At 54.8% G+C, this 132,404-nt stretch overlaps 12 protein-coding genes across 20 annotated transcripts; 7 read left to right on the top strand and 5 right to left on the bottom strand.

Annotated features, from left to right (window-relative positions):
• Window positions 1–11,623: 11,623 nt before the first annotated feature.
• On the bottom strand, window positions 11,624–14,511 carry LOC131816599 (glutathione S-transferase P). Its single transcript, XM_059149509.1, has 7 exons — window positions 14,372–14,511; window positions 13,977–14,012; window positions 13,643–13,749; window positions 13,467–13,554; window positions 13,000–13,103; window positions 12,080–12,187; window positions 11,624–11,893 (listed from the first exon to the last, which is right to left on the bottom strand). Coding segments are annotated over exons 1-7 (633 nt in total). The 5' UTR covers window positions 14,373–14,511; the 3' UTR covers window positions 11,624–11,704.
• Window positions 14,512–47,460: 32,949 nt separating this feature from the next.
• GSTP1 (glutathione S-transferase pi 1) lies at window positions 47,461–50,357 on the bottom strand. The gene is made up of 7 exons (XM_059149498.1): window positions 50,236–50,357; window positions 50,050–50,085; window positions 49,485–49,591; window positions 49,309–49,396; window positions 48,076–48,179; window positions 47,868–47,975; window positions 47,461–47,713 (listed from the first exon to the last, which is right to left on the bottom strand). Coding segments are annotated over exons 1-7 (633 nt in total). The 5' UTR covers window positions 50,237–50,357; the 3' UTR covers window positions 47,461–47,524.
• A 6,770-nt stretch (window positions 50,358–57,127) lies between these two features.
• Window positions 57,128–61,129, top strand: CABP2 (calcium binding protein 2). Its single transcript, XM_059159028.1, has 7 exons — window positions 57,128–57,184; window positions 57,720–57,890; window positions 58,530–58,560; window positions 59,333–59,467; window positions 59,957–60,066; window positions 60,189–60,336; window positions 60,929–61,129. Exons 1-7 carry the CDS (start codon window positions 57,128–57,130, stop codon window positions 60,952–60,954), a joined length of 678 nt encoding a protein of 225 aa, XP_059015011.1. The 3' UTR covers window positions 60,955–61,129.
• A 5,421-nt stretch (window positions 61,130–66,550) lies between these two features.
• CDK2AP2 (cyclin dependent kinase 2 associated protein 2) lies at window positions 66,551–68,387 on the top strand. Of its 2 annotated transcripts, none has more exons than XM_059149474.1 (4): window positions 66,551–66,877; window positions 67,186–67,286; window positions 67,374–67,506; window positions 67,864–68,387. In XM_059149474.1, the coding sequence occupies exons 1-4, from the start codon at window positions 66,796–66,798 to the stop codon at window positions 67,929–67,931; spliced, it is 384 nt and encodes a 127-aa protein (XP_059005457.1). In that variant the 5' UTR covers window positions 66,551–66,795; the 3' UTR covers window positions 67,932–68,387. The 2 variants fall into 2 exon arrangements, with proteins under 2 accessions (XP_059005457.1, XP_059005467.1); XM_059149484.1 differs by lacking the exon at window positions 66,551–66,877 and adding an exon at window positions 66,884–67,019.
• Window positions 68,388–69,550: 1,163 nt separating this feature from the next.
• PITPNM1 (phosphatidylinositol transfer protein membrane associated 1) lies at window positions 69,551–83,040 on the top strand. Its single transcript, XM_059149438.1, has 24 exons — window positions 69,551–69,738; window positions 70,700–70,818; window positions 72,304–72,518; window positions 72,609–72,730; window positions 72,938–73,162; window positions 74,642–74,968; window positions 75,045–75,140; window positions 75,223–75,330; window positions 76,208–76,269; window positions 76,370–76,620; window positions 76,934–77,123; window positions 77,225–77,332; window positions 77,581–77,738; window positions 77,825–78,030; window positions 78,504–78,674; window positions 79,338–79,502; window positions 79,723–79,871; window positions 79,978–80,088; window positions 80,495–80,611; window positions 80,779–80,927; window positions 81,017–81,166; window positions 81,266–81,449; window positions 81,761–81,889; window positions 82,534–83,040. The coding sequence occupies exons 2-24, from the start codon at window positions 70,741–70,743 to the stop codon at window positions 82,795–82,797; spliced, it is 3,735 nt and encodes a 1,244-aa protein (XP_059005421.1). The 5' UTR covers window positions 69,551–69,738; window positions 70,700–70,740; the 3' UTR covers window positions 82,798–83,040.
• A 596-nt stretch (window positions 83,041–83,636) lies between these two features.
• On the bottom strand, window positions 83,637–89,560 carry AIP (aryl hydrocarbon receptor interacting protein). 2 transcript variants are annotated; one of them, XM_059149451.1, is made up of 6 exons: window positions 89,332–89,555; window positions 86,604–86,783; window positions 85,005–85,193; window positions 84,447–84,623; window positions 84,203–84,344; window positions 83,637–83,958 (listed from the first exon to the last, which is right to left on the bottom strand). In XM_059149451.1, the coding sequence occupies exons 1-6, from the start codon at window positions 89,428–89,430 to the stop codon at window positions 83,753–83,755; spliced, it is 993 nt and encodes a 330-aa protein (XP_059005434.1). In that variant the 5' UTR covers window positions 89,431–89,555; the 3' UTR covers window positions 83,637–83,752. The 2 variants fall into 2 exon arrangements, with proteins under 2 accessions (XP_059005434.1, XP_059005443.1); XM_059149460.1 differs by having other exon boundaries at window positions 83,737–83,958; window positions 84,211–84,344; window positions 89,332–89,560.
• An 8,170-nt stretch (window positions 89,561–97,730) lies between these two features.
• Window positions 97,731–102,703, top strand: TMEM134 (transmembrane protein 134). Of its 5 annotated transcripts, none has more exons than XM_059149400.1 (8): window positions 97,731–97,986; window positions 98,796–98,860; window positions 99,354–99,416; window positions 99,571–99,647; window positions 99,960–100,056; window positions 101,879–101,923; window positions 102,139–102,192; window positions 102,298–102,703. In XM_059149400.1, exons 1-8 carry the CDS (start codon window positions 97,813–97,815, stop codon window positions 102,674–102,676), a joined length of 954 nt encoding a protein of 317 aa, XP_059005383.1. In that variant the 5' UTR covers window positions 97,731–97,812; the 3' UTR covers window positions 102,677–102,703. The 5 variants fall into 5 exon arrangements, with proteins under 5 accessions (XP_059005383.1, XP_059005373.1, XP_059005401.1 ...); XM_059149390.1 differs by having other exon boundaries at window positions 97,732–97,986; window positions 99,327–99,416; XM_059149418.1 differs by lacking the exon at window positions 99,960–100,056 and having other exon boundaries at window positions 97,733–97,986; window positions 102,298–102,532.
• A 3,556-nt stretch (window positions 102,704–106,259) lies between these two features.
• On the bottom strand, window positions 106,260–110,330 carry CABP4 (calcium binding protein 4). Its single transcript, XM_059159026.1, has 6 exons — window positions 109,959–110,330; window positions 109,629–109,659; window positions 109,402–109,545; window positions 108,208–108,317; window positions 107,706–107,853; window positions 106,260–107,594 (listed from the first exon to the last, which is right to left on the bottom strand). The coding sequence occupies exons 1-6, from the start codon at window positions 110,328–110,330 to the stop codon at window positions 107,566–107,568; spliced, it is 834 nt and encodes a 277-aa protein (XP_059015009.1). The 3' UTR covers window positions 106,260–107,565.
• An 850-nt stretch (window positions 110,331–111,180) lies between these two features.
• GPR152 (G protein-coupled receptor 152) lies at window positions 111,181–114,294 on the top strand. Its single transcript, XM_059142246.1, has 4 exons — window positions 111,181–111,293; window positions 112,469–113,777; window positions 113,850–113,974; window positions 114,095–114,294. Exons 1-4 carry the CDS (start codon window positions 111,181–111,183, stop codon window positions 114,270–114,272), a joined length of 1,725 nt encoding a protein of 574 aa, XP_058998229.1. The 3' UTR covers window positions 114,273–114,294.
• Window positions 114,295–118,605: 4,311 nt separating this feature from the next.
• Window positions 118,606–123,791, top strand: CORO1B (coronin 1B). The gene is made up of 11 exons (XM_059149340.1): window positions 118,606–118,716; window positions 119,461–119,663; window positions 119,892–120,014; window positions 120,131–120,260; window positions 120,400–120,581; window positions 120,685–120,804; window positions 121,447–121,551; window positions 121,633–121,778; window positions 122,021–122,078; window positions 122,923–123,201; window positions 123,330–123,791. Exons 2-11 carry the CDS (start codon window positions 119,463–119,465, stop codon window positions 123,453–123,455), a joined length of 1,470 nt encoding a protein of 489 aa, XP_059005323.1. The 5' UTR covers window positions 118,606–118,716; window positions 119,461–119,462; the 3' UTR covers window positions 123,456–123,791.
• A 147-nt stretch (window positions 123,792–123,938) lies between these two features.
• PTPRCAP (protein tyrosine phosphatase receptor type C associated protein) lies at window positions 123,939–126,296 on the top strand. The gene is made up of 2 exons (XM_059149376.1): window positions 123,939–124,289; window positions 125,475–126,296. Exons 1-2 carry the CDS (start codon window positions 124,287–124,289, stop codon window positions 126,093–126,095), a joined length of 624 nt encoding a protein of 207 aa, XP_059005359.1. The 5' UTR covers window positions 123,939–124,286; the 3' UTR covers window positions 126,096–126,296.
• RPS6KB2 (ribosomal protein S6 kinase B2) lies at window positions 125,004–132,012 on the bottom strand. 3 transcript variants are annotated; one of them, XM_059149369.1, is made up of 15 exons: window positions 131,855–132,012; window positions 131,472–131,512; window positions 131,255–131,378; window positions 130,906–130,974; window positions 130,260–130,407; window positions 129,162–129,219; window positions 128,959–129,059; window positions 128,744–128,834; window positions 128,569–128,659; window positions 128,343–128,450; window positions 127,709–127,771; window positions 127,490–127,567; window positions 127,292–127,399; window positions 127,089–127,201; window positions 125,004–125,283 (listed from the first exon to the last, which is right to left on the bottom strand). In XM_059149369.1, the coding sequence occupies exons 1-15, from the start codon at window positions 131,924–131,926 to the stop codon at window positions 125,271–125,273; spliced, it is 1,278 nt and encodes a 425-aa protein (XP_059005352.1). In that variant the 5' UTR covers window positions 131,927–132,012; the 3' UTR covers window positions 125,004–125,270. The 3 variants fall into 3 exon arrangements, with proteins under 3 accessions (XP_059005352.1, XP_059005334.1, XP_059005342.1); XM_059149351.1 differs by lacking the exon at window positions 125,004–125,283 and adding an exon at window positions 126,414–126,832; XM_059149359.1 differs by lacking the exon at window positions 125,004–125,283 and adding an exon at window positions 126,414–126,832 and having other exon boundaries at window positions 131,255–131,375.
• Between the last annotated feature and the right edge of the window lie 392 nt (window positions 132,013–132,404).

Below are 132,404 nucleotides of genomic sequence, written 5' to 3'. Positions count from 1 at the left end.
GAGCCCTTTGAATGTCACCTTCCCGGGAAGTTTTCTTCCACCACTCCATACACCCATCTCAAGCGACAATTGCCACGGGACCTGTATGACAAGGGCATGATGGCATCTTCTAGTTTCTCCAACCCCCAGCACAGAGCTTCTCAACGGAGGTGGTTACTCAATATTTTAATCCAATTTTGTATTTGGAAAATGAAAAAAAAAATCAATGTTTCTCCTTTTGGGGGACTTTAATAAGACAGACAGAAAAGCAAAAAGAAAGTAGTGACATGTTGTCCCCACCCTGACTTAATTTCCAATATCATTTGTGTCCACTCTGTTTTCTAAGTAATTTATAAACACTTCACAGTAATATATGCATATACTGACCCTTAAAAATTTAGACATTAACAACAACAACAAGGAAACAAAAATCCTTCCACCCCAGAACCAAATGCTATTGAATCCAATATTCTCTTCCAATCTTTTAAAGAAAAAAAAAAAAGCCTTTACTTGTACGTACTTGTATGTGCAGTTTCAGCAGAAAAAATATGAGCATTTGGTGCTTTTTACTTGTAGTAATGAGTTCTTTCTATGCCGCAATTTTTCACCTTGCTTTTTTTCATTCAACACTGTATGATGCTAGAAATAGATTTAGAGACATGATTATCTACAGCTAACACCAGAGCTTCAAGGCTAAGGACCTGCACTCAGATATCCTACGTTCACTATGCATGACCTGTGCGATTCTATGTCTGATGCCTCGTTTCCCTCCAGGGGGAAGTTAGGATAACATATGCCCTAAAGGAGCCTGTGTTCAGGTGGAGAACAGTCTATGAGCAGTTCCTGACACATAGTAAATGAGCTAGGAATGTTGAGCCAAATGCCCTGGATTACAGATTGATTTGAAGAAGATCGACATCTTTGCAGTATGGAGTTTCCCCACCCAGGAAATGGGATGTCATGCCTCAGTCTTCCAGATCATTTATTTTTTAAAGATTTTATTTATTTATCTGACACAGAGAGAGAAAGACATCAAGAGAGGGAACACAAGCAGGGGGAGTGGGAGAGGGAGAAGCAGGGAGCCCAATGCGGGGTTCGATCCCAGGACCCTGGGATCACAACACGAGCAGAAGGCAGATGCCTAACGACTGAGCCACCCAGGTGCCCCATTTTTCCAGATCTTTTAGGATCCTCACTAAACATTTAGAACTTTTTCTTTAAAAGCTGTGCACATTTTTTTCATATAGGAATTTTATGTTATGCCTTGTGTTTTCATGTATTATGATCTGTTTTTATTTAATTTCTTAAAGATTTTATTTATTTTAGAGAGAGAGAAACAGCATGAGTGGAAAGGGCAGAGAGAGAGAATTTCAAGAGGACTCCACACTAAGTGTGGAGCCCCACGCAGGGCTCGATCCCAGGACCCTGAGGTCATGACCCAAGCCAACACCAAGAGTCAGAGACTTAACCGACTGTACCACCCAGATGCCCAGTGATCTCTGTTTTAATGACATTTTTCAACTGGTTGCTTTTTGTGAATAGAGCACTATTGATTTGCCTGTATTAGTTTTGATCGGAATCCCTTAATGGTCTCCCTTATTATACAAAAGTTTGTCCATCAAAGCTTTTCTGTTTTCTATGATGATGGTCATCATGCTGAGAAATAATGAGAGTCTACTATCCTGTTTTCTAATATTAGGTGTCTAGTTTCTCTCTTTCTCTCTCTCTCTCTCTTATTGAATTATAACTGACATACTCTGGTTTCTTATTGCCCCAACTCAGAGCTTCAGATAAGGTTAAATAGTAGGAGGCTTCCTTATATGGGGCGTGGCTTGAATGCAAGTAGGTAACAACTTAATATTCAAGTCTCCAATTCCATTTGTTAGAATTGTTGTTTTGTTGCCCACGCTTTCCATTTCCTTAGGGCACTCACTTTCCACTGGCTGCTCAGACTCGGAATTCAGGGGGCGGGTGTCTGACTGTTCCCCCCTGTGAGTGGCAGCTGCTTCTGAACAGAAGGGCAGAGGGGCCACAGATAAATATTAGATGCAGACGGCAAAGGAACTGGCACTGTAAACAGCAATACCTTGAAACCTTCTCAGATAAAGCTGGAGCCTGGAAACCTTCCCAAGAGCTTCTGTCTAGGCTCCTCTCCACACTGTTACCTTCCTCTACTGTAGAACATCTTCTGCCCCATCAGTCAGAGGATATTTCATGACACCTGCTGCAGCCTGAGGAATGAACCTGCAAATAGCTCACTAACAAACTCTTTTCTTACGGAGGGTCCTGGCGATAAAATTTGAATTGCCCTCCCGGATCTGGATATGGCTTGGTTGGGTGCCCAGAGACACCATGGAAATGGGCTTCCCCTCCCATCAGCAGGAAGGGAAAAGTTGCAGAGGATTCTGACCCATTTCTCGTCTCAAGATGGAGTGTCAGTGTGACAACTGTCCTGGCATGCTGTAAGTATGAGGTTTGCTGAGGCTTTTGGTGGAGACCTTGATCATACTGAGGAAACTCCCTTCCAAGGCAGTGATTTCATGAATGGGGTGCTCAGCTGCATTGAATGCTTCTTCTACATCTCATGGTCATATTTTTTTCCTTCTTTTTTCTTAATTATATCAGTCTTTTTTTTCTAATCCATTAGACTATGGGTGACCTAAAGGGGCAGCGGCAGAGTGAGGTAGGGAAGAGAACAGATTGTAGCCAGTTGGGACTACCTTGGGCTGTACCGCCTACCAGCTACATGGCACTTGGCAAGTTCCTTGACTTCTCTGTACCTCATAGTATCATTGCAATGATTAAATGTTTCAGTCTCGGGGTGCCTGAGTGGCTCAGTTGTTAGGCGTCTGCCTTCAGCTCGGATCATGGTCCCAGGGTTCTGGGATCGAGCACCACGTTGGGCTCCCTGCTTGGCAGGAGGCCTGCTTCTCCCTCTCCCACTTCCCTTTCTTGTGTTCCCTTTCCTGCTGTCTCTCTCTCTGTCTGTCAAATAAGTGAATAAAATCTTAAAAATAAATAAATAAATGTTCTCTGTAAAGCCTTACAACAGAGCCTGGCGCATAGTAAGTGCTACATGAGTGTTTGCTGTTCTCATTTTTTATTATTCCAGGAACAAATATTTCTTTCTTTTTTTTTTTTTAAGATTTTATTTATTCATATGACAGACAGAGATCACAAGTAGGCAGAGAGGCAGGCGGGGGTTGGGGGGAGTGGGGAAGCAGGCTCCCTGCTGAGCAGAGAGCCCGATGCAAGGCTTGATCCAAGGACTCTGGGATCATGACCTGAGCCGAAGGCAGAAGCTTTAACCCACTGAGTCACCCAGGCGCCCCGGGAACAAATCTTTTGGTCATGCTATATTAGTCTTTCACTGTAATGCTGGATTGGTTTTTACTTCAGTGCTCATAAGGGAAGGTGGCTTTTAGTTACATTTTCTTCAGGGGATCTTGCCCAGTTCTACTAAAATGACATGGTCACTTTCTACCTTTTCCTATTCGTGGCAGGAGTTTGCTGAGGGTTAAAATGCTCCCTTCTTGAAGCATCGCTAGAATTCATAGTAGGACTTTCTGGACCTGGAGCCTCTGCGTTGGAGTGATCTGATCACAGTTTCCATGTCTTTTATGGTTGTTTCTTTCCTTGAGCCAATTTTGAACCATGTTTTTTTTTTTTTTTTTTTGAACCATGTTTTTTGAGCCATATTTTACAGAATATTTTCTTTATGGATTGCTCCTTTTTCTAATGTGAACTATTTCTGAGATTATTGTAACAATTTTGCCTTGAGGCCTCGGTTCTCTGATAGTACTATTGCTACATAGACTTTCTTTCTATTAGCATTTCATATTTCTCTTTCTCTTTTTAGTTCTAATATTTCTCTTGCTTTAGGAATGCCTCTTAAAAACAACATCTAATTAAATTTCCTTTTGTTTTATTTTAATCTAATTGGTGACTGTCTTTTTAAAAAATTTTTTGACCCCTTTACATTTATTGGTATTGCCACAAGACCTATACTTGCCAATTATAGTATGTGTTCATTGAGTATTCCTTCTATTACTTGTTCCCTTCTTCTCCTATCTTCTGTTGAATTAACTGAGTTTTCTTTATGCTATTCCCTTCTCCCCCATGATTGCTTTACAAGTTACACACTTTGTTTCTATTCTTAGTAGTTCCCCTTACATTTTTAACAGTCCTACACAAATTTCTTTTCCCAGCAAAAACCTAATTAATATGTCTATCCTCCTGCTGAATATGAAATGAAAACACAGAGTATACTGCTCCCCTCTGCACTTCCTTCCCTCCCAAACTCTGTACTCCCTATTTTCTGGGCTGGCCCCAACTGTGACCTGGCAGGGAAGGCATTTCTGACCCCCTGCTACGTGCTGCTGGTGGAGACCTGGCCTCAGCCATGGGCAACTCTCAGCTTTGCTTTCCAGAGCTGAGTAGAGACCGAGGACCTGGCCCCAAGCCCTGTGCATTCAGTCTGTCTGTCTTCCCTCTTCCTGTCTAAGACATAAGCCTTCAGCTCCCATCTCAGACTGTGGGCTTCTTCCTGGTTGTTTTTTACCCCCTTCAGAGAGAGGTTTATTTCAAGCCTATACAGAAAATTCTCATATAGTTGTGTGGCATTTAATATTAATATTTTTTTCTTCTATGATGTTAATGTTTTTGAGAGGGACAGGCTTGATTTCAGGTTGTACTCAGCTATCTTGAGCTGGAAATCTCATTTTTCCCCCAATAATTTAAATGTTTGAAGATAGAGTCAGTCAGTCATGGCTGGTGGGTTACACATAAGACAAGGTGAGTGTATTTGGGGCAAGCAACAAAATTAACTATGCATCTCAGCGTGGGGCACCTGGCGTGCTCTATAGACTTGAGTCCTTATGTGAGAACCACTCCCTGTCAGCCAGCCAGTGTGTCAGGGTCCCTCATTGGCTCTTACTGGTTCTGAAGCACTGTACACTACGGATGACCTGTGAGGTCTCCGTTGGACACAAGTCCCAAACACCAGCACGGTCCTTTCAGCCCACCCTTCCTGGCACCCCCAGCCCCGGCAGCAGACCCACTCCCAGATACCCAGCAGGTCAGGTCTAGGATCTGGAGCGTCTCCATGTTGGTCCTCTGCCCATCTCCACATCATCCCCTGGAGTCCTGCCTACAGCCCCTTTGTCCCTCCACACAGAAGCTCTTGTCTCTGCTTCACCCAGTGTAGCCCTTGCTGGTTATGTGGGATGACAGACACCAGGAAGAGTTTACCCACTCCTCAACTAACCCCAAGCTGTTAGAAACATTAGACTCATCTTCCCCATCCCTCAAGCTTTCAGTTCTTAGAAATGCCAGGTCCTATCTTCTTGATCAGATAAGAGCTAACAGAGAAAAGAAAAACCTGTTGAGTGTGTATTATTGGAAACAGACTGAGCTGTCTTTTCTTCCTCCCATGACCACTTCATCCCTCCCAAAGACAATTTCCTTCCAATATACGAAACTCAGAGCCACAGAGGACATATGGAGGGGCCTCTATTGCTGCAACAGGTCATGACCCCATTACCTGTAGCTATGGTTTCCGTCCTTCCCCATGAATCCCATGCTTCCTTTACCTCCAGTGAGCATGTGAGCTGCCCAGGGGGCTTTACTAGGTGGGGTGACTTAATATTGTAAAGTCGTCTCATCTCACCAAGTTAATCTACAAATACACTTGAGTACCGATCAGAATCCCATCAAAGCTTTTCATGAAACTGGGAAAACTAATGCTAAAATCTATAGAGAAGAACAAAGGGCCAAGAACAAGATGTGGAGGACCTGCCCTGCCAGATAGCAAGACTAATTGTAAGGTTAATGTAATCACAATAAGCAGGTGTTTCCGTGCTTGACCAAAGCAGTGATGAGGGTGGCCGGTACGTGTGGTGTGAGTGGCAGGTCTAAAAAGAAGGGTGTGTTTTCTGCTTTTCCTTGGGCTGCTCAAGATGAACAGGAGGTAACTTGCTGGTAAGGAACCAGACCCCATTGGCTGGTTCAGTTCCGAGTTCATTTCACCCCTAGCTGCGAGTGCCTTTGGTCTGGAAAGTTGGCTTGTCTTCTCATACCCACAGCTAGGACATTCCTTCTGTAATTATGAATTGTCCTTGTTTTAGGTTAACTAAAAGAGAATGTCTTGCTCACTAGGATTTGTCAGTGTTGGATTGTTTCTACTGTGAAGTTCTTAAACTTTTTCGCTTCATGATATTGAAACAACTCGTGTTAGAGACCCTTTCAACATGAAAGGTTTATAGTTGAGACATTACATATATTTCATTGTTCATAATAAAAATCATCTATACAGAAGTCCTGGGTGTTAATTTTAGTATTTGCACAAGACCTGTTTTCCATGATACGTGAATACCTACACTGTCACTAACTGTTGATGCTATTTTCTTTTTTTTTTTTTTTAATATTTTATGTATTTTTTGACAGAGAGAAATCACAAGTAGACGGAGAGGCAGGCAGAGAGAGAGAGGGAAGCAGGCTCCCCGCTGAGCAGAGAGCCCGATGCGGGACTCGATCCCAGGACCCTGAGATCATGACCTGAGCCGAAGGCAGCGGCTTAACCCACTGAGCCACCCAGGCGCCCTTGATGCTATTTTCTATTGAGATTCTGGAGCCTAGGAACTATGTGTTTGTTTTGTTCATTTTCATTCTTACTTCCCTGAAGCAAGAGATTTTGTATGGACTTCACTGCGAAGACTTCAGACTAATTTTTTGCATTACATTTGGTTACCTCTTGGCTATATAAATTCTGAGTGTAGGGACGCCTGGGTGGCTCAGTTGGTTAAGCAGCTGCCTTCGGCTCAGGTCATGATCCCAGCGTCCTGGGATCGAGTCCCACATCGGGCTCCTTGCTCCGCAGGGAGCCTGCTTCTCCCTCTGACTCTGCCTTCCACTCTGTCTGCCTGTGCTCGCTCTCACTCTCTCTCTTACAAATAAATAAATAAAATCTTTAAAAAAAAATTCTGAGTGTAAATCATTGATCTCTTTAATGAAATATTATAGTGAATAAATCATAATGGGTAAAAAATGAAATATAGTGCTTCTTTATTATAGTTTGCTAGAAATTTTGCAATGTTGGCTTTGATTTCTTCTTTGACATGTGACTTTTAATAGAGATTTATAAATATAATATATATTATAAATTAATATTGTTAACTATAAGGATTAGGGTCTTTTTGTCTCCTGTCTTTGTCATTGTATTGCTTTGTAATGGGACACTGGAGTCTGTCTTATTTCTCTCTTTTCTTCTGGAATGTTCTAAAATGTTCTGTAAGCCATGATATATGGCTCTTATAGTAAATGTCCCAAGAGCAATGGAAAGGGCAGCACCTTCCCTGTCTTCCTTGCAGAATTTGAAATTAGTTGTTTCCAGCTCCCAAAGTCCTTGTCCTTCTGTCAGCTTTCACTCGTGAATGTTGAAGCCTATTACTTGGTACAGAGAAGCTCTCAATGGTACTCACTTCAAACATCTCCAACTTTCATGCCAGATGGTGTGTACATGTGTATTGGTTTTTCATGGTCTTTGAGGTTTTCATGGTCTTTGAGGGGAAATTCTGAAAGATTATTGGGAACTCAGAGGCCAACATTATAAACCACAGGTCCTCCCCCAGCCCCTCAGATGTTGCAAATATTTCCTTTGAGTATGTCAGCCAATAATCTGATGAACAATAACCATCATTGGACAAGCGAAACCCTCAGTTTTGATGTAGTAAAGTTCATTCGTCTGGGGACCTGGTTTAAGAAATTTATCCCCAGCCTAAGGTCATGAAGAAATCTCTTACTTCTTTCTCTGTTAATGTTTTTTAAAGTTTATTTATTTATTTTGAGCAATCTCTATACCCAAAAGTGGGGCTCAAACTCACAACTCCAAGATCAGGAGTCACATGCTCTTCTTGACCAAGCCCCTTTTTCTGTTAATATTTTATTTTCTCATCACATGTAGGCGAACCCTACTGCACGGTTCTCGATCTTGACACTGGACACCCGGGGCTGGATAATTCTTTGTTGTGGACAGCTGTCCTGTCTGCCCATTGTAGGATGTTTGGCTCCTTCCCTAAAGTGTCAGAAGCACCCTACGACTGTGACGATGGAAATATCTCCAGGCATTGCCAACAGTAACCTGGGGTACAAAATCACCCCCAGCTGAGAAACGTTGATCTATTTGGATGATATTGTTTTATACAGTGTGAGGTAAGGATCCAGTATCGGGTTTTCTCAATTTACTAATACTAAATCATTCTTCTTCTCAAACTTACCCACCATGCCACTGCTATGACATACCTACCTCCTATATGTGCGCGAATCTGTGAGTGTATACAGTAGACACCAACTACATACTGAACTCCTTCCCTCTTCCTGGGTACAGAGCCCCCTCTCGCATCCGCAAGGGGCAGACGTGAGGAATGTCACTTCCAGATACGAACAGAGGAAAGCAGGTGCATCCTCATGACCTTCTCTTCTCTCTCCCTCCCCCTTGCATAGGACATCTTGTCAGACTATGGATCTGGGGGTTGGAGGGGCTCACCCAGGTCTTTCTCAGGTGATCTCAATCAGATGACAGTTGTGGTTGGTGCCATTTTGAGAGCATCTTCCCTCACTTGACAGGACGGGGCTGTGAGAGCAGCTGGAGTCTGCCACAGCCTGGCTGGCCGGCCGTGTGGCTGTCTCTCTCCCTCACCACCCGCTCTGCTCTGTCCACGTGGCTCTCCCTGTGGCAGCCGTGGCATAGCTGCAGTTTTTGCACAATGACGGGAGGGAGTTGTCTCAAGAGAAACTGCAAAGCTGGGAAGCCCTACGGGGTCCCTTCCACGATGTTTTCTTTATCCCGGCAGGCACAAGGAGGGCAGAGACATGGCCGAATGTCAAGGTATTTCTGGACAAGTTTCAAAATCACAAGATACCTGTTGGCGCTCCAGTTTCCTTCTCCCTCGTGAGCGTGTTTGTCTCCCCGTCCAGAAGGTTTCAGGGTCTCCATGTTCCCTCTGGGGGCTCTGGGATTTCACGATCTGCTTCCTTATTCATTCACGGTGTCTAGCACTCATGGTGCCTTTTTCAACTCTCAAAAACTCATCTTCTTCAGTCTTGGGAAAATTTATCGCATTATTCATGTGATAATCTGCTCCCTACTTTTTCTTTATTAGTTGTTATTATTATTATTACTATTTGGTCTACCCGCCCCTCTCTCCCTCCTCTGGACCTCCTGGAAGGATACCAGTTTTCTTATCTCTCCACGCTTTTATCCTTTTGTTCCGTTTTCATATGCATTTTCCAACTTTGAGACTTTTTTATTTCTATCACATTTTTAATTTCCAAGAGCTCCCTCTTCTTCTCTGAACGCTCTTTGTTAAGAGCCTCCCTTTCTCCTCTCCTGGATGTCATGTCTTTTGTTATCTCCCTGAACATAATGACTAAAGCTTATTTGAAGGCTTCTTACGCAGCCTGCGTGGTCTCTATCTTTTCTGAGTTCCTTCCCCTCCCCCCGCCCCCAGTTTATTAGTCTTTCCTTTATGTTAGAGATTTCTCTAACTAGCTGGAAATTATCTATTGTCCCTTGACATTTGTCGTGTCAGGAGCGAACCAGAAAGTTGATGGACAGACCCTGTCATTGGGGCCCCCAGTGTCAATTTCTACTTCTTCCAGAGGACTCCTCCTCCCGACTCCTACCCCACGGCCTTCTCCCGCCAAGGGTGTGGGCCTCTCTACCCATGCTCCAAATGCTGGGCAGGAGGGCTAGGTATGGAATCTCAAGGTTGAGTGTGGGGACCCTCCCCAGTCCCACCCACTGAATATGGGTCAGTGAAGACCTACCAAGTTCATTATGCCACAGCGGGTGCCTAGAAACCTGCCCAGTTGGCACTGGGTCTTCTGGAGAAGGGCAGTGCTTGACTGCAGGAGGCCATCAGCCCCGGCTGTCTGGATTTTTCTGCAGCTGACTCCTCTGGGCAAGGCATTCCAGGCCACCCCCAAGGACCACTCTTAAACCTCTTTGCCAATCCCCCAGTCTTGCTTCTTCCAAATTCCTGTGATCTCCTGAGGCCTCGGGACCCATTCAGCAGGTCCTGTGGTAACCTCGTGCCTGGGGTCGGTCGGGGGCGGGGTGCTGTGTGGCACACCATTTGTGTCTTGTTTTCCAATGGGTGACTCAGAATGGCCCTCTGGTGCCCCCATGATCAAGCGTCCAGTCTCCCCCAGGGCTCAGAAATTCCTCAGGAGCTGCTCCCAGAAAAGAGGATGTACGGACTTTTGCTCTCTTCCTGCAGGATGTCTCCCCACTTGAGTTTCAATCAAATGCCTGAGGAAGAGGCTTCCTGTTGGTGTGGCTGGGGTCACACGTCTCCAGAAACATGAGACACTGAGGACAGAGCAGACCACGGCCAACCCACGTCTGAAGACAGAACTGAAGACAGAACTGGGCAGCCATCTGCTCAGAAAATGAACTTCTTCCCCGCGCACCGGCCAGTGGGTCACGCTGGTGGGAAGCCGGACTGCTCTCTCTAGGAACAAGGCAGGGAGCCACACAGTAAGCCTCGTCACAGTCGCCTGGAATGACCAGGACTTGACTAATAAGTGAGAGTTTCCCTGGTTTGTATTCCCTTTTCCTACTTAGGACCAACCAGAAAGAGCCAAGAGCAGTGATATAGCGCACCCCACTTCTCCTGAACCCACCGACTGCTTCCCCAGGCTACTGGTCTCCAGTCAGGGCACACCTGGAGTCTCCTCCGTACACCCCCCAACCCTGCCACCAAGAAACCCTCCACTCCTCTGCCTGCCCAGTCTGTGCCAAACTCAAGTGGCCCAGCTCCCTTGCTGCCAAGTCTGGGTCAACAGGGCTGCTGATTCCCATCTGCTGGTCTTTCCTTTCATGGAGGACAGCTGGGACCAGCCCCGAGGGCAGTGGCTCCCAGGAGAGAGGAGGGAGGTGCTGGTAAAGAAAAAGCTGGAGGACAGACTGGTCCCCACCGGTCCAAGGGGACAGGGCCTTTGGGATGCGGTAGACGAGATGTCCAAAAGGAATTTACTGCCCCAGGAAGGGCAGAGGGAGCAGGGCCCGGTCTTGCTCTGAAACCCTCCTGTGCTCTTCCCCCCAAGCCGTGCCCCCGACCAGTGGCCACATCACCAGGCCGGGGGCTTCAGGCCATGCGCTGCCCCCACGAGCAGCCCTCCTTGCGCCTACGGTCCTGGGAAAGGGCTCATTCTTCTGTTCCACCTTCTCCTGGCCCACAGCCAAATGTCCAGTCACCTCCCTCAGCCGAGGGCCTTCCTGCACTCCTAAATGAGGATACTGTCCCAGCTGCCCATCGCTGACCACTCTCGGGGGCCAGCCTCGGGGCGGGGAGAGTACTGCTCCAACTACAAAGCGTGTTTCTATAAGGGAGCCTTTCCACCCTCTAGACCATGGGCACCTCCAGGGCAGAAATCAGTTTTCCTAGGTTTTTTTATTTTTTTGATCTTTTATTCCTACTCCTGGAGTTCACTAAACAAAGTCCAGGTTGAGGGCTCTAAGAAGAAATCCCAATGTGTTTTCGAATTCCAGCATCCTAGCAGGCCGCCCCGTCTCTCCCCGCAACCTGACTGCTGAGGGTCTGAGAGCCCCCTCCCCCAAGAAATCTGATGCTCACAGCACTGCTTCCCGCTTAGAAATTTTATTAGTCCTGGAGAAAGGCAGGCAGGCAGGCAGCCCTGGCTTCCCACGGGGGTGCCCGAGCTCTCACTGCTTCCCATTGCCGTTGATGGGGCGGTTCACGTGCTCGGGGGAGGCCAGGAAGGCCTTGAGCTTGGGCCGGGCGCTGAGGCGCTTCACATAGGCCAAGAGCAGGGGGTGGGAGTCCAGGCAGCTGGGGGACAGGACCTGGTGAATCAGCAACAGGTCCAGCAGATTGTAGTCGGCGAAGGAGATCTGCGGGACAGAGGACCAGGGACTCAGCAGGTGAGGACATCGGGGACATTGGGGACAGGCAGTCAGAGCCGCTCCCTGACTCTGCCTAGTTTTGCTGAGTAATGGGTTTGCATGTTCCCTCTGCACCTGTTCTCCACCTCGAAGCAGAGGATGGTGCAGAGGGGCAGGACAGGGCCAGATGCTCACCTGGCTGCCCACGATGAAAGCCTGGCCCCCCTCGTTCTGGGACAGCAGCATCTCAAAAGGCTTCAGGCACTCTGGCAGTGCCTTCAAGTACTCCTCCTTCCCTGCCTCCTGCCAGAAAGACACCACAGCATGTTACGCTCCTGACCTGCGCGTCTCAGCCCCCAGCCCCGCCCTGCGATGCCCTCCCTGTGTGCCCCATCTCAGGGCATCGCCCCCCACCGAGTTCGGAGCCCCCCATGTTCCTCTGCTCACTCCCCACCCCCGGGGCTGCTGCCACATCCCGTCCAGGTCAGCCACTGAATCGTCTCTACCCCATTCCCACCTTTCCACCTCCACCGCGACCTCCCTGGACCGCCCCAAAAGCCTCACATGCGGACACAGCCCATGCTTAGACCTCTCGGTGGCCCTCTACTGCCATCAGGGGAGCAACCAGCCAGACAGTTCAAGGTTCTCCCACCTGGGCCTGCTGTCCCTCCAGTGCCAACTCCCAACACTCCCCCTCTTGACAGGCACACATATACCTTGCTTCTGCTAACTTGGTCCCAGGTCCCCAAATGTACTCTGTGACTTCATACTTTGTGCCTCTGGAGGAGCCAGCATGGCCCCCCTCGCCCCCACCCCCGGGCTGGCTACAGATCCTTCCCCTCCTCCCCCTGCTCCGGGAAGCGCCGCCCTCCGCAACCCAGGCCATCAGGAACCACTGTCTGGCTAGAGGACTCCTGCCCTCGCAGCTCGTGCCACTGACTGCTACTTGACTGGGTCCATCGCACGGCGGTGAGGGTGAGGGCCAGGGCAGCTCCTGGTCCTCAGCACGGAGCCTGACCTAGCCTGGGGCACCCCGACTTAGAGGGAGGGGTGGGCCAGGGCTGCAGGGTCTTTTGTTCGTTCTCGGGCGCCCCGCCCCCAATGCCCGAGCTCACGTAGTTGGTGTAGATGAGCATGACGTATTTGCAGCGCAGGTCCTCCACGCCGTCGTTCACCACGTCCAGCAGGGCCGCCTCCCGCTGGTCCTTCCCGTACAGCCCTGGGCAGCAGGAAAGCGAAATGCAGGACTGGACCCTGACACGTTACTCACTGCGGCTGCCTGTGGGCACAGCCAGGGCGGGGGAAGGAGGATGGGGACAGAAGGGACAGTCCTGATGCACAGCAAGGGCACAGGATTCAGCAAGAAGCAGTGTGGCAGAGCGCAAGAACTGTGGGCAAACCTGGGGTTGGCCGAGGCCAGTTTCTAGAACCTCCTCATGCCTCCCCATGGTTGTTCCACGGTGTCACCAGGCAACCTGACTTAAGCACAAGAGGGTCAGAGCAGGCACCAAGCAGAGCAGGGGGGACGCGGACTGATGCTGGCCCACACGTGCCGGGGGCCACCTGCAGCCTCGAGACTCACCCAGGGAGCGGCCCAGGTGTCGCAGGATGGCATTGGACTGGTACAGGGTGAGGTCTCCGTCCTGGAACTTAGGGAGCTGCCCATACAGCTGGGGGGAGGGGCACAGCGCTGTCAGCCATGCTGAGCTTGGCTGCCCCCAATGGCCCAGCCCCGGCCCCCTCCAGGGGGTCACTCACACAGGAGGCCTTGAGCGGGCCCTGCAGCCAGGTCTCCTTGGTCACCACCTCCTCCTTCCAGCTCTGGCCCTGGTCCGCCAGCAGCATGCGCATGGCCTCGCAGCGGCCTGGGGGCGAGGGGAGAACGGGGTGGTGGGACACGTGCAGGGACCCCAGCCTCACAGCGCCCTGGGGACCGACCACGGAGAGGAGGTTGGCTCCTCCAGCCTGGGGAGCTCAGGGGCACAGGGAAGGAGGCCCCGGCTGGTACCCACATGATGGAGGGGTGGGGTCGGCGTCCTGGGCTGCAGGCCCAACCTCTGCCTCCCCCCGCTCCCGGTCCCGGGGCGCCTACCTCGGACAGGAAAGTAGACAATGGTGTAGGGCGGCACTGCAGCAGAGGGAGACAAATCTGTCAGACACCAGTGTCTCACGGCAGGAAGACAGCCCCCATCTGGCCTCCCTGGGGTCCCATTTCCCGCTCGGCTCACTCCGGGACCCTCTGTGCGCTGGAGGAGCCCGAGGCGCACCCACCACCCCGCCCCCGCCGCGCGCGAGCCCCAACCGCGCGCCGCTGGCCTCGCGAGTCCCCTGGATCGCCATCCCCGCGCTGGGGTGGAGGAACCGGGGGCCTGCGGGGCCTTCCAGGCACTCTGGCCCGGAGCCCGCGGTCCGGCCTCCAGCCGGGAGCGCCCGGAGGCCCCTGGGAGCCAGCCCCCTCCCCCGGAGGCCCGGGCGGCGGGGACTCACTGGTTGCAGCGCGGGTGGCGGGGGTGGCGGTGGCGGTGGGGGCGGTGGCGGCGGTGGCGACAGGAGCGACAGCAACGGCAGCAGCGGGGGCGGCGGCACAGCTCAGGCGCGGCCCAGGCCTCCAGCCTTATTAAGGGTCGTCCCGCCCACCCCCGGCCCGCTCCGCCCCGCTGCGCCCCGGTGCTGACTCACCGCGCTCCGGAAGCCCCGCGCCCCGCTCCCCTACCCGGCCCGAGCCCCGCGGGCGGCCCTCCCCGCCCCCGGCCCCTGCGGCGCGCTTGAAGGAGGTGCTGGGCTTCCTGGCGGGGGCCCGGGTACCAGTTGCCTTATTTTACAGAGAGCTTAGGGTTTGCCCAATCCTGCTGCTGTCCCTGCTTGGTCGTCAGCCCTCAGAGGCACAAAGCCTTTGTCCACCTTCGAAATAAAACAGGCAGTTACCCCACCAGCAAAATGGGTTTATTCACGAATAGCAAAGCAGTGTTATCTGCGGTAAAGCCGCAGACAATGCCGGGGGGCTTCGAGAGGAACACTAATTTATAGAGCAAAAGGGGGAAGTCGGGAGGGGCTGCTTTGAAGGAAGGTCTGTTGAAGGAAGGAGGGAGGTGGTGGTGGTTTGCTCTTGGCTCAGTTGCGGCAGCCCGACATTGGCCGGGCTGTTGGCAACAGAGGAGAAAATCTCTATTTTCCCCCTTCTGGGCCAGTAAAATGGGACTCTTCCCATTGCTTTTGGCAGCCGAGGAAGACTGGTCGTGGGTGAGAGCCTCCTCTCCCACTTCCGCCCCATTTTAGATGAGGTTTTCTTTTTTCAGTTTCACATTTACCCCCTTTGATCAAGATCTGCCCCCTCCCCAAGCATCCCTGATCAAGAGTCAGGTTTTCCAAAGCCAGTGACTTTTGTGCCTCCGTGAGAGGAAGGGCCTTTCCTGGGTGTCTTGTCGCACCCGTAGAGGGAAAGTCCGCAGATTCCAAGCCACCGAAGCCCCATTCAAGTAACAAGGAGTAGGAGGAAGGACTCAGGCATTTCCCATCTAATGTCTGTATCTTTTCAAGGTCATGCACTTTGGAAAGCATCTCAAAGCATTGAATAACCCTATTATACTGGGTACATCGTTTCTACAATGATTTGACAGGCAATGGCTATGAAACTTAAAAATAATTATACAAATTAAATTATACAATGTATAATTAAACGATACAAAGTGTAATTCAAGGCAACATGACAATTCTAAATTGTAGGATGGTTCTGAGCTATGACCCTACGCCTGAAGGTCGCCAATGAACACATGAAAGGACCCTGGAGATTGAGGTGAAATTTACTAGAGCCAATGTACTTGTTCCCTAATTTTGTGCATTTGGGTTTCTACTTGCCCTGAAGAGTTTATCCACATGCAGCGGGATGAGGTGTTTGCTCTGGCACAGATGCTTCCGTATTCAGCAAGTAAATAATCAAGGGCTATGCAATTGTCTCAAACTACCTTAGGCAACAAGTTGAGTTATCTGGCGGATGTTCTGCTGGCTGTGGAATTGATCTGACTTCCGGAAAATTTTCTTTTTTTCTTTTTCTTTTTTTCTCTTTTTTTCCTTCCTCCCCCCCCCCCCCCACCGCTCCTTCCTTCTTTTTTTCATTTTTTCCCCCTTTCTTTCTGGAGAAATGCCTAATCATGTTTTCACTGGCACTTATTCTGACCCTGGGGAGAAAAGTTCTTCCTGCAGAGGCAGAGCCAGAATCACGTCCATCCCCTGGGAGCTCCTGTTTAAGGCAGCTGTGGAGAACCGATGGGGTAGACCAATGCAAGGCTTTTGATTCGTCATGGGAAGAAACGAGAACGGGGGGGGGGGGGGGGGGGAGGGGGGCAGGCAAGAGCACATGGCCCTCTTAGCCTCCAGCCGTCGAGACACTGAGTTGTTCTAGCATAGGCATCATTGGCAAAACCTCCACATTTAACGGAGTAGCCAGAGGAATGCAGAGGGCTCCCTCGTAAGCTGTGGACCCATCGGCCAGTATAGAGGGCTTAGCACAATTCAGCCAAGACTTAGACACTATGTTATTACCCAGTGAAAGACTACCTGGATTTATGGGTATGTCAGGAAACTTACAGATGGCCCTGTATATATTGATCACCCTGCCGTGTCCTATATGTGTGTGTGTGTATATAATATAATATAATATAATATAATATAATATAATATAAATTGGAGACATCTTTTTTCCTATTTCGGGGCTAGGTTAAATAGAAGCAAGGAATAGGGTTAGGGCGGTTCAGTGCTCTAATCTTACAAAAGGAACCCAAGGAACAATCTAGGCACACAGTAGTGAAATGACTCAAAGTGTGAGCTATAGGGGCACCTGGGTGGCTCAGTGGGTTAAGCCTCTGCTTTGATGATCCCAGGGTCCTGGGATCAAGACCCGCATCAGTTCTCTGCTCAGCAGAGAATCGGCTTCCTCCCCTCTCTCTGCCTGCCTCTCTGCCTGCTTGTGATCTCTCTCTGTGTCAAATAAATAAATAAAATATATATATATATATTTTTTAAGATTTTATTTATTTATTTGACAGAGAGAAATCACAGGTAAGCAGAGAGGCAGGCAGAGAGAGGAGGAAGCAGAGCAGAGAGCCTGATGCGGGGCTCGATCCCAGGACCCTGGGATCATGACCTGAGCCGAAAGCAGAGGCTTTAACCCACTGAGCCACCCAGCCGCCCCAATATATATATATATATTTTTAAAAGTGAGTACAGATCACTGTTGTCATACACAGACTGAGTTTTCCAGGGACAAATCTGATGATTTCGCCTTTTGTGCAATAACTGAGAAATGCAGATGAGAGCCTTACCTGTCTGAGGAAGAAAGGGAGCAAACAGAGTAAGAAACAGCACTGAGACAAGGACACACAGGCCCGGCCCGCTCACCTTGGGAAAGCTGTCTCCACCAGGTGTTTCTGCTCCAAATATTGGGAATCTTTACTTTCGGGTCACCCATTCATGTGCAGGTCCAAACGGGCTTTGGTGTTTTCTTTAGATGGCACATGTGAGCCCAGAGTGGATTTCCTGAAGTTTGGCAACACCCAGGCTGGCTAATGGCACCTGCTAGGGTGCCCTAGCCCCACCCCAACCCCACAGTGAGCTTGAAAGAGAATCATGGAGGTGTCTTTTCCAATAGAGGAAAAAAATCTCTGTGTTGCAAGGTGTGGGGTTTAACATCTTCATTCCCCAGGAACGTGTTGGAAACAGGTTACTCCAACCAAAGCATGATTGTTTTCAATAGAAGACATTAGGTCTTTATAGTGTTGAAGTAGATGTCCTTTTACTAGGTGTGGGTCAAAGGAGCCAGGAGCCAAGAGCATTGGATATCCTGGGACCATCTCAAAGAGTGAAAGTCTATGTGCTCCAATGGGGACAGGTCTGAGATTTAGAAGGACAAAGGGGAATGCTTTGGGCTAAGGTATAGAAAAGGTCTTCACAAATTTTTCCAGTTGAGTGTTAACGATGCCTTAGTGTGTTGACTAGCCCCAAGGACTAAAGATGGCAAGCACAGAGCACAGTGAAAGCTGATGAAGTCAGTGCCTCCGACCTCGAGAAAGCACTGGAGGGGCTCCCCGGGTAGGAACGACTTTATTTAAAATAAGATTTTAGCCACAAAAGAAGCCAGGGGCGCCTGGGTGGCTCAGTGGTTTGGGCTGCTGCCTTCGGCTCGGGTCATGATCTCAGGGTCCTGGGATCGAGCCCCGCATCGGGCTCTCTGCTCCGCAGGAAGCCTGCTTCCCTCTCTCTCTCTCTCTCTCTGCCTGCCTCTCTGTCTACTTGTGATCTCTGTCTGTCAAATAAATAAATAAAATCTAAAAAAAAAAAAAAAAAAAAAAAGAAGCCATAGCTTCAGTCCAGTGAGAAAACAGTCAACCCCTGACTAAAACATTTATATCCATGAGATGGGTCAAACCGAATAAAATCCATTCGCCAAAGCTCGAATGGTCCCTTGGGCAATCTTAAATGCCTGAGATGGTATGGATGGACTTTCCAGCATTGTGTTCTGGACAGGTGGGACAAGCGAGGTGGGCATTTTTTTGGTGTGTGGCATTATTACTATTTCCCTGCCAGTGTTGGTTCCCACAGGCTAGCATTTTATCGATAGACCAACAATTTAATGCACGTACAAAGGTTAGCCATGGAAATTTTAGAGTCTCTGGCAGGACTCGACTGTATCTGGCTCAAGACAAAGTCCTCTCTTTTTATCAAACCAAGAAGGAGGGGCTCAGTGGGTTAAGCCTCTGCCTTCGGCTCAGGTCATGATCTCAGGGTCCTGGGATTGAACCCCACATTGGGCTCTTGCTCAGCAGGGAGCCTCCTTCCCCCTCTCTCTGCCTACTTGTGATCTCAAATAAATAAATAAAATCTTTAAAAAAAAAAAAAAACCCCGATTACATTTCCAATGCTGTTTTCCCCTCTCTGGGGCTGATTGCTGGGCATCTCTTGTGAATGTTTTCTAGGTCATCATCTGGAAAAACACCCCCTTGGGCCATGATGGAGGTTTAGCTCTTGGTTTCCTTGAGCATTTTTTTTTTTTAAGATCTTATTTGTTTATTTGAGAGAGAGAGAGACAGATAGAGAAAGCAAGAGCCCGAGGAATAAGCCCGATATGGGGCTCGATCCAAGGACCCTGAGATCATGACCTGAGTGGAAGGCAGACATTTAACCAACCGAGCCACCCAGGCACCCCCTCCTTGAGCACTTTTGGTGGAAACATCAGCAAAGTGGTTTCCTTGGACCTCCAGGACGTTGGGTCTTGCATGCCCAGAGCCCCGCTGCAAGCATGTGATGTCTACTACATTTCGGACATGGTAGCCATTTAACATTTTATCCCCACTGGAGGGAAGGATACTTCATTGTTTCCGTAACATTCCGGAGTCATGAGCGACCCCCAAAAACCCCAGCTGTTGGTATAAATGCTTGTGGTTTTACCCTTGGCTAAGGTGCAAGCCCTTGGAAGGGCATGGATCCCTGCCTGTGGGTCCCAAGTGGCCAAAGACGACGGTGCTGCCCCAGGACTTCAGAAAGAGTTGCAACAGCACAGCGTTTACTGTTTTCATCCTTTAAATAGGAACCGTCCCTAAACCACGAACGATTCCACGCTGGTTTGAGCAGTTTCCTGCAATTGTCATGGGGAGTCAAAAGGGTGATCTGTCAATGTCAAGCAGGGGTGAGGGGGTTTCATCAGTGAGAAGGGGAGAGTAGCAGGGTGAAGGTCCCTGCAGCCAGAAAGAGTTATATGAGGAGTCGTTACCCAGACGGTTTCACAGCAGGGGAGGCAACTCAGAAGATGTTGAGCATGAAGAGAATCAGAGGGCTTCTGCCGCACGGGGCACAGGACAATTAGAGGAGACCCCCAGACCATTTCTGCAGGAAAAACCTTGAATAGCCAGAGGAATGTTGAAAAAGAAAACCAAAGTTGGTGGCATCACAATTCCAGACTTCAAGCTCTATTACAAAGCTGTCATCATCAAGACAATATGGTACTGGCACGAAAAGCAAACACATAGACCAATGGAATGGGGGCACGTGCACCTGAATGTTTATAGCAGCAATGTCCACAATAGCCAAACTATGGAAAGAACCTAGATGTCCATCAACAGAGCAATAAATAGAGGATAAAGAAGATGTGGTATATATATATACACAACAGCCATCATATATGCAGCCATCAAAAGAAAAGAAATCTTGCCGTTTGCAATGATGTGGATGGAACTAGAGGGTATTATGCTTAGCAAAATAAGTCAATCAGAGAAAGACAATTATCATATGAGCTCCCTGATATGAGGAAGTTGAGAGGCAAAGTGGGAGTTTGGTGCGGTAGGAAAGGAATAAATGAAACAAGATGGGATTGGGAGGGAGACAAACCATAAAAGACTTAATCTCACAAAACAAACTGAGGGTTGCTGAGGGGAGGGGGGTATGGAGAAGTTGGTGGGGTTATGGACACTGGGGAAGGTATGTGCCATGGAGAGTGCTATGAAGTGTAAACCTGGCGACTCACAGACCTGTACCCCTGGGGCTAATAATACATTATATGTTAATTAAAAAAATTTTAAAAAAAATCCAACATCCTGGGACATTTCCTTTGGTCCCAGGCAAACTAGTGCAGTTGGTGACTCTATTTAAAAAAAAAAAAAAAAAGTTGAAATCCATTTCGATGAAAGACATCTAATAATGCAGACCATGCTTAATTCTCCATTTAAAGAACAAACAAACAAGTCTGTTTTTTTGTTTCTCTCTCTCCCTCTCTCTTTTTTAAAAGATTTTATTTATTTATTTGAGAGAGAGAGAGCACAAGCAGGGGGAGCAGCAGGCAGAGCTCCCCGCTGGGCAGGGAGCCCAATTTGGGGCTCAATCCCATGACCCCAGGATCATGACCTAACCTGAAGGCAGACACTTAACTGACTGAACCACCCAGGTGCCCTGATTTCACTCTTTTTTATGGTCAAGTAAGATTCCATTGTGTGGTATACCGCATTTTCTTTATTCATTCATCCATGGATGGACACTTCGGTTGCTTCCATATCTTGACTATTGTAAACAACGTTGCAGTAAACACAGGGGTGCATATGTCTCTTCAAAGTAGTGTTTCCGTTTTCTTTCGGTAAATACATAGTAGTGGAATTACTGGATCACAGGGTAATTCTATTCTTCCTTTGTTGAGAAACCTCCATACTCTTTTCCATAGTGGCTACACCAACTTGTGTTCCCACCGACAGTATATGAGGGTTTCTTTTTCTCCACATCCTCACCGACATTTGTTTCTTGTGTTTTTGAGTTTCACCATTCTGATAAGGTGCGAGGTGATATATCCTTGGGTTTTCTTTTGCATTTCCCTGATGATGAGTGATGTTCAGCTTCTTCTCTTCTATTCTTGTGTTTCTTGCCCTTCATGTCTTCTGCCCATCTTTAATTGGATTGTTTGTCTTTGGGGCATTGAGTTCTATAAGTTTTTTACATATTTTGGATATCAACCCTTTCTCAGGTGTACAATTTGCTAATATCTTCTACCATTCAGTGGGTTACCTTTTTGTTTTGTTGATGGTTTCTTTTTGTTGTGCAAAAAAACTTTTTTATTTTGGCATAGTCCCAGTAGTTTAATTTTGCTTTTATTTCCTTGCCAAAGGACACATCTAGAAAAATGTTCCTATGGCTGATGTTAAAGAGATTATTAGCTACGTTTTCTTCCAGAGGTTTTATTGTTTTGGGTCTCTTATTTAGATCTTTAATCCATTTTGAGTTTATTTTTGTGTGTATGGTATAAAAAAGTGGTACAGTTTCATTATTTGGCTTGCTGCTGTCCGGTTTTCCCAACACCATTTTTTGAAGAGACTGCCTTCTTCCTATTGCATGGTATGGCCTCCTTTGCCAAAGATTAATTATATGAATAATAGGTTTATTTCTGGGCTCTCTATTCTGTTCCATCGATCTCTGTGTCTGTTCTAAGCCATTACCACACTCTTTTTTTTTTTTTTTAAAGATTTTATTTATTTATTTGACAGAGAGAAATCACAAGTAGATGGAGAGGCAGGCAGAGAGAGAGAGAGGGAAGCAGGCTCTCCACTGAGCAGAGAGCCCGATGTGGGACTCGATCCCAGGACTCTGAGATCATGACCTGAGCCGAAGGCAGTGGCCCAACCCACTGAGCCACCCAGGCGCCCCATTACCACACTCTTTTGATCGCTACAGCTTCTTAGTATATCTTGAAATCTGGAATTGTGATTCCTCCACTTTGGGTCTTGTTTTTCCAGATTGCTTTGATGACTAAGGGTCTTCTGTGATTCCATACACATTTTAATATTATCCCACTTCTGTGAAACATGCTGTTGGTGTTTTGACAGGGATTGCATTAAATCTGTAGATTGCTTTGGGTGGTACGGTCATTTTAACAATATTTCATTTTTCCAGTCCACAAGCATAGAATCTCTTTCCATTTGTTTGTGTCATCTTCAGTTTCTTTTGTCAATGTTTTATAGTTTTCACTGTGCAAGTCTTCACTTTCTTGATAATGTCTATTCCTGGGTATTTCATTATTTTGGGTGCAGTTGTAAATGGGATTGTTTTATTTCCTTTTTTTTTTCTGACTGTGTTCTTAATTGCTCTTTCTGTCACTTCGTTATTAGTGTATAGACGCACAACACATTTCTGTATGCTGATTTTGAATCCTGCAACTTTACTGAATTCATTTATCAGTTTTACACAATTTTGGTGGAGTCTTTAGGGTTTTCTATATACAGTATCATATCATCTGCAAATAAGGGAAGTTTTATTCTTTCTTACCAATTTGGATGCCTTTAATTTCTTTTTCTTGTCTAATTGCTGTGGCTGGGACTTCCAGTACTATGTTGAATAAAAGTGGTAAGAATGGACATCTTTGTCTTGTTCCAGATATGAGGGGAAAATCTCTCTGTTTTTCACCATTGACTAATGATAGCTGTGGGTTTCTCAGATATGGCCTTTATCATGTTGAGTATGCTCCCTCTAAACCTATTTTGTTGAGGGTTTTTGTCATAAATGGGTGTTTTACTTGGTCAAATGCTTTTTTGCATCTATTGAAATGATCACAAGAAAGGTTTTTATCCTTTCTTGTTGATGTGATGTATCATGTTGATTGATCTATGAATATTGAACGCTTGCATCCCTGGAATAAATCCCACTTGATCATGGTGAAAGATTTTTCAAAAAATATGTCACTGGATTCGATTTCCTAATATTTTGTTGAGAATTTTTGCATCTATGTTAATCAGAGATCCTGGCATATCGGGTTTTTTTTTTTTTTTTTTGTAACATCTTTATCTGGTTTTGGTATCTGGGTAGTGCTGGCCTTGCAGAATGAATTTGGAAGTTGTCCCTCCTCTTCCTTTTTACTTTGGGAAACTTTAATTATGGCTTGTGACTCAGCCTCAATCCAGAGAACATAAGGAATTGGAGGCTATTTGGACCCTTGGTAGACTTTACTTCAGAGGGACATGTTTCAATAGGTTCAGAAGAAAAGGGAGTAGGGAGAGGTTTGGATGAAAAAGGAAATTCGGTGAAAGGATTGGAATCAGGATTGGGGAGGAAGGGAGGCCGAGTGAGGATGAGATGGAGGAAAATGGCCCCCGAGGTGGGCCCTGAGCACAAGACGGCTGTCACACCTCCAGAGACCAAGGAGATGGGGAAGAGGAAGAAGAGGCCCCAGAGGTCATTGGACTTCTTTCAGTTGGTTGTTTATCTCAGTAATTTAGAAATAGTATTTTGCAAAGAGGCAGTTTTAGAATCCTGCAAATATTTGGAAGCCTCAAGGTACTAATTAAAAAAGACATCCCATTCAGTTTGTTCACTTTCGGAGCTGTAGCTTTCTAATTTCATTTTGAGAAAAATAAGTTCAAGAGATTGAAAGCTTCCATACTGGCCATTGAGGTGCTAAATGATCTTTAGCTCAGTTAGTCCATTTAGTTGAAAGTGCACAGAAAGAGGGACCATGGTTTTTATTTTTTTTTTAAAGATTTTATTTATTTATTTGAGAGAGAGACAGTGAGAGAGAACATGAGTGAGGAGGTCAGAGGGAGAAGCAGACTCCCCGTGGAGCTGGGAGCCTGATGTGGGACTCGATCCCAGGACTCCAGGATCATGACCTGAGCCAAAGGCAGTCGTCCAACCAACTGAGCCACCCAGGCGCCCAGGACCATGGTTTTTAAACAAAAAGCTGGCCAGGGTCCTAGCAGAAGGGCTATCTTGAAAAAGTTTAGAAGGCAGGCATCTTGTTACTCAAAACTAGGGGTTCAGAAAAATGAGTACTCACCAGAAAGGACAAAGCCTTTAAACAGATCCTGCGGGGCACTTGGGTGGCTCAGTCAGTGAAACACTGGCCTTTGGTTCAGGTCATGATCTCAAGGTCCTAGGATCGAGTCCCGCGTAGGACTCCCTGCTCAGTGGGCAGCCTGCTTCTCCTCTCCCTCTGCCCCTTGCTCTTTCGCGCTCTCTCTCAAATAAATAAATAAAATCTTTTAAAGTAAAAGAATAAAAATAAATAAACAGATCCCAGATCGAGCTGGAGCGCTCAGTGCCCAGGGCATTGTGCCTGGATTCCGGCAAGACTTGCCCTCAGTCTCCAGGGCCTGCAACAGAGCAGTGAGGTGTGTGGGCTCTAGGAGCATGGACACCTGTTTGCTCATCAGCCTTAGAGCTGTTGGGCTTCTGCTCCGGATCCCACCTCTGTTCACCAAGTAACGTCAACCATAAAAATAAGACAGCCCTGGGGTGCCTGGGTGGCACAGTGGGTTAGGCCTCTGTCTTTGGCTCAGGTCATGGTCTCAGGATCCTGGGATCAAACCCCGCATTGGGCTCTCTGCTCAGAAGGGAGCCTGCTTTCCCCTCTCTCCCTGCCTGCCTCTCTGCCTACTTGTGATCTCTGTCTGTCAAGTAAATAAATAAAATCTTTAAAAAAATACATACATACATACACACAAGACATACAGTTATTTTACCATCAAAATGGATTTATTCAGGAATAGTGAAGAATTGCACTTAGGGACAAGCAAGCTACGGTAGAAACACAGGCAAGGCCAGGGAACAAAGCAGAAGGAGCGAGTCGGGGAGGCGTTGCTTTAAAGGCAAGGTCTGCTGGAAGAAAGGAGAGCTCAGGGTGGTGGCAGTTTCTCATTGACTGGGCTGTTGCTGGTTGAGGAGAAAATCTCCCTCCTCCTGCTGGCTTAGTCATGTATTAGCTCCCTCCCCCCTCCAGGGCCCCCCAAATGTAAGGTCCTTCTCTTTCCCTCACCTACAGTTGATGACCTGGGGCAGGGCATGAGAGCGCCCCCTCCTGGCCTCCCAGCTCCATTTTTAAAATTAAGTAATTTATGTTAATTTATAAAAAATTATAAATTTATTATAATAAATAATAAATTCCTCACCCAGCATGGAGCCTATCATGGGGCTTGAACTCACCACCCTGAGACCAAGACCTGAGCTGAGATCAAAAGTCAGATGTTCAACTGACTGAGCCACCTAGGTACCCCTTAATTTTTTTAAGCTTTTTTTTTTTTTTTTAATTTAAGTAATCTCTACACCCAACGTGGGGCTTGAACTCATACCCCAAGATCAAGAGTTGTGTACTCTTACGAATGAGCCAGCCAGGTACCGACCAACTCCACTTTAAATGAGGTGTCCTTAAAAAAAATAATAATTAAATGAGGTGTCCTTGAGAAGACTGAACGGTTTAGTCAGTTGGGCATCCGACTCTTGGTTTCGGCGCAGGTCATGATCCCCCTGGGTCATTAGATGGAGCCCAGGGTCGGGCTCAGCCTCCGTGGGGAATCTGCTTGAGATTCTCTCTCCCTCTGCCCCTCCCCCACCCATACTCTCTCTCTTTAATAAATAAAATCTTAAAAAAATAAATGAGGTGTTCTTTACGCAGTTCCACACCTTGCATGTAGACACTCGCTCCCACAAACAGAAGACGCAGTAGTCATGCACAAAGACGGGCACACCCACCTGCTCTATACACAGACATGCACTCACACACTCACTCACGGTCCGAGCTGGTTTTCTCACATCTGTACCACTTTCGTGACTCTGGTCAGAGTCATGTCCCTCATGCTGTCTACTAACAAACTTTCTCTAAATGTCCTAACTTTTTCAATTAAAGCATGCTTATTTGATTTTTTTGAAAGATTTTATTTATTTGACAGAGATCACAAGTAGGCAGAGAGGCAGGCAGAGGGAGAGAGAAGAGCAGGCTCCCCGCTGAGCAGAGAGCCTGATGCGGGGCTCGATCCCAGGACCCCGGGATCATGACCTGAGTGAAAGGCAGATGCTTCACCAAAGGAACCCCCCAGGTGCCCTGATTTAGTTTCTAAATTTTAAGAGTTTTAAGCTACCCCAGTCTGAGTTGTAATTCTTAGATAACTGTGATCAATATCAATTGGGAGAAGCTTCCATCCTTTGGGGTTTTTTTTTCTAGTTTTATTACATTATGGCCAAAGAACACAATCAGTTTCATGTTTGTCCATTGTCGTTTACTGAGATTTTCTTTATGGTCTAGGTCGTAGCTTATTTTTGTCAATGTTTAGAGATACTCCAAAAAAAAAAAAAAAAAGAGTTTACTTTGTATTAAGGGTACGTAATTGTTTACGCCACTGACATTAGCGTGTATTGCTTTTGTGTGTGTGTTCTCTCCGTCGGGGAGACGCGTGGTATCACCGCTGTCTCTCCGCAACTCCAGTGGTGCGGACTTGCCGTCCTGTAAAGCGATACTGTCAGGTGCTTCTCTCTTGAACTGTGGTCTGCTTGATGAGTTTATAGCATCCTTGTTTGTTCCTTGTGACTTTTAACCCTAAATTACATGTTTTCATATAGTAGATTAGTCCCATATTAAGATTCTTGGCTTGGCTTTCTTTTTCACCATGTTCATTTGGAATATCTTTCCTTATCCTTTGGAAAAAAAACACTTCTGTACCTTTAAGAAAATGGAAGTGATTTATAGTCAGGAAGACGCATTGATTTTTAAGCCCGTAGTAGGAAGCATTGTGATGAATGGGTGTACGCCTGTAACCACTGGCCAATCAAGTCACAACACATCCTTCAGCACTGACGTCCCCTTGGGCTCTTTCTCATTGATCTCCACCCTCTGTAAATAAGCACGGCTTTGCATTTCTGTCACCATAGATTAGTTTTGTTTTACTCAACTTTCACACAAGTACGATCAATTAGTAAGTTTCTAGCTTCTTTCACTCAAGGTAACACCAAAAGAATTTTTATTGAGGGGTGACTGAGCGGCTCAGTAGGTTGAGTGTGTCTGACTCTTGGTTTTGGCTCTGATCAGGATCTCCTGGTCGTGAGATCAGTCCCCTGAGTCCCCCTAGTCCCCCTAGTCCCCCGTGAAGCTCTAAGCAACCCTAACAGTGGGCTGGGGCTTCTTTCCCTCTTCCTCTCCCTCCCTCTCTGGCCCCCCCACTCCCCCCCACCCCGGCACCATGTGCACTTGTACTCTCTCTCAAATAAATAAATCATAAATAGGGGCGCCTGGGTGGCTCAGTGGGTTAAAGCCTCTGCCTTCCGCTCGGTCACGATCCCAGGATCCCAGGATCGAGCCCCGCATCGAGCCCCGCATCGGGCTCTCTGCTCTGGCGGGGAGTCTGCTTCCCCCTCCCTCTCTGCCTACTTGTGATTTCTGTCTGTCAAATAAATAAGTAAAATGTTAAATAAATAAATCATAAATAGTTTTTGTTTCCTTTTGTTTTAGATTTTATTTATTTATTTGACAGATAGAGATCACAAGTAGGCAGAGAGGCAGGCAGAGAGAGAGAGGGGGAAGCAGGCTCCCTGCCAGAGCAGAGAGCCAGATGCGGGGCTCGATCCGAGGACCCTGGGATCATGACCTGAGCCGAAGGCAGAGGCTTTAACCCACTGAGCCACCCAGGCACCCCCATAAATAGTTTTTTAAAAGATCTTTTATTGGGGCACCTGGGTGGCTCAGTGGGTCAAAGCCTCTGCCTTCGTCTCAGGTCATGATCCCAGGATCGAGCCCCACATCGGGCTCTCTGCTCCGCGGGAAGCCTGCTTCCTCCTCACTCTGTGCCTGCCTCTCTGCCTACTTGTGATCTCTGTCTGTCAAATAAATAAATAAAATCTTAAAAATAAATAAATAAATAAATAAATGAATAGAATGATCTTTTATTGAGATATGGATTACATTTAGTAAAATTTATCCATTTCAGTATACAGTTCTATGAGTTTGACAAAAGCCATTACTACTGGGAAGATGGAGAAGTTTCCATCATCCAAAACTTCCTGTGTCCCTTTATAGTCAGCCCCTCCCCCTTCCTGTTGCCCTCCGCAGTCCCTGATCCGTTTTCTTACCCTACAGTTTTGTCCTTTACAAGAGTGCTGTGGAAGAACTACAAGCATTTTAGAAGAACTAACAGCATTTCGAGTCTGACTTTTTTTCACTTAGCGTGATTCATCAATGGTCTTGTATGTATCAATATTTCTTTCCTTTTTAATGCTGAATAGTATCACATGGTCTGGATGGGCCACAGGTTGTCTATCCATTCACCAGCCAAAAGGCATTTGGGTTTGGGGTAATTATGAATAAAGCTACCTTAATCATCTGCATGCAGGTTTGGGGTTTTTTTTAAGTAATCTCTACCCGCAAGGTGGGGCTCGATCTCACAACCCCGAGATCAAAGTTTGCACCCTCCACAGACTGAGCCAGCCAGGCACCCCTGCTTGCAGGTTTTTTAAATGAATATAAATTTTCATCCGCCTTGGGGAAAACCCAAGGGGAAGGATTGCTGCGTCATCCTGCAAGCATGTTTAACCTTGTGAAGTACCGCTAAACTGTTTTGCATTCCACACTCTGCAAGAGGGCATGAGAACGGCGCTGGCTCGGGGTCCTCATTCGCTCTCGGGATTGTCAGCTTTTGGCCCCGTGGTTCCAATAGATTAGCAACGTTGTTTTGCTGCGATTTCAGTGTGCATTCCTTAATGGGTAATGACGTTGAATGTTCTTTCAACTTTCAAGTCTCATTTGCCATGAATGTATCTTCTTTGTTGACTGTTCAAAACTTCTGGCCATTTTTAATTGGATTGTTCCTTTCATTACTGAGTTTTGAGAGTTTTTCATCCACTTTGGATACAGTCCATGTTAGATAAGGGTTTATAAATGTTTTCACCCACTCTATGGTTTCTTTCCACTTAGGTTAATAAAGTTTTGTTTTTTATCAAGTTTTGAAGTTTTAAGTTTTGGTGATGAAGTAAAGAGTTGCCTGGTGGCTCAGTCAGTTAAGTGACTGCCTTTGGCTCAGATCATGATCCCAGGGTGTTGGGATCCAGTCCCGCCTGGAGCTCCTTGCTCAGCAGTAAGCCTGCTTCTCCCTCTTCTGCTGCTCCCCCTGCTTGTGCTCTCTCTCTCTGACAAATAAATAAATAAAATCTTAAATAAAATTTTTTTGACAAGGTAAAATTGATCAGCTTTCAAATTTCGTGGATTGTGGGCTCCTGGACAGCTCAGTCAGTGGGGCATGGGACACTTAATCCTGGGGATCTGAGTTCAAGCCCCGTGTTGGGTATAGAGATTACTTAAAAATAAAGTCTTTAAAAAAAAAATGTATGGGTCGTGGTTTTGGTGTTGTGTTTAAGAAATCTTTGCTTAATGCAAAAACTACAAGAATTATTGTATGCATTCTTCTGGAAATTTTATAATTTGGGATTTTACATATATGTCTGAGACTATTTTGAATTTTCTGGCTGATGTGAAACAGGAGTTGGAGTTCATCATTTTGCACGTGGAGGTTCCAGGGTTCCAGCCCCACTTATTGATTGTCCTTTCTTCACTGACTTGCTTTTGCAGCTTTATCTGGGGGTGATCCCCTCGCTCATTCGCCAGCAAGACCAAAGTTGGTGGACTATGGAGCTCAGGCTTTTTTTTTTTTTTTTTAAGATTTTAGTCATTTAGGGCGCCTGGGTGGCTCAGTGGGTTAAGCCGCTGCCTTCGGCTCAGGTCATGATCTCAGGGTCCTGGGATCGAGTCCTGCATTGGGCTCTCTGCTCAGCAGGGAGCCTGCTTCCCTCTCTCTCTCTCTGCCTGCCTCTCTGCCTACTTGTGATCTCTGTCTGTCAAATAAACAAATAAAATCTTTAAAAAAAAAAAAAAAGATTTTAGTCATTTATTTGACAGAGAGAGGGGGAGAGCACAGCAGGGGGAGTGGCAGAGGGAGAAGCAGGCTCCCCACGGAGCAGAGAGCCCGATGCAGGGCTGGATCCCAGGACCCTGGGATCACAGCCTAAGCTGAAGGCAGACGCTTAACCGACCGAGCCACCCAGGCGCCCTGACCTCAGGCTTTTATAATGTTGCTTTTGTAAATAAATACTCCAAAACCACAAAAACAAAACAAAACAAAACAAAAAAACAAAATACCAGAAACTAGAGCTGATTTGTTGACGTTAGTGTGTATTCCCTTCGTGTGTCTGTCCTCTGCGTCTGCGAGAGAGGCGTGGCATTACCCTGGTCTCCGTGTCTCCCCGCCACGCCAGCCGAGCGGACTTGCCGCCATTCATTGTCAAGTGCATTTATCTTGGTCAGGTGGTCTCTTTTATGAGTTTATAACATCTTTGTCCCTTGTGACTTTTCACTCTGGATTCTGTTTTTGCACGTAGTAAATTAGTCACGTGTTAAGATGCCAGCGGGTCAATCAGCCTTAGCCATTGGACCCTGAACCTCGCTGTCCTTGTAGGGACAACTTCCCTCATCTTCCCCATGTGCCTGATGCCTCTTGCCAGCTGGTACCTTCCCGTTCTTTCCACTGCTATCACAGTTGCTTCCGTCCCCTCCCCCAGTTAGAAGGTAGAGACCCTTCCGCTACCTAGTGGCAGGAGCTCTTTGTGACAAGTCCTTACTGTCACTAAGCTTCTGCTGCTCAGACCACTGTTGGACCAGCCATCAGAGTGCGGGATCCCCAGGAAGCAGAGTCTATGCCAGAGCTCGGCACGTGGGAAGTTTATTAGGAAGCACTGTTGGGATTTACACGGATTTACACCTGGGGAGAGAAAGACAGGATTGGGTGGAGGGAGAAATCCGGCTACAATGGGGCATCAACAGAGGCTCAGCCAACCCCACAGGAAAGGCAGAAGCTGGATGGTTCTGGAGGATTGGCTTGAGTTGGGGCAAGGTTGGGGCTCTATGCTCCTGGGTCAACCAGTCATCGCAGATGGCCTGCCTGGAAAAGGAGACATGACCTTGGGCAGGTGAATGTCTTCCAAAGCAATTCCAAAGAGGGCGGACAGCCCAGGGCTGTTTGCCACCAGCTTGCTCAAGGGCCGGGGAGAAGCTAACTCTTGGCTCAGGAGGGAACAGCTCCTGGCAGTGAGTGTAGCACAGCACCCACCCCCAGCTAGGAGAAGTGAAAAACAGAACAAGAAGGAATTCTTGGAAATTTAAAACAACTGCCAAAAGGAGCGCCTGGCTGGCCAGTTGGTTGAGTGTCTGATTCTTGATCTCAGCTCAGGTCTTGGATCTCAGGGTCATGAGTTCAAGGTCACGCTGGGCATGGAGCCTATTCAATTAAAAAAAAAACTAATCAAATGATTGGAATATAAAGAGACATTTTATAATATTTTTTAAAGAGGCACAAATAAAGGAAAGAAGGCAAGAGAAGGGAAAAGGAAACCGAGAGATCTGACATCCAACTAACAGAACAGAGAAAATGACATTATCAAAGAAACCAGCTGAGAGACCGCTGCTCGCTCAAGGACACACGTCTCCAGGCTGACAGGCCTCAGGGGTCCAGGAAAATGAGAAGAGAAAAACCCCACAGCTACACTCACAGCAGAGAAGGTTTAGAACACCAGGACTAAAATGATCCTCCAGGCTTCTCTAGAGGGAAAAAACAAACAAACAGACACAAAAACCCACCAAACACAGAACAGAATGAAACAACGGGGCTGTGTCCAGAAGAAGGGCCTCTGGCTGGCCTTAGGCCTCCCATCTGTGAGGGTGAGGGTAGGAAGCCCCCCGGCTTTCCAGGTCAGCGGGGAGGATTCTCAAACTTGAATGTAGACTCGGACAAACCGAGTCAAGCAGGAAGATGCAGACTTTTTAGATGAGGAGGGTTCCGAAAAGTTACCTTCCATGCCTTTCTCAGGAACTCATGGGAAGTTTTGCTCCAGTCCAGCGAGAGCTTGGGACCCAGTGGGGATCCCGGTTCTCCCAACAGGACCCGCCCCCGGGACCGACGCCTCCCATGGGCAGGTCTCAGTGGCAGGGCTCCGGGGGAGACCCCCAATCAACCCTTCTGGCTCAGGGGCACATCCAAGCCCTGGAGAGCCCCCCAGACTGTTCTGGGCCCCTCTGCAGGGTGGGTCCAGCCGCCTGCAGGGGGGCAAAGGTAAAAGCGCCTTAGTCACCGCACGGAGAAGCAGCCCCATCTCTGTGACTTCCGCGGGTGGCTGGTGGGTGACAGCGATGGGCTCCTCTGTCACTGAGTTGTCGGTAACAGCCCATTGCAGGACCAGGAGCTCCACTTTATGGGCCGGTGACAGCTCTTAAGAACAGGCAGCCTGACACTGGCGACAGCCCTCGGACCCCCTCCCTTCCGGAGCTAAATCCAGAGCCACCCTGGGCCCACCAGTACCTGCCCCCTGCAGCGTGACCAAGGATTTGGGCTCAGTCAGGGCAGCAAAGGCTAAACCAGGGGCTTGACCCCAGCTCACCAGGGCATGACGGGGGCGGATGGCTTCACCCCAGCCAACAGTTCCCAGGGGGTTGAGAGGGCAGCTGGGTAGGGGGCAGGGGCTGCCTTCCTGGTGCTCTCCGGGCCTGGCCACACACATCCTTGCGGCATGCCCGGCTAACCTGAGACTTGGAAGAGCTCATTAAGCTGTTGGGCCTCCAAATAATTTCCCCAAACCTCCCAGAGTCTCTGGAAACCCTAGGAGGGTCTCATCGCCTGTCTTGCTGGAGCAGGACCACCTGGGGACAGTGAGACACTTCCCAGGGTCTGGGTCCCCTCAGGGCCCGAAGGTTGGCGTTGACCGCGGTCCGGGGAAGGTGAAGGCCACAGGCTCCACAGACCCTCATGTTCCTTCAGACCGCAGCCAAAAACAACCGTGTCCTCAGATACGCCAGACCTGGGCAAGGCTGTCTGGGGTCTTGGCTGTGCCCCACCTGCTCTGCTTAAAACCTGGGAGAACGAAACTGGGACCCTTAGAGGAGCAGCTTCCTCTCGGATGAATCAGCAATGGAGAGAGCTTCCTGGCAGTCGCATTATAGTCCCCACCGGGAGCATTAGCGGCAAGAGCCCCGTCTCAGGCGCTCTTCCACGCCCTTAGAGACCTTGGTCTGGCTCCTTAGAATCTTCTTGCAAAGTGTGGACTGACCACTGTGAGGACTGCGGGAGTTGCTCCTTGGCACACCGCGAGGGCCCTGAGATGCCAGCGGCCGTCCGCACTCTGTCTGTGTGGTCCTGGGGGCTGCGGAGGACACTGAGCAGATCGGAAGGAAGCTGGTCCGAGAGCCCTGGGCTAGTTTAGGATCCCATTTTCAGCTCTCCTCATGTTCCCTGGGATATTCCCAGAGGCTTTTTCTAATCCCAGGATCTCTGCTTCCTGAGTCTGGCTCTAGGGAGCAAATGCCACCTGAGCTGTCCCTACAACTACCAGGGGACCTGATGAGTCCCAGTTCAGCCAGGGACTTGTCTCCTGGGGCAGGTCCTGCAGTGGAACTCTAGCTCTTTTTAAAACTAATTAATTAATTAAAAAAAATAATAGTAAGTGTATCACTTACTTCCCTTCTCCATGTCAGAAAAACTCACAAAATGATTACTATACCTACCCTTGCTGTTTTAGGCAGGGTCTCCCCACAAGGCAGAGCCTGAGACCGGGGTCCCCGTGGGGCAGCTTCCTCGGGGCGGGGTCCCGGGAGCAGGAGCGGAGGCAGCGGAGAGTGGGGCAGGCAGGAGGGTGAGCCCGGAGTCAGAAGCCTCCACCAGCTCCCAGCGGGCCAAGTCAGTGAATGACTATGTCACTTGTGTTTGGGGTTTCCAGTGGCTTGCAACCAAATTCTTCTTAACTTACTCCAATGGAACAGAGTGAGCCCGGCCACTCCTGGGCTGGGTGTCCCCTTCACTGTGATGCTGGCTGGAGTGTGGGGCGATCCACACCATCAACCCCAGAGCGTGGCGCTACCGAGTGGGAGTGGGGCTTGGCAGGGACCTCTCTGAGCTTCCCTGGTATAGAAAGGGCCAGTATAGACAAGGATACAGAGCAGCCAGTTTCCCTTCCTAACCCCACGGCTCCTCAAGTAACTGGTGAAATGAAATCAGCCCCACCCGCTGCAGTACTCAAGAGGAAGAAAAAAGAACCTCTTGATAGAGCACTGGCCTCTTTGCCAAGGGGTCTCGCAAGGGATATTCACTAGAAGTCCTTGTCAACTGAAAGTCAGAAATTCCATGGGGCACCTGGGTGGCTCAGCGAGTCAAAGCCTCTGCCTTCAGCTCAGGTCATAGTTCCAGGGTCCTGGGATCGAGCCCTGCATCGGGCTCTCTGTTCAGTGGAGAGCCTGCTTCCTCCTCTCTCTCTGCCTGCCTCTCTGTCTACTTGTGATCTCTGTCAAATAAATAAGCAAAATCTTTATTAAAAAAAAAAAAGTCAGGAATTCCAAGCCAAATGGAGCTGCGCTATAGATTGACAACAAGTGGCTTATTTTATTTTATTTATTTATTTATTTATTTTATTTTATTTGACAGAGAGAGAGAGATCACAAGTAGGCAGAGAGGCAGGCAGAGACAGAGGGGGAAGCAGGCTCCCTGCTGAGCAGAGAGCCCGATGCGGGGCTCGATCCCAGGACACTGAGATCATGACCTGAGCCGAAGGCAGCGGCTTAATCCACTGAGCCACCCAGGCGCTCCAAGTGGCTTATTTTATCAGGTACGTTGTAAACCCTACCCCTAGAGGGTTTACCTCCCTTGAACCCCCTTCCCCTGGCTGGAGCTGGGAGGGGACAGGACAGCACCCTCAGAGTGATAGAGGCAGTCGGAGGGAGCTAAGGTCCCCAACACCGTGGAGAGCAGAAGCCAGCCCTGTCCAGAGGACGCTGAACTCTCAGCTGCTGTTCCTTGGAGATTTTGGAACCTCAGCTGAACTTGCATCTAATTAATACTCAAACTGAAGCAAGGGCAGGAACAGCAGAGACCTAGGAAATGGTTAGGACAATTTTTTGTTTTGTTTTGTTTTAGCTCCTAAAAGAAAATCTGTTTCTGTAAACAGTCTTTTTTTTTTTTTTTTTTTTTTTTTTTTGAGTCGTATCTGAGAAGCCAATCTGCATGTTGAGCAAATATTTAGTTTTTGGTCGGAAAGATGAATATATTCCTAGCCTCCCCTTGGCCATATGTCACAGTCCATCCCTCGATGTCAAAAAGCATTTGCTGTCTTTAAGATATTCCGTGTGGCAATATTATAGAACACAAGTATATGACAAGTGTTTGGCATTGTTAGTAATCAGGGGAAGGCAAATTCAAACCGCAACACCCATATATCACCGCCTTGAGCCCGGGAGAAAAGTGTGGAGCACTGACAATTCCAAGTGTTGACAAGGACACAGGAGGTTTCATGCTCCACTCACGGGAGAACTAAACTGTTTCCATCTCTCCGGAAAACTGCGGAAAACTGCGTTATTTACTAAAGCTCTCCTCCTGCATGTACTCTTATCTGTGTCACCTTGAATAGGTATTAGGTCACAGGTTATTCTAGGTGTCCCTGTGAAGGTATTATTAGATGAGATTAACATTTCATCAGCAGGCAGTGAGGTCACTCTCTGTAATATAGGTGGGCCTCATCCAATCAGCTGAAGGCCTTTAAAAAAAAAAGTCTCACCTCTCCTCAGAAAGAGAATTCTGCCAACAAACTGCCTTCAGACTTGAACTGCAGCATCAAATCTTTCCTGGGTCTCCAGCCAGGAGCTATAATTTACCAAACTTTCACAATCACGTGAGCCAATTCCTTACTTAAAATAACCCCAAACTGGAAACAACCCAAGTATCGACCAACGGGGGAATGGAAAATTAATTGTGGAATGGTCATACCGTGGAATACTGCCACGAATGAATCCCGCAGACATTACACTAACCAAAAGAAGTCATACAAAAGAATGTATAGTATAGGGGCGCCTGGGTGGTTCAGTGGGTTGAGCCTCTGCCTTTGGCTCAGGTCATGATCTCAGGGTCCTGGGATCGAGTCCCACATTGGGCTCTTTGCTCAGCGGGGAGCCTGCTTCCCCCTTTCTCTTTACCTACTTGTGATCTCTCTCTCTCTCTGTCAAATAAATAAATAAATAATCTTTAAAAATTTTTTTAAAATGGGGCGCCTGTGTGGCTCAGTGGATTAAAGCCTCTGCCTTCAGCTCGGGTCATGATCCCAGGGTCCTGAGATCGAGCCCCACATTGGGCTCTCTGCTCAGCGGGGAGCCTGCTTCCTCCTCTCTCTCTGCCTGCCTCTCTGCCTACTTGTGATCTCTGTCAAATAAATAAATAAAATCTTTAAAAAATTTTTAAAAAAGAACGCATTGTATATAACTTCATTTACTTGAAATTTGAACATATGCAGCTCTAACCTAGGGTGTTAGAAGCCAGAGCAGTGGGTACCTTGGAGGTTATTAACAGTAAGGGAGCATGAGGGAAGCTTCTGGAGTGCTATAAATGTTCGGTATCTTGCTCTGGTGGTGGCTGCACAGGTGTGAATGTATATGAAATTTCACCGAGCAATCCACTTAGGAGCAGTGTACTTTCCAATATCCATACAACATCTCAACAACAAAATTTTAAAACCAAATCCTGAAAATTACAAAAAAAAAAAGTAGTTGAGGTAAGCTTTTCCTAGTTTGCTGTGTTGTGCATTGCCATGCTTTCTGTGAAGCAATGATTCCCCACAGTGCTTGTGGTTTGATGATTCCAGAACATACCACAAAAGCTCAGTGAAGTCTCCTGAAACCATTCCTCCATAACAAAGACTCTCTTTATAGAACTGGTTTCTAGCTCACATGCATTGTGTACAGAAAACGTGCCTATGATTTCAGTCTGCTGAAACATGTTTTTGCTAGCCCTCTACAGGATCAATTTTGTGTGTGTTCCACGTGTGCTTGAAAAGTAAGCATATTCTGCAGTTGTTCGATGCTTTTATGTTATTCTGATAGTTTTCTCTGCCAAGTCTATCAATTACTAAGAGAAGTGTGTGAAAATATCCCAGTATAGACTGGGAGAAAATATAAATGAAAAAAGATTGACAAATACACATACACACACACACACAATTGCACTTTTGTCTATTTCTCAATTGTAATTCCATCACATTTTGCTTTCTGTATTTTAAGGACATGTTACTAGATGCATACAGATTTAGATTGTTTATAGCTTCTTCTTTTTTTTTTTTTTTTAAAGATTTTACTTATTTATTTGACAGACAGAGAGAGATCACAAGTAGGCAGAGAGGCAGGCAGAGAGAGAGAAGGAAGCAGGCTCCCTGCTGAGCAGAGAGCCTGATGTGGGGCTCGATCCCATGACCCTGGGATCATGACCTGAGCTGAAGGCAGAGGCTTTAACTCACTGAGCCACTCAGGCGCCCCTGTTTATAGCTTCTTGATAAATACTGAACCTTTTCACATGAACAAACTTCAATCTATATTTTTAAAACTTTTTTTTAAGATTTTATTTACTTAATTTGACACAGGCAGAGATCACAAGTAGGCAGAGAGGCAGGCAGAGAGAGAGGGGGAAGCAGACTCCCTGCTGAGCCGAGAGCCTGATGTGGGGCTCCATCCCAGGACCCTGGGATCATGACCTGAGCCAAAAGCAGAGGCTTAACCCACTGAGCCACCCAGGTGCCCCATATATTTTTAAAAGTTTTTTAAGTGTTATTATTAAGTTTTTTTTTTTTGTTTTTTGTTTTTTTTTTTTGCTTGTACATGCTGTTGACCTGATAGTAATGTAGATGCACTAGCTTTCTTTTAGTTAGTGCCTGTGTGGCATATCTTTTCCATCTTTCTACTTGCAACCTTTTTATATCCTTAGCTTTAAATGTGTTTCTTGTAGGAATGCCTGGGTGGCTCAGTTGGTGGGGCAAGTGCCTTTCGCTCGGGACCTGATTCCTGGGTCCTGGGATCAAGTCCTACATAGGGCTCCTTGCTCAGCAGGGAGCCTGCTTCTCCCTCTGTCCACCACTCCCTCTGCTTTTGCTCTCTATCTGACAAGGAAATAAAATGAAGTCTTTAAAAGAAATAAATAATAAATAAATTCATTTACATAAATAAATGTGTTTCTTGTCAATTGAATATAATTTAATGCTCTTTTGTCGTTCTGACATCCTCTGTCTTCTAACTAGAATATTTAAGGCTATTTACTTTTTTCACCAAAATTTTTTCTTTTGGGATAACACCTTGCAAAAGTGTTGCTCAATATCACACCCAGAATATTGACACTGATCCAATCAACCCATCTTGTTCAGATTCCCCCAGTTACTGCTGGGCTCGTGTGTGTGTGTGTGTGTGTGTGTGTGTCTAGTTCTGTATAATGTTGTAAGTTCATAGATCCATCACCATAGTTAAGACACTCAGCAGTCCTGTTACCCACAATCACTTACGTCACCTTTTTATAAGCACACGCACTTCCCTCCGCCACCTCCCCTCTCCTGTCCTTAATCTCTGGCAACCTTTAATCTGTTCTCCATTTCTATAATTTGATCATATTGAGAAATGTTACATAAATGGAATCAAACAGTATGTAACCTTTTGGGATTAATTTTTCTTTCTTTCACTCAGCCCAGTGTTCTAGATTCAGCCACATTGCTTTCTTGTTGCCAAGTTGTATTCCATGGTCTGGATGGCTATCTGGGTTATTTCCACTTTGGGCTACTCTAGATAAAATTCCTATAAACATTCATGTACTTTTTTTTTTATATGTGACCATACATTTCCATTTCTTTGAGATAAATGCCTAAGAGTGCATTGCTGGGTCATATGGACATTTGCCTGTTTAGTTTCATAAGAAACTGCCCAACTGTTTTCCAGTGACTGTACCAATTTACATGTCCATCAACAATACATGAGTGATCCAGTTTTTGCCAGAGCTTGGTGTCACTACTTTTTTTTTTTTTTTAAGATTTTATTTGTTTATTTGACAGAGAGGGTTCACAAGTAGGCAGAGAGGTAGGCAGAGAGAGAGGAGGAAGAAGGCTCCCTACTGAGCAGGGAGCCTGATGCGGGGCTTGATCCCAGGACCCTGAGATCATGACCTGAGCCGAAGGCAGAGACTTAACCCACTGAGCCACCCAGGCGCCCCACTACATTTTTTTAAAGCCATTCTATTAAGTACATAGTGATATCTCATTGTGCTTTTAATTTGCATCTATCTAGTGGCTAATGAAGTTGAACATCATTTCACGGGGTTATTTTCCATCTGTTCATCATCTTCACAAGGATGTCTCTTCATGTCTTTTGTCCATTTTCAAATAGAATTTCTTGGGTTTTCTCAGCTGTTCAGTTTGAAGGGTCTGCTGCATGTGCCAGGTGAGCAGGTAGTTCACAAGGACTTCCTTCTGCCCATAGTTAATCTTTTCATACTCTTGATAAGACTTTGGGAAGAGCAAACTTTTTCATTTTTATGAGGTCTGTCTGACTTATCAATTTTGCTTTTTATGGGTCATGCTTTTAGAGTCCCTAAGAAAATCTTAGAATCTAAGAAATCTTCACCTGGCCTAGATTCGGAACATCTTCTCCCATCTGTTGGCCAATGGCAGTCTAATGGTTCCAGCACCATTTGTCAAAAAGGCTCTTTCCTCCATCGAACTGTTTTTGCATTTTTGTAAAAAAATCAATTGGTGGGGCGCCTGGGTGGCTCAGTTGGTTGAGTGTCCAGCTCTTGATCTCGGATCAGGTCATAAATAAATTAATAATTAAAAAATTAAAAAATAACAAATCAATTGGGTAGATCATGTGTGAGTGGTCCATTTACATTTAATGGAATTGCTCTTATCTATTTGGGTTCCAATCTGTCTTATTTTTGTGCCATTTTCCTTGTCTGTTCTGTTTCTTTTCTTTCTCGCCTTTCTTTTGGATTGACTGGGGACAGCATTCCACTTTTCTTGACTACTGCTGTATATGGCGTCCTCGGTTTCTACGCAGTGGGGGTTACTTTACAAACTACTGACATATTCACCCTCTCGGTGGCTTGCTTTCTCATACCTCTATTCCTTCCACCTGTGCTCATTCACCTTCTGCGTGAAGAGCATCAGAGGTTGATTGCAAAGTGACTCCAAGTCTTCTCCTTTTCCTACAGATGCCCCCTACAAAATGAATTTGGTGCTGCTACCATCGAGGGGTAAAGAATTCCTCTGCCTCTTGAGTCTGGGTCTGGCATGTGGCTTGCTTTGGTCAATGCGATGTTAAGGAAAGTGGAAGAGGCCACGTGAGCATTGGGACTTGCCCTCGCTGCTGCCGGAAACCCTTCCCCCACTGCACAATCGAGCTTGGGCTGGCCTCCCGGGAAACAAGGGATCACGGAGAGGGCCATCCCTGCCATCTTCACCCATGGGACATGTAGGAGTGAGGGGTCCTAGACCATCAAGCCCCTATCGAGTTGGCCCACAGCAGAAGAGCCACCAGGCAAAGCCAAGAAATAAGACATGCGAATTGTTTTAAGCCATCGCATGTTGGGATGGTTTCTTATGTAGCAAATAAAAGATGTGATCGCACCCGGTGACACCGGCAAACAGCGAGGAAGTCTTTCTTTTGGGAGGCAGGGCTGGACCTGTACACACACATATATATCAAAAATGCTGTATACTTAAGTGCGCCTACTGTATGTAAGTAGCAGCTCAATTAAAAAATGGGAACAGAAAAAGAAAACAAAAGGGTGGTCCCTTCTCTCTACACATTTCTAGTTGAATGGTAAGGAAACAGATGTTAAGGGCAAAACCAAACGTGTCTGGAGGCCCAGACAGTGCTTTGGACACATAGAGGGGGAGACACAGGGCAATCCCCCCTAGAAATGGTACAAATCACTGGTTTGCAAAGCCACCTCCTACTCGTACATTTCACACCTTGACCCAAGTGAATGCTGAGCAGCTGCTAACTTCATTTCAAACAGCTCAGGCAAACTCCAGGCTGCTGGTGTTCGACCTCACAGCAAGACAGGGACCTCACATGCAAGATGGGAGGCCCTCAGGCTAGTTTCTGGAAGAGGGGCGCTGGGTAGCTGGCTAAGAAAAGATCTAGAGGCAGGGGAATGGCATCTGGGGGGACAGCTGTCCCACACAGTGGGAGCCTGAGCAGTGTGCTGGAGTTACGGATCTAGAAGGACCAGCACGGAAGGCTCAGATGCAAAACTTAAAAAAAAAAAAAAAAGGACTGTGTCTTATACACAAAAGGGAAACCTACCAAAGAAAGTTGGGGTGGCTATTTTTATGACTGGGCCAAGGGATGCTTCTGGGTGTGTCGATGAGAGTGTTTAGCAGAGAGATTAGCACTTAAATTGACGGACCGAGTAAAGCAGATGGCCCTCCCCAGTGTGGGTGGGCCTCATCTAATCTGTTGAGGGACTAAATAAAATGAAAAGGCGGAAGCTTGAATTCAGTTTCTGTCTGATTGGTGAGCAGGGGTGTCGATCTTCTCCTGCTCTCAGCCTTCCCTGTTCTCAGGCCTTCAGGTCTAGACCAGAATCTTCCACAGCTCTGCAGCTCTCAGGCCTTCAGAGCACACCCCATGATCTCCTGGGGCTCCAGCTTGTGGACAGCAGATCAGCGGAATTCTCAGCCTCCAGAATCCTGGGAGCCAATCCCTTATGATAAACTTCTTTATAGATGGATAGATCAAGACGTAGGCATAAATAGGTACATATATGTAAATCTATAGGTAAAGATACATTTATATTGGTTTTGTTTCTCTGGAGAACCTAGTAAATCATATATCAAGGCCTGTGTCTGAAACGGTAGCTTTTCAACCTGTTTGATGTGATTAAAGCAATCACTTTCATCTTGAGTCTTTTTTTTTTTTTAAGATTTTATTTATTTATTTATTTATTTATTTATTTGACAGAGAGAGAGAGGGATCACAAGTAGGCAGAGAGGCAGGCAGAGAAAGAGAGGGGAAAGAGGCTTCTCTCTGGGCAGAGAGCCCAACAAGGGCTCGATCCCAGGACCCTGAGATCATGACCTGAGCCAAAGGCAGAGGCTTAACCCACTGAGCCACCCAGGCGCCCCATCATCTTGATTCTTTTTTAAAAGATTTTATTTTTTTTTAATTTAAATTCAATTAATTTAATATAGTGTTACTAGTGTCAGAGGTGGAGGTCAGTGATTCATCCGTTGCATGTAACACCCAGTGCTCATGCCATCACGTGACCTCCTTCATGCCTGTCACCCAGTCACCCCAACCCCCACTCCCCTCCCCTCCAGCTACCCTCAGTTGGTCTCCTAGAGTTAAGAGTCTCTTATGCTTTGCCTCCCTCTCTGTTTTCATCTTATTTTATTTTTCCTTCCCTTCTCCTCTGTCCATCTGTTTTGTGTCTTAAATTCCACATATATGAGTAAAATCATATGGTATTTGTCTTTCTCTGAGCAACTTATTTTGCTGAGCATAATATCCTGTAGTTCCACCCTCGTCATTGTAAATAGAGGGATTTCATATTTTTGATGGCTACGTAATATTCCATTGTGTATAGATTCCCCCATCATCTTTCTCCATTCATCTGTCGATAGACATCTGAGCTCTTTCCACAGTTTGGCTATTGTGGAGGTTGCTGCTATAAATATTGGGGCGCATGTGCCCCTTCAAATCACTATGTTTTTATCTTTTGGATAAATACCTAGTTATTTTATTTTGAGTTTTTGAGAGAAAGCAAGAGAATGTGAGGCACAGGGAAGAAAGAGAGAGAGAGAATCCCAAGTAGGCTCTGTGATCTGTGGGGCTCGATCTCATGACCCTGAGATCATGACCCAAGATGAAATTGAGAGTCTGACACTTAACCAACTAAGCCACTCAGGCACCTCAAGATTTTACTTTTTATTAATCCCTGTTCTCTAAGGTGGGGCTCAAGCTCACAGCCCCAAGGCCAGGAGTCACATGTTCCACTGACTGAGCCTGCCAGGCACCCCTGGTTCTGATTTTTAAATAACATGATTTTCAAAACTGAATCATAAAAAAATTGGGTTTAAAAAAAAATTTCCTTGGAGAGGAAATCGTAAGGTAGTATTATTTATTTGTTTTGTCCTAGACTCCAGAGCCCCAGGGATGACTTGGCTAAAAATGTCAACCTCTTGCCCAACTGCTTATTTGTACAAAAGACATGGGGAAAGAAGGGGCGTGGCTTTCTCGAGACTTTGAGGTAACGCCAAAGCTCAGGGTGATGACAATATCCTCAAAGCTGGGTTCTTAGAAATTTTGCTGTCAGCTGTCCACTGGGCACCTGTCATGCACCAGGCCCCGTGCTGAGTCAGCCTTACTGAGCGACCTCAGAGAAGACATCATGTCTCCATTAAAAGAACCAGAAAGCCTCTGGGAAATAGCCGAGGAGACCTCAGAGGCCCTGTTTTGCAATGAGAACCCCGAAAGCTCTCTGCCCCGCACCGAGGCCCTATGGTGTTGGCTTGGTCCCAATTTGATATTCATTAGCTATTACGGCCGCACAAATCTCGTAAAAATTAGCCACTTAGAACACTAGCATTTATCAGCTGTGTCGAAACTCAGTTGTGGTCTGGCTGGGTGGTTGTTGCCTGCGGTCTCTGTTTTAACTGTAGCTTTAATTTTTCTTCTTTAGGTGCAGCAAAGCCAACAGATAAGGAAGCAATTGTTGTTGAAAAGATAGTTGGTCACTCACGGATCCCAAAAGAGCAGGACCGAGTGGGGCTGGCCTTTTGGGAGCTGGAAGCGGGGACCTAAAAACCTCCCTTCTCCTCTCTCCCACTCTCCCTCTCTAGGACAGGTCAGGGGAGGACCCTGATGGACCCAGCTCTGTTCTCTCATTCCCCCAAGCCCTGTGCCTGGGTCTCAGGGGTCCGGAGGACAAGGCTGGCTAGCAGCTGGGGTGGGGGTGGGGGGTTCTGGGGGGGTGAGTGTGGAGGAGGAGAAGCACAGGGACACGGCCAGCCTGGAGCTGGGCTGCCAGCCCAGCTTGCGCGCCAAAGTCGGAGCTGCCCTATTTTGGGAATAGCAGGAAAATGCGACCGCTCCAAACTCTCAGGATGGTGTCTTTGCACAGACATGGCCTCATCAGCAGGTCTATTCCAAGACTAACATACTGAGCCTGAATCTTCAAGAAGCCCCATTCTTGTGGACACACGCTCAACCCAGAATCCAGTCTCGCTGACATAGCGGGTGGGTGAGCCAAACATCTCCGTTTAATTTTCTCCCCTGCGCATTGCTCTTAAGAACAAGGCTCATGAAAACATGTCGAAGGTGCAGCAAGCAAAGCTCCTAACCCCAGGATCCTGGAGTGGTTTCCTGATCTCGTGGACAAGCCCCATCACCCAGTTCAAAGTCCTCCAACAGGAAGATAGGAGCTCAAGGGTAATTTCGTTGACAAAAACACCTCCCCAGCACTCGGCACTTCCCGGGGAGGGGGAATAAATGTTTCTGCAGGTTCTCTGAGAGGAGACGTCCCTCTGGCACACACACCCCGTTTCCAAGCCGGCACGTTTGTGGGAGCCTGCAGCAAAGCCGGCCCAGGTTTGGGCAGGACCCATGCTCTTGCTTCTGAAATCCCCGTGGCTTTGATGTGATTTCGATCAGGATATTTAACATTTAACTAACATGAATATTTTAAAAAACCACTTCATTGGCTATCGGATGCATCCAGAGCCCACCAAGAGCATTTTCTGGGGGCAGTTTGGAAAAGAATGTAGGCGCGCCGCTTAGCTCTGTCTGACCTGTTTGCTTTCTCATCTGTAAAATGAGGCTCTAAGATTTGCCAAGTAGTCTGGCTGTAGGAGGTGCTTGGTGAAACAGTGGGGCACTTTGTGACCAGTGGGATGTCGGCAGAGGATTGACTGCTTGCCCCTGGATGCGCCTGGGGTAAGGGTGCCCATGGGGTAGGTACAGGAGACATGGGGGAGGAGGGGCGGGGCGGTGGAAGAGAGCCCAAGTCAGAGTCATCTGGAACCCTAACAGAGCTGGGGGAAAGTGCTAGAGGCGGGATGCAGGGAGGGATGGAACTAAAGGTGGTGTGGTTGGGGGGCGCAAGCCATAAGCTGAGACTTGAACTCAAGACCTTGAAGCGGCCTCGGGATGCACCCCTGAGGTCTGGGGTCCCTCCCTGTGCCCCTCACCCCCACCTTCCCAGAGCTGCCTTAGGTGAACTGATATCAGCCCCCTGGGTGCCTCCCCACCTGACTCAACAGCAGCTCCTTGAGGACAGGGAGCTCCCAGGGCAGGGGGGAGCTTTTAATCTGTGACCAGCTGGGAAGCAAGGCCAGTCAGCGGTCCCCAAATGTTCCAGCCTTCAGATGGGAACTAGCCCCACTTCCGCCCCTGACAGGCTGGAAGCCCAACCTTTCTCTTAGGGTTCCTGTCCCCCCATATAATTAGAGGGGTCACCAGCGTTATCAAGCCCCTTTGGATAACTGCGGTCACCCTGAGCCAGGATATTAAAAAATAGTGGCTCAAGCCCTCCTACAGCAGTGCAGTGTAAGCATAAGCTGTGGGGCCAGAGAGCCTGAGTTCAAATCCTTCCGTGGCCTCTTAACCAGCTGCCTATCCTTGAGCAGGCTACTTTACCTCTCTGGGCCTCATCTGTACAATGGGGATATTAATATCATCTACTAGGCGGGTTCCCCTGTGAAGACGAAATGAGTTAATATGGGGGAAGCACTTGAGACTTTGCTGGGAGAAAGCTCGCCCTTGGGGGGCTCCCTTATTACCTCTCTAGCTGGAGAGGCTCCCAGCCTGTCCCTCGCTGCCTAAACAGGGGCCCTACCACTCCCTGGATTCCCTCCTTCTGGCTGCAGGATCTTTTTCTCTCCACCCCCTTGGGTGACCCCCTTGGGTGACCCCCGTCCTCTCAGGAACCAATGGGCCCCTCCTGGCGCATTCCGCCCAAAGAGGCCAGCTATCTTCTAGAAACCCAAACTGCCAACCAGCCCCCCAAATCCAACGCACAAAAGACCCTCCCTTCCGCATGAGGCCTCTGCTTGAGGTCCGTGGAGCACAAGTCCTCTAAGGGGGGGCCAGGCCTCCAGCTTGGAAAGGTCACATGCACCTTACTCAGTGAACTTCTCTCCGGGTCTCAGTTTCCCCATCTGTAGCGTGAGGGTATGGAGTTCCATGATGCCCATGGCCTCCTGAGCACTGAGGCCACTCTTCCTACTTGTCTTATTTTACGTCATCTTCCTGCTCCGTAGCCTGCCATGGCTCCCCAGCACGCTGGTGTCCACCCCCAGTCCTCACCGTGGGGGGCAAGGCCTCCACAGGGGAGGCCAGTGTCCCCGCCCACTCCACCAGGAGCCTCTGCTGGCCTCGGGCGGGGGGTGGCCTCCCCACTTCCTTCTCCAAGGACCACCCCTGAGAAGCCTGGGAGTCCCTCAGGCTGGGTGTGAAGCCTGCCTCTCCCATGTGAGCTGTGTGGCCTTGGACAAGCCGCCTTACTGCTTCACTCCTCTGAGTCGGACGGGATTAGATGAGAGCACTAAGCCTCCAGCATGGGATCTGATCTCTGACCTCCCAGGAGTGGGGACCTCTGAGGAAAGATGACTGGGCGGGCCAGGACCCCACAGAGTGGAGTAGAGGGAGGGGCAGTGAAGTAAGCAGAGGTGGGGCAGGGTGAGGAATGTTCTGGAGAGTGGAGAGCTCCTGTGAGGGAAGGCCTGGCAGGTTGGTCAGGCCGTGGACTTTGTCCACAGGGTAGCAAGAAGCCACCGGTAGGTTTGCGCTGGGCACACCAGGCATTCTGGAACTGTCCGACTCCACCTTGCTCCATGAGCGACGGGAGAGGTGCAGGTCAGCTAAGGGAACCAAGTAGGAGGCAGCCACAGCTTTTCAGGACAGAGAGATGGGCTAGGACTGGACAGGTGGCAGGAGACTCCCACCGGCGGAGTTGAGGGGGATCGCCCATCCTCCCTTGGTCCCCAAAGAGCCGGGCCACCAGAAGGTCTAGGCTTGCCTTCAGCCACATGCCCGCTGGGCCCTGCCAGCCACCCCACACCAATCTGGGGGTGACCCCGGCTGCCACCCAAGAAATGAGCCACACTGACGCTCCTGCAAACCCTCCAAGGGTATGTGTTACTTCCCAGGGTCCACGTGGGCAACCACGCTGTGGCACTCTCGGATGTCAGTGACTGCCACACTCACGGCCGCTCTTCTCTCAGACCGACGGGCTTCCCTGGGTGGCTGCCGTCATGTGTGGTCCCAGCGAGGGCACCTCCCTCCTGCAGACCGCTGGGGTGCCTCCTTAAGGCTCAGAGTCTCATCTTCCTGTCTGGACCTGGAACTACTCTGTATAATTCTGTTCCAGGGCCCAGATGCCCAACCTGACCCTCATCGTCCTGAGGCAGCCTGGGAAGGCGTACGGGGTCCCCTGCGCCCTCCAGCCCCTCAGGGACCACAGCACAGCTCTCCTCTCTCGGTGTTTATTGGTTCTAAAGGGCATCCGTTCTCCCAGGGCAGGCTGAGCAGGCTCATGTCTTCTGGGCTCCGTGGACAGGGCGGTTCACATGCTCGGGGGAGGCCAGGTAGGCCTTGAGCTTGGGCCGGGCACTGAGGCGTGCCACATAGGCCAAGAGCAGGGGGTGGGAGTCCAGGCAGCCGGGGGCCAGGACCTGGTGATTCAGCAACAGGTCCAGCAGATTGTAGTCGGCGAAGGAGATCTGCAGGGCCAAGATCAGAAGAGAGCTGGAGCAGGGTCAGAAGAGGCAGGGCTGCAGGGAGCCAGGACCCTGGTGGCTCGCCATGGCTCTCCTCTGGGCCTCAGTGTGCTCTTCTGAGAAATGGGCTCTGCCACGGGCCGGACCCAGCACTCACCTGGTCACCCACAATGAAGGCCTGGCCCCCCTGGTTCTGGACCAGCAGGGTCTCAAAAGGCTTCAGGTGCTCCGGCAGCTCCTGAAAATACTTGGCCTTGCCCTCCTCCTGCAAAGGGCAGTGATCCAGTGGCAGCTCCCAGCATGCCTGGCCAGGGTGAGTTCCCGGCCCCGGCCCCGGCCCAGAGCACCAGCCCGGCCCTGCTTACGTAGTTGTGGTGGATGAGCCGGCCACAGTGCCTGCGGACGTCCTCCACACCGTCGTTCACCATGTCCACCAGCGCCGCCTCCCGCTGGTCTTTGCCGTACAGCCCTGGGGCAGCAGCCGGGCAGTGGGTCAGGCTCTGTCCAGGCCGGAACTCCGCTGCTCCCCTCTCCCCCAAACACCCACAGGTCTCAGGCTGGGGCACCCGGGTCCCCCGATTGGGAGGGGCCGCTCTGCCCAGCTCTGCTGCTCCCAACTCCGAAAGCTCAAGAGGAGGGGTGCCGCGGGGCCTCAGTCCATTGGGCAACCGACTCTTGATTTCAGCTTGGGCTGTGATCTGGGGGTCCTGGGATTGGGCCCTGCATCAGTGTGGGGTCTGTTTGGCCCGCCCCCTCCCTCTCTGCCCCCGACTACTTTCTCAAATAAATAAATAAAAGCTTTAAAAAAAAGGCCCAAGGGGACATGCCCAGCTGAGGACCATGTCCCTTCTTGGTCACATCCCAAGTCTTATCCCGAGACTCAGGAATTTCTTGACCAAATGGCCCCAAGGCCCCTCCCCCAGATCCGTCCCTCCACCCCAACCCCTGCAAGGGTGAATGAAGCCTCCCTTCTTCCCTGGGCCTGAGAGCAGCTGCTTGGGGAGCCCGGACGGAACTGGGCCGAGGGCACTAGTGGGGCTGTGTGCAGTGCTGAGCAGCGTCATAGGGGCAAGCGGAAGCGGCAGGCCACAGCCGGAGGCCTTTCTCCTCCCACCCTGGGCCCTGCAGAAGTCAAGGCAGGCTTGGCCTGGGGGCCACCACGACTCCTCTGTCCCATTCCCTGATTGCCACATCCCACTGGGACCCAGGGCTTGCCAAAAAAGAGGCAGCTCTTGCGGCCATGTTTCTACCACCATTGTAAGGAGGCCAGAGGCTGGCTCACTGAGCACGGATTTTCTAGATTCAAGAGAGACCAAAACAGGGGAACATGGGCGGGAGGTCCACTGTGAAGCCTGCAGCGGCCTGTTGCCTAGACCGCACACCGCGGGGCCACAGCCTCCTCTGATTTGTCTTCCAGGAAATGGGCACACGCAACGCATCTGGGACCATCTGGTTGGCAGAGCCCTCACGACCTGCCCTTCCTTTCCTTGGGATCATCTGGCCTGTCCTCCGGACGAGCGGAACTCTGGTACTCAGGACATCCGAGGGGGACCCATCGGATACTCTGCAGGCTGCGCGGCCCGCAACTCTGAACTCACCAAAGGTGCGGCCCAGGTGTCGCAGGATGGCATTGGACTGGTACAGGGTAAGGTCTCCATCCTGGAACTTAGGGAGCTGCCCATACAGCTGGGAGGAGGGGCACAGCGCTGTCAGCCATGCTGAGCTTGGCTGCCCCCAATGGCCCAGCCCCGGCCCCCTCCAGGGGGTCACTCACACAGGAGGCCTTGAGCGGGCCCTGCAGCCAGGTCTCCTTGGTCACCACCTCCTCCTTCCAGCTCTGGCCCTGGTCCGCCAGCAGCATGCGCATGGCCTCGCAGCGGCCTGGGGGCGAGGGGAGAACGGGGTGGTGGGACACGTGCAGGGACCCCAGCCTCACAGCGCCCTGGGGAGGGGGGTCCAGAGTGTGGGGACAGGACAGAAACTCCAGCTTCTGAGCCTCCTGAGGAGATAAACCATGGGGAAGCAGTGGCGACCACGGCCTCAGTGCCGTCCTGGAGAGGGAGACAGGGGCGGAGACCCCAACCCATGGTGCCCCAGGATGGGAACAGAGGCAGAGGGACAGTGCAGCCAGGCCGGGCACCAAGAGGATGGCACCTCGGGAAAGCCGGACCTGGCCCCGCCCCCGCCGCCCAGGCTCCGCCCCCGCCCCACCGACCCCGCCCCACGGCCCGGGACTCCTGGTCCTGTCTTCGGCCTCGGCTGGACCCCAGGGAGCAGCCTGAGCAGGTGGCCTGGCTCCACCCGTGCCCGTCGCCCTCCTGAAGGAGCAGGGGCCGCACCTCGGGTGGGGAAGTAGACGATGGTGTAGGGTGGCACTAGGAGAGACGGACAGGGCGTGAAACAGGCCCCTCATGGAGCTGCACCGAGAGGGGGTGGCTCAGCCAGGGTCCCGCCCCCCACCCCCACCCTTACCCCCACCCCCACTCCCCATCCCCCACCCCAGGCCTGGTCCAGACCCTACTCACTAGCTAGCGGGGGAGTGGAAAAGCAAGCAGCAGGAAGTGGCGAGGAGCCCAGTGACCTTATATTTATGGTCTGTTCCCCAACCCCCCTCCCTTCTCGCCCCACCCAGGAATGCGCCGAGTCACCGAGCGGAGCCACCCAGCCCTGGGCAAGGCTGGGTGTGGCGGGGGCAGGGGGGCAGGGCCGGACGGGCTCACCCGCACCTGCGTGCCGCCCCGTGTAACCTGCCTGAAGGGCACTGACTTCAGCATCGCACAGCCACCACCAGCATCCGGGCCACGCCCAAACCCGCAGGCTCAGGGCCCACGGAGGGCTAGGTCCGGGTCCCCAGCACCGGCACACAGTAGGTGCTCATTAAGTGCTTCTGGCACGAATGAATGCAATTTCGATAGGCATATCCACTTTACACCTCTTCTCTCCAGAATAATAATTATGGCAAACCCTTAGGGGCCGAGGACTGTGCTGAGAACTGTATGTAGATTACCACCCTAGGACTTGGTATTGTTCTGATCCCCATTTTACAGAGGAGGAACTGAAGCACAGAGAAGTTAAGTGACTTTCTCAAGGTCACACAGCTGGGAAACAGTACTTTGACTATTCACTTTAAAAAGCTTGTTAACCCTCAGTCTTTCTTCTGTAAAGCCTTGTCATCTCCAAACCATGTTTTGACTGAGTCTAAGCGCTCTTCAAATACCGACTGGACATGGGGATATGGGTGGCTGGAAAGATGGACTGAATGGGCAGGACCTCCTGAGCCTGAGGGGGTTGTGTTCTTCCAGGCAGAGCCCGGTGCCTACCTCCCTGCAGGCCAACGGATAACACCCCCAGCCCTCTTCTGGCTGCCCCTTCCTGGGTCGGGGCAGGGGTTGGGGGGTGTCTCAGTGGCTGCGGGAGTCCTCCGCAGGAACTGGAGCCTGACTGAACCAGACGTCTCTCAGCCAGGTTTTCCCATCAGAGCCAGCAGGAACGAGGAAGGTATCTTCCCCTTCTAAAGCCTGGGTGGGGGAGACCCAAAACAGGCCTCATCAGGAGCATCGCTCAACCTCCTTTGAGTCCACAGCTGCCTGGGGCCGGGAGGGGTGGGGGAGGTGGTGCCAGGGCTGGGTTCTATCCCTGACTCACAGCTGGAGGAACATCTGCCCGGCACTTAGCAGCTTACAAAGAGCTTTCACATAAATGGTCTCATTTCATCTCCACCACGTCCTGAGAGGGAGGGAGTCTTGTTCCCATTATACTGACGAGGACACCAAGGTTCACAGAGGTTCATTCACCTGCTTGGCCTGGAACATTCATTGCCTCCCTTCGTGCACAAGCATCTAAGGCCTGGGAGACCCCTTCCTGCCTGGAGGGCCTGCCTCCTACTGGCTCACCCCTCCAGCGATTGTGCTCAAGTGCCCGGGGCCAGCTGCCCCCTGCTCAGCAGGGCACTGTTCGACAGTGTTCTGGGGTCTGCGTTTACCCACAGTCCTCTGGCTCCCCAGGCAAAGCCCGTGGACTCTCTGGCCACCCCGGGGGCCTCCTCCTCTGGGATCCAGCAGCACAGTTTTTCCAGCCCCGGGGGCCAGGAACTTCCCTGTGTCCATCCCCAACCTTGCGTCTACGTGTATCTCAGCACCGGTCTCTGGCGGTTTTTTAAAATATAAACAAACCGCTCTGTTTTTCCTCGGATTTTAGCCTTATAAAGGGTACACTCGGCAGCTTTAATGCATTGTGCTGTGCAGCCTTCACCACTACACAGTCCCAGCACCTTTTCATCCCCCCCAAAACACCTGAACCCATGGGCAGTCCTGCTCTCATCCCCACTCATCTATTTTGTTGCTGTGGATTTGCCATGCCGGGTATTGCATATAGCTGGAAGCATACATTCTGTGGCATTTAGGGTCTGGCTGCTTTCACGTGGCAGAATGTCTTTGAGGTTTATGCATGTCTTAGGGTGTAACTGGGGTGCCTGGGTGGCTCAGTTGGTTGAGCCTCTGCCTTTGGCTCAGGTCACGATCTCAGAGTCCTGGGATTGAGCTCCAAGTCTAACTCTCTGCTTGGTGGGGAGGCTGCTTCTCTCTGTCCGTGTTCTGACTCTCTCAAATAAATAAATACAATCTTTAAAACAAAACAGTGCATCATTCCTGTCTCCCGCGGAGGAGTATGTCGTGACACGGGCACGCACATCTTGTCCACCCGTTCCCACACCGACGGACATCTGGGCTGTTTCACTTTGGGGCTTGTGTGAATCAGGCTGCTGTGAACACTTGTGTGCAAATTTTTGCATGAACTTAATGCTTTCAACTCCCTTGGGTACGTCCCCAGGGGTGGACCGGCTGGGTCACACGGTAGCTCATTTTGAGGAAATGCCAAACTCTTTCCCAGAGTGGGTTTCAAAAACCCGCCAGCAGCCTGTGAAGGCCCTCGCTTCTCCAAGTCTTCACCGACACTGCTACTGTCTGTCCTTTTCACTTTCCTTATCCTGGTGCGTGTGGAGTGGCGTCTCCACGCGGTTCTGTGCGCCAAGGCTGGGGTGACTTGTGCGGAACAGGGAAGGGAGGGAGCCATTGTCTTTTGTCATCAGAATCATATCTCAGGGACACCTGGCTGGCTCAGTCGGTGGAGTACCGGAGTCTTGATCTCAGCGTTGTGAGTTCAAGCCCCACGTTGGGCGTGGAGCCTACTTAAATATTAATATTAATATCAATAAGAATTTTTTAAAGATTTTATTTATTTATTTGACACACAGAGATTACAAGTAGGCAGAGAGGCAGGCAGAGAGAGAGGGGGAAGCAGGCTCCCAACTGAGCAGAGAGCCCCACACGGGGCTCGAACCCAGGACCCAGAGATCATGACCCGAGCCGAAGGCAGAGGCTTTAACCCACTGAGCCACACATGCGCCCCAATAATAATTTTTTAAAAAGAAGAAGGATCACCGCTCAGAGTGGAGGAGATAGACACAAGGCTTCATTCACACTCTGGTTAGTCTCTATCAGGCTATGAGTGGGCTAGGCTTCATGGCAAACACCAGAATAGGAAAGATAACGGTCTCCACTCTAATTGACTCTTCCAATGAAGAATATCAAGTCTTCCTCAGCAGTCTGTTCACCGGCCATCTATCCATCTCCATCCTTCTCTGTCTGTCCATCTGTCTCTCCCTCTATCTAGTCATCCGCCCATCCAACAACCAAACATTTGGCCAGCAGCCCATCAGCACACCTACCGATTTGTCCACCCACCCATGCAGCTACCCATTTCCCCACCCAGTCATCCTCCGCCTGTGCATCCAGCCGTGCATCACCCAACCTTCCATCAGTGCAATCATCTACCCACCCATCTACCAACTATTTCACTACTAGCCTATCAAATCATCTACCCAGCCTTCCATCCAGTCAGCTACCGATCCGTCCATCCGTCCGTCCGTCCATCCATCCATCTCTCTGTCAACCTACCTGTGTGGACATCCTACACACTGGAGCCGGAGCTCCAGCTTGGCTATGGTGGGCTGGGCATCGAAGCAAATACCGCAGAATGTTGTTCACTGAACACAAGTGAGGAAGGATCTCCAAGCCAGGCTTTCTCCACCTAGATACAAAGGCTTTGCTTCTTGACTGAAAACACTTTTATCCACTCTACCCTGACCACTTATCGCCCCCACTACTTTGGCTTATGCTTTGGGACACACGTTTCTCCCACTTCCCACCTTCTTAGATGGTCCTTTGGACATAGGATCATTTGTCACACGTGGAATCCACCATTTTTCTGAGCCCTTCTTATGTGCCAGGAAACTTCTAGGTTCTTCACTTAATTTTCACAAAGGTACCAGGAGGCCTCGGTCAACATCCATTTTCCAGATAAGGAAACTGAGGCTCAGAGAGGGGAACTAATTTGCTGAGGGCCACATAGTGAGCACAGAGGGAAACCCTGGCCTATAGACCTTCTAGAAGACCTTGCAGAAAATGCTAGAATTCCTGTGTCTGAAGGATTTTGCAGTGCTGCCTGGGATGTACTGCCCTTCTGGACTCCAGGAAGAGGCAAGACCCCAAGGGCAGAGGGTGACGGTTGCAGGCTGTGGAAGGCTAAACCTTCTAGGGGTCAAGTTGAGCGTCACAAGGAGCCCTTCCCACCCTTTACCACCTGGCCGACGTCTGCTCACCTCTGAACCCTGACCTTTCCTCAGATCCCTTGCCCTGCTCAGGGCTGTGTGCGGACTGTTCCCTCCTCTGCCCGCTGGCCACCCTTCCCTCTGGGTGGTCACTCCCACCATCCTTCCGGTCTTGGCTCCCACGCCATGTCCTCAGGGCCCCCAGTCACAGCAAGGTCGCCTTCTCCTCTCAAGAGCCTGTCCCATCGTCATCCTGGGCTTGCTGAATGCGCATCTGCCCCCAGCTGGAAGGTTCCAGGAGGCAGGGACTGGTTCCTAACACCCAGGAAGGCGATGTAGGTACTCCTCGACGCTTGCTGAAGACACAGCCCCTCTGAAATTTTCTCCGGCCTCTTGCCACCCATACCCTCTCCAGGAGCTACTGACCTCTGCCACCCTCCTGGGGGGCCTCTCCCTAACATACTCTGCTGGATGCAGGGGCCTGGAACATTCCACATTCACAGTTGATCCCTGCCAGGGTCCCGGCGCTCACCCAGGGCTGAGCACGGGTCAAACCCTAAAAGGCTGCCCCATCCTCTCTTCTCCACAAAGCCCCCGTCGCCTGGAGTGCTCCCACGCACCTGGGGACTGTCTGTGGCCTTTTTCTGAGTTCGATGTGCCTGAAAGCAGGACTCTCAGGACAGACCCAGTCTATACAGGCCTTGAGGCTCGGTCCCAACTGGCCTCAGATGTCTGCAAAAGGAACACATGAATGGGTGGCCGCTTGTGTGGCTGAGGGAGGCCAGAGCCACCAGCTCGGGTGGCAGGTGTCTGGCGGGATCTGTTTCCCTCGGACAAAGGCTGGTGCGGGGGGCAGGTGAATAAATCATGAGGGGCCTGGAGCAGGGCGGGGGCAGGACAACTGACCTCATTGTGGGAGGTGAAGACCAGGCTGCTGGGCAGTAAGAGGGCTGGGGACACAACAAGGGGGCACGAGAGGCCGGGGGGGTACCTGGCCCACCCCCCACATTTCTCCCTGAAGGAGGTTGGAGGTCAGCAGCAGGTAGGTGGGAGATGCTGGCGGGAGGCGAGGAGGTGGGTGAGTCCAGAGCTACCCTGGGGCTCTGCGTGGGAAGAAGGGGGTATGTCTGGGGGCAGGTGCAGGTTGGGGGGGCTGTCTTTCCAGAATCTGGGAGTCATCCGGGAGGGGGTGTTGGTGGGAAGAATGGAAAGAGCAGGGGTGGACAGACAGAAAGACGGACAGACCAGTGTGAGAGAGATTTTTATGCCACGGAGGGAATGACAGGTGGGCAAGGGTGGTCAGAGAGACCCGCAGACACAGCTGGACAGATGTCAGCAGGGGGAGGCAAGGGGTTGCAAGTGGGATAGCCGGAGAGAGCCAGACGCCAAGCTGAGGGGGCCGAGAGGGGCCGGGAGTGAGAAAACAGCGGGGAAGGCAGTGTGGGGGTGCAGAGACCAGGAGTCGAAGAGGCCAGGTGGCCGGGGGTCTGCAAGGGTGACGCGGGGGCGGGGCCCAGGGCTCAGTCTGTGGCCAGCGTGGGGCTGGAGGCTAGTGGGTTGGGGGAGGCTTGGATTTGGGGGAGGGGCTGTGTAAGCAGCATGGGGAGCTAGAAGAGCTGTGGGATGGGGGCCCTGGGCCTGTGGAGAGAGGAACCGGGGAAATGAGTAGCAGGGACCCTGGGGGGACCCCACCCACAGCTGCCCACTGAGCCACCCTCCCACAGGCACGGGGCAACCAGAGTGCGACCAGGAGGTACCACGCGCTCGTCTCCATGGCCCTTCCCCAGGGCCAGGCAGATGGCTGTCTCTCCGCGGGGGACCCCAGCCCCTCTGAGGGCACCCCAGGGCCCAGCCAGGCTCCCGCCAGTCCAGCAGCCACCAGGAGGCGGGCACTCCTCAGGGAGCTGGAGGCCCAGGTGCAGGCAGCCTATGGGCAGGTAAAGGGGACAGGGCTGTGGGGCATGTCTCCAACTGAGGGCACCCTGAGGGAACAGCAGGACCCCACACCCCATCAGACAGACCCAGGGCAGAACTCGGGGAAGAGACCCCGGACATGCCTTTTGACAGAGGGCTCAGTGAGTCTGTCAGCTGCCCAGGAGGCTGGTGTCTCTCCCCACCTCTGCCCTCACCGAGCCCTGCATCCAGTCTGTGGCCCCCAGGGCTGACCCCTTTCCACCCTTCCCCTGAGCACAAGGGCCAGGGCACTGGTGCAGGCAGGGGTGCGGAGGGAGGGACACTGGCCAGAGGCTCCAAGGTGAGAGCCACGGTCCTGGCAGGGAGAGGCAGCAGCGTCCTGGCCCCGGGCAAGATTGCCTCCTCTCAGGACAGGGAGTAGCGGGGAGGGTCTGCCACGTTCTAAGCACCATTCTGGGGCGAGAGGTGTCCTAGCCCTCCCCAGCACACCAAGCACCTGGTTTCTTCCTCCCAGGTCCAGGAGCTGCTTCTGAAGGCATTAAATCTCTCCCAACTGGGGGAGCTCAGGGGTAGGGTCTGGAGGCGAAAGCGCTAGAGGGGGTTTCTGGAAGACCCTCCGGAGTGAGCACAGGGAAGCTGTGCCTTCCAGGGGGCCTTGGGTCCTGAGTGGCCCCCCTCACCAGCAGAGATGCTCAGAGATAATCCTGGATTAGGACCCAAGCCCCCGTGCCCAGGGCTCCCCGCCTGCCCACCCGCTCCCAATCTTCCCCACAAAACCCTAGGAAAATCCCCTGCAGTGTTCCCAGACTCTCACTGGGAGCAGCTGGGGGCTGGCAGGAGCCCACAGCACCCGCTGAGGCCCGGGCCTGGGCTGCCCCCAGGACTCCAGGCCTGGCATGGTTCAGGCGGCCATGGGAAACTGTGCCAAGCGGCCTCGACACCGGGGGCCTAAGGTAGGACGGCTAAGGGGGAGAAGCCAAGGCCAGGAGCCTGGGCTATAGCCTGGGAGGGTCAGGTGAGGTGGGCAGAGCCCGGAGGGCTGGGGTTAGAGAGAGACCATGGCAGGGGGATGGAGGGGTTGGTTCCCACGGCCCTGGGCCAATCAAGATTTTCCCTGGGAAGGCCCCAGACTCTAGCCCCTCCCATGGACCAGTGGGCCTTCCCCGCCAACCTCATGCGGGCCCCCCAGCCGCCCACCCAGCCGCCTGTGCCTGCTGCTGTCCCTGCTCTCTGCTGGTCAGAGATGGGAGACGCAGCCTTTGAGCTCAAGGTCCCATTCTGCCACTGGCTTTCTAAGTGACCTTAGCCCGGTCCCTTCCTTTTCGGGGGGACCTCGGGTAGCCCAACTGAACAGTAAGGGACCCTTCCAGCCTAGAGCGTTGATGGGTGAGAGCCCTCACTGTCCTGTACTGGGCTCCGGAGATGGGAGAGGCTGGTCCATGAGAGCGGAGGGGCCGCTCCCCCAGCTCACAGCTGGCTTTGCTGCAGGACCACTGGCAGCGGCCCAGCTCCCCCCCAGGGGGCTCCCGCTGCGGCCCCAGCCCCAACCCTGAGGAGCAGGGGGGCCCAGGGCCGGGTATCCAGGGCTACTCGGTTCTCAACAGCCTGGTGGGGCCCGCCTGCGTCTTCCTGCGGCCCAGCATCGCCGCCACCCAGCTCGTATGTACGGCCGCCCCTGTCTATGCCTCCTCTCTGCCTCTCCTTGAATAACGGGAAAAGGATGGAGTGGGGTCTTTGGAGCAAAGGCACCCAGATCCAGGGGGTGAGGCAAGGAAAAGTGGAGACACAGAAACAAGATCAAACAGGGGGGAAGACCCAGGGAGACATGCCAGGAAAGAGAGACGGGAGGACAGAGAGAGACCCAGAGAGCCCCAGAGACAGCCACCAAGGGGGTGGGCAGGGAGGCAGCTGGGCATTCAGGAGAGGAACAGAGAGAGAACAAGAGACAAACAGTGACACTGAGGTTCCCGAGGCCAAGTCAGAGATTCTGCCCGACTCCAGATCCACTTCCGGCACCTGGCGCACCCTACAAGATGGTGGGGGCAGGAGGTGGTCCCCAGGAAAGATCTGGGCAGGGGGCAGGGAAGGGGGTGGCCCAAGACATCCAGGTCAGTCAGCAGAAATGGGTAGGAGCAGTTCTGAGCAGTGTCAGACAGACACAGGCCCTGCCCGTCCCCTTGGGGGTGCCGAGTGGGGGTCCCTAAAGAACAAGAGGAAGGGGTGCGGGTGCCTGGGTGGTCCAGGGAATTCTTAACCTCTCTGTGCAAACCGCCCTCCCCCCCCCCCGCCCTGCCCCAGGACCGGGAGCTGCGGCCAGAGGAGATTGAAGGTAAAGGGTTCTGGAAAAGACTGGAGTGTCCAGAAGGGTGGGCATAGGCGGGTCTCAGCTGGTCTCTAGGAGGAACTAGGGGCGAGGAGGCGGCTGCGGGAGATCGAAGAGATGGGGACCAGACTGAACGGAGAGGGGCTGACAGAGCCCAAAGCTGCCCGTTCCCGGATCTCAGCTGCCAGGCGGGTCAAGGGCCCTTTTTATATTTGTTCGTTCAGCAAATACCTCCTGGGCGCCCACCATGTGCTCAGCCCTGTGTGGGGAGCACTGGGGAAGGGGCGAACTGGACAGAGGCAGCCCATGTCCTTCGGGGACAGATGTCGATAAGTCAACTATGAGTACAAATGGTGCTAAGTGATCTCAAGAAAATGAACAAATGGGCTGGAGGGGACTCGATGTAGAGGGAAGACTTCCTTGAGTAGGTGACGTAAGGACCAGAAGAGGGTAGAAGGTTCCAGAACATGAACTCCGTGAGGTCAAGGATTGTTTCCTTTTCTTTCCCTCCCCTCTCTCTCCTTCCCTCCCCCGCTCTCTCCTTCCCTCCCTGCCTTCCTTCCTGCCATATCCCAACACCTAGAGCAGAGCTTGGCCCATAGTAGATGCTCCTTAAATATTTGACTTAAATAACATAACATGAGCCAAGACACTGCAATGGCAGAGGAACTGACGTTTACAAGGAGGAAGTGATTAGACCAAAGGAAGAAGGGTGTGCTGGTCCAGGCTGGGGTTCCGGGGGACGTGGGGGGGGTGCTGACCCCGCCCTGCCCGGCAGAGCTGCAAGTGGCCTTCCAGGAGTTTGACCGAGACCGGGACGGCTACATCGGCTACCGGGAGCTGGGCGCCTGCATGAGGACGCTGGGCTACATGCCCACCGAGATGGAGCTCATCGAGATTTCACAGCAAATCAGTATGTGCCGCAGACGCGCCCCACCTACCCCCAGTTCTCCAGAGGCCATGGCCATGGCCATGGCTTGAGCGGCTGAGCAGCCCGGGGAACGTGCCCACACAGGTCGCCCCCAGGTCGTGCCTGCTCCTTCCCAAGGCGCTCTCTCTGCCTCCGAAGAATCTCCCCACCCCCGGCAAGATGGGCAGGGCAAGGACGATTATTCCCATTTTTGAGATGAGGAAACTGAGGCTTTGGAAGCTTAAGTGACTTAGCTAAGGTCCCAGAGCCAGGTCATTGGAGTGAGGACTTAAACCCAGTCAAAAGTAGGAAAAAGTAGGAAAAGCCACCAGAAAACACAGATGACCCAGCCTGCCCTCCCCCCCATCACCACGAGAGGGAAGGGCCCACTTACTGGGGCAGTGGACAGGGACAGAGGCTAGGGAGGCGAGCAGGGGAGGGGCTGGGCAGGGGTCCCTGATGGCTGGGGTCTCCGATGGGCATGGCCCCCAGGTGGCGGAAAGGTGGACTTTGAAGACTTTGTGGAGCTGATGGGCCCCAAGCTGCTGGCAGAGACAGCCGACATGATCGGGGTCAGGGAGCTACGGGACGCTTTTCGGGAGGTGCGACCACTGGGGCTGAAGGGCAGTGGTGGGGTTGGGGGGCTGTGGGTCTGCTGCGAGTGAAGGCCAAGTGAATGAATGATTCGGTCGGGGACTCAACGCCACAACCAATGCCATCACAGTTTGACACCAACGGGGACGGCTGCATCAGCTTGGCTGAGCTGCGGGCAGCCCTCAAGGCCCTGCTGGGGGAGCGCCTCAGCCAGCGGGAGGTGGACGAGATCCTCCACGACATTGACCTCAATGGGGACGGCCTGGTGGACTTCGAAGGTACCACCCACCGCCCCCCGCGCTTAGTGCCACGCGCTCTGGGAGGTTTCTAACAGACAAGGAAAGGATAAAAAGAACATTGTCACTGCGTGCCAGACCCTGGGCTGAGCACCCTATGTCCTCTCCCCATGAGCAGGACAACAAAGTCAATTCTTAGGAAAGTGTGAGTGCTTAGCGAAAGTTGTGGATGGAACCAAGATGTGGAGCCAGGCAGGCTGACCAGAACCCAGTTCTCCCTCTATGCTGGATTCCCACAGGGCAAAAACAAGGGTTAGACACTAACAGGAAGCCAAGGAAAATTAGCATGTAGAAATTCTCCATAGTAGGCCCCAAAGTTGTTCCTGAGCTTCCTAGCAGCCAAAGCAAAGAGGAAAATGGGTTTAGTTTCAAGGGTTTTGTCTTTTCTGTTTTTTGTTTTCCCCATAAAACAAAGCCCCTCTTCTTAGCCCAAAGGCCTACTCCCTACCAGATCCAGAAGACTCCCTGGCAGACCCTGCCCTGGACCGCACTCCCTCCCACTTCAAAGCCAGTATATTCTCACAGCTATTGGGCTCCCAAGAACAGACCTGCAACCTTGGCTTTGTCCCGGCAGAGTTTGTGCGAATGATGTCTCGCTGAGCCATCTGGGCAGAGAAGCTGGAGGCAGTACACAGGAACTTGGGACCACAGCCGGGAAGCCCACCGCCTCCAAATGGCCCTCCTCCGCCCCTTCTTCCTCCTGCCTGTGTGTCCTCATCCATCAAGACCCCATGCCCGTCCCTGTCTAACAATAAAGTATTTTGGGGCCTGGGGAGACGGCTTTTACCTCTCACTGGTATATCCTGCAGGACCTGGTCTTTGGTCCCCAGAAGTTAAGTCCTGGGCTGGGAGGCCCCTCGACTATGAACTCCGCCGTGGGCGGGGGCCCCTTCTGGATCCTAGGCCCATCAGAGAGCAAGTGTCAGGAGAAGTCCCTAGAGGAGGAAGCGCCCCCTGCTTCTCCCCGACTGGGGTGCATTGGGCCCCTCCTCCTGTAAAAAGGCCCAGGGTTACACATGTCCTAGCGCGTGCGGCCAGATTTTTCTTCCCCAAATGTGACTTGCGTTGTGTCACACTTCTGCTCTGGAGGCCACAACCCACCACGCCCATGGTCCCCAGGTTAATCCAGCTCCTGCTCCCGGCACCAGAAGGCTCTGGGAGGACGAGGGCTCACATGGAGTCACACGGATTAGGACGATGCAGAGGTGGGACTTAAATCCTGGCTCCAGGGCCGGCAGGACAGGGTGGCTCTGGGTCAGGGAGGCCCCAGACCTCAGGCTCTCCTAGCTGCAGCAAACACCTGCTTGGCAGAGCGCGGCCTGACCTAGGGCTGTGCCCACCCTCTGATGCCTGACCTGGTCGAGAAGGGGTGGGAGCTTTCAGCCCCCCTGCCCAGCCTTCACCATCGCCACTGCTGCCAGCAAGGTAGCCTGGGGACTGAGGAGGCAGGCGCATGCCGGGGTCCCACCCAGCCTGGAGCCCAGCCCCGAAGTGTGAGGGTTGGCTCCAGCAGCCTCGGCACCACTCCCTCACCCGGCAGATCCCAATTAATCCTAATACTTAATTATGGGATCTCTGCTGCCGGCCTGGCAGGCCCCAGGATGAGGAGGGCATGCGCGGGCCCCACGGCATCTCTGGGAGCTGTGGTCCTCCCTCCCTGCCTCCCACCCCCCTTCGTGGGCCCGCACAGACAGCGTTGCTGCCTGAGAAGCTGTCTGTCCCCTCTGCAGGGCATGGGGGTAGTGACTGGACCTGCGTCGGAGGAAACCCAGAATCCTTCTCAGGGTCTGCCTCCCACTGCCCCCCGGCTCCTAGGCTGGCAGGCTCTATGGTTGGGAGTGGCGGGGCGGGAGGGGACGGTGGGATGGTCCTCCTTGGCTGCCGCATTATCTGTCAGCATCAAAAGCATCCTCCTACCCCAAAATGGCCCAAAAGGTCCCAACGAGGTAACTGCTGGAGCCGGGACCAGGGCCGGGAGGGAAGAGTGAGGAGGCAGAGACTGTGCTGAGTTAAGAGCCCCTTGTCCACTTCAGGGGGCACCTGTCGCCCAACGCCAGCAACCCTTGCCAGGTGGAGCACGCTGGAACTTGGAGACGCTCGGATTTTCCCAGAGAAGCTAGAAAGTCAGATATATGCTAAGTCCCCTTCAAATAGTTTGACAACTGACGACAGCATTTAATGAGGTGTATAAACCCTAAGTGCACATGAGTTTCACACATGTGTGGCCCACATAGCCACCACCCACATCATGATACGCCATCCACTTATTTTATTAGAACAGTTGTAGGCTTACAGAATTATCTTGAAGATAGTACAGAGAGGTCCTGTTCACCCTCCACCTCGGCCAGCTTCTCCTGTGTTAGTCAAAGATTCCCCAGAGAAACAGAACCAATAGGAGATACCTCTGTGTGTGTGTGTGTGTGTAAAAGTGTGTGGTGTGTACTGGGTATAAAGATATTTATAGCAAGGCATTGGTTCAGGTGACGATGGGTGCTGAGCTGTCCCAAGATTTGCAATCGGCAAGCTGGAGACCCAGGAGAACTTGGGGGTTCGGTTCCGGGCTGAGCCCGACAGCCTGAGAACCAGGAGGGTGGATGGTGTAGGTTCTAGTCTGAGGGCAGAGGATTGATGTCCTAGCTCAACAGTTGGGCAGGAGAAGTTCCCGCTTACTCAGCCTTTTTGTTCCCTTCGGGTCTTCAACTGATTGGACAAGGCCCACCCACCATGGGAAGGGTCATCTTTACTCTGTCTGCCAATTCAACGGATGAGAATTGCACCTGGAGACACCCTCACTGACACACCCAAAATTGTGTTTGACTAAGTATCTGGGCACTCGTGACCGAGACAAGCTGACACTTAAAATTAACCATCACACACTATTAATCTCTCATATTAGAATGGTACATTTGTCAGTTTATGAGCTAACACTGACACTCTGTTATTAACTAAAGTCTGTATTTCATGCAGATATCATCATTTTTCCCCTGATTATCCTTTTGCTGTTCCAGAATACCCTCCAGGACACCACATTGCATGAGGCATCGTGTCTCCTCAGACTCCTCTTGGCTGTGATAGTTTCTTAAACTTCCCTTGTTTTCTTACGATCTTGGCAGTTTCAAGAACAACTGCTCAGGTATTTTATAGAACATCCCTAAATTGGAATTTGTCTGATGTTTCTCTCACGATTAGTCTAGGTTATGGGCCAGCAGGAGGAGGACCACAGAGGCGAGTGCCCTTCTCATCCCGTCAGATCAAGGGTACCTACTGTCAACATGACATCACTATTGATGTTGGCTTTGATCATCTGGCTTGAGGTAGGGTTTGTCACGTTTCTACACTATAAAATTCCTCTTTTTCTTTCTCCCATTGTGTACTACATTCTCTGGAAGAAAGTCACTATGTACAGCCCACACTGAAGGGGTGAGGGGTTATAATCCACTTTATCAAGGGCTGAGTATGAACATAAACTACTTGGAATTCTATACAGATTTGTCTCTTCTCCCCCTTCATTTATTTACACACACACACACACACACACACACACACACATATATCAGTATGGTCTCATAGATATTTATTTTGCACAAGTTATAATCCAACACGTATCTTTAAATTTCCAAATCACTCCAGTTGTGGCCACTGGGACCCCTTTCAGCTGACTCCTGTGTCCCTTTGGCATATACCCATTGTGGTGGCATTTGGGGTTTTGGAGTATGGTGGGTTCGGGGTTTTGCTTTTTTGTTTGTTTGTTTTTTAGCATTTTCCTACATTGTGGCACTGTAAGATGCTTCAGGATTATCTTGTGTATTTCCTGCCCCAGTCTTAGAATTAGCCATTTCTCCAAGGAGCTCTGGTTCATTTTATTGGAGAATGCCATTAGAAACCAAGATCTGGGTGCTAGGTTGCTTCTAAGCCCTCTCAGCACAGAGGAGAGATGTATGTACACTCATCTGTGTATATACTATTTTTTAAAATATTTCTGTATGCAACTGACTGTATCTGTGTCGAATAGGGTTCCTACTGATGTCTCCAGTTCCAACCCCTTATCATGCGGATCGTACTAGCCTCCTCCCCTTGCTTACCTGTCACTTCTCATTCCGGTGATGAGAACTCCTCCCTCCTAACTGACTTAATTTTTGATTCTGGTGGACGTGTGCTGTGGTTTCAGAGCTGCTAATGCACACGCCACAGGAAACCCCTTCACCGACGTGTACGTGCTTCCTTGCAGTTCCTCTGCGTTCACTCTCTAGTCATCCACCCTTTCCCCCACCCCGTCGTCTCATTCATGATACGGCTGGTCCTTTGGTCACATTCTGTTCCATCCTGGGATCCCCTGACCTCCTCCATCATTTCTTTAATTTTGCCTACATTAGAGTTTACCCTTTATGCCTAATGCTTAATATCGTGTATTCGCCATTACAGATTCATACAAAATAGTTCCACTGCCTTAAAAGAAAAAACATCCTGTGTCGCCCATTTAAGTCTATCGCTCACCACCCCTGGCAACCAGTAATTTGTTCACCTTATGTATACGTCTGTCTTTTCTGGAATGTCCTACGGTTGGAATCATACGACGTGTGGCTTTCTCAGACTGGCTCCTTTCACTCAGCAAAATGCCTACCTGTGTCTTTTCATGGCTAGACAGATGATTTCCTTCCACTGCTGAATAAATGGTCCATTTCGTGGATATATCACAGTTTATTTGTTCCTTCACCAGCTGAATGCCACCTCCCCTGGGAAGACTCCTGTGATGTCACCAAGCGGGCTCCTTCCTCTAGGTTCCAATGCATCCTGTACCAGTCTCAGTCTTACCAGTAAGACAGTGTGTCTTTGCTTTCCCGAAAGTCTTCCTTGAGACTAGGAGCTCCTTGAGGACAGAATCCGTGGCCAGGTTATTTCCATATCATCAGTGCTCGGCACAAGGCGTGGGATGGAGGATGGAGTCAGAAAATATCTGCCGGGGGCGCCCAGGTGGCTCAGTCAGTGAAGCTTGTCTGCCTTCAGCTCAGGTCATGATCTCAGGGTCCTGGGATCGAGCCCCGAATCAGGCTCTCTGCTCAGCAGGGAGTCTGCTTCTCCCTCTCCCTCTGCTCCTCCCTCCTGCTCGTGCTCTCGCTCGCTCTCAAATAAAATCTTAAAAAAAAGAAAGAAAGACAATGCCCGTTGGATGAATGAATGAAGGAATGAATGTACGTCCTGGGGATGAGGGAAATGCACAGACCTGGGGCATGAAGGGCACACGAGGCCGGAGAAGTTTCGAGAAGTCGCCTGGGAGAAAGGGTTAGTGTTTGGAAGAGAGTCTAAGGTCTGGGGTCGTGAGGAATGAAATTTGAGGGGAGGGGCCTGGATGGAGAAATGGCCAGAAAGGAGCACAATGAAAACAGCTTCTTAGGAACTCGTTTATCCACACAACAACCCTGCGAGATAGTTATTATTAACGTCCGCATCTCGAAGACGGGGAAACGCAAGCGTACTGAGGTGGGTAACGTGCCCCAGGGGGAACCGCGGGCGGGGTGCTGTGAGACGCCAGCCATCACCCGGCGCTCTCACCCAGGACCGCCCGGTGCAGGCCCGGCGCGCGGCGAGTATTCAGCGAAGGTGAGCTGCTCCTGCTGTCGTAGGAGGCGCGGGCTCGGCGTCTCGCGGGACAGCTTGAGGGGTCTCTGAGGTCGCCCTCGGACCCAACCCCAGCCTGGACCGAGGGACGAGGCAAATGCGAAGAGGCGCGGCGGTAGCGTCGGCGACCGACCCGTTGCCATAGGAACAAACGGAGGCTTCAGGAGGGCGCATGCGCAGACCGGAGATAGGGGTGCTGAACCGGTGAAAGGTGACGTAAAAGCGCACGGGGTGAGACGCAGGGCTCCGAACGTCAAAGCCTCGCGTCCTCCGGCACTCAGAGCTGTGGAAAGGCGCGCTCGGCGGCGGCGGCGATAGCAGGCCCAGCTGGACCGACACCAGGAGATGCGAAGCTGACGCGCAAAGCAGCGCGAGCGAAACGTGAGGGCGGCGCCTGCGCCGGGAAGAGCCCTCCGCGCGTACCGCGGCGGTCCAGACCCGGGTCCCGGCTTCCGAGGCCCCGCCTCTCGGGCCTTGGGACTAATCGGATTGAGAGCGCGCCGGCCCGGACCGCGAACTCGCCAATTGCGTAGGGCGTCACCTACCGCCCAATCCGGAGCAGACAGGTGCGAGGTCCGAAAGGCGAAGACCAATCAGCAGCGGTTGCGGCCTGTTGGGGTCCGTCTTGGCCAATGAGGAGGCCCGAGTGACATCCTCACGCACCAATCGGGAGTGAGAGAGGATTCGTGCCCGCCCGCCCTTCCGGCCTGGGCTCTATTTACCAGGGGCGTGCGGCCGGTTTACCAATCAGAGCGCGGCTGAGCGGCCGAGCAGCCAACCCCGGAGGAGCGGCCGGCCGGCGTCCGCCGCACCCAAGAGTTGGGGATGTCCTACAAACCCATCGCCCCCGCCCCCAGCAGCACCCCCGGCTCCAGCACCCCTGGGCCCGGCACCCCGGTACCTACAGGTGAGGATCCAGCTCTGCCCCTGCTCGCCTGCCCCGGTGGTCGAGGTCGCGACGAGAAGACGGCCCGAGTTCTGCACCCCCGGGCCTGCCGCCTACCCTCGCGGAGCCTCAGTTTGCTGGCCTGTGAAGTGGGCGTGGTCACGTAAGGGCTAGTTGGTGGAGCGCAGGGGGAGGGGTTTGTCCCTGAAGTTGAGCGCCGGGAGTGAAGCATCCCTTTGGAGGGAATCGGGCGAATCCGGTCGGGGCCTTGGAACGCTGGGGAGAGGCGTCCCAGCCCCGCGCTGATCTCTTACTCGCTAATGTTGCAGCCGGAAGTGTCCCATCGCCATCGGGCTCGGTGCCGGGAGCCGCTGCCCCTTTCAGACCCCTGTTTAACGACTTTGGACCGCCCTCCATGGGCTATGTGCAGGTGAGTGGGGGCGAAGGTTTACGTATGGATGGGGACTGGAGGTCCCCTCGGGGCCCGAGCTCATCGCCCTGTCCTCTTTTGACATAGGCGATGAAGCCACCCGGAGCCCAGGGCTCCCAGAGCACCTACACAGACCTGCTGTCAGTCATAGAGGAGATGGGCAAAGAGATCCGGCCTACCTATGCCGGCAGCAAGAGCGCCATGGAGCGCCTGAAGAGAGGTGAGTGAGGCCTGCACCCTCCCTGTTCGGGAAGCTAACAGGACAGTCGCTCCTCAGGGAAGGAAGGACATCTGGAGGCCACTTGAGCCAAGCCTAGACGAGAGCCAGTGTCCACTATCCAGAGCAGTGTCTAGAATGGAATTAAAATTGAGTCAGTTTTCGGGGAAGGACCAGGACATTTGTCTTTAGATTTAAGGATTAGCCAAACCGCTCTTTTCACTGGGTCCCTCATTAGATTATAGTCCTGGTCCTGGGGTGAGGACCAGGGAGGAGGTGAGGAGGGAGGGGTCTTCCTCTGGAGGGTGGGGGTAGGACTGTGGAGGGTCGCTGCATGTTCCTTGCCCGCCCCCACCTCAGGCATCATCCATGCCCGGGCCCTAGTCAGAGAGTGCCTGGCAGAGACAGAGCGGAACGCCCGCACGTAACAGGACGCAAGTCCGCCACCGCGTCTGGACCTTTCCTGGCCACTGCAGAGCACCTGCTTCTCCCTGGCCTTCACCCCGAGTTGCACTTCCCAACCTGGGCTTCCTGTCCTGTGTCCCTTGGTGGGTGCCCTCCAGGAACGAGGGGGCGGCTCTCACTCCAGTCCACAGCACTGATTGGGACTCTATCAAGAGTCAGCAGCGAGGTCACTGTGAGCCCCACCCATGACCTGCCAACAGTGTTGATCCAGCTGGAGCTTGCTCTTTCTGTGGCCCCCACCACTCAGCACTTACCCAGGACTTCCACCACTTTTCCCAGACTCCTCCCCGAGCAGGGCCTCCGAAGGCCTGTCACCTCCCTGCCTTGTTTCCTGGGCCATAGCGACTCTTTTTTCAGTGTCTTTTGCTAAACACACCCTTTTTGTATAAATAAAAGATAATTTGGAGTTGTTCTCTCTACCTCTTAGTCTTTCTGAGTGTGGTACTTCTCAGCCAGGAAGAAATTGGGAAAGGGGAAACTCCGGGAGGGGAAAGGGGCGGTGCAGTGGTGGGAGAGAGAGGGTCCCTGAGCCTGGCCTTGCCCGGCCCTTGCTTTCCATTGACTTGGGTGGGGACCCTGCCCGGCTCCAGCCCTCAGCCTTCCCAGTTTTTAGTGGAAAGGGGCTGAGCTCCAGTAGCTGAGAGCCGTCCCCTCCTACACGTGCTGCCACCAGGGGGCAGCGCAAGGCCTTTGCAGCCTCCACAGCTGGAGGGCACTGTGGCCAGCCTGGGCCTGGAGGGTTCTTTGGATTGGCAGTCATGCTCGGCAGGGTGGAAATGTCAGTTCATATAAGGCAGGCCCTCACATGCCTTAATGCCCTAACGTCTTAAACTCCGAGTCAGCCCTGGGAGGCTCTGAATACATCCTGACCTCTCAGAGGAGAGGGGGTACTGCTGCCTCCTTCTCCCCAGCACGTGGGAAGCAGAGCCAAGGGGAGAGGACTGGCTTCCAGCAGGGGTGAGACCCAGCTCGGTACTGCCATCCCAGCACCTACTAGCTGGCTGGGTGTGGTCCAATGAGCCCAGCCCTCAGGTGTCTCAGCCTTTGCCCGGGGTCTGGTTGGCCAGACTTGTGGACCCGGAAGGCATCAGTGGGAAGTCATGGGGCCCCATTCAGGGGCCAGACCGAGGATTCAGAGTGACTGCAACTCTCTGCCTGAATGTGTAGCTGAATGACCCTAGAAGCCTGGGGCACTGGAACCCCGGCCCCTCAGAAGAGGCAAGCCTTAGACCAGCGACTTCTTGCCAGACTTTGCGGGCTGGGGCATTTCCCCTACCCTGGGTCTCAGGTTCGAGGGCTGGGGAGAATGGGGGTGGGGTCCTGCCATATTTCCATGGCCCCCGGCGGGGCTGGGCGAGGGTGGGGAAGGGAACTATGAGAGCTTAGGGGATCCCAGAGTAGAGGGAGTAAAAAAGCGTCAGCGATCGGAGAACTGCCTCTTCCCCGGCCGGCTTGGGGAAGGAAGGCGGGGGCCGCCCTCCTCCGCCGCCGCGGGCGGGGCCGCCGGGACCCCGCAGGAGGGGGGAGGGCCAGCCGGGCCCAGGAAAGGGGCGGGGCGGCCGCAGTGACGCGGCGGGCCTCGGGGAGGGCCGGCAGGGGCGCCGGCGGGCGGACCCGGAGGAAGGTCGGGGCCATGGGCCCTCGCTGCGCCTCCAGAGGGTCCGGCCACTGCTGGAACCCGAGGCTGGGGCCGGGGGCGCTCCGGGCTCCGAACCACGGCCCGTCCGCCCCCGCCCGTACCGGGTGAGGGGTGCCCGCCCTAAACTAGAGGTGAGCCGGGACGTTGGCGGGCGGGCCAAGAGCACGGCAGGGGACGGGGACGCCGGGGAGCAGAGGGAAGTGGGGACAATGGGGCCTCTCGCCTGTTCGCTGGGTGCGAGGTGGGGAGGTGGAGGGGTGCCCGCAGCGGAACCGGGGCGCAGGTGGACGGAGCGGGTCTCCCAGGGTGGGGGCCCGTGGGATACCCAGTGGAGCCACTCTTGCCTCAGCCCGAAGAGGGGTCAACCCCGGGAAGGATGATGGGGTAGCTGCATAGACGAGTGCCAGGGGTCCAGGAAGGATGCTGAGGAGGGGAAGTCGAGGACTGGGCTGCGGGCCAGGATAGGGAAGGCAGATCTGGGGGTCGGAGGGGTTAGTTATGTGGTCCTGGAAGGTGGGTTCAGATGCGAGGGGTGGGGAACACTGACAGACGCTCAGAGGAGGGGCGCACGGAACTGCTCTGCGGAGAGACACCCCGGGGGCCAAGGTTCTAAATGGTTGTCCGAGAGTGGGGGACATGCGACCCCGCCAAGTAGGGGAAACGGGGTGCAGGGGGCGGACCCCCAGGGGCTGGTCGTGGAAGGCGGGCCAGGAAGGAGGGAACGGTGGCTCCTGGGGGTGGGTCCCCGAGAGATTTGGAGGGGGCTCGGGCCACGGCCGCCGCTGGAGAGGCGAAGGTGGCCCGTTAGCCGGCCGGCCCGCGCCCGCCGTTCCGGGGGGCCCGCGTCAGCGCGCGGTTGCCATGGGGACGGGCGGGCGGGGGACGGGGGCTGCGCGGAAAAGAGGTCAGCGCTCAGCCTCGCTGCGGCTCGCGGTCCCCGGCGGCGCTAGCGGCAGCGCTGGGCTCGCCTCTGCCTCCCCGGTAACGGGCCCAGGCATGGGGTCCCGCGGCCCGAGCCCTCCGGCCCGTGCGCAGGGCTCGGGGCCGCGCGCCGCCGCCCCGCACTGACTGCCGCGCCGTGCCCTGCGCCAGGCGGAGCGGAGGCCGCGCGCGGCCGGCCGAGCACCTTCAGGATGCTCATCAAGGAGTACCACATTCTGCTGCCCATGAGCCTGGATGAGTACCAGGTGGCCCAGCTCTACATGATCCAGGTGAGGACGTGGGAAGCAGGAGACCAAGGGGGCCACACTTCATGATGGGGTAGTGGCAGGCGCGCGCAGGCCGCACCTGGGACGACGGGTGGGCCCAGTTCAACCCCCATCAACCCCGCTCTGGGGCTTGCAAGGACTCAGAGCCTAGGGGAGTACAGAGAAATCCCCCTTCCAGTGCAGGGGGTGGGGAGGGGGCGGCTGTGGGGAAAGGGGCAGAAGGGCCTAGCGGTGCCTCCCCATCCCCCAAGTGCTTGGCCCCTGGTTGATGCTCAGCCCACTTCTGATCTCCTTTAATCCTCCTTAGAATCGTAACCCCTTGCGGGAGGGAAAGGAGTGCATGAGCAGGCAAGAATGAGAGGCAGGGAGCCAGGAAGGGCGCCAGGTGGTAGAGAAGCCTGGGAGGGGGGTCTCCAGAGGGTGCAGGATCCTTACAACCCCTGGTGGTCAGGGAGATGGGAATGAGGGTCAGACCCCAAAACTGTGACAGAGAGGGGCAGGCAGAGACCCAAGAGGGTGAGATAGGGTCCAGGCTTGGGAAGAAGAATGCAGGGAGGCGGGCTCTCAGGGAGGGAAAACGGTCCAGGGCCTCGGGAGGCCTGTGTTCCCCAGAAATGAGGGTTAGGGTCTCAAGAGGCAAAACGGCCAGGATCTGGCCTCAGAGGGTTGAGTGGGCCGAGTTCAGGCTCCGGAGCTATAAACGGGCAGGATATGAGTGCTCTTAAGCTACAAGGGGTGTGGCGGGAGCTGGTATTGGGGTCCCAGAGAGGGAGGGGACTGGGGTCAGGTTCTCAGAGAAGTGCAGATCCCCTTTACTGTCCTGGATTCTTCCAGGCCACCCTCTAGGGCCTCCTTGCTGCCCCTGGAGCACAGGAGGCACACTCCTGCCTCAGAAGCTTCTGTTGGCATCCCCCCCCCCCCCCGCCTGGACTAGTTCCCCCCAGCCCCCATCCGCACCCCACATCTACCTCCCCCACTTCAACTCATATTACATTCATACTGTCAGATCACGTTATCTTCTCCGTGAGGCTCTCCCTGATCATCCTGTCATAATCGTAATCCCAACCCGATATCCCTGACCCTAGCCGACACTTCCTTCTTCCCATAACATTTACCCCTTCTAACATACCATGTCCTTGGCTTCTGTTAAGTTCCTCTCTGCACTGGGACGGAAGTCCCACAGGACAGGCAGGGATCTTTGGTCCTCAACAGCAGGTCCTAGTTAATGTAATCCCAATATGCCTAGAACAGAGCAGATGCGTGAATGAGTGCCGGGCTGCAGGCCCCATGGAGGACTGGACAGCAGCTGTGGTCCTGACCCCCCCGGGAACTGCAGCGGACCAGGGTCGGGTTTCGGGGAGGTGGAAAGGGTGGGGTTAGGGCTCTGGCACTGTGCAGGGGGCCAGGCTGAGCTGGGGACCGCAGGGAGCTCAGCAGGGGGGCTGAGCTGCCCTTTCTGCTCTGCCCGCTCCCCCCTCCCTGGTGCAGAAAAAGAGCCGGGAGGAGTCCAGCGGTGAGGGCAGTGGAGTGGAGATCCTGGCCAACCGGCCCTACACCGATGGGCCCGGCGGCAGTGGGCAGTACACACACAAGGTGTACCACGTGGGCTCCCACATCCCAGGCTGGTTCCGGGCACTGCTGCCCAAGGCTGCCCTGCAAGTGGAAGAGGAATCCTGGAATGCCTACCCTTACACCCGAACACGGTGAGTGGGGGGAGCGCAGGCCTGGAGTGACAAGAAGGAGAGCAGCCCTGGTGGGCACAGTAGTGACCATGACCCCTGCCCTGTGCCCAGGTACACCTGCCCCTTTGTGGAGAAATTCTCCATTGAAATAGAGACCTATTACCTGCCTGATGGTGGGCAGCAGCCCAACGTCTTCAACCTGAGTGGAGCTGAGAGGAGACAGCGCATCCTGGGTGAGGCCCGGGGCCAGTGGGGGGGACTCCGAAGCCCCTCTCAGGCCACCTGCCACCTCAGTGGGCAGCCCCCGACAAGTCACAGGCTCTCTCCTGGCCTCGGCTTCCTGGCCATGGAAGGCTGCCCTCCCCATCCCAGGGCAGGGAAGGCGGGGAGGGGGCTGGTGTGACCCAGTGCCACTGGAACTCACCCCCCCCCCCACGCAGACACCATAGACATCGTGCGGGATGCAGTGGCCCCAGGAGAGTACAAAGCAGAAGAGGACCCTCGGCTGTATCGCTCGGCCAAGACCGGCCGAGGACCGCTGGCTGATGACTGGGCGCGCACAGCGGCCCAAACAGGGCCCCTCATGTGTGCCTATAAGCTGTGCAAGGTTGAGTTCCGCTACTGGGGCATGCAGGCCAAGATCGAGCAGTTCATCCACGATGTTGGTGAGCACCCCGCTGTAGGAGGCTCCCTTGGCCCAGCACGCACCAGACCCCCACGCCCTGTGTTTGAGCCAGGAATGATCCCAGGCTACTGGGGACGCAGAAACAAAAAGGCATCATTTCCATCCGATATTGCACTGAAACAGAAGGGAGCAGGCCAGCCCAGCTGGGGTTCAGGGGGACCTGGCCTTGAGGCATAGGTAAGAGTCAGGAGGGCAAGAAGCTGGGGACATGACCTCTGAGGTCCACGCGGGCTCTGACATTCAGAGAGGCTGCTTTTCATCCCTTAAGCTTCCAGGGTTCTCCAATGTTCTGTGGATCAAGGGAGACTTAGAAGCTGTCAAAAGGGTCAGCAGCCCTAACCAGCAACACACACAAGTACAGCCTAAGCCTGGGGCTCTGCCATCATTCTTGGGGTCCCTCCCACTCCCAGCTCCCATGGCCCCATGCTCTGGCCCTGGATCCAGGAGTCCTGTTTCTAACCCTACAGTGCCTGCAGCTCAGCCCCGCCCTATACCCCAGTTCTGACAGTGGACCGCCTGCTGGTAGGGAAATCCTCAGATGGGGCGTCCAGGGGTCTGGGCTCCATGGGACCTCCAGTGAGCCGCTTCAGGTCTCTGCACCTTAGTTCTCCCTTCTATGAGCGAGCAGGAGGCTGGGCCAGGCATTAAGAACAGGCATTAAGAACCGTCCACAACATGGGAGGGGCCTGGCTAATCACTTAATCCTGCCAGGATTTCTTTAACCCCCATGACACCCCTGCAAGGTAAGAACCACTAGTCCCATTTTACAAACCAGATGAGGAAATTTAGCTTAGAGAATAGTAGAGGCTCCATGGCTTGCATTTGTAAAAATACCAGAAAGCACAAATAAGAAAATGAAATCACCCACATGGAACCGCTGGTAAGATTCTGATCGATTTCCTTCCAGAAGTTTCTAATTATAATCCAACCATTATTAGTTTATCTCCTAGGTATTGAAGTTTCTAACTTTATTCCTCTGCTTCAGATGAAAATATCCCAGAATGGGTATCATCTTTCACTACAAACTTCATTAAGTGCCAACACTTCCATTAACTATTAACACCTTCATTAACTATCAACAATTTCATTAACTGTTAATGCCTAATTGTCAGCTCCTCTGAAGAAGTCAGCAGGCAGCTAGTGAGAAAGGCAGCAAGAAGCCTTGGCCCCAGCTTCCCAGGTGGTCGGCATTGGGTTTGTGCTCAGAGCTGGGGTGTCCAGAGGGATAAAAGAGGCAGGGATGGAGGGAGGGGGTGGAGCCAGAAGACAAATGCGCCAGTTTCTATTCCCATCTCCCAGAGGGCCCTCACCCTGCCCTACTTTATGGCTCCGGGTGGGTAGTGTGCCCAGGGCAGCCATCACCAGTGTAGAGGACTGGGCTTGTGGCTACCCCGTGGCAGCGGCAGGGAAACTCACACTCGGGGGGAGGGCTATGGTTCTGATGCCTGGGCACTTGCAGGTCTGCGGCGGGTGATGTTACGGGCCCACCGCCAGGCCTGGTGCTGGCAGGATGAATGGACAGAGCTGAGCATGGCTGACATCCGGGCGCTGGAGGAAGAGACCGCCCGCATGCTGGCACAGCGCATGGCCAAATGCAACTCAAGCAGTGAGGGGCCGGAGGCCCAGGCCCCGGGGAAGCCTAGTGTTGAGGCCCGGGCTGCGGCCAGCCATGCTGGCACCCCCGACGGGCCTGAGGCACCCTCCGGCCCCGACGGCTCACCTGATGCCAGTTTCGGCAAGCAGTGGTCCTCCTCCTCCCGTTCCTCCTACTCATCCCAGCACGGAGGTGAGGCTGGGGCCCAGAGGCGGGAAGGAGCCACCCTCAGGCCGGAGGCCCAGGCTGAGGGGATATGGCCCTGCAGGGGGCGTGTCTCCCCAGAGCTTGTCTGAGTGGCGCATGCAGAACATCGCCCGGGACTCCGAGAACAGCTCCGAGGACGAGTTCTTTGATGCCCATGGTCAGCACCACAGCCCTGCCGGGGGTGGGGGTGTCCCTGAGTGGCTGCCACTGCCCCGTGACACAGCCCCTCGTCCTTTCAGAAGGCTTCTCGGACAGTGACGAGGTCTTCCCCAAGGAGATGACCAAGTGGAACTCCAACGACTTCATCGACGCCTTCGCCTCCCCCGTGGAGGCCGAGGGGACACCAGGTAAAGACTGCCGGCCACCAGCACCCTGTATGCCTTGGACGCTCAGAGAGCCACGCGATCTTAAGCTTAACGGGGTCCTGAATCGAAAGTCAGTCCAGAGAGGGTGCTCATAGTGAGTGGAGGAGGGGTGGACAGACGGATGGTTAGACTGTATTCCAAGTTCAGACAGAGCCCAAAACATGAAGGAATTAATCTGGAGTCCAGGAAGCCTTCACGTGGGAGGTGATGTCTAAGCGGGAATTTTTTTTTTTTTTTTTAAGATTTTATTTATTTGACGGAGAGAGAGACAGCGAGAGAGAAGGAACACAAGCAGGGGGAGTGGGAGAGGGAGAAGCAGGCTTCCCGCCCAGCAGGGAGCCTGATGCAGGGCTGGAACTTAGAACCCTGCGATCATGACCTAAGCTAAAGGCAGGCGCATAACAACTAAGCCACCCAGGCACCCCGTCTAGGCGGGATTTTGAAGGATTGGACTAGCTCTGTCTAACAGAACTTTCTGCAATGATGGAAATGTTCTAGCTACTGGCCGCATGTGGTTTCTAAGTACTTGAAATGTGGCTAGTGAGACCAAGGCGCAGAATTTTGTACTGTATTGCATTTTAATTTATTTCAGTTTAAATAGGCACACGTGGCTGGTGGCTACTGTATGGGACAGGGCAGGATTAGAGCACTGTGGGGAGAGGCGTCCCTGAGAGTAGCAGGACCAGCATGTGCAAAGGCCCAGAAATGTGAAATGACCCATGAGAGCCTGATGAGGGAGGACAGAGGAAGATGGGGGGGTTGCTTGGGCAGACAGCGAAGCAGGGGTACAGGGAGTGCCACACGGAGGGAACCCCACAGGTGCCTCAGCCTCCTTCCCTCGCTTCCCCATGTCCTACAGACCCTGGAACTGAGGCCACCAAAGACACTGGGGATGGGGCCCGAGCACCCAGGGACTCAGAGGTGAGTTTGGTCAGCTACCCCACATCTGCATTCTGCCCCTCCCTGCCCACCAGGCAGGCTACTGGTCTGACACACCTGGCACCCCACTGTGCCCCCACAGGGCCCAGACGGAGCCGGGGAGCTGGGGGCCGAGGCATGCGCAGTGCACGCCCTCTTCCTCATCCTGCACAGCGGCAACATCCTGGACTCGGGCCCCGGAGATGCCAACTCTAAGCAGGCAGACGTGCAGACCCTGAGCCTGGCCTTTGAGGCTGTCACACGAGTCCACTTCCCCGAGGCCTTGGGCCACGTGGCACTGCGTCTGGTGCCCTGCCCACCCATCTGCGCTGCTGCCTATGCCCTTGTCTCCAAGTACTGGTCAGGGGTTGAAGGGTGGGGGGCAGCCAGGGTCTCCAAGGTGCAGATCGCATGGGGCTCCCGGGACCAAAGAGGGCCCACGAGGAAAGGGGGAGGAGGCCAGGAAGCCGACCACTGGGCCCGTCGCCCACCCAGCCCAACTCCAGTTTCTAGTCAATGGTTCCATCACAAGGGCCCCTTGGGTGCTGTTGCTTCCCACAAAGGCTCCCCACAGTGCTAGGACTTGCCACCAGGCCAAGGGGATTTGGAGGGGGGCAGTGGAGGGGCTAGCGGCCCTCCCACCCACCCACCACCCCTCCTCCCACAGCCTGAGCCCCTACAGCCACGACGGCGACAGCCTGTCCCGCTCCCAGGACCACATTCCACTGGCTGCGCTGCCACTGCTGGCCACCTCGTCCTCCCGATACCAGGGCGCTGTGGCCACTGTCATCGCCCGCACCAACCAGGCCTATGCTGCCTTCCTGCGCTCAGCTGAGGGGGCTGGCTTCTGCGGGCAGGTCAGGCCTTAGGGATGTCCCTGGGAAGCTTGCTGCTGAAGCCCCCCCATCTGCCGGCCTCGGCTGCAGCCCCTCCTGAGGGCGCCACTCTCCCCGCGCAGGTGGTGCTGATTGGAGACGGCGTCGGTGGGATCCTGGGCTTCGACGCCCTCTGCCACAGTGCCAGCGTGGGCACGGGGAGCCGGGGCAGCAGCCGCCGTGGGAGCATGGTCAGTGGGGCCGAGCCCTGCCTGCTTGGGAGGCGGGTGTCTCGCCAGCTCTAGGTCTCTGTCCCCCGCAAAATGACTTCTCTTCAGGCAGCTCCCCTGCTGCCTTGTGCTGTCCCCTCTTGGGCTCTGCCCCGAGTTCTTTCCTGGAGGCCCTGTCCAACCCCCAAGCCTCTCTCCTCACTTCCAAATCAGTAGAAATTGAATCACCTCCAACCCTAAGGATATTTCTGTCCCCTATTTTTGTCTAGACCAATGAGCTGCTCTCCCCGGAGGTCGGCCCAGTGCGGGACCCCCTGGCAGATGGGGTGGAAGGGCTGGGCCGGGCCAGCCCAGAACCCTCAGTCCTGCCTGCCCAGCGCACCCCCAGTGACATGACCAGTCCTGAGCCCGAGGGCCCTCAGAACAGGTGACACGTCTGTGCCATAACCCACACCCTGGGCTCGTGCTGGGCTGTGGAGGCAGTGGCACTGAGCACCCCTCCCCCCGCCCCAGCCTGCAGGCAGCCCCCCCAACCACCTCCTCCGGGGACCCCAGGCGGGCAAGCACAGCCTCCTGCCCACCTGCTGCCACTTCTGAGGCTCCCGATGGCCCCACCAGCGCTGCCCGCCTTGACTTCAAGGTCTCCGGCTTCTTCCTCTTTGGCTCCCCGCTGGGCCTGGTGCTGGCTTTGCGCAAAACCGTGATGCCCGCCTTGGAGGGTGAGCCCTCGCCTCGGGCTGGGGGTGGGAGCCGCACCTTCTCCTCCATCTGCCCCCCCAGCTCTTTTGTTCCCCGTGAGATGCTGGCAGTACTGCCACACCCCACTGTACCAACTAAGATGCTGGCTAGAGAAGGGGAACCTGAGGCCCAGAAAGAAGGGACTTGCCAAGGCCAAGTTTCCCTAAGTGTACCAGGAGGGACTCAAGCCCATTCACGATGCTCCACTTGAGAAGGGCTCTGACAGGCAGGGGAAATACGTCATCCCGAATCACGTCGGCAGATAAAGGGTCTCATCTCTTCTTAGCTGAGACACCCTGTGTCACTTTCCCCGGACCCTGGTAACCTCCGGGGGAGTGCAGTTTGGAAAGTGCTGGCTCTGGGTCACATAGCCCATCAGGTGCTGCGTCCCACACCCCCTGCCTCCCAGTATGCCCAGCTGAACCTCCTCCTTCCTTCATCTTCTGGGTTCCAGTGGCCCAGATGCGCCCGGCCTGTGAGCAGATCTACAACCTCTTCCACGCGGCCGACCCCTGCGCCTCCCGCCTTGAGCCCCTGCTGGCCCCCAAGTTCCAAGCTATCGCCCCACTGGCCGTGCCCCGCTACCAGAAGTTTCCCCTGGGAGATGGCTCATCCCTGCTGTTGGGTATGCCCCCGGCCAAGATAAAGGGGAGAAGCGGGGGCAGCAACCGAGAGCGATGGGAATGGACTCCCCTCCCCCAAGAAGACATGAGCTGGTTCCTCCATCACTGATGAGCTCTCATGTCACCAATCCCCAGACCACAGAGGCCCTTTGGGAGGTCTGGATCCCCAAGACCCTCTGACATTCTCTGCCAAGGAGCAGGGGGCAGTAGGGATGGCTGGGCTAGAGAGAGGAGCCGGTGGCGCTGGGGAGCTAGTGTCTGGGAGCGGCTGCAGTGAGGGGGACTGCCGGATCTGCGTGGAGGGGTGCACAGCTTATCCATATACACTTGTGTTCATGTATCATTGTGGGGCACATACCCATAGGCATGCGAGTGGGTACCCATGTGGCCCCACAAGACAAATAGGCTTGTGTTGGAGTGGTAGAAGCAGACGTTCTGAAAGGAATACAAATGGGCCGTCAGCGGGAGCTAAGAGGAGACAAGGCCCCCACTCTTCATTTCCACCTAATTGTGGGGCACTTCAGCCTCAGCCAAGACCTGACTGGGAAGGGCTGGCAGGGGAGATGGTGGAGTGTGGGGGGCCCAGCTGCCTTGGAAGCCCTAGGTGGGAAGACAGGAGGGCAGCCCGGCTGGGACCGCGGCTCATATTGGCCCATCTCCTCTAGCTGACACTCTGCAGACACACTCAGGCCTCTTTCTGGAAGAGCTGGAGATGCTGGTGCCCTCAACACCCACCTCTGCCAGTGGTGCCTTCTGGAAGGGCAGTGAGTTAGGCTCCGATCCACCCGCCCAGCCAGCTGCCCCCAGCACCACCAGTGAGGTGGTTAAGAGTAAGTCAACCAGCCACCCTGCCACCGGGGTGACACTTCTACCTCCGGAAGCCCAGCTGAAACACCCTTGCCCTGGGATGAGAGGGCCCTAGCACCCAACCTTGGACTTGGCACAGAGCAGGCTTGGCAGGAAGGAGGGAGGAAAGAGCACCCGGGGGCCAGACACGTGGGCACGAGGTGGGAGGCCACCCCTGACTCACTGCCCAACGTGGCCGTGCAGTCCTCGAGCGCTGGTGGGGGACGAAGCGGATTGACTACTCACTCTACTGCCCCGAGGCGCTCACCGCCTTCCCCACGGTCACGCTGCCCCACCTCTTCCACGCCAGCTACTGGGAGTCGGCTGATGTGGTGGCCTTCATCCTGCGCCAGGTGGGCTCGGGGATACGGGGTGGGAGATGAGAACTGGACCAGGGGAGCCGTGGGCCAGGGGAGGCGCAGCCCCAGGTTCCCTGTTCACGTGGCCCCACGTGCACAGGTGATCGAGAAGGAGCAGCCGCAGCTGACGGAATGCGAGGAGCCGTCCATCTACAGCCCGGCCTTCCCCAGGGAGAAGTGGCAGCGCAAACGCACGCAGGTCAAGATCCGGGTATGTGCCCTGCCCCTCACGTCCTGAGCGGCCAGACCCTGCTGTCTCTCCGCAACATCCCCGCCCAGCACCTTCCCAGGTGCTGCCCCTCCCTCTGCAGTCCTGGCCCCGCCTCCTCGAGCCTCGGCCCCGCCCCTGGAGACTGGGAATCTCCTCCCCTTCCTTCGGGAATTGGGACATCGGATCTCCGCTCTCCTACCGAACCTTATTGACCCTCTGAATCCCGCCCTGTCACGGCTCCGTCCCCTGGGAGCCGCAGTTGACACGCATCCCCGACCTCAGGTCGGGTCGGAAAAGCGCCCACCACTTGGGCCTCGCCCCTGCCTGGGCGCGGGTCCCCCACAACAGCTCCTCCGGCATCCCGGTCCGGGCTGGGCTGCGGGCTCACGCCGTCTCCTCCCGCCAGAACGTCACTTCCAACCACCGGGCAAGCGACACGGTCGTGTGCGAGGGCCGCCCCCAGGTGCTGAACGGGCGCTTCATGTACGGGCCCCTGGACGTGGTGACGCTCACGGGAGAGAAGGTCAGGACACAGCGGCCTGGGCCCGGGCGCACCCGCGCCTGTCGAGCCGACCTCGCCCACAGGAACTCTTGGTCCCTCCACCCCCGACGGCAGCCCGCCCAGACCCTCCTCCGCTCAGGGTCCGGGGGTGCGTGGGGTTGAGGCCCACGGGCTGTTCTCCCCATCAGGTGGACGTCTACATCATGACACAGCCACTGTCAGGCAAGTGGATCCACTTCGGCACTGAGGTCACGAACAGCTCCGGCCGCCTCACCTTCCCAGTGCCCCTCGAGCGCGCGCTGGGCATCGGCGTCTACCCGGTGCGCATGGTGGTCAGGTGAGCGCCGGGCGGGCCGGGCTTCCGCGGGCTGGGGCTCTGCCGAGCCTCGCCCGCCCCATGCCGCTCACCCCATACGTGGGCCACAGGGGCGACCACACGTACGCCGAGTGCTGCCTGACCGTGGTGGCCCGCGGCACCGAGGCTGTGGTCTTCAGCATTGACGGCTCCTTCACTGCCAGCGTCTCCATCATGGGCAGTGACCCGAAGGTGCGCGCCGGCGCTGTGGACGTGGTCAGGTAGGAGCAGCAACACCCCCCCGCCCCCACGCTGGCTGCGGTGACCAGCTGCACCCCCGCACCCCCGCCGGTGGAGCTGACCTCCACCCCATCCTGCAGGCACTGGCAGGACGCCGGCTACCTGATCGTCTACGTAACCGGCCGGCCGGACATGCAGAAGCACCGCGTGGTGGCCTGGCTGTCGCAGCACAACTTTCCTCACGGCGTTGTCTCCTTCTGTGATGGCCTCACCCACGACCCACTGCGCCAAAAGGCGATGTTTCTGCAGAGCCTGGTGCAGGAGGTGAGGCTGGGAAAGGGAAGGGGGAGGGGAGGGCCCGGCTCCGCCCCCTCCCTGGGCAATAGGACTTGCAGAAGCCCACCCGGTCCCACCCTCACGGCCGGGGACCCTAACTGGCTGGAGAAGGCCCTATGGCCCCGCCTCCTAGTGGTCTGAGAAGCCCCTAGTCCTCTCCACCCACTCGGCTAGCTCAGGGACCTGATGATGGGACCCTGTGGCCCCGCCTCTGTCCGACCACTCCCACCCTCAATACCCTCTAACTCCGGAGGCCTGGCGGATGCACCAGGATGGTTGACTGGCCTCTCCCAACACAGGTGGAACTGAACATTGTAGCTGGCTATGGATCCCCCAAAGATGTGGCCGTGTATGCAGCGCTGGGCCTGCCCCCGAGCCAGACCTACATCGTGGGCCGCGCGGTGCGGAAGCTGCAAGCTCAGTGCCAGGTGAGGGCCCAGGGAAGGCTGGGACTGGGCTGTCGGCGGGCAGCAGAGCCTGGGTCCCAGGCCACCAGGACCACCTGTGCTATGAGGGGACCACTCTAAAAGAGCCAGCTGGCCTCAGGGGACTGGGCTCCTCCTAGGACAGGGACGTGAACAGCTTGGAGCTGCTGGGCAGGCCAGGATGGATGACAGAGGTGGAGTGTGTCCAAGACCTTGAGCGCAGGTTCCCTCTGGCTTGGCCCTGGGCATGGACCTTGAGCTTTGTGAGCCCCAATTTCCTGTCTGTAGAACGGAAATGCTGGACTGGTACCAAGCTCCCCAGCTCTCAGGGACATCACAAAATATGCCCAGGGCTGGGAACAAAGCAAGCGCTTACTGAATGTCAGTTGCTGTTCTTTCCCGCCAAGACCTCAGGAAACTGAAGGCCAGAGAGGCGCAGAGCGAGGAGGAAAGCCGGGGCGCTCTGGCTGCCAATCTGGGGTTCCAGCTGCTGAGAGGAGGCTCTGGGTCAGACTGTGCCCAGCCTAGAATGCTGCCAGCACTGCCCCTGGAGCCTGCGTGGGGTGGGGGTGGGGGGTCCACAGGCAAGGGGTGCATGTGAGTCTGAGACCAGCCATGCCCTCATCCCTGCCCACTTCTGCCCACAGTTCCTGTCAGATGGCTACGTAGCCCACCTGGGCCAGCTGGAGGCAGGCTCCCACCCTCATGCCCCCACGGGACCCTCCAGGGCCGCCCTGGCCAAGAGCAGCTACGGCGGGGCTGCCCCCGTGGACTTCCTGCGCAAGCAGAGCCAGCTGCTTCGCTCCAGGGGCCCCAGCCAGGTGGAGCGGGAGGGCCCGGGGACACCGCCCACCACCCTGGCCAGAGGCAAGGCCCGGAGCATCAGCCTCAAGTTGGACAGCGAAGAGTGAGGCCCGCACTCGGATGGCCCTGAGTTATTTATTCATGGACGCGAGGGGCCCAGGTGGCACGTGCCAGGGATTGGGGGGCCCTCAGCCCCCCAACCCCACAAACTGCATCTTTCTCTGCCCCTCAGTATTACTTCCCTTTCATGTCGGGGGCACCTAGCCTCGGTGGGGGAGGAGGGAGTGGCAAGGGCCCGGAGGCTTTTCCAGCGTGTGCAAATCTATGGAAATAAACCACCTGTAACCCACTGACCGCTCACCTGCCGGGCACCGCAGCGCAGCCGAGCCCAGGTTCCAGTTTGATGGGGACACCGAAGGGCCCAGAGGGGCCAGGATGCGCCCAGGGTCATAGAATGGGTTAGGGGCAAGGCCAGGTTGGGTGCCCAGGCCTTGGAGGTCTTCTGGAGGATTCTGTCCTCCCTTCTACCGGAGGCCTCCTCCTGAATGGTCAGGCCACTGCACCCCACCCTCCCGCCCTGGGTCAGCCCTTCAGTTCACAGGGGCCCAGACAGCTTCTGGCTGACACCTCTGCGTCCAGAAGCAGAGACCACGGGACCAGAGGCTGGAGGGGAGCTACGCTAGGGGACCCTCCCAGCTGTGCCTCTGTCTCCCCCTGAAGACTGAAGGCCCCCGGGCACTTGGGCCCTGGCCAGCAGAAAACACTTCCTTTGAGACAAAGATCCTCCTCCTCATCTCTGTTGGGGACACTGAGGCCCAGAGAGGTCTTGGAGCTGGTAAATGGGAAGCTTGGATCAGAACCCTAAGCCTCTGCCTCCCCAAACCACCTGAGTACCAGGAAATGCAAGGTGATCAGCCCGGTTCCCCCAATGGATCAGCTCAGCAGGTCCAGGAAGAGATAAATACGGCCTTTATACACAGGGAAGTGGGACGCAGCGGGGGCAGGGCGTCAGTGGCAGCAGCAGTGGGGCAGGCAGGCCAGGCAGGGCCGGCCAGGCAATTATCAGTGGGAGAAAATGCCCCGGAAGCGAGCCTTGTCCTCTTCGTCCTTCTGCCGGATCCGTGCCTCCAGGGCCCGCAGCTCCCGGCCCACGATGGGCGCCAGGGCGGGGTCCAGCTCCAGCACCTTGGCAAAGTCAGCCTGGGCCTCCTGGGCGTTCCACACGGCCGCGTGTGCCTTGCCCCTCTTGAAGTAGGCCTTGACGTTGTCTGCGGGGGTACCGGCGGGCAGCAGGCATGCAAAGGCATGAGGGCGGGGGGTGGGGGGGACAAGCCAGCCGCCCGACCTGACTTCTGGCACTGGGGCCCCCCCATCCCGGGTCAGACCCCTCCCAACCTGATGATGCCAACCATACCCCGAGCCCCACACCACCATCCCTCCGTCACTGGCATCACGGAGCCCACAGCACCGGCCGGGGGGAGGACGTGTGCTCGGGCTGGCACCGGCGCTCACCGTCGTACTTGTTGAGGATGGACGAGCAGTGGTCCAGCACCTCGTAGTACTCCTGGGCCACCAGCTTGCACTGACAGTAGTTGAGGAGCAGCGGGGTGATCTGCTGGTCCAGCTGGATCCAGTCAGGGGATCCAGGCTGCTCCTGGGGACACAGGGGCAGGGAGAGGGCAGAAGCCGCTGAGGGCCGGGTCCCTAGGCTCCCCCTCGCCCCGCCAGCCCCCCCACTCCCGCCTCCGGGCCGCACCTTCATCTGCAGGTTCTTGAGGCAGGCGATGGCGTCGTAGTACTTGGCGGCGGCCTCCTTCACGTGGCCCTCCCGGTACAGCTTGTTGCCCTCCTGGTGGATGAGCGGCACCGCCTTCGCCTTCTCCTCATCCGTCATGGCCCAGGGGTCCTGCTGGTACGTGCCAGGACTCTCCACCTGCCAGAGTGCGACCCCTCGTCAGGGGGCACCTCAGCTTCTCAGCCTCTGGGCCCCGGACACCAGGAGCGGAACCACTCATTCATTCCCTGATCACTCAACAAACGTTTACGTGGCACCTCCTACCTGCCCAGCACCACGCCAGCTTCTCAGACTAGAGCCATAAACACGGTGGCAAAAAGCCCGCCCTCACAGAGACCTCTGGAGGCAGGGGAGCCCCAGAGGCAGGACCCTCCGGGACTGCCGGAGTCCCGCCACGCCTTCCTGTACCTGCCTGTCCCGACCTTCCTGCCCAGCAGTCCGTCCACGGAGCCCACAGCCCTGCGCAGGCAGGTAGGGCCTGTTCCTGCCGTGAGGCCCCCAGGCTCAACAGCCTCTCACCTTGAGCATCTCAATGTCGAAGATGAGAGGCTGGGGGTTCTGCTGCAGGGCGTCCAGGTCAGCGTGGCCCAGGGAGTTGTGCTCGTGCATCTGGGCGATGCCACAGCAGTGTCGCTGGCCCTCCAGGGGGTCCTTGCCTGCCGCGATGTTGCGCAAACTCTTGGCCACCAGCGGGTACAGGACCACGTGCTGCGGAAAGGCGAGTGGGTTGCCTGGTTGCCACGTCCAAAAGGGCCCACCCCCTGGCCCCATCACCATCTGGGAAAGGACAGTGAAGCCCAGAGAGGGCCAGCAACTGGCTCAGGCCCTGTCCCGTCAACACACAGGAGGGCTTTTCCCTCAGGAATCCTCTGGCATCCCAGCCTTCTGTTCTGGAGAAGTCCGCAGCTCCTGCCACACTTGCTGGCCACCCAACCAAGCACCCCTGCCATGGCCGACACGAACACGCCCTGTCACAGTCAAGCTAGCTTCCCGGCCGTTCCAAGCTCAGTGGACTCTTCCTCCTCCTCCCCGACGGTAGCCCACAAGCGGGACTTCTCACCATCACTGAGGTCCCTCCCTCCACATTCTGTTCTCGGCGCCTCTTCCTTCTCTCCTGCCCCAGCCCAGCCCATTCGGGGCCTGTCTCAGGTCGGCCCAAGGTAGCAACTCAAAGCCCTTGGCAGAGACCTCTAGGCATAGAGGACATAGCCTTTGACCTTCCACTAGGAATAACTGCTCACATGGTGGAAACCAGACTGCCCCCACCCCAGTCTAAGCAGCTCTGCTCACAGCCCCTACTGTCTATATGGGGGCAGATTCCTAGAGTAACGTCTGTCTCACCAGCAAACATGTCCTAAGTCTTGGTGCCGAGCGTTTTGAGCTAAAGGTAAACAGGTCCAGTCCTTGCTCTGCAGTAGCTGAGACCCAGGTAGATCTTGCCATACAGGGCATGAGGGGTTAGAGGACCAGAGGAGGGTTTCAAGCCAACCACCAGCAGTCAGGGAGGACTTCCTGGAGGTTGTGACCCTAGGAATTCGCTCTGAAGTATGAGGGAAGATCTTGGCCAAGAAGGGGATGGAAAGGGGGCATCTGGGTGGCTCAGTCGTTAAGCGTCTCCCTTCGACTCAGGTCATGATCCCAGGGTCCTGGGATTGAACCCCGCATCGGGCTCTCTGCTTGGTGGGAAGCCTGCTTCTCCCTCTCCCACTCCCCCGCTTGTGTTCCCTCTCTCGCTGTCTAGATCTATGCCAAATAAATAAATACAATTAATTTTTTTAAAAAAAGAAGAAGAAAAAGGGAATGGAAAGGAAAAGCAGGGAGGTGAGTGGGAGGGGAAAACTGGTATGAGTCAGACCTGCAGGGCCACGTGAGAGTCTGACAGTCACTAGGGTCCAGAGAGGATTAAAGATGCAGTTGTGCGGTCATTTGCATTTGAGAACCAGTCCCCTGGCTGCCATCTGGCTCATGAAGAGGAGAAGGCAGAAGAGGCCAGGACCCCAAGGTCCTGTTGGTGTGACACCCTGGAGGGAGTTGGTGGCAGCCTAGCTAGGGCACAGGCCCTGGGATGGAGAAGAGGGAACGGCAGGACAGACACCACAGGCGGTGGACGCCAGGTACCTTGACATCACAGCAGAACTGGGCGATCTCCCCCTCACGCATGGTGCACACGATGGTCTCCCACACAGGCAGCTTGAACTTCTTACCAATGATGAGCTCCATGGGCTTGCCACGCACCCGGCTGTCGTCCAGCACGGTGCCCTCCTTGTCGCTGTGCAGAGTCCGGTAGTGGAACGTGGCCTGCAGGCCACATGTGGGATAAGACAAGGGCACAAGCTCTCACCAAGGCCCCAAGAACAAGCCTGGCTCCGAACGTGCAGACAGCACAGGCCGCAGGACTTGCCCAAGGGTCACCACCTGACCTCTACCCCACTGCCCAGGGCCAGAAACTAAGGCACAGAGAGGGAAGTGAGGGGCCCAAGTCACACGGATAGGGGGAGGACAGGCTGGGCTCCCAAGCACTTCGGCACCAAATGTTCTTTCAACAAATATTTACTGAGCACATATTATGAGCCTGAGCTCTGTGCTAGACATAGCAGTAAACAAAGACAAAAGTCCCCACGCCTACGGAGTTCACATGGAACTTCTAGAGGAAGGAGATGAAGCCAAAACAAAACAGTGCACTGTGGAAGTGGAGCTAGGGGCTGTGGATCAGAAAACAAAATGCAGCCGAGTAAGACAGGCCACATTATACACAGGAGGTGGGCACTCCCTGAGGAGGCAACATTTAGGCAGCAATCTGAAGACAGGAAGAGAGACAGCACGCCAGACAGAGGCTAGGCTAGGACACTGGTGTGGGCCTTCTAGGCCAAGAGAACAGCAGGGGGTGGTGTGGTGTGTTCAAGAGGCATCAAGGCCAGTGTGGCAGAAGCAGAGTGAACCGGCACTGCGGGGTCACCGGAGTCAAGGGGACGGATCCCGCAGGGCCTGGAGGCTGCGGTGAGGGCATCGTGTTTTTCCTCTGGGTGGCTCCACACACAGGAGGGACAGGATCTGACCTGGGTTCCACTGCTGCCAAGATGAGAGAACAGGTTCCAGGGGGGTGAGGGCAGATGCAGGAAGGTGAGAGCTGTAGGCCTGTGGGGGACAACAGAGGCCTGAACCAGGACAGCAATGGGAGCAATCGTGTGAAATGGTCAGATCCTGGGTGCATTCCCAAGACGTGAGAGAACAGAGGGGCCGTGGAGACTGGGAAGGATTTGGCCTGAGCAATCAGAAGGCCAAAGGTGCCCTTCACCGAGATGGGGAAGGACTGGGCACAGCAAGTCAAGTCTGAGAGCCAACCAGAAATCCAAGGGGTGACGGTGAGTTGGGAGCTGGATATCAGGTTTAAGAAAGAGGTGCAGACAGAAATACACCTGGGGGAGTAGTCCAGGCATGGAGGGTTTTTTAGGGATGAGCCTGGGGAGAGCATCTGCGAGTGAGTGCAGAGAGAGGAGATCCGAAGACTGAACCCTTGGCAGGATATAGGTAGAGAAGCCCACGCTCTTGCCCACCACACCAGGCCGCACCCCTGAACTCTGTTTCCAAATCAGTACAGTGGAGGCCCCCATAGTACCCATCCTGCATCTCCTGCATCGCGGGGATCAAAGGAAATAAGCCTGTGTGGTACTGAGCACAGGGCACACTGTGAGCCCTCAGTCTACGCTAGGGATTGTTATTTGGTATTACCTGTCCCTCATTTTTGGTGCCACTGTTCTCCTATCTTCACTATCTTTATGATGTCTCTCCTTATGCGGTCTGTTCCATCCAGGATCTCCTTTGCCAGGACCTTCTTCAAGGCCATCAAACCCCCACCCCCAGCTCCTGGGGGCATGCACACAACCACACTTCTTCTCTCCACACTGAAAAGATCCCGATGGCCAGAACGATGCAGCTTCCCTCTGCTCTCAGGGCACTCGCACTGGGCCAGCCTAGGATCTTTACCTGCCCGACCTTGGTAGCTCGAAGACAATGCATTCACTCACAGCCGCTCTGGCTTTTGGTGTCCCAGTCTAGGCCAGGATCTTGGGTCATTCGTTCAATATGCATGTTCTGTGTGACTGCTCTGCTGGGCCCAGGGGCTGCCCCTGGGAAGCTCCTGACTCTACAGACAAGTGGCAACTGGAAAAGGCCCTCCAGGAGAAGGGAACTGCACGAGCAGAAACAGGGAAGCCTGGAGACGTAGGAGGCGGGGGCTGGAGAGGCCTGGGTAGACAAAGGAGGAAGGTGGTGGGGTCTTTGATTTCCCAGCCCCTATCTGTCCTGAGCAACATCACCGAGCGCAGTCCAAACCCCTGCCAAGGAGTTCCAGTCTGGCAGACCTGACCTCTGGAAATGGGTTTGCGCACTCCGGGGCCTCACCTTCCCCATCTAACAACGGGAGCCGCTCCAAGTGTTTTCAGAAGGCTCTCCCATGTATAAAAGAACTTGAACCTTGCAACCCAGAGGCCCCGGGGCCTCCTCCCCAGTCCCGGAGGACCTCCCAGGTCCCAGGTCTCCCGCTCTGGGTCTCCTCCAGCGCCGGGTCTGTGCAAACACCGAAGCCAAACCCCCTCAACCTTCGGAGGATGACTGACGGCTTCCCGGACCAATGCGGCCACACGGCCAAGCCACGGGGCGAGGCAGACACAGCTAAATTCACCCCCTACTTATATTCAGACCAACCAGCGTCGAGCTCAGCATGTGAGCAGTAGAGTCACCGACCGCTGCTATCTGGGCATGCGCAACCTCTCGCCTAAGGCCTCCTCCCGCCTCGCATGCGCACCGCGCCGCAGAAGGGTTGAGGAGAGGGGGGCTACGTACGAACCTTGGTTCCATCCTGAAAGTCGGGGAGCTCTCCTCGGCCCTCCTGTATCACACGCTTTTGGATCCCGTCCTCCCGGAGTCTTGCGATGATATCCGCCATCCTTCTTCCCCGCTGCTCTCTTTCGGTAACTTCCGGACTCCTTCGGCAGCTTCCGGGCCTGCTTCGGCAACTTCTAGCGCTTCGGCAACTTCCGAGATGGCGCCATTTTGGCTGAGGGCAGACGCCAAAAAGGGACGAAACGTAGAGGTGACCTGTGATTGGTTGTCTGCGCAGCGGCAGAGCGCGCGGGTGTGACCAGGGGCGGGTCTGACCTGGGAGTTCCCGGGAGGCCTATCGGAGAGGCGGGGCCAGGGTCTGCCGGGCGGGGCCGGGCGGGGCTGGGCGGGGCCGGGCGGGGCTTCCCTAGCCGTCCGGTCCTTGAATGGATTTGGACTGGCCTTCCCACGTGGTTGTGTTCCCCCACCCAACCCGCTTAAAGCTGTAGTACGGTAACGGCGTTGCAGGGCTCGGAGAATGCGGGGGACCCCCTTCTTAACACTGCTCCCTAAAGGTGCTATTGTTGTGTATCCCTTTCGGGCCTTTAGTTTTCTTTTTGCATATCTAGCACAATAGTGACACTTGGGTCCTGGATTTTTCTCTTGGAAAATAAATAAATAAATACGCGATAAATAAAACATAAAACCAGGAGTAAGAAAGAGGGGAAGGAGGGTTTCCCTATTCCTGTGAGTACAGTAAGCTCCCTTCGTGGGGGTCAGGAGTGCGCGAGTCGTCCCCTGAAACCACAGTGTCAGGCACACAGTAGGTGCATAATAAATGTTAGGAAATACAAGACTGATAAAAGTGAGGTACTTTGGCGACTAAAACGAGCTTTTTCTTGGCTTCTGGAAACTATCTGTGAACAATAGCGATAGGAGCCTTTTCCCAGTTATTACTTTTTTAAAAGATTTTTTTATAGATTCATTTGAGAGAGGGAGAGGCAGAAGGAGAGGGAGAAGCAGACACCACCAGGAGCCAGGAGACATGGGGCTTGGCATGGGGTTCTGCATGACTTCCATCCCAGGACCTGGATATCATCACCTGAGCCACCCAGGTGCCCCTCTTCCCCCTATTTAAAGGACTCCCCACTCCAGGAAGGGGAATGTCTTGAAGCCTGTGTCATGTCTTCATCCTACCCTCCTAACTCCCCTCTGACTGGTGCTAAGTGCTTCAGACATTCACACTGGTTCATTGCCTACAAGAAATCCCCTGAGAGAGGTGGGACCTCCAAGGTGAGAGGGAAATGTGCTTTGTTTGTCTGGTTTTGGCTTTTGCTTTATACCAACACAGGAAGTTTGCGGCTAAGGTTTGCCAAATTTTGAAGCAATTTTGAAGCCTGTGTCTTATACGAATTGTTCCAGAAAATGGAAAAAGAGGAAAAGCTGACCGATATATTTTGAGGCTAGCTTAATCTCGATTCCCAAACCAGATAAGTATACTGTAAGACAAGAAAGGCATAAGCCTGTTTTACTGATTCGCATAGATATAGAAAATACTAAATGAAATATTAAGATAATTGAAACCACTAGTATGCACAAAAATGTGTCAATATGCTAAGTGAATGTCACTCACAAAAAAAAACAAGTATTATATAATTCCATTTATATGAGGTGCCTAGAACAGTTAAATTCATAGAGGCAAAGTTGAATGGTGGTTGGTGGGGGAGAGGCAAATGAAGATTTGTTGTTTAATGAGTACAGAATTTCAGTTTTACAATATGAAAAAGTCCTAGAGATTGGTTGTATAACAGTGTGAATATACTTAACACGAAAGAACTGTGCACTTAAAAATGTTTAAGATAGTACATTTTTTGTGTATTTTCTGACAATCAAAAAATCAAACTTTTAAAAAAGATTTTATATTTATTTATTTGAGAAAGAGACAGAGAGAGAGCACAAGCAGGGGGGGAAGAACAGAGGGAGAGGGAGAAGCCAACTTCGTATGGAGCAGGGTGCCTGACACCAGGACTCCATCCCAGGACAGGATCCTGAGATCATGACCTGAGCCAAAGACAGATGCTGACTGAGCCACCCAGGCGCCCTAAAACTTTCTTACAACAAAACAAAACAAAACAAAAAAAACCATCAAGATCAAGTACAGTTCATTCCAGTAACATAAGAATCATTCATAACATCATCAATCATTCATCACATCAATGAACTAAAGGAGAAAAATCACGCGGTTCTCTCAAAATGTTCAGGAAAAGCATTTGATGAAGTTTTATGAGTATTTATGATAAAAACTACGGTTAGGTGGGGTGCCTGGGTGGCTCAGTCGGTTTAGCATCTGACCCTTGATTACGGCTCAGGTCAAGACCTCAGGCTAGTGAGACTGAGCCCTGCGTCCAACTCCCTATGTGGTGGAGACTTTTCTTGCGATTCTCTTCCTCTGCCCCTCCCCCTGCTCTCGCTCACTCACTCTCTCTCTAAAAATAAATAAATATTAAAAACAAAAACAAAAACTTACAGTTAGGAAAAAAGGAACCTTGTCAGATTGATAAAAAGCCATATGTGATTAAGTATGATGGAGTAAGTTTCAGATTCCCTTCAACATCAGGAACAAGACAACTAGCACTCTCTACCAACAATGCTATTTAGCATAGTATTAGAAGTCCTGGCCAAAGCAATAAACCAAGAAAAATAAATTGTGAGAGTAATTACATCTACATAGAAAATTCAATAGATCTATGGGCAGACTATTTTAACAAATTAGAGAATTCTGAAGCATTACAGGTATATAAAATAAAGCTATGAAAAATTAATAATACTCTTCATACTATCAATAACCCAATAAAAAGGTGCAATAGAAAATAAGATACCATTCACAAGAGAAATAAAACTCAGGAAGTATTTAGGAAGTAAAAACATAGCCTGGAACTTGTTGGAGAGAAAATATTTTCAGGACACAAATGAAGACACAAATAACTTGAGTGACATACCTTTTTAATGAATTGAAAAGCCTAACATTTGAAACTGACTTCTCCTGAAATTAATCTAGAAGTATAATTGAAATCCCAGTGAAAATTAAGATGTTTTCTGAAGAACATAGAAAAAAATGTTTGTAATATTTCTACAAAAGAATAAAGGTGCATGCAAACCTAGGTCAAGTTTGAAAAAAGTGACCGGAAGGCGGAGGGTGGCGGTGAGGAGGGTGGCTTGTTCTATTTTAAACCACACTGCAGACCATAATAATAAAAAGCATGTGATACAGAGAATTAGTCAAGCGGACCAAAGGACTCAAAAGAGAGCTTAAAATAGATACGTATGTCAACAACCATATACTTGACATATGATGAAAGCGGCACCACCATTTAGAAACAGGAAGAACTGATTGGTCTGTGATTTGGGGAAACTGCTTCACCCTAAAATAAATACGGATCCTTCTTGTACCATATCCAGAGACAGTGTCCATAGGGTTAAGGATCTTAATTTAAATTGTAATACCTAATATGGATTGAGTGTTTATATATGGCAGGCCCTGTGCTATGCTCCTTAATATGCATGAACTCATTTAATCCTAAACTAATGCAATGAAGGAAATACTATTATTACCTCCACCTGACAATGAGGAAACTGAGGCACAGAGCGTTTGCATAACTTGCTCAAGGCTGGACGAGGGTGAGATGAATGAGGCGAATCATGCAAACTCAAATCATGTCTTTACTTAAAATTTTGATATTTGGGGGCACCTGAGTGGCTCAATCAGTTAAGCCTCTGAGTCTTGGTTTCAGATAGGGTCATAGTCTCAAGGTGGTGAGATTGAACCCCTCATTGGGCTCCACACCCAGCATGGAGTCTGCTTAAGTTTCTCTCTCTCCCTCTGCTCCAGCCCCCCAGGCACTGTCTCTCTCTCTCTCTCTCTCTCTCTCTCAGATAAATAGATAAAGATTTATTTATGTATTTATTTGAGAGAGGAGAAGAGGCAGAGGGAGAAAGAGAATCTCAAGCAGACCCCAAGGGCTCAGTCCAAAGACCTGAGATCATGACCTGAGCCAAACCCAAGAGTCAGACATTTACCCAGCTGAACCATCCAGGTGCCCCTCTAAAATAAATACATAAATAAAAGCTTTTTAAAATAATCATAAATAAAGTTAAATGTTGATATTTTGCTCATCGTATATATTTGCCTTACATTTTATTTTTAAAAGTAGTGCGTTAAAGTATTATTGATTTTGCTTGGTCTTTTGATGGCCCCTTAAATTTTTCACCCTCGTCCTGGCCCTCCAAAATCCCAGCGCTAGTAAGGACAAGATGAATTCCAGTGACATTGGCCTCTAGAGTCATTGAACTACCTTGTTGCAACACTTTTCTGGATCATAAAACTATCAGGCCGGGATACTGTGACATTGGACAATATCTTTGTGATCTTGGGATGAGCAAACACTCCAAACAAAACTCACACAGCACAAACCTGATGGGCTTGAGCCTATAAAACTGAGGATCCTTTTTTTTTTTTTTCTTTTAATGAGTCTTTGGGTGTAAAAATAGAAGCAGAATAAAATGAATTTATTGACCAAGTTATTTTTCAGAAATGAACTGGAAATCTCATTTTATAGAAGTGGAGCAAATAAAACCAAACCAAGCCCAAAATACCTCTGTCACATTGTAGTCATTTGACTAGTGACCCAAGTATAGGGTGAGAGATGGCGAGTAAAGGAACATTGCCTCTCTGAAAGCAGGAAACAAATCTGGGGGAGTTTCAGATGTTACTGTGCATCTGCTGGGGGAGTACCCCGTGGCCACAAGCTCTCGCCTTTTGCCTTCTTAGCTTGAACTGAGCGTTCTGTAAACTTTGATCCTCTCTCTCTTTTTCTTTCTTTCTTTCTTTCCTTCCTTCCTTCCTTCCTTTCTAGTAAATTCACAGAACTCTGAAAGGAAACACAATAAATTTTTGCTTTCAAATGGCTTGATCTGCCTCTTTGCCTTTGAAGTGACTTTGAACTGTATGTCTAACTCCTTGTGAGAGAATCCGGAGCCCTCTAGCCCCTGGCCCACGAAACAAACCAGGCAGTGGTCCCTAGCTATGGACCAGACGCACGACTCGGGTGATACAGCCAGCCAGCAGCCAGCCCAACATGACTTGTAAGCGTAGCAGAGAAAAAAGAGAAAACCAAACAGAAACAGTTTCTATTTTCCGTGTGTGTTCCCAGGATTTTCCTGTTTGTTTTTTGAGCTGGCCTTGAATGTGAATTTAGAGGAAGCTAAGGAATACCAAGTACCACCACAAGGAGATCCTAGATTTACACAACAGGTGGGTCATGCCCACCTGCCCCTTGGCTTTGACGGAGAACAAGGCCAGAGGGTGATTAAACTCTTAGGAAGAGTGGGATGATCCCTCAGGAAACACACGTCCAGATCAGCTGGAGATCGCAGGCCTCAAGGTAAGAGGACTTATGTTAGGTGCTCTGTAAGAACACAGGAGATGCCTGGGCACCCGGGTGGCTCAATCAGTTAAGCGTCGGCGTTTCAGCTCAGGTCACGATCCCAGGGTTCTGGGATGGAGCCCTGTATCAGCCTCCCTGCTCAGCGAGGAGTCTGCTTTTCCCTCTGCCACTCTCCCTGCTTGTGTTCTCTTTCTCCCTCTCTCTCTCTCTCAAATAAATAACAATAAAGTAAATATTGAAGAACAAGGTTTGGAAAGAGAATAAGTAAGGAATGCTGAAAAAAAAACTTTTCTGGGCTGACCCATTCAAGACAGAAACAAAACATCTTCCAGTTTAACCCATTTCTGACAAAAAGTCATACCAGGGCTGACCCTTGTGGAAATGTTAAGCTTAAACCTCTCCCAGGGGAGAGGGGAGCCTGGCTGGCTCGGTGGGTAGGGCATCCAACCCCTTGATCTCAGGGTAGTAAGTTTGAGCCTCACATTGGAGAAGGCCTCCAAGAAGAATGTGGAGAGAACTGGAATTCGAGTTGTCATGGTGTGAACGGAGCAGAAGAGGGCATGGGGTGCAGATCCCCCCTGCAGCCTCATTTGGAGAAGGCCTATGTGGCAGTGGGCCAGAAAGGAGGCTGAAACAGAAGCCACCAAACAGGACGGGTGTCCTGGGGCAGACAGTCTTTGAACGCCTAGATATTCTTCAGCAGGTTTTTCAAGTGAGCCCCGGGGAGAATTCTTGGGGCACCCCCTGCAGGTCAATGAGGGAGAGTGCTAGGCCTGAGAGAGGAAATCGAGGCCCATCCCAGTAGCCACATCTGGGTAGCGCTGGTACCTGGAGCCCCCATCATCCATTGGTTGAGACCCAGCAGGAGCCAAGGCTGCGCTCCCCGAGGATGCCCATGAGTGACGTGAGCCCCAGCTTGCACTCCATCCCAGCATTCCCAGCATTGTTAACCAAGGAAAGCTTAGACAAATAAGGAGACAAACCAGGGAAGAGATCTGTACAACACCAAGGCATTGATTGATACTTACCCACATATAGACATGCAGATAAGCAGAAAGAAGGCCAGAAACCCAATAGGAAAAATGGACAAAGGATATGAATGGAGTTCACAGAAGAGGGAAGCCCCACGACTGCCAAGTTCATGAAGAGCTATTCAAATTCCCCAGTTGTCAGAGGAGCCAGATGGAAATCAGGAACCCTTTTAGATTCATCAGACTAGTAAGCGTTCGAAAGTGCTAAGAGAAAACCAGAACCCTGACAGTGAGTGTGACAATCAAGGGGGCCTGTACCCTATGGCCTGGCAGTCCTACTTCAAGAATCCTCTCACCGTCCATCAGGAGGTAGCATGAAGGTGTTCATGACACTGCTGCGACGGGGCATTGAGACCGAGCTAAGCGGGCCTTGCCAAAGGATGCCGTGGATAAAAAAAAGTGTTGGATGTCCAACATGGTACGCCGCACGCAACTGGCGAAGGAGAGACGTGTAGACACCACGAGTGTGGAGTGTACAAACACAAAAACATAAACAGCAGAAGGAGTTTTATACACGGCACCTGTAGATCACAAACATTCACGTGGCAGCTGACCCACGTGTAGAGAACCGAGCAGGATACACGGAGGCTGACTGCCCACGCTGAGAGGAACCCAGTTCAGGGCAGTGATGTGTCCTAAACCGCGAAGTAGGACTCTGTCCGTGAGGTCGCAAAATGAAGCGTGGGCAGTGAAGGGTCAGCATGCCGGGTCCCCAGTTCCACCACCTGTGGGCATTTGGGATTTGGGCAAAGCATTCACTCACTCAGTTCAAAGCATTCATTCATTCATTCATTCAGACACTGTGGACACAGTGGTGAGTAAAACCAGGTAAAATAAGTTAACTTTAGGCAAATGCTGTGTAATGTGAAACTGACTTTAGATGGCGTAGTCAGGGATGGAACCCATGAGAGGTGACATTTGAACAGGGACACTGATGATAAAGACCCAGTTGTGAAAGAGCCAGGTTAAGTGCTTTCCAGATATAGAGCACGTGCAAAGGCCCTAAGGTTGGCCTGTGCTGCAGAGGGTAGGTGAAGGAGGGGCAGAAGAGGCTTGATGAGATTGGATGGATAGAGGGACCAGGGCATTCACAGTTTTGTGGGCCTTAGTCAGAAAGACCTCAGCCACAATGGAAAACCAAAGGGCAGTTTTATACAGACAACTTAGCCCCATACTTTTTTTTTTTTTTTTTTTTTTTTTAATTAGGAATAACACACAGAGAGGAGCACCTGGGTGGCTCAGTCCTTAAGTGGCCAACTCTTGGTTTCTGCTCAATTTATGATCTCTGAGTCGTGGGATCTGGCGACCTGGGACTCCTCGCTCTGTGGGGTCTGCCTGCTGATTCTCTCTCTCTCCCTCTGTCCCCCACACCCCTACCCCCACCCCCCGCTCTGGCGCCCCGGCGCCCTCTCTCAAATAAACCTCTTTTAAAAATAACACACAGAGAAAAAGATCAGATATATTTTAAAAGATCACTTTGGCTGCTGAGTAGGGACTGGGTTGGAGGAGCAGAAGCCACATAAGCTTTCTGAGCCTCAGTTTCCATGTCTGCGGGGGTAAGTCTACCCATCCCATGCAGATCCGCGGTGAGTCAGGGTGGGGACACAGTCTGAACCCTGGAGTCTCCTTGGCCCTGGAGGCGCGGGATGGGATGCAGAAGGCCCCATCTTGGGCCTGGGAGGCCGGCGTGTGGCTGCCTCTCCAAGCCCAGGACACACACCCAGGGATTATCTCGAGTACCGCGTCCGCTGTGGCTCGCGGAGGCTGCCGCTGGGAGGCGCCCCGGCCCCTGTGCGGTCCCCAAAGGAAGCCCCGCCCACTGGTCCGCTCGGCGCTCGGCAGCTCGGGCCTGCTGTCGGCGAGCAGGGGCGGGGCCGTTACGTAAGGGCGGGGCCTCGGCCAGGGCGCCGGACCGTCGCTCTCCCAGGACTACGGCCCGGGGCGGGGCCTGCGTGCGGGGGCGGGACCGCGGCGCGAGGGGTAGGCGGGCCCGGATGGCGGCGGCGAGGGGCGCCTGAGCGGGCCGGGGCCATGAGCGCCGCCCGGCCCCAGTTCAGCATCGATGACGCCTTCGAGCTGTCCTTGGAGGACGCGGGCCCGGGGCCCGAATTCAGCGGGGTCTCCCGCTTCGGGCCGCTGCACTTCGAGCGCCGGGCCCGGTTCGAGGTGGCCGACGAGGACAAGCAGTCCCGGCTGCGCTACCAGGTGAATGGTCCGGCCCAGCCCAACCCCAGCCCAGGTCCGGGCGGGACCCCAGGCCGGACCCTGGAGAGCCCCAACTCAAGGGAAAATCTGTTTAGAGGCCTCAGCCTGCGAGGCTGCTGATCCAGGGCCCAGCCTAGACCCTCTCAGCTCTGATTTTGGTCCCCAGCCACCACTGGAGAGCCCAGAACCGGAACCTGGGTGCAAGTCTCCTGGCCCCAACTGGAAATCCCACCCGGTGTTCCCACCCATTCCTGGATACTGACCTAACCCGCCCTCCCCCGCCCCTTATCCCCCTGGACTGGGAAGCGCTCTGTACGTCTGATGCAGACTTCCCACTGAACTGGAAATCTCCATTCGCCCTAGAAGACTTCCACCGATTCTAGGATCCTTTTCTTCGAGACCTGTACCAGATTTCTATGTCCCAAACCTGAAACCATGGGCTTCTGCCCCTCATTGGCACCCCAAATCCAGTGCCTGCATACTGAGCCTGTGAAATACCATTCTGAAAGCTCCACCCTGACTCCCGAACTTGGGAGAACTCCTGGCCCTGGGACCCATGCTAGGAGCCCTCAACCAACCCCGGTGTCTCCTGCCACCGCCTCGCGCCCCCAAGCCCCCAACACCCACATCCTACCTGGGTTTCGGTTTGTGTGAATCATCAAACCCGTTTTGCGGGAGGGTGGAGGGCCAGGTGAGCAGCTGTCAGGCAGCCAGGCCAACAGCTGTGTGGGCTTGCTCTCCTCTCCCTGAGGGGGAAGGAGGAAGGGCCTGAGCCCAGTAACCTCTCTGAGCCCTGTGTTCTGGAATAGAACCTGGAGAACGATGAGGACGGAGCCCAGGCCTCTCCGGAGCCGGATGGGGGAGTCAGCACCAGGTCAGGGCCAGGTGGGGACCCATCCTCTACCTCCGCTCCTGGCTCTTGTGGCCCAGGTCCCTGGCCAGTCTTCCACCCAGATCACCCAGCTCTCTCACAATGTCCTACAAGGATTCCTAGCCTGATCCCCACTCCCCTCACGGGTTCCCCTGTCCTGCAGGGTCACCCTACCCCAGTGCCAGCCCCACCCACCCACCCCCACCAGGGTCTTTATCCTGAAGAAACCCCCCAGCCTGCTCTGGCCCCTACCTTCCCACAGGTCACCTGTCCTGCAGGAATCCCTAGCTTGACTTGCCAGCCTTTCTCCACCTTCAGTCCTGCAGAGACCCCACACCTTGAATTCCTCATCACCCTGTGCCCTCTCAGTGCCTCCATCCCGCAGGAACACCCAGCCCTAGTCCCTGCACCACCCCCAGCACCCCTTCCTTGCTTCCCCGGCCTCTCACTGGGCCCAAATGGCCTGCAGGGATTCCAGCCGAACGTCCATCCGCAGCTCCCAGTGGTCCTTCAGCACCATCAGCAACACCACCCAGCGCTCCTACCACGCCTGCTGCAGGTGAGGCCCAGCCCTGCTCAAGCTCTCTGCACTCTGTGCCCCCAGAATAGGCGGCCCAGGCTTTCCCCTTCGGTCCTCTGGGTGGGGGAAGGGTAACAGGAGGGAGTTGGGCTCGTGTCACCTCTCATACCCGTCCTGCTCTCCCGCCACCCAGCTGGACTCAGCACCCTTTGATCCAGAAGAACCGCCGGGTAGTGCTGGCCTCCTTCCTGCTCCTGCTGCTGGGGCTGGGTGAGTGCCCTGCGGGTCCCCTGCCTACCCCCATGAGGGGCCCGTCCTCCCTTCGTGCCAGCTGTGCATCCCCCTTGGCACACCAAGCCTCCCTGCATCCTGAGGAGGAAGCTGGCTACCATCACCCCACCCCCATTTTACAGGTGAAGAAACTGAGGCCTTGGGAGGAGCAGGCCCAGCCTCCTGGTCACACAGCCAGGAAATTACACATAATTGAAGGGGAATTTGGTTCGGTGCTCTAAACTTAACTTTTCTTTTCTTTCCTTCCTTTCTTTTCTTTTTTTCCTAACTTACCCCCACCAAATCCATCAGGGAGCAGAAGAGTAACCACTCTGCCATTTATTCTTTGTCTGCTTGGAGCCAGGTGCAGCGTAGGCTTATTTCCCCCCTTATGGAAGTCACACAGCAGGTGAGAGACAGGGCTGTGACCCAGAATCTGAACAGGGACAGGTTCTCAGGGATATCCCTGCCAACCCGGTCCCCAGTGCACCTGTCATTTCCCCTTCTCCGGAGTCTGAGTGCGGATGAGGACCTATCCCTGCCTCTCGCTGGGCACATCCATTGCCCAGATGGGGGAACTGAAGCCCAGAGCAGACAGATCGCACAGCCAGATGTTTTCGGACTCGGTCTATGGGGCTGAGGACTCACGATCCCCAGAAAGGACAGGGGTGGGGTCAAGAGGGGCCCGTAAGGACAGCCCAGCTGTGGCAGCTGCTCTTCCTCCTCCAGGGTGGTCTAAGTCCCCTGGCCAGAGAGCTGAGCAGCAGCCTTGGTTCGTCTCTGGGCGTCTTGGGGGCAGGGGGAGATACTGCTTTTCCAGCAGCCACTGCAAAGCTGGGCACTGGTCACACTGGCCACCTGCCTTACCCCTTTTCATTCTCTCAGTACCCATGAGGACAAGCACTAATACCATCGCAGTTCAGAAGGACAGAGCCTCAGGCAGGTGAAGGGACTTGCTCAGACCTCAGCTGGGAAGTGAATGAGCTGGCATTTAAACCCACATCACGGACATTACCTGGAGGCCACCTTAGACATGTAAAGTTCCTTTGCAGGAATTAGAAAAACACGCCTCCTCTGAGCGGGCAGGGCCCCCAGCCCTAGGCCAAGGTGGTCAGTAGCGTATCAGTCCCCAGGTGTACTCTTTTTGAGGTGCCCTGTGCAGGGCACAAATCCCATAGCAGTCCACGGTGGTCCTCAAGCCTCCGTCCTATATCACCGCCCTTGCTGCAGAGCCCAGCTCCCTAACTCCCCCCCAATCCCGTTTTCTAACTGGGGGCCCAGGACTCTCTGGGTCTGAAAAGTTGATCCAGCCATGACTTCCTCAACACCCACTGTCCTCAGCCAAAGTCCACGTCCCTTGCCGGGGTCTCCAGGCCCTGCCGAACTCCTCGAGCCTGGGCACTTGCCTCTCCACTCTTGCAAAATCAGTTAGCTCCTAGAAGGCCCCAAGTTCCTTCCATGGGAAGGAACTTTGCCATGCTGTTCCCTCTGCCTAGAGCACTCCTTTCCTTTTCTGCCTGCACGATCCCCACAGCAAAGCCTCTGGAGTCAGGTTGCCTCCTCCTTCTGAAATGCAGTTCTCTGCCTCAGTTTCATCTTCTGTGAAATGGGGATGATCATATCTATTTCATTCAGTCACAGTGTCAATAAAGCAGTGCAGGTAACAAGCTTAGCCCAGTGCCTGGCAGCACCTGGTAAGTGGTAACTAAATGTTACCTGCTGTTGCTACTGCTACCCCTGCTCAGCTTAGTGGCCACTGCCTCCAAGAAGCCCCTCCCTGATGCCCCAGGCTCTAGTGCTGCCAGACCTGGCCCTCCTGCAGCCTGATCCCAAGCCCCCCGGGTTGTAGCTGGAGGTTCTTGCTGGTTGCGCCACCAGGAAGGGCCATGAGAGCAGGGACCTCATTTGCCTTTCCCTGTGGGATTCTCAGTACCAGGCACACAGCAAGTGTTCCATAAATATTTGTTGATTGACTGAAAGAGCACACCAAGGAGCAGAGAAAAATCTCTTTGGGGACATTTCCCAGGGCCTGCTAGGGGCCCTACTCGGAAAACACAGAGCTTGGTGAGCTTCCCAGGAAGGGTCTATGGCAAGGGAACCTTCAGTTCAGGTGGGGGACACCATTGCTAGGGCCTAAGCGTTGCTGGGGGTTGTGGGTGGAGGACCCCGCCCTGGCCCCAGCGCCGGCCCCCTCCTCCCGCCCTCACCCTCGCGGCTCCATCTGTGTGCAGTGCTGATCCTGATCGCCGTGGGACTGGAGGTGGCCCCCTCGCCAGGTGAGCGCCCCCTCCTACCTCCGCAGGCAGCGGGGGTCCCCCTCGAGGGAAGAATTCCTCGGGGACCCGCGAGTCCCTAGGCCCCTTGGAAGTTTGCTTCCGCCTTCCAAGCAGGAAACGGCCCCTTCTACCGCGGACAGTGACACTTGCCCAGGCAGTGACCCGTGAGCCCCGCCCCGTGCCCCCCAGCCTTGACTCGGCCCCTCTTGCTGCAGGTGTCTCCAGCGCCATCTTCTTCGTGCCGGGTTTCCTGTTGTTGGTTCCCGGAGGTGCGAAAGGGCTCCGGGGCGGGGCGGGGCGGGGCGGGGGGGGGGGGGGGCGGAGCGGGCTGGGCTCTGGGCGGGCCCTCGGCGCTGACCGGCCCCGCCCCGCAGTCTACCACGTGATCTTCATCTACTGCGCGGTCAAGGGCCACCGGGGCTTTCAGTTCTTCTACCTGCCCTACTTCGAGAAGTGAACCGCGGGCGGGCAGCCGGAATCCAGCCTCGTCTCCGAGCGGCCCCAGGAGGCGCCCCTCGGGTCCGCTCCTGCTCCCTCATCTCCAGGGAAGAAATGCGGGACCCCGGAGCCCCCAACCCCTCGAAGTTTGCTCAGGAAGTTTGCCCAATACCCAGGCCTGGAAAAGTCGCCCCTGGCCTGTTCTGTGCCTTAACTTATTCTTGGGCCCTGGGGCTGCTGGGTTGGTGGTGTTTTGTGCTAATAAAAGAATGTACTTCATTCCAGAAGAGACCACTGATCCTTCTTTCCCGCTAGCCCTGCCCAGCCCACAGCCTGGCCGCAGTCCCGCTCCTGCAAAAACTCCCCTCGGCTCCATGACCACCTGTCTTCTCATTGTGACAGTCCTGATGCTCTAAGACTTGCTTCTGCACTTTGGGGGTGGATCTGGGCCTGGGACTCTGTCCTGCAAGCCCGGAGGAGATCCCACCAAGCTTCCCATTTCCCCCTGCCCTTAGCAGAGTTGGCCCTGCCCATTCCTCTACCTGGAGGCGCAGCATTGGTGCCTGCCCCGGGTGGCCCTCGCCAAGGGCACTCAGATGACGCAGTCCTGGGCCCTGGAGGCTGGTATCCTGGTTGCAGCCTGGCTCTGGGGCCCTGGACTGCCACAGCCAGCTCGGAATGTGGGCCATGACAAGACAGCAGACCAGCCCTTTCCGCCCACTGCCCTACTTCCTAAGTCCCGAGATTGGGAGAAGTAAGGGCAAAGACAATGGTAAAGGGCCAGTATCACAGAATCTCAGTGATCAGAGACTCTTAGAACCACAGAACGTTGGAAACAGACCATCTCAGACTTTTGGAAAACCCAAGCATCTCAGAATCTTGAGAGCCAGGAAACAGAATCTTTGAGAATCCTGCAATCTGAAATCCTAATAGCTACCATTTATCAAGCTCTTAGAAGGCAGCAGGTCCTGTGCTAAGCACTTAACACAGGTGATTTCTAATAATCACCACCTTAGCCCCATTTTATAGATGAGGAAACCTTGGTCCAGAGAGACTGATTGACCCAAGGGCAGAATCGAACATCACGCAAGACTTCCAAGACACCTGGGTGTAAGAGGGAGAGGAGAGGATACAGAGCACGTGTGTCCCCAGCTGACCACCCGAGGGGCTGGCCGAAGGACCATGGGCTGGGGTAGATCTTGTTCATACACTTAGATGTTTACAGTCTTTCTCCCCCGGTAACCCACGAGTGCCACTAAGAAGAGACGTGGCCTGGTTTCCATTGGGTCTGCAGCAGCCAGAATGATGTCTTCAGATTCCTGTAACTTTGTGGGAAGAATTAGCCCCCAGACCCCTTCTCCCACTCCTGTTCTCCTCGCCCACCCAGACTGCCCACCCTCAGCCCCTAGTCAAGACACTTTCAAGGGCACCAGTGGGGGGCAGGAATTCCTAAACCCATGGTTCTCCAACCAGCTGTGGTAAAGGATCAGTTTTCATTTCTAATCCATCGTGGACCAGTGCCTTGGCAAAATAAAATAAAACCTGGAAAAATGAAATAAAGACATACAGAATATAAGTCCACAGTCTGTATTACCAGATTTACCAGACGTAAAGTTACATTTCAATGACTATAATCAGAACAAACATAAGAAGAAAGGAAAATTGTGAAAACCGCTGTGAGCAAATAGGCAATTAATACAGAAAGCTGCTACTCTGCCCATAACTTTTCGTCATTCCACGATCTTACATTTTTTAATTATTTTTTAAAGATTTCATTCATTCATTTGAAAGAGACAGAGAAAGCCCAAGCAGAGGGGAGAAGGGAGGGAGAAGCAGACTCCCCGCTGTGCTGGGAACCCGACATGGGACTCGATCCCAGGACCTTGAGATCATGACCTAAGCCGAAGACAGACACTTAACCATCTGAGCATCCCAGGTTCCCTTCCACAATTTTAACTAAACAAAGTTATTCCAGAAGTTGTGATTCTCCATATTATAAGTCTACAGCAGCTGTCAGCAAGCAGTAACTCACAGACCCGATATGGTCGCTGGGCTGAAAGTGGTTTTTACATTTTAGTAATGGTTGGGGGAAAAGTAAAAGAATAGTACGATTTTGTGACACATAAAAGTGGATAAAATTCAAATTTCAGTGTCAATGAATCAAAGTTTAGTTAATTCATTACTGAATTTCGAGCCCATCCACAACTATTCATTTCTGCGTTGGCCGTGGCTGCTTGGGGATACAGAGCTGGGCAGTTGTGAGAAAAACCGTATTTCCTCCAAGCCTCAAGTCTTTACACTGTCACCTTTTACAGAAAAAATTGACCAACCCGTGGTCCATGTGAACACACGGACAGGACACTGAATCACAACATTTAAAGTTTCAGCATGACCAGTGTGCTTGACTTGGGCTGGTTAATTTATGTCATCCCAACTGAGTTGACAGTAGCCCTATCCTCAGGAGATAATGAACCTCTAAATGTAGCTTCTTTCTTTGTTGAAAAATACATCGATATTTGTGTCCAGACAAGGAACGTTAGATTTCCTTAGTGAATTATGCCTCATTTTACCCCTAATGCTTTTTGCCTTATAGCCCATTTCTGTTTGCTCTCCCTGTACTTACACCGTTTCTTTTGGTCTCTTTCATATTTTCCTGGTAAATCTGTTTTCCAGGCCATCACTTTCAGCCTTTCCATTTTCGTTGTGCTACTTGAGTGTGTCTTAGATCCTGCACTCAGCTGTGGGGAAGAGCCCGGCATCTGCCCTTTGGTGTCCGCTCTCTGTCCTACAGCAGAAGGACCTCTGGTCTTTAGCTGGGTATGTGGGTGCCCCACATAAAGACTACATTTCCCAGCATACTTTGCAGCTACATGTACCAGGTGAGGAGCCCTACCTAAAGGGGTATGAGTGGTTCACTTTCTTTGTCCCCTTTTGTCCTTTGGTCCTGCCTCCAAACCTGCCACCTGGAAAATGAACAAACCTGGGATACCCCAGGAATGGCAGGCAGCTAGCAGGACCTTGGGTCCCTGAAGACCATACAGCTGGATTTCGCCTAAGAAATAAGATTTTATCCATTTTAAGGCATCGTTATTTCTCTGTCAGTCACAGGAAACCCAGTCTCATATTGTAACTTTCCTCTGGGGCTGAGATTCTTTCTTTCTTTCTTTCTTTCTTTCTTTCTTTCTTTCTTTCTTTCTTTTTTTAAAGGTTTTATTTATTTATTTGACAGACAGAGATCACAAGCAGGCAGAGAGGCAGGCAGAGAGAGAGGAGGAAGCAGGCTCCCCGCTGAGCAGAGACCCCGATGTGGGGCTTGATCCCAGGACCCTGGGATCATGACCTGAGCTGAAGGCAGAGTCTTTAACCCACTGAGCCACCCAGGCGCCCCAGAATTCTTGTTTTTAAAGGATTATTTCTGCCTTCTGTTTTTCTTTGTTTTGTTTTGTGTTTTAACATAGGCTCCATGCCCAGCTTGAACTTGAACTCGGGGCTTGAATTTGTGACCCTGAGATCACAACTTGAGCTGAGATCAAGAGTTGGATGCTTGGGTGGCTCAGTGGGTTAAAACCTGTGCCTTCGGGTCATGGTCCCGGGGTCATGGGATCGAGTCCCGCATCGGGCTCTCTGCTCAGCTGGCAGCCTGCTCCCTGTCCGCCCCCCTGCCCCCAGCCTTCCTCTCTGCCTACTTGTGATCTCTGTCTGTCAAGTAAATAAATAAATAATAAAATCTTTAAACAAAAAAAAAAAAAGAAAGAAAGAAAAAACATTCTATCTGTATTTCTATACATTAATGATTCCCTTTTAATAGTTAACAAATTCTAAACTGATCGGTGAATCTCTCCTCCTCTAGGAAAGATGAGAAAAAAGATATCAGCATGTTTAAAGTAGCCCCCCCATCTTCCATTTTATTTTGTCTATTATTTTAGTCCCTCCTTTATTTTTAAAATCCCCCAAATGAACTTTTTTTTTTTTTTTTATAGTTAATGCTTCTTTAAATCCACCATTGTGTTTACTGATCGCTTTCCTGACCATGATTTAGTACATACTTTGCCTTTGTTCAGGTCTGAATTTCCCTCTTACTGAAGCCAACCCTTCCACAAGAGCACATGGCTGGGAAACTCTTCCCAACGTTTATTTCCTGAAAAAAGTTGATGTTTCACCTTCCTTCTTGAATAACGATTCAGTGAGGGATAGGCTTCTTGGCCGGCAATCATTTCTTCTCCGCCTGACGACCAGCTCATCTCATTGTCTTCTGGCATTTACCGCTGCCAATGAAAAGTCTTTGCAGAGCCGAATCGCTCTTCCTCAGGGAGCCATCGGACTTTTGTCTCGAGATGAGTTGTTCACAGGGTTCTCCTTTTGTGACAGGGTTGTTAAGCCCATTGTGTCCTGGGTTGAAGCGTCCCCTTCCAGTAGCTTCTCCCTATCTGTTCAGCTCTCCTGCCTAATGTGCAAGCCTGCGTTTCAGGTTCCTTAGAGTAGCTTTTTTCCCTCGAGGCCCTGGAGATCTGTACCCTTGCCACCTCCTCAGGCCGGCAGGTGGAAATATATTTGACCCTCTCTTCAAGAACAGGGTAGCTCTTTGCGACCCTGAAAGGTAGTCAGGCTCATGTTCTGTTCCTTTGTCTCTCTCTTACAGATCTCCTGTCACTCATGTGTCAGAGCCGGGGCTCCAGAACTTCTCTCTATGCTGAGGCCCCCATGGTGTCCCCACTCTCCCACCACCCAGCTTTGAGTTCTTGCCTTGTCTTTAATACCTGGGGTCACCCCTGGCTTTCTTCAAGTTAAGCTTTTTTTTTTTTTTTTTTTTTTTTTAACATTTTTACGCAGTAGTGGGAGGCAGGCTGTCACCCTCCCAATTCACCACGTTACCAGAATCCTGCCAACGCTGTCCGCCTGTCTTTGAATGCTGAAGTGCCCAGGAGCTTGTTACCTCCCAGGTTCTGGAGAGATCCAAAATCTTGCTCATACTGGAAAATGAGAGGCAGCTGGGGGCAGGTTTCCTCCCGGCAGCTGGGCGGGGAGGCAGGTGAAGATACAGGTGGGCAGGCGACCGCACAAGCACCAGCCAGATGTTGTCAAGGTTCCGAAGCAGCCTGGGAGCCGCTGGGTCTCTTCCTTTCTGGGGCCTCATGAGGAGGGTGTATAGCGTGAACCCTGCTGGCCTGGGGCCCGAGGGGCAACGCGTTCTCCCTGCTAGAGCCTCAGTGGGTGAGAAGCATCATCACAAACTCTGGAGGAAACAAGGAGCTGGGCTTGGGCCAGTTCGGGTCAGGGATCCCAGAACACACTGGGCTCCTCCTGGGCGCTGGAAGGGTGGGGGCGGGATGGGCAGGAGACTCACCGTCAAAGTCTACGGTGCCATCCCCGTTGAGGTCCACTTCTCGGAGCATCTCATCCAGCTCAGAACCCACCAGCGGCTCCCCCAGCAAAGCTGGTGCCGCCTGTCGCAGCTCTGCCACGGTGATCCGTCCATCCCTGTCCCTGTCAAACTAGGATTCCAGCAGGGCTCAGCCCCTCCCACCCAAAGCTGGCTCTGCCTGAACCCATCTCTATCTTGCCACATCCTGGGCCTGGATGCCCCCACCTGCACCCATCCAAACCCTCCACCTCTTCCTAAGCTGGGACAGCAGGCCCCCTGCTCCAGGAAGTCTCCCTGGGCGGATCCCCCAGCTGAGAGTGAGCTGGACCTTCTCCAACCCCTCCCTGGCCCTAGGCCCCCTATCTGCAGGGCCGTGGGCCTCCAGGGGCTGAACCCCACCCCCAGTCTCTCTGGCCCGGATGGGAGGCCAGCAGGTCTGCTGTCCAGTCACCCAACCAGCACCCAACTCGACCACACTCCACACCTCTCGGAAGGCGATGCGCAGCTCCCGCACCCCCAGCATGTGCGCCGTCTCCTCCCTCAGCTTTGGGCTCATCAGTTCCACAAATTCCTCGAAGTCCACGCGGCCACCCACTGCGGACCCAGGCAGAGCGTCACGGTGGAAAGGGCCGGGCCCCAGAAGGGACGTTGCAAGCATCACAGGTGCCAGCCTCTCCCCAGCTCTGCATCTGGGAAGGAGTCCTCAGCATCCAAGCCCTTGGGGGTGGAGGGGAGAGGAGGCGGGAGCCCTGCTCTCCACGGGGACTACAGGGCGAGATGCTCGGGTGCTCTCAGTGAAGCACGTAAGTGTGGGGGAAGGAGCCCAAGGTTCGGACCCAGGCAGCTCCAGGTTCAAACTCGCCTCGACTGCCAAAGGGGCATGGCCTTGGGGGACTCATGAACCCTCTTTCCTCCTCCAGGGGCAGGGATGAGAGGACCCACTCTTGGGTGCTTTTGGGGTGGCAGGGCATGGCTCTGACATGCTGGAACCCCGTGGGCAGCAATAAATGCACCTTAAGAAGTGTGCCCAGGCGGTCTCTTGATTCTAAGCACCATCCACTGTAAAAAGCACCAATGGGCAAATAACAGCTTTGGGGGAAAGAAAAGAAGCACAACACTGAATGTGTTCGCATTAACCGTAAGTCACATCCCATTTTGGAAACCATAGAAAAACCAGATGCAGGTGTCCTGGAATGAAGGGAATCTGATATTTGACAAATCAGCTAACGATAATCACCAGTGCCCCGTCTATTTGATACTTAAACGCAAAGAAAGGCCAGCGTTCGGTCGCAGTAGGCCTCACTGAACCTCGGAGGCTCTTTTCAGGGACCTCAGGAGGGTCAGAGAGACACAGAGAAGAGAGCCAGCTGGGAACATTTTATCACTAGTATCATAGAGACAGAGGGGGTCCTTAGCCAAGCCCCAAGGGTCTCTTGGATCATGGGTGACTTTCATGACCCCTGCACCTAACAAGGCTAATGTCAGATGGTCAGAAGGCCCTAGAAACTGCCACCCACTCCCACCATCACCCCTGCAGACTCCCAGAGCCACCTCCCGCCACCTTCTCGCCATCCCCCAAGCCATGAAATTCAGAGAGAACCAGGGCTGCCCAGCCTGAGCACAAAGTTAGGTGACTCCCACCCACCCTGCCCTGGGACAGTGGGGGTCAGTCACTGACTCCTCATCTTGACGTGCTGGGAGACCTCGATGAGCTCCATCTCGGTGGGCATGTAGCCCAGCGTCCTCATGCAGTCGCCCAGCTCCCGGTAGCCGATGTAGCCGTCATGGTCAGTGTCAAACTCCTCAAAGGCGGCCTGCAGCTCTGCAGGGAAGGGAGGTCAGGCCCAGGCAGCCCGGGTCAGGGACCCCTCCCACCCGCCTCTGCCAACAGCCAGGCCCACTCACCATCCAGCTCCTCGGGGCCCAGCTCACGGTCCTGCAGAAGCATAGTCCGCCATGTCCCTGGGGCCCATCCTTCCTCCTCCAGCCCTGGGCCACGATGGCCTGGGCAGGGCCAGTCCCACAAGGGCAGGAGAAGGCATCTGACTCCCATGGGCCCCTGGAGAAGACATGACCACCCCCCTTCCTGCTCCTGGGGCCCAGAGCTCTCATAGAATCCTGGGTCTGGAGCAGAGGTGGCCGGAGGCCTGAGTACCAGGAGCAGGGCAGGCCGAGTCCAAGGGCACAAGTGTGATCCCTGCCCCACCCCCACCCCCAGTCCAGGCCCCACCTGACCTTCCCGAAGATGCGGTTGAGCAAGGGTCCGTATGTCTTCTGAGCAGCATCGTGCTGAGGGCCAGAGCGATGCCGGTGGGACTGGCGACGGGACGCTGGCCCTGGGGTCGCAGGACCTGTCCCCTCCTGTCCTCCAGTCCCAGAGGGGTTCCTGCTGCTCCCTGGGGCCTCAGGTCCCGGAAGAGGGGTCTGCTCCTGAGAGCTGCCAGCACCCTTCTGGGACCCTCGGAGCCCCCTCTCCTTCTTGCTCCTCTTCCTGGTCAAGGGGAGGCCCTCAGCACTAGTCCTGGAAGCCACGACCCCCGCAGGAGGCTTCTGCGGGCTGGGGGCCGGGTCTGGGCCATGCAGCCCCCTCACCTGCTCTGCGGCCATGTGGGGAGGGACGACGGGCTCAGAGACGCAAGACCAGGGAGCACCCCTGGTTCTCAGGAACCATAAAGCTGCTTATGCACCCCTACCATGAGAACTGATGGCCGATGGCCCGATGGCTGGGGATGGAGACTTGAAGGGGATTAGGGTAAGTGAGGCAGGCAGCCCAGGCCCTAATCCGAACCCTCTGCCTGGGGGCAGAGCCACATGGGTGAAGAGAACTGTCCCCAGCCACAGGAGTGCCAGGACACAAGGCTACAAGGAGCTTAGGACTCTTGCTCCGCCCCCCACGAGCTGGGAGGCCCAGCAAGTTCACCTCTCTGTCGCCTTGTCTATGAAACAGGAGCGGGGGAGGTTGGGGGGGGCATATCGCTGAAGAGGCAGGGACTCTCTGTCCTTGACTCCAGTCCCCAAATCCAGTCGTGTGACATGGGCAGGACTTAGCTAAGAGAGGACAAGGGAAGTCCCGTCAGGAGGCAGACAGTGGGCAAAAGCTGGGAGAAGGGAGAGACCAGGATGAGTCGCCCACTGCAGCCCCCTGTCGGCGGGACATTGTGGCCAGAGCAGAGGGTGTCTGAAATGGCAGAAGGGAGGCCCAATCCCAGAGGCCTTGAATGCCAGAGTGAGGGACATGGAGGGGATGTCAGAAGAGGTGGACCCTAGAGGCGGGGGGAACCCAGAGCCTGCTCGGAGGCAGCTCGGATGCAGCCGGGCCCAGGGTGAGGAGGTTTTAGCCCTCTGGCTCTGTCAGGGATGGGGTGGCCTGGCTGGTCACTTGGCCCTGCTAGGCCGGGGTTAGGGTTTCCCGGCGAGCAGCCCCATGAATGATTGATGTCTTCTCAGCTTGGGTTTCATGCCGGCCGCCTTAGCGCCGCCGGGCGCCTTGCAGCAGGCCCTGCTGGCGTGGGGCCCCGCGGATGGCTGGACCCCTGGGCAGGCAGGCACGCCCCAGACTGCACCTCACAGGTAAGCCAGGCCTCACCTGTGGGGGCTCAGGGCAGCTCAGGGCTATGATCCAGCAGAGGCTGGAGCTGGCAGAGCAGGGTCTGCCTGAGGAAGAGGCTTAGTGGGGAGGAGAGCCCCGGGCTACAGGCAGACGGGCCGGAGTGGTGGGCACAGGCAGGAGCCGGACTTTGGGGGCTGTCTACACACTCCCTTGACTCAGCCCTCAGCACCTTCTCCACCCTCAGAGGGAAAGTCCCTCCACCCATAAGGTCTGTGAGGAAGGTGGAGGCTGGGTGGGAGAGGCAGCAGGCCTCCAGGGTCCCAGTCACTCTATCCTCATCACGCCGCTCAGCCCCGACCCCTTCTGTCTGGTGGCCTCAGAGGACCACCTTCTGCCTGAGCTGTGAGAATGAGGACAGGCCCCCAGAGGGAGGTCGAGGGTGATGAAGAGGGTCGAGCTGCTTCCGGGACGGCTGTCCTGGCCTGAGCCGCAGACCCCACCTGAGTTCAGGCACTGCACATGCTTCGGGGAGGGTCTCCTCTGGCCCAGGATCCTGGGACTCCTACGGGCCCATGGGGTCCTGGCTCCCCCCCACCACCACCCCCCGTCTGGGGATCTTAAAGCACTCGAATGCCAGGATACCAGATGGGAAAGGGCCTGCGGCGATCTGACCAAGTAGTTTGCACAAAGTGTCCTCCCTGGAGCCCCAGGGGTGCTCCCCTTCCTTTAATCTGAGCACTCCCTTCTTGTTCATGTGGGAGCTCTGCTGTGCTATTTTATTTGAAGAAAACATTCACAGCTTTAAAAATATGTTTTTTTTTCTTTTTTTCTAAAGATTTCATTTATTTATTTGACAGAGAGATCACAAGTAGGCAGAGAGGCAGACAGAGAGAGAGAGAGAGAGGGGAGAAAGCAGGCTCCCTGCTGAGCAGAGAGGCCGATGGGGGACCCGATCCCAGGACCCTGAGATCATGACCTGAGCTGAAGGCAGCGGCTTAACCCACTGAGCCACCCAGGCGCCCCAACTTTAAAAATATGTTTGAAAGCCAACTCTATCGGGGGCACTGGGATTCCGAGTGGCAGAATGGTTAGGTGTGAGTTTCAGGCCTGGAGCCTCTGTCCTGCCTCTGACCTTGGGCAAGTCACCGATCCTCTGAACCTTCCTTCCCTCTCCTGTAAAATGGATTGTCTGAAGACTAGGTGGCGTCGTCTACTTAAAGGCCCCGGCCGAGGCTAACCACCCAAAAGGCGGTGATGATGGCTCAGAGAAGGACAGTGACTTGCCTGGAGATACACAGCACCCTCTCTCTCATACTCAGTCCCTCATGATTCCACTGATCCATCAGGCGCCCGCCCTGTGGACAGCACACAGGGGACCTCGGACGGACACCGCAATGGAAGCCGACCCGGGTGCCGCCGGCCTCAGGCCCCGCACAGAGCCAGACGATGAAGACTACTATCCCCAGGGTGTCTGGGACACGGTCTTCCTGGTGGCCCTGCTGCTCCTGGGGCTGCCAGCCAATGGGCTCATGGCGTGGCTGGCTGGCTCGCAGGCCCGGCAGGGAGCGGGCAGGCGGCTTGCCCTGCTCCTGCTCAGCCTGGCCCTCTCGGATTTTCTGTTCCTGGCGGCGGCGGCCTTCCAGATCCTGGAGATCCAGCGGGGAGGACACTGGCCGCTGGGGACGGCGGCCTGCCGCTTCTACTACTTCCTGTGGGGTGTATCCTACTCCTCCGGCCTCTTCCTGCTGGCGGCGCTTAGCGTGGACCGCTGCCTGCTGGCGCTGTGCCCGCGCTGGTACCCGGGGCACCGCCCAGCCCGCCTGCCCCTCTGGGTCTGCGCCGGCGTCTGGGTGCTGGCCACGCTCTTCAGTGTGCCCTGGCTGGTCTTCCCGGAGGCCACCGACTGGTGGTACGACCTGGTCATCTGCCTGGACTTTTGGGACAGCGAGGAGCTGCCCCTGCGGATGCTCGAGATCCTGGGGGGCTTCCTGCCTTTCCTCCTGCTGCTCGTCTGCCACGTGCTCACCCAGGCCGCCACCGCCTGCAAGACCTGCTGCCGCCGGCCGAGGCCCGCGGCCTCCCGTGGCTTTGCCCGCGTGGCCCAGACCGTCCTGTCCGCCTACGTGGTCTTGCGGCTGCCCTACCACCTGGCGCAGCTGCTGTACCTGGCCTTCCTGTGGGACGTCTACCCCGGCTACCTGCTCTGGGAGGCCCTGGTCTACTCCGACTACCTGACCCTGCTCAACAGCTGCCTCAGTCCCTTCCTCTGCCTCCTGGCCAGTGCCGACCTGCGCGCCCTGCTGCGCGCTGTGCTCTCCTCCTTCGCGGCGGCTCTCTGTGAAGAATGGCCCGGCAGCTTCACGCTGGCCGAGCCACAGACCCAAGTGGATTCTGGGGGCCACACTTCGCCAGGGCCCATGGCCCAGCCACAGTTGGATTCTGTGGCCGCCCCACGGGCAGACCCCACAGCCCAGCCACAGCTGGATTCTGTGGCCGCCCCACGGGTGGACCCCACAGCCCAGCCACAGTTGGATTCTGTGGCTCCTCCACAACTGGATTCTGTGGCACCTCCACAGGTGGACCCCACAACCCAGCCACAGTTGGAACCTGTGGCCCCCCAACAGGCGGACCCCACAGCCCAGCCACAATTGGAGACTGCGGCCCCCCCACAGGCAGACTCCTCTGCCCAGCCACAGTTGGAGCCTGTGGCCCCCCCACAGTCAGATTTTGTGGTCCAGCCTCAGCTGAACTCCTCAGCTCAGCCCCAGGTGAACCATGAGGCCCAGCCCCATTTGGACGTTGTGGTTCAGGCACAAGAGAGCCCTAAGGCCCAGATCCCCGGACCCCCTTCTGGTTCAGCCCCCAGGCCCCATGATGAAGCTTCCTCTGCTCCCTCCACAGATCCCACCCCAGAAGCCCCCGAGAACCCAGCTGTGCCTGCTGCCTGTGAGGGAGAAAGCCCCAGCAGTGTCCCCCCAGAGGAGACAGGCCCCACGTGAGGGTCCTGGAAAGCCCAGGCCCATCAGGGCAGGGGAAGAACCTGAGGGGGACAAACGAAGCAGCCAGTCAGAGCAGAGGGGAGCCATGGAGGACGTCATTGTGGAAAACCCCACCCAGTCCCCGGGGCCTGGCAGGAGGACCTTGGGGAAGTGAAAAATGAAGCACCCAAATGTCCCAGGCAGTTTGTCGCAAACGTCTTGTCCCCACTCAGGTCCCACTTATCCCCTTCACCCAGTGGCCCAGCAGTCGGAGCCGGTGGTCTCCGGGGGGGTGGGGGGGGGCCTCTGTCCCCGACAGCCCAGACCCCCCGGACCGGCTCCCCCAGCCTCAGTCCTGCAGGAGACCGCCAGCAGGGGCGACCTCCCCGCGCATGCGCCGGCCTCCCTTTGCTCCTTCTCTCCCTCTGCTCCTCCCTCTCTGACCCTGTAACAGTGGGGCCCGCGGACGCCAAGGGAGGAAGTCCCTGCAGACAGGGAGGGCATTCAAGAGCCTGCAGGACCCTGGGGCCTAGGAGCCCAGGCAGGCTGGCCGGGCCCCTTGCCCACAACAGGTGGTGAGACCTTCGGCGGTCTTCCCTCAGCAAGGCAGTGGGAGCGGAGGCCAGAGCTACCAAGCCCGGATTCCACTCAGGCTCCCGTGACTCTGGCTAAGCCGCTTTACCCTCTCAGCTTCTGCCGCATCCGCCAGGTGCAGGGGTTAAGTCAGAAAGTGTGGGGGGCGCTCAGCTAGAGCCTGGCACACAGTGGGGCCTCGGGAATCAGAAGTCCTACCCTCACGGCTGTCTAGAAAGGTCCCTTGCAGGGGCTGGAGTCAGATGGGAGGAGATGCCTCCTGGCCTGGCCCCTGGGAGCTTTGAGACAGATCAGCTGTGCCTGTGACCAGTTCTGGGCCTCAGCCTCCCCCGGGGAGCCTGAGACAGCACGAAGCCAACTCTGCGCCTCTCATGGCTGCAGAGGACTTCAGCGTCTGCGCCCTCCACTCAAGGGCGCGACTAGTGTCCACCCAACCCAGCCACCTGCCACCCAGTCTACAGAGTGTCCTGGTCCCGCCACCAGCTGAGCCCCTTCTTTGCCCTCAACCCACAGGCTGGGGGTGGTGGGGGGCGGTGGGGGACAGCCAAAGAGAGAGCTCTGGGGACCAGAGAGAGCTCTGGGTACAGGCCCCCAGGAGGTCGAGCCCCCTCTTCCCTCTCAAGCTGCAGACACTGCAAGAAAAAGGAGGAAGCGTTGAAGTTCTCATTTCTGTACCCCCCTTCCCTTTCACACCGGCGCTCTCTTCTGGCTGCCCCCTTCACCCAGCTTTCCCTCCCCGCACTGTGCTCCAGAACCATGAGTCCTTCCCCCTTTTAACTGACCCCAACACCCGCCCCCTTCCATCCTTTGAGCTGCCCTGACCGCTGGTGTAGACGACAGATGTTTCTGTGCAGCCCTTCCAGGTCTGCCTCTGTCTGAAAAAGGCAGCAGGCAGGGCGCGGGGCCTGGAGAGCTGCAGGGAGATCTGGATCCGGGTTGCTCGGCACCTCAGCGTTCTCCTGAGCTAGAACGGGGCGGTGGTGTTCCCCTTTCGTTCCCCTTTCGAGGGCTGGGCCCGGGGATGGAAGCAGGCTCAACAGTGGCAATGCTGGGGCGCCCCTAATTCTAGCATTTCCTGCCGACGGGAATGTGGACACTGAGGCTGCGGGAGAGAGATTTCTGAATGGGCACAAATTTGTTGAATTCATTCATTTATTGAGCACTTGCTAGGTGACCTTCTGGCCAGCCCTCCATTCTAGGGACACATGGCCACATGGAGTGGGGGACATGACCTCGGGTGCCCCTTGGGGGGTCTTTTGAATCCCAGCTCCACCATTCACCAGCTGTGGGATCTTCAGCAAGGCCCTTGGCTTCTTTGAGACTCAGTTTCCTCATCTGTAAAATGGGGATCAGATCAAGGGTCCCCATTCCTTAGGAGTGTTCATCTCTATGAAGTACTTGGATCCTTGCCTGGCAAAGAGTAAGTGCTGAATAATTTGTTAGCCACTAATGTAATTATACCTATGGGCATCCCCAAGACTCACCCAGGCCTAGGACTGACAGTCACCCAAGGACCAGAGCCCACATGGCTCTTGACTAGGCATTGTCTCCTCCATTGTACTGCTTTCCACTTCTTCGAGAAATGTACCACCCCACTGGGTGCATAGCCCCTGGAGCTAGGGTCTGGACTGGAGTCCTTCTCGGGGCGCTCTGCAGTGCCCTTCCCCCTTTCCCCCAGAGAGCAGTCCCAAAGCTTTTCCAACAGGACATGCAGAGCAGGCACGAAACCCCCAGTGCCTGCCACCTGCCTTCACCTCTGGTCCCCATTTCAAACCCAGCCTTTGGGAGAGTGGGGAAGCCCCACCTCCAAGGTCCCAAGGGCAAATCTCCTCCATAAGGGGAATTGCTATCCAGGAGAAAGAGCGGTGTTATGAAGGGTTTTGTGGGATGAAGAGGAGTTCTACTGGTGACCCCCAGAAGAGGGTTTTGTGTTAGAGGAATATGGACACCCAAGGCCAGAGAGGGTGAAGGCAGGGCTCCTCCGTGACATTCTATAGTCCATCTACCTCACCCCTAACACCCTGGGGAGGGGGGCTCCTGCTGCCCTCTAGGAGACACGCCCCTTCTCCAGCTGAGAGGTGCATTTATTCTGCGTTGTGAATATGAACATTTTCAATTCTACATTCAGGACTGCTGTTCATTCATTCATTCATTCAGCGTACAGGACTTGACCCCACGCGGTGCGCTAGGTCTCCTTCTGGGTGCTGGGGATACAGTGGGAACAAGGACAAAGTGCTACCCTCAGTTTGCTGACATTCTAGTGGGGCAGGGCAGACAAAAAGCAAATACACAAATAATTACATAGTAGAACCTCAGACAGGGATTAAGGAGGAGGCAGGAGGAACAAGTACGGGTCAGAGAGTGACCAGCAAGGGGTGGTCTGAGACCTGCAGAAAGTGAGAGATGGAGCCTTTTCACAGTCTGGGGGGAGAGTTTCCAGACGGACGGAACAGGATGTACCCAGGCCCTGGTGTGGGAAAGAAGGGGGTTTGTTTCAGGAGGATCAGTGTCACTGGGCCACGTGCCAGGAGAGGACAGAGGAAGGTAATGTATGGGGGGCGGGGGGCACAAGGACTAAAGTTATTTCAAGTGTGACAGTGAGGAGTGTGGAGAGAGTCTAGTTTGGGCTTTAAACAACTCCTGGCTGTTGCCTGGAGGGCACATTGGAGAAACAGGCTTAGTAGCTGCATTCCCTTTTCCAAAGCACCCTCATTCCTGTCCTTTTTTGGAAGGGTCAGCCTGTCCCGGGGTGTGTGGAACAGAGGGAAAAGCAAGGACTTTGGAGCCAAACAGATGGGGACTAAATCTTGGTAGGGTGACCTGGGACAGGCTCCCCTCCCCTCTGAGCTGTTTCCTCATCAGGGAGTGGGAAGGGGTTAAGAGGGTGAACGTCCCAGCCTGTGTGAGACACACGGGGGCCTCCTGCAGCCCCAGACAAGTCTCCTGCTGGCTTTGCTCTTCCTTCCTCTTCCCATCCACCTCTCTTTTTCAGGGAAAGGGACCCTGACCATCACACGGAAGATGAGGGAGGGGGCCCCGACCGCTAGGGAAACGCGCCCCAGGCAGAGGTGACAGTTTGTGCCTGTTGGACTTACAGAGACACTTAAGTTCCCCCCGAGGTGAGACAGGGACAGGGATGGGTAGATCTGAGGAGGCCAGTTTGGACCCCTGTCCCAGGAGCTAGCTAAGAGGGGTCATCTGCGGACAGACCACTAGCCTGGGATCTGGTAGGGGCATGTTCCCATTTCTATTTTTAATAAGGAGGCTCAGCAGGCCCCAGAGGTGTTCACCGAAAAAAGTGGGTTGGCTGGGGCCTTCCACGCGCCCCTCCAAACACCGCTGCTGTATTTACATTGTTCATCACGAGCGTGTAATTTTGTAACCTTTAAAAAGAGGCACGTGAATATATCGACTGTCAGACCGGATACTGTATATCGGAGCCGGGGGTGGACTGGGGCACCTGGATGTCTGCGCTGGGCTCTGTCCAATCCTGACAATCCCGAGGGCACGGCCAGAGGAGCAGGACCGGAAAGGCGCCCCCCCAACCCGCACCCACGGCCCCTCCGACCCCCAACCCTATCTCCGCCCCTTCGCCCGGGAGGGACCGGGAGCCCGAAGGGCGGGGCTCGCCCAGGCACCGCCCCTGCGCTCCCCTAGCTCCAGCGATCCGGGCCTCCGGGGCCCGCTCGCAGTCTCCCGCCCCGCCCCTGCGCGCGTGACCTCGGCCCCGCCCCCGCGAGCCCCCGCCCCGCCCCGCCCCCCCGCCCCCCGTCCCCGGCTCCTCTGTCACTTCCTGATTCCCGCTTCCTGCTTCCCAGAGGCCGGGATCCGGAGCCGCCCGAGGCCGGTGCCGCAGCCCCCGGCGTCCCCGGTGAGCGCGGCGGGCCGGAGCTGGGAGCGCGAGCGCGGGACCGGGCGGGGCTGCGGGGCGGAGCCGCGAGAGGCTGGGGTGGGGGGTCGCGAGTCCGAGGAGCCCTTACCCTCCGCGGCGCTCCACCCTCAGCCCCAACTCCCTGTGGCCGCCTAGCGTTTCCCCCTCTAGGTTCACCTTGGATCCCGCTCCGAGGACGCCCTAGGATGCTCTGCGGGCCAGGAGCGGCATCCTGATCCCCCGCCCAGTCCCTGCCAGGCCCCCTGGGCCGGCCTGGGGCTCCCTGCAGCTCCCTGCACATTTCTGCAGCCACTGCACATTCCCCCGGGCTCAGAACTCGGGCCTAGCGCGGCTCCACACGGGAGACCTTTCCCCATCACCCAGCTTCCAAATCCTGGGCAGGAAGGAGCTCGTTTGGAACTGACTCGGACGCACAGAGGAGCTAAGCTTGCCCTGCCTTCCGCACCTCCCACCTCCCCCACACATACCAGAGCCGGGGAGGCGCCTGGCTAGGGTCCTGGAAAGCCCCTCTGGACTCAACAGTGTGGGCCTTGGGTCAGTTCGCTGCCCCACCCACCTCGATGCCCCCTTGATGGGTGGCAGGGTCTGCACCTGTGACCGCGTTCTGTAACTGTGGAAACTGAAAGCCAAGACCCGGTGGAGTCCTCCTCACCTCCCTTGCCCTGGGAGGGTTGAGGGCTGTTGGGATGGGTGAGGGCTGATGGAAGCCTCCCTGCCCTGCAGACATGTCCTTCCGCAAAGTGGTCAGACAGAGCAAATTCCGGCATGTGTTTGGACAACCAGTCAAGAATGACCAGTGCTATGAAGATATTCGAGTGTCCCGTGTCACCTGGGACAGCACCTTCTGCGCCGTCAATCCCAAATTCCTGGCTGTGATCGTGGAGGCCAGCGGCGGGGGTGCCTTCCTGGTGCTCCCCCTGAGCAAGGTGGGCTCTGTGAGGGCTGGGGTGAGGACTGGAGACGGGCCACACCTGCCAGACCTCACTTTCCGTAACTCGCCCATCCCTACTCCACTGTGGACAGGTGTCATGATGCAGATTTATTGCCTAAAAGAGGTGTTAGCCCGGATGGAGAGAGGTTTACTACCACAGAGTCAGGGTCAGAGGCAACAAACATTTCCTTCTCCCCCTTGACTGCCCCTCTCGTGCCCGCAGACGGGCCGCATTGACAAGGCCTACCCGACGGTGTGTGGACACACTGGACCCGTCCTGGACATCGATTGGTGTCCCCACAACGACGAAGTCATTGCCAGTGGCTCAGAGGACTGTACAGTCATGGTGAGGCACGGGGCTGTGGTTGGGCCCGGGTCACAGGTGTGGCTCGAGGCTGCCAGCAGCGAGGGCCAAGCAGAGGCCTCAACTGGCTTCTCCCTCGCAACCCCCACGCCCCGCAGGTGTGGCAGATCCCGGAAAACGGGCTCACCGCCCCGCTCACAGAGCCAGTGGTGCTGCTGGAGGGACACACCAAGCGAGTGGGCATTGTCACCTGGCACCCGACGGCCCGCAATGTGCTGCTCAGCGCAGGTCCGCACCGCCCGCCCCGCCCCCCCTGCGCAGCTCCAGAACCTACACCCTCTCCCAGGCCCACCGGACAGGGGGCCGGGTGTGGCTCCTGGAGGGTGGTCCGAGCCCGCCCAGTGCCCTGATGGCCCCTGCCCGGCAGGCTGTGACAACGTGGTGCTCATCTGGAACGTGGGCACGGCGGAGGAGCTGTACCGCCTGGACAGTCTGCACCCCGACCTCATCTACAACGTCAGCTGGAACCGGAACGGCAGCCTCTTCTGCTCCGCCTGCAAAGACAAGAGCGTGCGCGTCATCGACCCCCGCCGGGGCACCCTGGTGGCGGTGCGCAGCCCCGGACGCCTGGGGGGCGGCAGCGGACAGGCCAGGGGGCTCTGTCGGCTGCCGCACTGACCACTCTGCATCCCCCCCATCCTGTCCCGGATAGGAGAGGGAGAAGGCTCACGAAGGGGCCCGTCCCATGCGGGCCATCTTCCTGGCGGATGGCAAGGTGTTTACCACGGGCTTCAGCCGCATGAGCGAGCGGCAGCTGGCGCTGTGGGACCCGGTGAGTAGCCACGGGCAGCCTGAGGGTCAGGCTTGGTTGAGACTTGGACCCCCACCTGGGCAAGGAGGTAGGAGTCACCCTGGAGAGGTGTGTGGGTCCGCGGTGCTCAGCCTGGCACCTGAGGCTCTCGGGACCTGGAACCCTGCCTGCCTCTTCTGTGTGCCCCTCGCCCTCCAGCCTCCCCTGCTGCCTCGCATCCTCCAGGCCCTCGCTAGCACTGTTCTTGCCAGTTGAAAGCCCTTCCCTCCTTGGCTTGCCTGTTCCCATCTGGTGGCCCTTTGGGGCCCAGTGCAGAGGCCCTCCCCTCCAGGAGGCCTCCCAGCCCTTCTCCTGAAGTGTTCTGTCCCACAGCCCTGCGCTGCTGTGTACTGGCCTCCGTGGGTCCCTCTGAGACAGGGTAGTGCTGCCTGGCACCCCCCTGCTCGCACATGGTAGGGACTAGAGGCCTGGAGTGGCCCAGGAAAGTGGGATCCTAGGAGTGGAAGGAATCCAGGAGGGTGGGAGAAAACCCATCTGGTATTGGTGGGGGCCATGCCAGCTGGCGTGGGAGGCGGCCTGGGGCCAGCCCTGATGGGCCTGGATGGTGAGGAGAGGGAAAGAAGATTCCAGCCTGGCCTCACTGCCCACCACCCCATGTGGCAGGAAAACCTTGAGGAACCCATGGCCCTACAGGAACTGGACTCGAGCAACGGGGCGCTGCTGCCCTTTTACGACCCAGACACCAACGTGGTCTACGTCTGCGGCAAGGTGGGGCCAGGCAGGGCAGATGGGCAGGGGGGAAGCAGGCAGCCCGCTTGGGTGCTGACCCCTGCCGCCTCCCCTCCGCAGGGCGACTCCAGCATCCGGTACTTCGAGATCACAGATGAGCCCCCTTATATCCACTTCCTGAACACTTTCACTAGCAAGGAGCCCCAGAGGGGCATGGGCAGCATGCCTAAGAGGGGCCTGGAGGTCAGCAAGTGCGAGATCGCCCGGTAAGAGGGGCCTCCCACGTGGCCGGCTGCACAGGGCTGAGTCGTCCCCCATCAGCCGTGGCTGGCCAGGGTGAGCAGTCAGATCTTGGGAGGCTGCTGAAGAGCAGGAATTGGCCGGCAGCAGGGCCAGGGTCAAGGTCAGACTATGGAGGCCTTGGGATGGGGCTCAGAAGTGGAGAGTGCAGGGGAGCCCTCGAGGGGCAGGTACCACCCACGGTTCCTCCCTCCCTTCCCTTTCCCAGGTTCTACAAACTGCACGAGCGCAAGTGTGAGCCCATCGTCATGACTGTGCCAAGAAAGGTGAGGCCACCTGGTGCCCTGCCCACCCACTCCCTTCCCCAGCAGACGGGCCACACGGTGGGGACCGGGCTGAGGCCTGTGAATGGGACGTGGTTGAGTGTGGATGTGGTCAGTGGGCTGGACGGATACCAGCACGCCTTTGGGTCACTGCCAGGCATAGGGCTGTGCCAGGCGTAGGGCTGTACCAGGCGTGGGACAAGGAGTGAGACACTCTGGAAGAGCCGCGGGAGGCGGACAAGTGCCGGGCAGGCCTGGAGGGCTCCCTATGGCCAGAAAGGCAGGACCCGACAACATGGCTGTGGGGGTGGCCCTCCAGCGGTGGGTCTAAGCCAGGCAAACGGCACTGAGGGAAGAGTGGACAGAGGGACGAGAGCCTGGCTGCTGCGGAGACTCCCACGAAGAAGGGAGCAGCCCACATGTGGCCGGGCCTCCGATGCCCAGCCTTGAACCCTGGAGGAGCCTCATTCTTCGGCCGGTGCTCACCGAGTGAACCTTCCAGCATGCCACGCGCCTCCCAGGGAGGAGAGCTGTGAATGAGGCTGGCGGGGTTTACCATCTGTGGGACACAGGGCTTCCAGAATCCCATGAAGCCACGTGGCTGACCCCTGCTTAGGAGTGTGGGGAAGGTTTCTGAGAGAGTTGGTGGCCTCGCCCCGAAGGGAAGTGAAACGAGAGATTTGTGCTTTACAGAGGCCACGGGGGCCAGGGCGTGGGAGGCTGGGTTGACAGGGCGCAGGCCTGGAGGCCGAGAGCGATAAGAAGGTGGCTACCCAGGGTCCAGACAAGATGACCCTACCACGGGGCACCCCCGGCTGATCCGGACCTCCCCCGCCCCCCCGCCCAGTCGGACCTCTTCCAGGACGATCTGTACCCTGACACGGCCGGGCCTGAGGCGGCCCTAGAGGCAGAGGAGTGGGTGAGCGGGCAGGATGCCAACCCCATCCTCATCTCCCTGCGGGAGGCCTATGTGCCCAGCAAGCAGCGGGACCTGAAGGTCAGCAGGCGCAACGTGTTATCCGATAGCCGGCCTTCCGCGGCTCCCAGCTCGGCCCGCCCGGGGGCCACCGGCTCTGCTGCGTCCGTCCATACGACCGTCTCCAGCGGCAGCCTTGCTGGAGCCATGGTACGTGCCCCCCGGGGCCCTGGTCTGCGGGTGTGTGTGCCTGAACCCTTCCTGGGCCAGGGCCTCTGTTGACCGGGGGAGGGCCGCAGCTGCGCACCCCCTGACTCCTGCTCCCGCTGTCCCTGCAGGAGGCTGGGAAGCTGGAGGAGGTGATGCAGGAGCTGCGGGCACTGCGGGCGCTGGTCAAGGAACAGGGGGAGCGCATCGGTCGCCTGGAGGAGCAGCTGGGCCGCATGGAGAACGGGGACGCATAGGACCACAGGCCCGGGGGTGCCGCACCCCTCACTTCTTCCTCCTCCATGCCCTCCTCACCCAGCCTCTGCTGGCAAGTCACACCACTAGCTGGCTGCCCCCTGCCCCCTGCCCGGGGCCTCTGGGCCAGGTTCAGGGACAGTCCACACTGACCCATCCTGTGGGCCTGGGCCAGAGCCACCGCCTGGCTCTTGTCATTGTCACTGTGGAGGATTTTTGTATCAAGGCAAGCTTATACTCTGAGGGACCATCTCCCCCCCACTCCCTGCTCTCTTCCTGGAGGACGTGGGAGGGACAAGCTCTATATTTTCATTCCAAATAAAATTCTCTTTCTAAAAGCCAGGTTTGCCCTTTGCAAAGGGTCGGGTTGGGAAAGGAAGTCTAGAACACTGGGGCGATGAGGGCAGCCCACAGGGATCACAGTTGAGAGAAAGGGCTGGGGGCCACGGGCTTCCCCCCCACCAAGTTATTGCTTCCCTGAATTCTGCCAGCTAGAGGAACTGTGGCCCCAGACGTGTGGATGCCCAGGACTGCATGGGCTATGAACTGGTGCCTGGGGCCTCCCAAAGGAGGCCCGGCCAGAGGCTTCACAGCCCTGGCCTCATCCAGTGAGAGATCTGTGAGGCTCTAGCGTGGGTTAGCGGGTTAGGGTGGTCCCGAGAGGCCCGCGGCCCCCAGCAGGGGCCTATGGCAGGGAGGGCTGGGTGGGGTACGTGGGCAGGAAGCGGAAGCGCCCAGGGAGCCCCAGCTGCAGCTGAGCACACCAGAGCGCACTTCCACTCAACGCGGCCAGAGCTGGTGGCAGGCGCCCAGGCACCAAGGCCGGCGGACTGATGGTGAGCACGGGAGCCTGCCGGGTCCTGCGGTGGGGGCCCCAGGAGGTCAGAGAATGTCTGGGCCCTGGGCGCTAAGGAGGGATCCCCGCACTGGGGCCCAAGAGCAGAAGCAGTCAGTCAAGGGCAGAGATGGGAGACCCAGGGCAAGCATGGGGCAGAAGCTGGGCCTTCCTCTCACCTTGCCTCAGAGGCGGGCCCCCCTGGGACTCAGGGTGTGCCCCCAGCACCCCTCTCCAGGCCTGGCCCCGCTTCAGGAACCTCTGATAGACCCTCTCACCTGTTCTGCTGGTGAGCTGGGACCTGGGCACAGAACCTACCTGCATCCCTGAAGCCTGAGCGAACAGAGCCAGGGGAGAAGGGGAGGCTTGCCCGAATCTCGGCCCCCCTCCCCCGCCACCTCCCACCTGCCTTGTTCCGACCGCAGGCTTCCTCTGGTAGCGGCACCCGCCTCCCCCAGCCCCAGGCCCTGCAAGCCTGAGGCCCCCAGGGACCGGAGTTGAACGGAAATGCTGCAGCTGGGGCGGCCCGGGGGTGGGAGAGGAGGAGGGGCTTCAGGGACCCCCCACCCCCCCCCCGGACCTGACCAAGTGGAGGGTAATCAGTTGTCTGAGTCGGCCCCTCCATTCCCATGCCTCAGGAAGAGCAGATTCCCTCCCTCCCTCTGCATCTAGCGCCCGCGCAAGCGTCAGTCTTGACACGTCTGACCAGTGTTTGCTGAGCACCTACTGTGTGTGCCAGAAATGATAGTGCTTAAGCCTGAAAGATGGCTGTGCCCTTGCCGCTTCTCTGCTGGGGCAGATGAGGCAGGCTGTGTGAGGAGTACCAGGCTGAGGAAAGCAGAGCCAGGCTGGGCCCGGCTGCAGAGGGGCGAGGCCGGGCAGTACTTCAGGCCAAGGTGAGCCGGCAGCAGTGTGGCTCTCGGGGGATGGAGCATCCTGGGTGGAGGGAACAGCCGGCACGCGGGCCCCCGGCGGCACCGGCTCATGGAACGCACCTGGGGTGGCAAAGGCGGGAGTCAGAGGCTCCGGAGCCACAGCTCAAAGGACCAGGGCCTTGTAGACCCAGTAAGAACGTGGGCCCTTCTGCTCACTGGTCCCCATTTTGCCCAAGAGGCAGCTGAGGACCCAGTCACGCGGCCTGACCACCCCCAGCCCCGGTGACACACCCCCGCCTGTCTCCCCACAGGACCTGCCCTGTGCCCTAGGGCTCGGGACACTGCTGGCCCTGCCGGGGGTCCTGGGCTCGGGCGGCAGTGCCGAGGACAGTGAGGGTTCCAACTCCGTCACTGTCGTCGTGCTGCTGCTGCTGCTCCTGCTGTTGGCCACCGGCCTGGCGCTGGCCTGGTGCCGCCTCAGCCGGGACTCGGGGGGCTACTACCACCCGGCCCGCCTGAGCGCCGCGCTGTGGGGCCGCACCCGCCGCCTCCTCTGGGCCAGCCCGCCAGGCCGCTGGCTCCGGGCTCGGGCCGAGCTGGAGTCGCCCGACGAGGACCCTGAGCAGCCGCAGGACACGCAGGATGTGGAAGAGGACTACCACCTGGCCGGCGGCCTGGAGGAGGCAGAGTCCCTGGAGGAGGAGCAGCAGGCAGGAGAGGGGCCCGGCCCCCAGCAGGCCCCGGAGCCAGCTGACGAAGCACGTGACAATAACATCGAAGCGGGCCTGGGCCTCAGATCCCAGGGGCCGGCAGGCTCAGGGGGCAGCGCTGAGGCCCTGCTGAGCGACCTGCACGCCTTCGCCGGCAGCGCAGCCTGGGACGACAGCGCCGAAGCGGCGGGGGGCCAGGGCCTCCATGTCACCGCTCTGTAAGAGCCAAAGGGCTGGTCCACCCCTGTCACCGTATCTCTGTGTCCCGAGCTGTCCCGGACCCAGCATCACCCACACCCCCTCCCCGTGAAGAGTCTCAAACGATCGCTCCCCCAGCAGTTCTGTCCCCAAAGCTCTGCGGCTCTGTCCCCACCAGGAAGGGACACTGGGCAGCCATCTGAAATAAAACCCCTCCAGCCCCGACGCTCTGTGGTCCTGTAGTGACCCTCCCCGTCTCTGAGCAGGGGCTCCTCCTGATACAAGCCGCCCGCCCGCAATCCTGCCCCCAGAAGTCCAAGGAAGAGCCAGGTCAGTGCCAGGTCAGTGCCATGATTCACTATTTTAATTCTTCAAGGGCACAGCTCAACTGCAGGCCAGTTGGGCGGCAAGGCCACTCCCCTGACAGCCAGAGCCTGTGGCCCTTTGTGGGCTTGGTTCAGGGGGACAGCCACCCCCAGCAGAGACACACTCTCACACACACTCACTCCTGTACCCCTAGACCCATCTCCAGGTCTCTCGAACTGGCCCAGGGTCCCTCCCGCCCTCAGAGTCCCCCATCCTCTCAGCGTCCCGGGCGCCCACGGCCCCTCTTAGACTTCTTGGTCCCTGACGGGGGTCGGATGGGGAGGGGAGCAGAGCTCGAGGGTGGCGGTGGTGGGAGAGGGGCGAGAGAGGGCTCCGTGGGCTCCAGTGGGCCAGAGCTGGGCCGGAATCCCTCAAAGGGCGAGAACTTCAGGGGGCTGCGGGGAAAACCAAGGCTGCGTCAGCCTGGACCACCCCTGGGCTCAGAGGGCCGACACTGCCCAGCCCGCCCCACCTAGGCACAGAGGCTGCAAGGTCAAGTGCCCAGCCAAGCAGCCCCTGCCACAAGGGGTCCCCGGGGTGGGTGGGAAAACACAGACGAGCACCAAGAGGCAGCCCTAGGGTGGGCAGCAGAGCCAAGCCCGAAGCGGCCTCCCACCCCAGCGGCACACTCTCCCCTGTGCTCTGCGGTACCTGACTGGGGTCCGGGGGCTGCTGTTGAGGCGCCTGGGGGAGCGCAGCTTAGGCTGAGAGGAGAAGCCCTCCTTGATGCTGTCCAGGACGGAGGGGGCCACATATGTGAAGCCCTGTGGGGACGGATGGCACTCAGTGTCCGCCACTCCTTCACCACAATCCTGCCCAGGCCCCCGTAACCCTCAGGCCACCCAGGACCTCACCAAGAAAGCCTGGTTGGCGCTCTCGCTGAGGGCCGTGTCGTCGGGACTGTCCACTGGCGTCTGCCGCGTGAAGTGGGTGTCGAACTGGCTCACGTCCTCCTCTGACTGCTGTGGGCAGACCCGGGCGGCAAGGAGGGATCAGGGGGCATCCAAGATGGGTCCTCCACCTGCCCCCGGACCAGCGGGTCCTCCACTTACCAGAGACGGCCTGATAGGAGGGTCGACGCGGCAAGCCAGGAGGTCGTCCCAGTTAATTTGCCGGAAGAAAGGGTGCCTCTGTGGGTACAGGGCCCCCAAGCACCCCGTCATTTCCACCTCCTTGGCTCACAGAGAAACTCCCTGTACCCTAAGGCCTTGCCTGCCTCCTGGCACCTTTGGGGGCTCCGCCCTGCCCCCTCCTGGGGCTCCCAGACCCACCTGCACATCAGCAGCGTCCCCGGGGCCACCCCCAATCCGCTGGCTGGGATTCCGTTTCAGAAACTGCAGGGCAAGGGCAGAGGGTGAGGCTCTAGGGGAGAGAAACTGACTGTGTGTTCCTCCAGGTTCCTCGGGGCGGGCTGGGTGAGGAAAGGTGAGGGGTGTGTGTGTGTGTGTGTGTGTGTGCGCGCTGGGGGGAGGGCCTCCGGAGTGTGGTCCCCACCTACGGACAACCTTAGGCCTTCCAAGGTTTGGTGTGAGGGGCCCTTCCGCATGAAGCATTCACAAAGGCACCCGGTCACAGGCATCACTCCAGGGCCCTGCCGTGGGGTCCGATCTCTGAGCCTGGCCGCCCACTTTTACCCCCAGTGAATGCCTTCTCAATGGGAGAACAACTAGCTCACCGTGAGTGAACGTTCGGCTGATTAGGACCCAGGACTAGGGATCTGTGCAACAAGGTCAGCAGCTGGTGTGCAACAGAGTGAGCGCCCCAGCTTGGCACTGTGGACCCCAAAGCCAGGGCGCCTTCATCCCCAAGGCATACTGCGCCGGCAGGGAGCCCAGAGAAACTCAGGATTCCAGGCGGGGCCTAAAAGACACTGGGGCCTAGGGACCACGGACAGAGGGAACGCACCTTTTTGACAAGGTCCCGGGCATCCGGGGTGAGGTAGGGGGGCAGCGCCAGCTTCCCTTTGATGATCTTGTCCATCGTCTTCTTCCGGTTCTCTGCCGTGAAGGGAGGCTGGAGAAGGCAGGGGGTGGGAGGAGACTTGCGGGCCTCCCCCCGGCCCTGGCCCAGCCCCGGGAGGGGGACCCCCTCCCACCACCCTCCCCCACCACCCCAAGGAGGCTGGACTTGCCGAGCCGGTGAGCATGTCATACATCAGGGCGCCCAGGCTCCACCAGTCCACCGCCCGGTTGTGGCCACTGCGCACCAGAATCTCAGGGGCCCTGGGGGCCAGGGGAAACCATTGGTCGGGCTGGGCCCTTCCCGCCAGTCGTCCCAATCCCTGGTCCCAGCCAGCTGCCGCTTACATGTACTCAATGGTGCCACAGAAAGTGTGGGTGACCGCATCCTCGTGGATTGACTCCTTGCAGAGTCCGAAGTCCGTCAGTTTGATGTGGCCTGAGGAGGATATTGGAGTGGGGGGTGGTCAGGGCCCACCACGTGGTGCTCCTCAGCCCTCCCGGCAGGTTCCCACCCGGCAGGTGCAGGTGCACGGGCGGGGGAGGGGCACATGCATGCGCACCCTGGCTGTTGAGCATGATGTTCTCGGGTTTGAGGTCCCGGTAGATGATGCCTTGGGAGTGCAGGTGGCCCAGGGCCAGTGTGATCTCCGCCAAGTAGAAACTGCAGAGACAGGACAGGGTGAAGGCAAGGGCAGTGTGGGGCTGTGCTCGGGGTGAAGGGAATCCCTGCAGCCCCTCCAGAGAGGCAGGTAGTACCACCTACCAGGCTGTGTCTTCCAGGAAGATGCCCTCTCGCTCCAGATGCGTGAAGAGCTCACCGCCTGTGACACAAACACGTCAGCAGCTGTGTGCTGGGAACCAGCACCTTTGCTCTCGGAGTCTCGGTTTCTTCTTGGGGAGAGTGGGACTCAGAATTCCGGCCCTACCTGCCTCACAGAGTTGCCGTGGGGACTCAATTCAATTCAGCAAACATCTACCGACGCCTACTCGGTGTCTGGCCCTGTGCTGGGCGAAGCTGGGGACACAGAGATGAAGAGACCCAGCCACTGCCCTCAGGATGCTCAGTCTAATGAGGAGACAGACATGCACACAGGTGCTCTAATAGGCCAGACCAAGGCAAGGGCTCCAAGAGCTTAGTGCAAAAAATCTCACAGAGGAGGCAAAATGACTCCCAACGTGAGGGGACGCAGCCCGCGGTAACAGTGAGAATCGAGGGGGCACTGCGAGGGACATGGGGACTGGAGCTCACAGGGCTCATCTGTGCAGATAGGACCTGGTGGGAAGCGGGCCCCCACCGCTTCATGGCCAACAGGGGGCAGCGGGCCAAGGAGGCCAGGCTTCATCGGGGCAGTTACAAGGAGCCGTAGGATTGTGAGACGAAGCGCCGGGGACAATTCCCGTGCTGAGACAACGGCCCTGAGAGTTCATGGAAGAAAGTGAGCTGAAGGCCTCAGGCCCAGTGAGGAAACCTGACCCGTGCCCTCCCCTCAGGAGAGTGCAGAGGATGGAGGACACTGCCGAGAATGAACCAGCGGGATCTGGGACCCGACTCGACACGGGGCACGCAGGAGAGAGGAACAGGCCGTGAACGGGTAGTGGAAATGGACAAAACAAGCCACTGGATTTCCGTACAAACTCCCGCCGTTCCCGTCCACCCCCAATACAGGTGAGGGACACAATAGGTGCTGGACAGACGTTTGCTGAATGAATGAATGAAGGCACAGATAGACACATGGATGGATGGGTATGGGGGCCCCCTAGCCATTCTACACACCACATCTCTCCGGGCTTCCCCCAGAGCTCCCAGTGCTTCCTGGCTGGTTCCCTGGCCCTGGTTCCCTGGCTGGGCCCCCGCTCATACCACTGAGGCACTCGAGGATGAGGTAGAGTTTGCCACCAGTCTGGAAGGCATAGGCCAGTTCCACAATGAAGGGGTGCTTCACTGACTCTAGAATGTTCCGTTCAGCCCGCGTGTGTGCTGTGTCCTTGGCGTTGCGCACAATTTTGGCCTGAAGAGGCGGGGATCAATCAGCAAATGGGCACCTTGGGCTCCTTTAGTCCCTCCTGCCACTACCCTTCTGCCACCGTTTATCACTCCATTGTCTCTCTCCGCAATCCTGCTGCCAGTGGTCATCCCTCTCAAGGACCGACTTATCCTCTAGAGGTACCTCTCCACCTGGCACTAATGACATTTCGGGCAGGTAATTCTTTGCCGTGGGTGCTGTCTCGTACACTGCAGGATGTTGAACAGCCGCCCTGGCCTCTACCCACTGGATGCCAGTAGCGCCCTATTTATTTAGTTGTGACTCAGAAACATAGAGGCAAAATTGCCCACGGCTGGGAATTACTGCAAAACAACATAACCACAACTGACAATAAACCAGCCAATGCCCAAGCCAGGGGCCAGGTCCTCCACCGTGTTCACTACCGTCTTCCGGAAGCCTGAAGTCGTGCCTGGAGAACGGCGGCCACCAAGCAAGGATGTGTTGGCTGAACACATGACTCACCTTCCTCAGGACTTTCATGGCATATATTTTGCCCGAGTTGGTGCCTTGCACCTTTCGCACTTGGAACACCTGTAGGGCAGGGGAGACAGGATCAACCTCCCTCTCCACATCCTTCCTTCAAAAAGCTCCACCCTGAAGCTCTGGCACTGAGACCCAGAGGCCGAGGCCCGCCCAAGGGTGAGGCAGTAAAGACCTTGTCTGATTCTGAGAGGCTCTGTCTTTCCCTCCTTTACGTTTTTACCGCAGTGTTCTATGGAGGCTCGGCTGATTTATAAGCCAAATTCGTTTTGAGACCCTTTGCTGCTGCAAGACGGGGGCAGGGAGACCAGGGAGGACCGAGGGCCAGTACCTTGCCATAGCCCCCCTTGCCCAGCACACGCAGCAGCTCGAAGCAGTGGGGCCCGATGCGCTCAGGGCCCAGGTTCACACTGGTCTCGGTCAGCTCCACCTCCTCACAGCGTCCCACAGGCCTACTGACACAAGAGTTAAAGGGGGCAAGGCTCCAGGACTCCCCGTGTCTCCCTCCCCAGCCCATACCCTCCTCCCCCAACACAACCCTCACTCACTCCAGGCCAGCCGCCCTCGACTCGGCAAGGGGACACACGTCCTGTGAGAAACCGAGGGGTAAGAGCCAAGGAAGGCGCCGGGATCCCCCCCCACCCCGCCCAACCCCGCCTCAAGCTGGACTCGTTGGCCCAGGAGAGGAGGGGTCAGGAATGGGAACTGGCGGGCGATGGGCCAGCACTGGGGAGGAGAGGCCGAGAGCAGAAAAGGGAGAACCAGGGTAGGGGCTGGTGCCTGGAAGACAGGTCGGGGTGAGGGAGGGCGGGTCAGAGCTTAACAGGGGCCGGGATCTGAGACGCTCCGGCTGGGGGAAGCCAGGGCGATTCCACCGCCTGGAGGATGGGATCGGCTCCGGGATCGAGCCGCGCCCGAGAGGACCACTCACCGAGGGGCTCGACTCTGGCTCACCCTCGCTGCCTTCCTCCGTCTCCAGGTCCAGGTCAAACACGGCCGCCATAGCGGCGCGGCCCGGCGGGCCCCTCGGCCAGTGCTCCGCCGCGCTCAGACTGACAGCCCGGGGGGCGGGGTGTGGGGAAGTTGTATGTTATCACTCCGCGACCAGGACCGCTGCCGCGCGCGCCGATGACGCAGGAGCCCGCCCACCCGGGCTGACCGGGTGGGGCGGAAAGATGGCGCCTGGCGCAAGGCCTCTCGGGAATTGTAGTTGCACAGTGCCGGGTTGCCGAAGCTGGTTTGACCGGACCCTCACTCTTCCCGGCACTGCTTCCCGGAAGCGGCACGGGACAAGGGCGGCCTGGAAGGCGCTCATCTTGGTTCTGGGGAGAGTTTGAGTTTGGATGGGACAGAAACACATGCAGATATGGGTGTAAACTTTATCCCCACCCCTGTTAAAGCCGTGCACCAGCTGGGTGGCTGGGTTCTGGCTGAGTGGCGAAAAGCGGGTCGCGTCTCTCTGTTCGCCCCCGAGAGACGAC

Source organism: Mustela lutreola, chromosome 1 (genome assembly GCF_030435805.1).
Source record: "Mustela lutreola isolate mMusLut2 chromosome 1, mMusLut2.pri, whole genome shotgun sequence".
Classification (NCBI taxonomy): domain Eukaryota; kingdom Metazoa; phylum Chordata; class Mammalia; order Carnivora; family Mustelidae; genus Mustela; species Mustela lutreola.
Note: the sequence above shows the minus strand (reverse complement) of the source record. Positions and strands in the feature narration are given on the sequence as shown.

What these genes read in the sequence shown, in the direction of transcription:
- LOC131816599 (XM_059149509.1), bottom strand. An exon ending in TGTCTACTTTCCTGTCCGAG is followed by an intron (nt 13,750 to 13,976) that starts GTAGGCGCCCCG and finishes CCTCGCCCCCAG; the next exon opens with GCCGCTGCGAGGCCATGCGC. An exon ending in CTTTCATCGTGGGCAGCCAG is followed by an intron (nt 11,894 to 12,079) that starts GTGAGCATCTGG and finishes TCTGTCCCGCAG; the next exon opens with ATCTCCTTCGCCGACTACAA.
- GSTP1 (XM_059149498.1), bottom strand. An exon ending in CGTCTACTTCCCCACCCGAG is followed by an intron (nt 49,592 to 50,049) that starts GTGCGGCCCCTG and finishes CCTCGCCCCCAG; the next exon opens with GCCGCTGCGAGGCCATGCGC. An exon ending in GCCCGCTCAAGGCCTCCTGT is followed by an intron (nt 49,397 to 49,484) that starts GTGAGTGACCCC and finishes CCCTCCTCCCAG; the next exon opens with CTGTATGGGCAGCTCCCTAA.
- CABP2 (XM_059159028.1), top strand. Translation starts at nt 57,128, where the DNA reads ATGGTTCAGGCGGCCATGGGAAACTGTGCCAAGCGGCCTCGACACCGG. An exon ending in GCGGCCAGAGGAGATTGAAG is followed by an intron (nt 58,561 to 59,332) that starts GTAAAGGGTTCT and finishes CCTGCCCGGCAG; the next exon opens with AGCTGCAAGTGGCCTTCCAG. An exon ending in CGGCCTGGTGGACTTCGAAG is followed by an intron (nt 60,337 to 60,928) that starts GTACCACCCACC and finishes TTGTCCCGGCAG; the next exon opens with AGTTTGTGCGAATGATGTCT.
- CDK2AP2 (XM_059149474.1), top strand. Translation starts at nt 66,796, where the DNA reads ATGTCCTACAAACCCATCGCCCCCGCCCCCAGCAGCACCCCCGGCTCC. An exon ending in CGGCACCCCGGTACCTACAG is followed by an intron (nt 66,878 to 67,185) that starts GTGAGGATCCAG and finishes CTAATGTTGCAG; the next exon opens with CCGGAAGTGTCCCATCGCCA. An exon ending in CCTCCATGGGCTATGTGCAG is followed by an intron (nt 67,287 to 67,373) that starts GTGAGTGGGGGC and finishes CTTTTGACATAG; the next exon opens with GCGATGAAGCCACCCGGAGC.
- PITPNM1 (XM_059149438.1), top strand. Translation starts at nt 70,741, where the DNA reads ATGCTCATCAAGGAGTACCACATTCTGCTGCCCATGAGCCTGGATGAG. An exon ending in GGAGGCCGAGGGGACACCAG is followed by an intron (nt 75,331 to 76,207) that starts GTAAAGACTGCC and finishes CATGTCCTACAG; the next exon opens with ACCCTGGAACTGAGGCCACC. An exon ending in CACCAGTGAGGTGGTTAAGA is followed by an intron (nt 79,503 to 79,722) that starts GTAAGTCAACCA and finishes GTGGCCGTGCAG; the next exon opens with TCCTCGAGCGCTGGTGGGGG.
- AIP (XM_059149451.1), bottom strand. Translation starts at nt 89,430, where the DNA reads ATGGCGGATATCATCGCAAGACTCCGGGAGGACGGGATCCAAAAGCGT. An exon ending in TCGACATTGAGATGCTCAAG is followed by an intron (nt 84,624 to 85,004) that starts GTGAGAGGCTGT and finishes GCACTCTGGCAG; the next exon opens with GTGGAGAGTCCTGGCACGTA. An exon ending in TCAAGAACCTGCAGATGAAG is followed by an intron (nt 84,345 to 84,446) that starts GTGCGGCCCGGA and finishes CTGTGTCCCCAG; the next exon opens with GAGCAGCCTGGATCCCCTGA.
- TMEM134 (XM_059149390.1), top strand. Translation starts at nt 97,813, where the DNA reads ATGAGCGCCGCCCGGCCCCAGTTCAGCATCGATGACGCCTTCGAGCTG. An exon ending in TCCTACCACGCCTGCTGCAG is followed by an intron (nt 99,417 to 99,570) that starts GTGAGGCCCAGC and finishes CCCGCCACCCAG; the next exon opens with CTGGACTCAGCACCCTTTGA. An exon ending in GCTCCTGCTGCTGGGGCTGG is followed by an intron (nt 99,648 to 99,959) that starts GTGAGTGCCCTG and finishes CAAATCCATCAG; the next exon opens with GGAGCAGAAGAGTAACCACT.
- CABP4 (XM_059159026.1), bottom strand. Translation starts at nt 110,330, where the DNA reads ATGGCCGCAGAGCAGGTGAGGGGGCTGCATGGCCCAGACCCGGCCCCC. An exon ending in CCAGCACGTCAAGATGAGGA is followed by an intron (nt 108,318 to 109,401) that starts GTCAGTGACTGA and finishes CTGGGTCCGCAG; the next exon opens with TGGGTGGCCGCGTGGACTTC. An exon ending in TGCGCATCGCCTTCCGAGAG is followed by an intron (nt 107,854 to 108,207) that starts GTGTGGAGTGTG and finishes CTGGAATCCTAG; the next exon opens with TTTGACAGGGACAGGGATGG.
- GPR152 (XM_059142246.1), top strand. Translation starts at nt 111,181, where the DNA reads ATGCCGGCCGCCTTAGCGCCGCCGGGCGCCTTGCAGCAGGCCCTGCTG. An exon ending in CCCCAGACTGCACCTCACAG is followed by an intron (nt 111,294 to 112,468) that starts GTAAGCCAGGCC and finishes GATTGTCTGAAG; the next exon opens with ACTAGGTGGCGTCGTCTACT. An exon ending in TCTGCCCAGCCACAGTTGGA is followed by an intron (nt 113,975 to 114,094) that starts GCCTGTGGCCCC and finishes GGCACAAGAGAG; the next exon opens with CCCTAAGGCCCAGATCCCCG.
- CORO1B (XM_059149340.1), top strand. Translation starts at nt 119,463, where the DNA reads ATGTCCTTCCGCAAAGTGGTCAGACAGAGCAAATTCCGGCATGTGTTT. An exon ending in TGGTGCTCCCCCTGAGCAAG is followed by an intron (nt 119,664 to 119,891) that starts GTGGGCTCTGTG and finishes TCGTGCCCGCAG; the next exon opens with ACGGGCCGCATTGACAAGGC. An exon ending in CAATGTGCTGCTCAGCGCAG is followed by an intron (nt 120,261 to 120,399) that starts GTCCGCACCGCC and finishes CCTGCCCGGCAG; the next exon opens with GCTGTGACAACGTGGTGCTC.
- RPS6KB2 (XM_059149351.1), bottom strand. Translation starts at nt 131,926, where the DNA reads ATGGCGGCCGTGTTTGACCTGGACCTGGAGACGGAGGAAGGCAGCGAG. An exon ending in CATCATGCTCAACAGCCAGG is followed by an intron (nt 128,835 to 128,958) that starts GTGCGCATGCAT and finishes TATCCTCCTCAG; the next exon opens with GCCACATCAAACTGACGGAC. An exon ending in GCGCCAACCAGGCTTTCTTG is followed by an intron (nt 127,202 to 127,291) that starts GTGAGGTCCTGG and finishes CCGTCCCCACAG; the next exon opens with GGCTTCACATATGTGGCCCC.